Here is a 142782-nt window from a genome sequence, read left to right on the forward strand (position 1 = left end):
GGGGATCTTCCTGACCCAGGGATCAAACCCAGGTCTCCCGCATTGCAGGCAGATTCTCTACTGTCTGAGCCAAGAGGGTAGAGTTTGCAAATAAAATTGTGAAGGGTGTTCTTGCCTGGAGAATCCCAGGGACGGGGGAGCCTGGTGGGCTGCTGTCTATGGGGTCACACAGAGTCGGACACAACTGAAGCGACTTAGCAGCAGCAGCAGCAGCAAGGAGTGCATGGTGAGGAAACTGAAGCAGGGGTGGAGGTTACCCTCTTCAAGAGGAGTCCAGGAAGTGGAAGGAAAAAGCAGGGAACAGAGAGCAGAGTAGGTGGGAGCCAGGGAAGGACACGGTTCGCCAAGAAGAATCTCCTGCCTCCATCTGCCGCAAGAGCCCTAGCTTTGATCATAGCCAGGCACCGTGGTTCCTACATTCTCATTTATTTTCAGAACAACCTCAAAAAAACAAGAGGTCCAGACCATACTAATTCTCCTATTCCACACTGTGAAATCAAGGCTAGAGAAACTCAGGGATGGGATGGAGGCCACACAGCTGGTAGATCCAGGCGCATCCAGGCCCGTGTTGTCTGATTCTGGAATCTCAGCCCTGACATTTTTGACTGTGTTGAGAACACAGAAGTTCTATTTCATGTGTCTGAACTCCTGAAGGTAACTGGCTTGATCCCCCGCTTTGGGGGTGTGTTCCATCCAGTTGCCTTCCCCCAGGGATATCCGGTTCAGGAGCTGGCATCTTAAGCGCCCGTTACCCACTGGAGCAGGTAGTCCTGCACATCTGGACTCCTACCACCCTGTCCTGCTAGCCGGCTGGACCTGCTCCCTCGTCATTCCCCTGGATGTCAGCTCTTCTCAGTGTGGTGGTTTGTCCCATGCAGAGGCTGAATGGCAACACGGTCAGGAACTGCTGTGCAGTCAGAATGTCTGGATAAGAAACCCTAGATCTGTGATTTCCCTGCTGGTCCAGTGGTTAAGACTTCATGCTCCTACTGCAGAGGCTTCCAAGGTGGTGCTAGTGGTAAGGAACCTACCTGCCTGGCAATGTAGGAGTCGTACGAGACACAGGTTTGATCCCTGGGTTGGGAAGATTTCCTGGAGAAGGCCACGGCAACCCACTTCAGTATTCTTTCCTGGAGAATCCCATGGACAGAGGAGCCTGGTGGCTACAGTTCATGGAGTCGCAAAGAGTCGGACACGACTGAAGCAACTTAGCACCCATGCACGCTCCCACTGCAGGGGGTGCCGATTCAACATCTGATCACAGAAAATAAGATCACACATGCCTCGGGGCACAGTGCTGTGCTGTGCTTAGTCACTTCAGTCGTGTTGGACTCTTCGACCCCGTGAACTGTAGACCCCCAGGCTCCTCTGTCCAGGGTATTCTCCAGGCAAGAATACCAGAGTGGGTTGCCATGCCCTCCGCCAGGAGATCTTCCCAATCCAGGGATTGAACCCAGGTATCCCACATTGCAGGCGGATTCTTACTGTCTGAGCCACCAGGGAAACCCAAGAATACTGGAGTAGGTAGTCTATCCCTTCACCAGGGGAACTTCTGAACCCAGGAATCGAACCGGGGTCTCCTGCATTGCAGGCAGATTCTTTACTAGCTGAGCTACCAGGGAAGCCCCACCAAATCCATACTCAATAAAACCACATAACTAAAAAAGGAAAAGAAACTAGATCTACCACTCACTGGCCAAAAGTTTAACTTTTCTGAGCTTTCATTTCCTCATCAGCTCTAACTCAGAGGGCTGCTTGGTGAATTCAAATCCTCAATGCATGTTCGCTACGATTTCCTGCCCTTGTTTTTCCATGTCCTGGTCTCAGGACTGCAGTTTGTTCCTCAGCTGAATGTGATCTACAGGACCCATCCCTCCCCAGAGGACAGAGCTGGGCCCATCCCAGGCTGCCCGGGAAGCCAGGCTGGGTTGTTGCTGAGGGATGGCAGGTTTGGGCTCTGAAATAGGAGGAGAAGCTTTCTGTCAGCTGTGGATGGAAGTGTCCGGTGTGAGACAAGCTCCAGAGGGGTCAATTGTGCCCACCATGGAGGCGATCTGGTCACTAGAGAGAAAGAACCCGGCTTCCTTCTCTCTCACTCACCCCCTTGCTCTTTCGCTTCCTCAGTTGCTTGGCACATGTCTGTGGCACTTCTACTCCTTGCCAGGCACTGTACTAGGCCTGGGGGCAGAGCCAAGAAGAGCCAACAGTGGCCTTGAGCAGCTCACAGCCAGGATGCAGAGGCAGATATAAACCAAGGCTGGGATGACAATGCAGAGTGGAGAACACCATCCAAGGGCTGAGAACAGGTGCTGGGAGAGCGGGGGAGGCTGCATGGGCATCAGGGCCCCAGGCCCGCTCCCTCCCATGGCGAGCTCCTGCACCCATCTGTTTCTTTGTTTTTGTAATCTTTATTTCTGGCTTTGTTTTCCCTTTCCTTTCCCAACAGAGAGCCTTTGGAAAAATTCCACCCTTGTTTCAGTTGGACTAGGGAAAAGGGGACTTGTCCACTCTTCGGCCAGGAGAGCTAAGGGGTGCCAGGTTCCTGGAGAGTCCAGGTGTGGATGGCGGGAGGCCAGGGCTTTGGGGGGGGGGGGGTGGGCACTGGGGAAAGCTTGAAGCGCAGGGGCAGGGAATAGTGACAAGCAGGGGATGCGATGGCCCAAGTGGCTGCGTGCTCCCTACCCTCCTCCCAGACCTTACCTCACCCCCCCAAACTCTGTCCTGATTGGAGGGGAAGAGGTAAGGCCCCCCCGTTCACTCAGGGAACCCTGTGAACCCCGCTTTCAGTCCCCTTTCCCCACCCAGGGCGCTTGGAAACGCCGGGCCTCGGAGGTAGACGCGAGCCTTCCATACCATCAGCAGCTCTAGAGGGCTGTGTAAGTGCACTCACGGAATTCTTCTCACCCCTTCTTCTCTCCCCACCCCACCCCCGCACACATACACACCTGCCTCTTACTGATTCCTCTTTTCCCGAGCCTCAGCACTGCCTCCATTCATTCAACAGATATTTATTGAACACCCACTGTGTGTCAGGAGCTGGAAATACACTGGTGGGAAAACACTATTATTTCAAAAGTTTGCACAGATGCCAGGAGAGAGTGTGTGGTTGCGCACGTGCACGCACATGTGTGTGTATGAATAAGTGTGTGAGGAGGAAGCATTAAGGGAGCAGGAGCAAGAGGAATGTTATGAGCTTAAGCTCGTGAGTTAAACAGCTGGCTTTGGCTTCCAGGTGCTACCATTTGCTAGCCTGGTGACCTTGGGGAAGTGATGTATCCTCCCCAGGCCTCCTGCTCCCATCTGTAAATAGGTAACAATAGGACTCAGCCCTCTGGGTTGTTGCGAGGGCCAAGAGAGTGAGTGCGCGTGTGCAGGGTCTGCAGAGCAGTGCGGGCACACAGCGGGTGTTCACTATCATCAGTTCCTGGTGCCTCCTCCTCACCTTGCTCAGAGCTGGGTGTGGACACACTTGCGAACGACCTGTTCTCCAAATCTGATCCCCACTCACTGACTCAGAGGCAGCCACTTGGAGTTAACCACCTCCTGCCCCACCCCCGGAGGCTCAGCTACAACTTGCAGCCCACAGATCTGTCTAGCCAGACTGCTGCCATCTTCTGCCCTTACTCAGTCCCCACTCCCCCACGCCAGCTGTTCGGGTGGGGAAGAAGTGATCTCACACAGCAGGGGTTGCCTCAGCCCCGTGCCACCCTCCAGACATATGTCTGCAGCACCAGCTCCCTCTTAGCTGGCTGGGGATGGAGTAGAGGGATGGGGGAGCCTTTGGGGTGGAGCCCGGGCACCCAGCCCTGTGGGACCTGGGAACAAGGGACTGTCAGGGGGCGGGGGGAGGATAAGGGGATTCCAGCAGAGAGGGATCCTTCCACGGCATTCCAGAGTGGGTGGCAGCTGGCCCTAATCCAGGTGAGATGGCAGGATCTCCTCAGGAGTCAGGGCCAGGCTGGCAGTGGTGCTGTGGCTTCTCTGTTCTTGAACAGATGTGCCACCCACTTGGCATAGGATTTAAGAACTTGAGAAGGAGTGTGGGCCCAGCCAGGGCTAGAGGAGGGTACAGGGAGCAGATACACACACAATTCCCCATGAGGATGCAGATGCCTGGCTGGGGAGGAAGGCGGGTCTGGTGTGAGTGTGCGTGGTTGTGGGAGACAGCTTTGTGGTGGAGTGAGTGGGTTTGGGTGTGCATGATGTCTGTGTGCTTATCTTTCAGGGCACCCAGGTCCCTGGATTGGCACAACTGTCTTGGTTCATCTCTGCACGAGTTGGGCATCTGCGTAAAGATAGGTTTTAGGCAGCATCTCTGTCTTTTCTCTTTGAGTTGAGCCTCTCAGCATGTGGGCAGAGAGAATGTTCCCTTCTGGGAGGAGGGGAAAACATGGCTCATCGGGGCAGTATGGGTCAAGGCTTTCATAAACACACACAAATCACAAATTCTTGTGTGTGATTCTTAGCCCCCACCAAACTGGGATTTATACACACTTAAGAGAAACGGAGCTGAGGGCTAAGTGTGCTGGTGGCTAAGTGTGCTGTGTCTGGGTGGAGGAGGGTGTGTGCTCTTTGCTTGGGTGTGGTTGTCACCCTGTCCCCTAGCTGCTGTCTGGGTCCAGAGTAGAATACATGTTTCACATACACGCTGCTCCGTTTGTCTTTTTAATAATTTATCTATTTTAAATTGAAGGATAGTTGCTTTACAATGTGGTGTTGGTTTCTGCCATACATCAACATGAATCAGCCATAGACATACATACATCCCCTCTCTCTTGAACCTCCCTCCCTCACGTTTGCCTTTAAGAAGCCATGTAACAAGGACTTCCCTGACTTCCCTGGCAGTCCAATCGTTGGGACTTTGTGCTTCCACTGCAGGGGGCTCAGGCTCAATCCCCGGTTGGAGAACTAAGATTCCACTTGCCACGTGGTGTGGCCAAATGAATAAATAAAAGAAGCCATGTAACAAGAGTTACGGACTCCTCACACCAGACAATCCAGGGTTCAAACCTGAGTTTGGACAGTAACTAATCCATTAACCCTGGACATGTTCCTAAACTCCTATAGGCCTTGGTCTCCTCATGAGGGGATAATAACAGCACTAAGCTCACAGGGTCCTGGGACAATTAGGTGAGATCAAGTTACATACCTGATGGAGGTCAGAATACATCAGCAGCCCGGTCCGTGAATGTGCCTCTCCGAGAACCCTGTCTCCACAGTTGTGACTGTAAAGTGTGACATCTGAGCAAGGTTATACACACACTCTTTCAGGACACAGCATGAGTCTTAATTATTTCAAGGACTAGAGACACTTCGTGCCGCCTCAGTGCCCTGTGCATATTTCATCTTAGGGGAAATGAATAAAATAAGCCTGGGAAACACGAGCCTGGTACCTGAAGTATGCCCACCCCTGGTGGTACAAGGAGAGCTGGCGGGCTGGGGATGGCATAGTGAGGACAGCCCCCCAGGATCACTGATCACCGTGTCCCGGCTCACTCATGTCTCTTCAACCTCAGTAAGTGAAAGTCACTCAGTTGTATCTGACTCTTTGCGACCCCATGGACTGTAGTCCACCAGGCTCCTTTGTCCACGGAATTCTCCAGGCCAGAACACTGGAGCGGGTTGCCATTCCCTTCTCCAGGGGATCTTCCCAACCCAGGGATTGAATCCAGGTCTCCCGCATTGTAGGCGGATTCTTTACTGTCTGAGCCACCAGGGAAGCCCCTGGCTCCCTCCCTTAAGACTCCTGAGACTTCTAGAGAGGCTGCATTCCCCCTTGCTCTGCTCAACCCACCGCAGGCATCGGCCTCAGTGCTGGGTCCGCCTGGTTGGATTTTTTAAGGACTAGATGGGAAGCTCTCCACTCCCCGAGATATATCCCTCCTCTGCCGCACGTGCGCGTGCTGCGTGTCTGTGCATCGTTCTGTTGGCGACGTGACGTCATTCTGTAAGAAGCCTCTCCGGGTACACGCGTGTGTCTGTATGTGTGATGCGCCTCTGCCTGCGGTTTGTTCTCCTCCCCCAGGTTTCCAGGTTACATAAGCAACTGGGGCTACTCAGGCCTGGGCAATGGGCTCCCCCTACTGGTAGCCTCTGGAACTCGCAGCCTGGGGAGGGGCTTCAGAAGAGCTGGTCTCCCAGGGCCGCGTTCCCACAGGGAGGCCCGCCCAGTCCTCACGACTGCCTGCCCTTAGCTTCTTCCCAGCCCCAAGCCCTGGGGTGCTCTCTACTTCTGAGTGTCCCTCTCATGACAGTCATACTAGGGGGTTGGTTATCACTTGCTATGGTACATCTCTGTGGCATGACTGTATGTTCTGTAAAGGGAACATGTCCACCTGTTTACCACTGCTCTCCAGTGCCCAGCAAGAAGTGTCGCCCAACTGGTATTTGTGTGTGTGTGTGTGTGTGTATGCTTCCACAGCATGCCCATTAAAAAAATTCAATTAGAGTATAGTTGATTTACAATGTTGTGTTAGTTTCTGCTATATAGCAAAGTGAATCAATCCAAGTGAATAAGTATACATATATCCACTCTATTTTAGATTCTTTCCCCCATCTAGGTCATTACAGAGTATTAAGTACAGTTCCCTGTGCTATACAGTAGGTCCTTAACAGTTATCTATTTTCAATTGGTATTTGTTCAATGAAAAGTTTATAGGATGGAGAGGCTTGGGAAGACAGTGGGGTATGGGAAGATTTTTTTGGTAAGCTTTTAAAAAGTCAATGTTTTAAAATACTTGGGAGACTTTAAAAAGGTCAAAAGTCCTAAGGATGTACAGGTTTCAGATAAGATGAAAGTTCGGTGCTGTTGATATATCTGTTGCTGCTGCTAAGTTGCTTCAGTCGTGTCCGACTCTGTGCGACCCCATAGATAGAAGCCCACCAGGCTCCCCCGTCCCTGGGATTCTCCAGGCAAGAACACTGGAGTGGGTTGCCATTTCCTTCTCCAATGCATGAAAATGAAAAATGAAAGTGAAGTTGCTCAGTCGTGTCCAACTCTTAGTGACCCCATGGACTGCAGCCTACCAGGCTCCTCCGTCCATGGGATTTTCCAGGCAAGAGTACTGGAGTGGGGTGCCATTGCCTTCTCCAGATATCTCTGTTGCTTAAGCCTAAATTTTAACCTGTTCAATTCTATACCCTCGTGATTCTTCCACTTAGGGAGCAGTCAATTCCTCTTTCGGTAGACTTCATAAAAAATGACCACTCCTAGATCAGTGGGAAAAACAGCAGCAGTAGCAACCATGGTCACTGCCTGGGGCTTTTGGACAGATAGGCCCGAACTTGTTACAACTTAGCCACTTAAAAGCTGTGCGGCCTAGGGCAAAATGCTTAACCCCTCTGGACCTCAGGTGTCTCATCTGTTAAATGACACCATCTGCCACAACATTCTGTAAAGGCTGTAAGTAATATCCAAAAGGGCCTTAGTGTGCAGGCATCTGTGAAAATGAGCAAAGGAAACCTGAATCAAAATGGAATCGGGATGCCATGAAGGGAGAGCTCTCATGCATTCATCGCTCACCACAGCTTACAGACCCCAGCACCAAGAAGGAAGTCTTCCTTTTGACTCAGCAACAAGCTGTCCACTGCTTGGAGCCAATAAAAATCCCCTGCCCACAGCCTCTTCCTCCCCTGTGATTTCTTCCTGTGTGTGTGCATGCTCAGTCGCGTCCATGTCCAGCTCTTTGCAAGCCTATGGACCTCAGCTTGCCAGACTCCTCTGTCCATGGGATTCTCCAGGCAAGAATACTGGAGTGGTTGCTATATCCTCCTCCAGGGGATCTTCCCGACCCAGACTCAGGGATCGAACTTAAGTCTCCTGCATCTCCTGCATTGCGGCTGGATTCTTTACCCACTGAGCCACCTGGGAAGCCCTCCATTTCTTCCCAAAACCTAGTAAAACTTAAGTTTCCCTTTGGCTCTTTGGATTTGCCGGTGGTTCATCATAGTTTGCATGACCCGAACTGCAATTCCTGTGCTATTCATGGATAAAGTTAATTTGATTAGCTTAAGACCTTGCTATTTCATGGGGAAGGAAATGGCAACCCACTCCAGTATTCTTGCCTGGAGAATTCCATGGACAGAGGAGCCTGATGGGCTACGGTCCACGGGGTCGCAGAGTCCAATACGGCTGAGCAACTCGCACACTTTTGATGTTTCATTTTTAAGGTCAAAATTTCACAGCGCCCATTAAGGGACCCAAAGGAGATGAGCCCCCTAGAACAGTGTGCTCTCTGCTCCTGTGAGCTGCCTTCTTCCTTGTGGTTCACGCGTTTCTTCTAAAATTTGAGCTCCCTCTTTTTGGTTGAATTCTCTGACTTCATTCAGGATCTGTTTTTTTGTCCTTTTGGTGAGTACTTTTTCTTTCTTTTTTTTTTCCCCTGAACTTTTAAAAAGATTATGGGATCCCAGTCCTCTAAACACTCTGAGGATGGCCCTTCCTTTGGGACCCTGGCCCCTTCTGGGTTTAAAAACTATGGTCCCTCCGTGTATGCATTTTTAATCTAAGGGACTGACCTAACCAATGATAATTTAGAACTTCAATGGCCATGGTGGCAAAGCTTCAGTCTCCCCAGTTTGTTTCTCTCAGAACAAAACTTGAGGATTGTGGCTCCAAAATACAGCAAACTGAAAAAAAAAAGAAAAAAGAAAAAAAAATACAGCAAACTGAATGGCATGCTTATCTCAGTTGACACTTATTTATTTATTTAGGCTGCACTGGGTCTTCGTTGCAGCTCATGGGGGCTAGTTGTGGCGAGCAGGGGCTACTTTCTGGTTGAGGTGCACCAGCTTCTCATTCCGGTGGCTTGCCTCGTTGCAGAGCATAGGCTCTAGGGCACACTGGCTCAGTAGTTGTGGTGCATGGGGTTAGTTGCCCCAGAGTATGTGGGATCTTCCCCAACCAGGGATCAAACTTGTGTCCCCAGCATTGACAGGTGGATTCTTAACCACTGGATCACCAGGAAAGTCCTCAACTGACATCTTGAAGCTTTACAAAATAACCTTTCTACACTGACTGAGGTGAATAAACCATCACAGGAAGATTAAAAGGCATTGGAAGACTCCGTCCGCTTCCTCTTCTGCATGTACCCCACTTCCTTTGTACCCACCACATCCTCATTCCAACCCTGTCACTGAATTTCCCTTTTACTCCAAGCCTCACTCTTTCTTACTTTCTCCTCATCAGAACCTCTTAGAACCTGCTCTTTTAAAATCAGTCCCTCTGAGGGTCCCAATGCTTAGCCCCTAATTTCTCATGTCTTCTAGACTAAGGCCCAACTACAGCCATAGTCAAGGATTTTCTTAGAGCTACTGAAGATCCTTATAGATTTTGCAGAGGTATTTAATACAGTTATCTGGACTTACCAATCAGGTTCCTCAGATTTATGCCAGCTAGTTCACGTGCTTGTTGGCAAAGGCCAAGCCCAACACTAAACGAACACAGCTAATTGGAATAACCCCGAAAAAGCTCTAGAGCTGCGAAAGAGAGACCTACCCCCTGCCTCATAGAATCACACTCACCAGTTGCTAGATGACTTCACTTGGCAACCCCCCAAACTTGTTAACTGGAATAAGACTCAGGCTTACACTCAGAAACCAATGAATCTATGCACATCTTTGTGAAAGTGTTGGTTGCTAAGTCATGTCCGACTCTGCCATCCCATGGACTGTAGCTCCAAGCTACAGTAGACCAAGCTCCTCTGTCCATGGGATTTCCCAGGCAAGAATACTGGTGTGGATTGCCACTTCCTTCTCCAGGGGATCTTCCCTACCCAGAGACAGAAGTCAGGTTTCCTGCATTGCAGGAGGATTCTTTATCATCTGAGCTACCACGGAAGCCCCTCTTTAGAGTCAACACCAAATGTTTTTAAGATTTTTGATCTACCTCTGGATGTTGAATCCATTTGGGTAGCCTTCAACTCCGTGTTCATCAGTAGGCTAAACCAGGACCTTTCTCTCTCGGTGACGTGAACCAGAACAGAACAGGAAACCGTGTCTATTCCAGACGTAAATTGGCAAACCGATTAGCCTGCACCCTAGATGATCATATTAAGAGAAAGACCATTAAAACCCTTAATCTCCAGCTTCAACAGATGGAGGCCTTTAAGTAAAAATCCTCCTGGCCTGTCATTATTGTAAGAAGCCAGGACATTGAAAAAAAACTGCTATAAACACTTCAGGAGTCTTCAGTCACCCAACCAATCTTTCCAGTGTCTTCCTACATTCCAGTGATGGGACTTAAGAAAACACAGGGGCTTTCCCCAACCCTTCTCCAGACTGGAAATGAATTTCTACTGGAGCTACTATTAAACAGCCCCTGCTTCAGAATGCTAAACCATTTCAAGAAGTGGGGTACTCTAACAAACTTTAACAAGTCAAAAAATTGAATCAAAAATGCTTAAACAGCCAACTGATGACAAAGTGAAGGAGCAGGTTGACATGCTGTTTAAAGTGTTACATATTGTGAATTTTAATACCAGTAGGCAGGCTTTAATGTTGCTTTCCCAAGTAATGAATTCTTAGCAGATGATATCAGAGCAATATTATGCAGCATTGCCTAGGAAGATGTTGGATTCAGGGCTGATGTTTATTCCTAAAATACAATCCAGGAAAAACATGTCCTCACTGCTTGTAGGCACTTTAAATTGCCTGATGGACCATTTGAGATTTGGCAAATGGATTTCATACCGCTACCCTAATCTCACAGGTGTAAATATGTCTTGGCAATGGTTTGCGTGTTTTCTTATTGGACTGAAGCTTTCCCATGTAGATAAACTTCTGACTCCTCAGTGGCTAAGATCCTATTGGAAAAGATCATTCCTACCTGAGGGAACCACCCACAAACTTCCTAGTACTAGGAACTCACTTTACTGGTCAAGTGCAACAAGGAGTCTGTGCTGTTTGACCAGTTCTGCAGCATTTTCACTAAACTTATCATCCCCAGTCTTCAGGACTAGTCAAATGCACCAACGGCATCATCAGAACCCAATAGGAGGGGCTTCCCTGGTGGCTCAGTGGTAAAGAAACTGCCTGCCAATGCAGGAGACACAGGTTTGATCCCTGGTCCGGGAAGATCCCACATACCAAGGAGCAACTAAGCCCGTGCGCCACAACTATTGAAGCCCTCTCGCCCCAGAGCTCTGCAGCTAGAGAAACCATCGCAATGAGAAGCCCACGCATCGCAACTAGAGTAGCCCCCGGAACTAGAGAAAAGCCCACACAGCAATGAAGACCCAGCACAGCCAAAAATAAATAAATTTTTAAAAATAAAAAAAAAAAAAAAACCAATAGGTGGCTCCCCTCCTGCCAATGCAGGAGACATGGGTGTGATCCCTGGTCTGGGAGAATCCCACATTCTGCAAAGCAGCTAAGCCTGTGCACCACAACTACTGAGCCTGTGCTCCAGAGCCCGGGAGCACTACCAAGCCCGAACACCCTAGAGCCCTTGCTCTGCAACAAGAAGCCACCGCAATGAGAAGCCCGGGCCCTGCAGCCAGACAGTAGCCCCCATTGGCCACAAGTAGAGAAAGCCCATGCAGCAATGAAGTCCCAGCACAGCCAATAAAAAAAAAAAAAATTGTAGAGACCCCTGGCCAAAAGCATTGCCATTGGTTCTTCTGAACCTTAGGGACACTCCTTTTGGAAACCACAAACTATATTTAACCATATATTAAAACAATCACGGCATGCTCCTGGGGCATGAAGACCTTAAGCACCACACTTTACAACCTGGAGAACTTGTCTACTGGAAAAGACATCTCCAGAAAGACTCTCTTCAACCCCACTGGAAAGGCCACAATCAAGTACTGTTAACCAACCCTTGGGCCATGAAACTCCCAAGGAATAGGCTCTTGGATCCATGTGTGACATCTAAAGAAAGCACCAAACCCCAACTGGACCTACACCCCAACTGGTGACCTAAAGGTAAAGATTTCCAAGAATTGAAGTGTATAATAGATGAAGGAAACAGCTTTCCCAATATGCCCAGCCTGTACATCTTTCCCCTACTGTTACTTCTTGCCTTATCTTCTCCCTCTCTTTCTTGGAAAGACAATGCTCTTACCCATATGTCCCAATCCATTGCCAAAGAGGAAAAGCTTTCTAATTGTTAGTTAGATTTGTACCAGAAACCTCAATATGTCCATGACAGTGGTGACCTTCTAGTATTATCTTAAGTCTGATTGCTGTAACAAAATAAACCCCCTTTGTTTGCAGCCTTTAGTGATGAAATCTACAGAACAGAATGGTTTCTCCCTAAATATCCCCCAAACACACTGACTCTTGGCTCTAAAAGAACAATTGACAAATTCCAGTTATTGGCATTATTAATAAGTTTATGTGCACCACCTGCCTTTAGCTTTGTCTGTAGTAAATGAAACTCTCAATGAGTCTGTGAATATTTGGACAGCTGGTAAATGGGAGGCCAGAGTTTATTGGGATATTTAATCATCCCTCTTAATATCTATAATGAATCTGAAGCTTCCTACTGATTTTTCCCATTAAACCTTCATAAGCATCTCCAGTGGAAGCTACGTGGGCCATACACGACTCAGGGCCCACCTCCTTAGCAAGAGCCTATCCCTCTTGGGTCAAAACGCCAATGAGTATATGAATATAAATCTCTCCCTAATGTTAGGAGGACTTCCCTGGTGGCTCAGACGGTCAAGCATCTGTCTACAATGTGGGAGACCTGGGTTTGATCCCTGGGTTGGGAAGATCCCCTGGAGAAGGAAATGGCAATCCACTCCAGGACTATTGCCTGGAAAATCCCATGGACAGAGGAGCCTGGTAGACTACAGTCCACGGGGTCGCAAAGAGTCGGACACGACTGAGCGACTTCACTTTCACTTTCACTTTCTAATGTTAGGAGAGCTAGCTGCTTCTGCAGCCTAACAATGATCACTTGAATTCCTGGCTAAAGTAGTTGTAGACAATCAATAGCCTTGACTCCAAACAAGGAGGCATTAGCAGATACCACCTGTTGCCCATGGATAAATGCCTCTGGAGAAGGAGAAACTCAACTATACAAGATAGGGAAGAAGTATACTTGCTCGTCAGTTGACTACTTTATGGTCATGATTTAAAAGCATCATACAGACAAAGCCACTTTTAATTTTGCTTTGTATAATTTAAAAATTTTGCAACTGTTGCCTGTCCAACCTCTGCAGAAACAAAGCACCAAATAGAATGTTGACTCAACACGACACTTTCAAGGAAATATTTTGGTCGAAAGGGGAAAATGTGAAAATGAACAAAGGAAACCTAAGTCCAAATGGAGTCAGGAAGCCACGAAGAGAGGGCTCTTACACACATAACACTCACTATAGCTTACAGATCCCACCCAAACAGGAAAAACGGTTTCCTTCTGACTCAGCAATGACAAGCTGTTCACCACTTGCAGAAAATGAAAAAGAAATCTGCCCTCTAGTTTCCTCCTTAAAATGAAAGCTCTTTCTTACGAAAGCTCAGCTTCTCTTTGTCTTCTCCAGCATGCCTATGGTTCAGCATAGTTTGTGTCTCTTGAATTGTAATTCCTCTGCTATTCCTGGATAAACTCATTTTTGTAGCTTCAGACCTTGTTATCTTTAAGATCAACACGTCCCATAAATTGCATCTATGATGATAATGATGTTTGGCAACATCTCTCATCTCTCAAGCACCAGAAAGGCTTCATGTCCACTCCACTCCCAAATAAAGGGAGTGTGGCTTTTCTCCAAAAGCTTCCCGACACATTTCAGTTTTCACATAACTCAATCTGGCCTGTGGATGCATTTAGATAAAATCAGTCTGGAGATATCAGGCTGTAGATATGATAAAGTGTGAGGGAAAAGGCACCCTGCTGCCCTATTCTTGGGGCAGAACTGGAAGTACTGAGAGCGGAGGGCTGGACCTCTGGTTCCCTCAGTGGTCCCCAGGATTCTGCCTCAGAATTTCTCCAGTCTCTCTAGGGTTCCTGATGTGGCTTCAACTGAGCACCTCCTCTGATCTAGACTCTGTGCCAAACTCTGAGAAGACAAAATCATGGAAGGTTGTCTGGCCTGTGCCACTTCCCCTCTCTGGGCCTCCATTTCCTCCTCTGTAAAAGGGAGTAAGGAGTGAAAGGAAGGGTTGAGGGGAATGAGTGGGAACAGATGAAAGTTTGAGGATGAAGGTGTTAGATGAGCTTTGGGGTCACCGGCCATGGACGGCCACTCTGACAGCCTTAGCTTAGCAGGCCTGGTTGTCCCTTTTCCTGGTCTGGCCCCACCCTTCCTGTTTCTCCCCACTTCCCACATTCTCCACCGCAGAGAAAGACAGAGTACCTGGGAAAGATGACTTTCCCACTCTCCCACCTCTGGGCAGGCTCCACCCCTCCCAGTGCAGTAATTGTTGTTCAGTCGCTCAGTTGAGTCTGACTCTTTGCAATTCCATGCACCTGCAGTGTGCCAGGCTTCCCTGTCCTTCATTATCTTCCAGAGTTTGTTCAGACTTATTCCCATTGAGTTGATGATGCCATCTAACCATCTCCTGCCCCCTTCTGTTGCCCCCTTCTCCTGCCCTCCATCTTTCCCAGCATCGGGGTCTTTTTCAATAAGTCAGCTCTTCGCATCAGGTGGCCAAAGTATTGGAGTGTCAGCTTCAGCATCAGTCCTTCCAATGAATATTCAGGGTTGATTTCCTCTAGGATTGACTGGTTTGATCTCCTTGCTGTCCAAGGGTCTCTCAAGAGTCTTCTCCAGCACCCATTTCTCCTCACTGGAACTAGAGACTCCTTCACCTAAACCCCAGGATCACCCCCTCTTTAGGTCTGAACTAAATCTCTTAGCAAACGTTTTAAATAATTTACCCCTCCCCCATCTCCTATTTCGGAGAAGGCAATGGCACCCCACTCCAGTACTCTCGCCTGGAAAATCCCATGGACCGAGGAGCCTGGTAGGCTGCAGTCCATGGGGTCACGAAGAGTCAGACAGGACTGAGCGACTTCACTTTCACTTTTCACTTTCATACATTGGAGAAGGCAATGGCACCCCACTCCAGTACTCTCGCCTGGAAAATCCCATAGACCGAGGAGCCTGGTAGGCTGCAGTCCATGGGGTCAGGAAGAGTCAGACATGACTGAGTGACTTCACTTTCACTTTTCACTTTCATGCATTGGAGAAGGCAATGGCACCCCACTCCAGTACTCTTGCCTGGAAAATCCCATGGACCGAGGAGCCTGGTAGGCTGCAGTCCATGGGGTCACGAAGAGTCAGACATGACTGAGCGACTTCACTTTCACTTTTCATTTTCATAGGAGAAGGAAATGGCAACCCACTTCAGTGTTCTTCCCTGTAGAATCCCAGGGACGGGGGGAGCCTGGTGGGCTGCCGTCCATGGGGTCGCAGAGTCGGACACGACTGAAGTGCCTTAGCAGCAGCAGCAGCATCTCATATTTAGTGTATTCTGTGCCAGACACCTTCTGTACATTATCTCAGTTGTCACAAAAATCCTTTGGGGTGGATATCATTCATTTCAATTTGCCAATAAGAAAAGTGGAAGGATGTTAAATTAAGCTACTTGACCAGGATTGCCAGCCAGGAAGTGACGGCACCCAGACGGCCCAGCCTCCTAACTCTCTTCCTCTTGTTCTGCCCCCAGGGGGTGGCAAACAGGTCTTCAGTGACCCTGTGGAGCCGGTAGTGCCCTTCAGTTCAGATCCTCCTAGTTCCTCAACGTCTAGATCCCGCCCTTTCCCGTTTCAGCAGGATTTGCGGCGAGGCCTAGAGGTCCAGAGCAAATAGCCAGGTTCTAAATGCGAAGGCACAGTCACTTCGCCCATCCCAGGGCCCTAGCATCTAACTCTCAGAGAAAAGCAAGACGGTGCAGGGCACCGTGCACTCTGCGGAGCTTGTGGGGACTTGGCCAAGCTCCTGTGCCTCCCGCCCGCGGACTGGGGTCGGGGCGGAGCTAGGGCTGAGGGGGGCGGGCCTGGGCCGGGGTCTGGGCGGAGCCCAGTACCCGAGCCGCTGCCGGGCTGGGCCTGGGCTGAGGTCGGGGCGGAGACTGGCGCAGGCGGAGCCGGGGCCAAGGTCCAGGACCCTGTCGGGACAAACCCGGGAACCTGAGCAGGGCCAGGGTTGGAAGGGCCTGGGGCGGAGTTGGGCATCGGGGCGGGGCCAGACTGGGGCCAGCAGCCTAGGGCCGGGGCGGGGCCTGGGCAAGGCTGGGAGGGGTCGGGGCCAGGCGGGGCGGGAACGGACTTCCTAGTAGCCTAGGCGGGAGGGAAAGCAGTAGGAGGTGGCGAGGAGGAGGGAAGAGGGAGGAGGGAAGAGGGCGGGGACTTGGCAGCTCCCGCTTAGCTCAGCTCCGCTCCGCGCACCCACGCCTCGCAGCTCCGCTTCGTGACCCCCACCCGGGCATGCGCCCCCCGAACCCCTGGTCACCCAGAGCCCGCGCCGCCCCCCAGAGCCTTCCTAGAGTCAGCTGTGCAGGATGGGCGCCCTCGGTCCCAAGTTGCCGCCGCCGCCGCTGCTGCTGTTAATGCTGGGTAAGCCCGGCCCCCCGCCCCGGTTCCCAGCCCCGCCCGGCAGGTGCCTGCTATCTGTTGTTCAGCCCTGTCGTCTCCCCAGCATTTCGGAGCTCCTGGTAGCCCCTTCTCCCTCAGCGGCGCCTCCAGCCTTCCCGGGCCTGGCGTCCAGCTGCCCTCTGTGGCCGCCGGCCTAGCCAGGCTTGGGGTTGGGATGAGGCACCCCGGTTCTAGGCCCTAGGCTGGGACACAGTGAAGACCCACCAAAGTGCGGTCCCCAGGGACCGCCAGGCCTCCGGGGGCCGGGTCCCGCTTCCCTGCTGGCACGCTCAGGTCGGGGGGCGCTGCGACTCCTGTCTGCCTCACACTCAGCTTCAGGCCCGGCCTTAGGTACTCGCCCTGCGTGGGCAGTGCCTGGCCATCTTCATAATCGCCCGAGTTGGCTGGAGGCCCAGGGGCCCGTTCTGCCCCACGATCTTTTGAAGTAAGTCTCCCCTAATTGCACCCCCCTCCCCAACTTCATTATCTGACGAGTCAGCCTCATCCTGGGCCGGGTCTCTCAGATAGCACTTATCTCTGTAGCCTCCCACCAGCTGTCACACCCCCTTAGTCCCAGCCTCCCTGCCTCAGGAGAAACCGGGCTCCCTGGAGACTGATGCTGAGGTCCCCAAGCACCCCGTGTCTCTTGTGGTGGGTGTTGACGCTGGGCTGTCTGGACCACTCCTGCATGGCTGCATGAGGGCAGTGACAGTGGAAATGTTCTGGGTGTGAACTGGAGGGCTCCCTGTGGGGCTGGCCTGGGGAGGAGGATCGGATGGTGACTGCCTACACAGACTCAGGAGACTGCAACCCTTGAAATCAGAACACAGGGCTGTGAGGGGGTGGCTTTGGTGCCCGGATTCGGAGCTGTCATAGTTAAAGCAGAGGCTGACGTAGCCCCAGCAGCCTGTTTCTAGACCAGCGCTCCATCTCAGAGCCAAGCGGCCTCCCTATACTGCATAGGTCCCCGGGCCCTGTGGGATTAGAATGAGTCCTCTCCTTGGGGCCCTAGGCAGGGCCATACAGAGCAGGGAGCTGTGGGCCCTGGTTACCTAGCACTGGGCCTCTTTTCCCCAGTGGGCAGCGTGGCGCAGAGAGGAGCCCAGGGTAAGTGTGGCGCAGAAAGATTAGAGAGTCTGTGGGATCTGAGTGCCCTGGATGTGGGCACTTACTCTCACATTGAAGGTGAGGAAAATGAAATAACTTGCCCCGGAGAACACATTGAGTGAGTGTTGGGGCTTGGATTTGAACACACACCAGAGACCTGAAGCAGGTCTCTTTGCTCTCCTTTCTTTTTCTGCTAACCCAGAGAAGGGGGCCTGGCTGTGGAGAAAGCTGCCTGGCAGCTGGTTTCCCAAGGCGGTGAGGGTGACTTTCCCATGGGGATCTCCAAGCATCAGCAGTTGTGGAGCCAGGAAGATGGGAGGCGGCCCTCCTAAGCAGAGTCTGCCCTGAGGCCAGCGAAGGTGTCAGCTCCAACACGCTGATTATGAAACGCCCTGGGGCAGGGCCCTTCTGAGTCATAGGCTCTCTCCCTGTTAAAGTGGAAGAAGCTCCTAGTTCTCCTCCAGTGTAGCGTGGACGGGGCTAGTCCACACAGTACAGCTGGGGATGGGCATGGGGCTGGAACTCGGCTTCCGGACTTCCAGCCTGTGCTCTAACCGAGTGACCACCAGGTCTCCCCATGACTCAGCCGCAGGGAGAAGACAGAGTTATGGGGAGGGCTTCCGGAGGACAGTGACCACAGACTAGGTGTTTTCCTCCCGCCCCTGCAGAAAGGTTGGGGTCTGTCCCTGGAGTGATGCTCTGCTTGGTGAGGCCATTGCCCTCAGGCCTCCCCTTGTATGTCCCCATTTACCTCCCTGCCTTTGTCCCTCTACAGGGGCATGGGGAGGCCAGCCAAGGAGAGTAGGAACTTGGCCAAGACATTCTACTTCTCGTACCTTACCTTTCTCATCTGTAAGATGGAGGTAGAGAGTTGACCCAGCCCTCCTTGTGTCCTGAGATTCTGTGATTTGGGGCTGTGGAAAGACAGAAGAAGAAGCTGAACCCTCCAAGGCCACAAGGCTACCCTTTGAGGGCAGGCTAGGGGTGAGCGTGGGGTGAAGAAGAGTTTTGGCCTCTCTGAGGAGAGAAAGATGGGAGGGGACAACCATGAGGGCGGGTGGGGGACCGGGTGGTGGTGGTTACAGCCTCCCTACGGAAAGGGAGCAGTATGTAAATGAATGCACACTATATGCAAATTAAGGCTTTTGTTTAGGGAGTGGTGGGGTGGGGTGGGGGGAGGATTGTGTGTCAGCTGGGCCTTGGGGAAGGTTGGCAGGCACTGGTGGGGGAGGGGAGCCTCTGCCCCCAGAGCCCAGGGCAGAGGCTGGTTCTTGCCCCGTGAGCCTCAGCTGCCTCGGCAGCCCCAGGGGGCGGAGAAGCAGTGAGCTCATGACACAGCTGGAGACCGGGGAGGGATGCTGTGGTGAGAACTGACTGGGCCTGTACCCTCTCCTGCCCGGGCCAGTGGCTCCATTGTCTGGAGTCCCCTGGCCCAGGTGACACAGCTGGGCCAACCAGCCCTTCTGATCAAAGTTTTTCCAGCTCCTTTTAAACAAAGGAGGGGGACATGTGGTCTCAGAAGACTTACCTGGTCCGCAGACAGGAGAGTGGGGTAACAAGGGGAGGGTACGGCTGGAATCAAGGAATGGTTAAATCAGAAAGCAGATACACTCCTTTCTGCACTTGGCTGCTCTGCTTCTGGCCTGCCAGGAACAGGGATGATTCTGGGTTCTGAGGCTAACCGGGCTCTCTCCCACCACCTCCTTGAGACCCAAAAGGATTGCCTCCCAGCATCCTTTCCTGTACATTCTGAGGTTCTTAGAATGGGCCCAAGCTGTACACCAAGTGTGCTCAGGTTTCCTTTCCTTTCACAAGCAGGCAGCAAGGATGATGCAGGTGCTGGGGGGATGCAGTGAGGACCCGGGCGTGCCTAACTCCGTCCTTCCCCGTAGGAATTGGGTGCTGTGCCCGGGAAGTGCTGGTCCCTCAGGGGCCCCTGTACCGTGTGGCTGGCACCGCCATCTCCATCTCCTGCAATGTCAGTGGCTATGAGGGCTCTGCCCAGCAGGACTTCGAGTGGTTCCTGTACAGGCCCGAGGCCCCAGAGGCCGCCCTGGGCATCGTCAGCACCAGGGACCCCCGGTTCTCCTACGCCATCTTTGGGCCCCGAGTGGCCGCCGGTGAGGTCCAGGTGCAGCGTCTGCAGGGCGATGCCGCGGTGCTCAGGATCTCCCGCCTGCAGGCCCAGGATGCTGGCATTTACGAATGCTACACACCCTCCACTGATGCCCGCTACCTGGGCAGCTACAGCGGCAAAGTGGAACTGAGAGGTACTGGGCCCTGAGAGGGGTGGGGCCACTCTCTCCCAAAAGGCAGGAAGTCAGGGCCGGCCCAAAACTCAAGAGGGACTTGAGGTCCAAGGAGGTCCCCTAATTTGACTTTGTGCAAATTAGTGACTGGTCTGGGACTCTAACCCAGAACTCTTCATTCCAGGCCACAGCTCTTATTGAGGAGAGCATGGCAACCGACTCCAGTCTTCTTGCCTGGAGAATCCTCATGGACAGAGGAGCCTGGCGGGCTACAGTCCTTGGGGTCACACAGGGTCAGACACAGCTGAGTGACTAAGCACAGCACAGCTCTTACTTTACCAAGCGGCTTCCTGGGAGAAGGGGAAGTGTCCTAAAGCTTTCCATTCCCTGGAGGGTAGGGGAGCCCCATAGGGTGAACAGACTCCATTCCTGGAGATTTCAGGATCCAGATCTGGGGGAGGAGTGGGGAAAGTAGAGGCAGGGTAGGAGGAGGGAGACCACGTGACATTCTTGCTATCTTAAGTTTCTTTGTCTTCCGGGAAGGAAGACAGAGCCACTTTGCTGAGTATTTCAAACAGGGGTCACTCTCAAACATAAGGGTGAGTAGGCGATGAGCTGGTTCTATGAAACTCAGCAAGTATTTATTGAGTGCCTGCTGTGTGCCCAGCACTGTGCTTGGCACCACTTGGTTACAGAGGAATGATACAACACGAAGTCTCTGCCTCCTAGGATCTCATGGTCTATTTAGGGAAATAAGTTGTACGTGGAAAATAGCTCACACAGGTCAACAGCACCCCCTCACTCCACCTGCTCTCTCCAGTTCTTCCAGACACGCTGCAGGTGTCTGCTAGCCCCCCGGGGCCCCGAGGCCGCCAGGCCCCGACTTCACCCCCTCGCCTCACAGTGCATGAGGGGCAGGAGCTGGCACTGGGCTGCCTGGCGAGGACGAGCACGCAGAAGCACACACACCTGGCCGTGTCCTTTGGGCGAGCCGTGCCCGAGGCGCCTGTGGGGCGAGCGACTCTGCAGGAAGTGGTGGGGCTCCGGCCCGACCTGGCGGTGGACGCTGGAGCTCCCTATGCCGCTCGACTGGCAGCCGGGGAGCTTCGACTGGGCAAGGAGGGGCCCGAGCGGTACCGCATGGTGCTGGGCGGTGCCCAGGCGGATGATGCAGGCACCTACCACTGCACTGCCACCGAGTGGATTCAGGATCCTGATGGCAGCTGGGCCCAGATCGCAGAGAAGAGGGCTGTGCTGGCGCACGTGGATGTTCAGACACTGTGTGAGTGCCCGGGGTCCCCCAGTGCTAGCTGGGAGCCAGAGTACCTCAGGGACACTAGAGGACCATAATTCCAAGACCTGGGAGCCCCCGTTCCCTCAAGTGAGCAGTCTCGTTAGCATTGCTTCCCGTTAGCATCTGTACCCGTGATGGGTTTTCTCTGCTCAGAAATGGGTGTGGAGATGGGAGAGCCACGGCTGAGGGTGAGAGCCAGACCCCGGGGTGGGGGAGATGGGGGGCAGTTGCCTGTTGTCAAGGAAGGACAGGTGCTCTGTGCCCTCTCCTGGCTCCTTGACACCCCTCCCCCGCCTGTGTTTCAGCCAGCCAGCTGGCAGTGACAGTGGGGCCTGGTGAGCGTCGGGTCGGCCCAGGGGAGCCGTTGGAGCTGCTGTGCAATGTGTCAGGGGCCCTGCCCCCACCGGGCCGTCATGCCGCGTACTCCGTGGGCTGGGAGATGGCACCCGCAGGGGCACCTGGGCCCGGCCGCCTGGTGGCCCAGTTGGACACGGAGGGAGTGGGCAGCCTGGGCCCTGGCTACGAGGGCCGGCACATTGCCATGGAAAAGGTGGCCTCCCGAACCTACCGGCTACGGCTGGAGGCTGCCCGGCCTGCGGATGCGGGCACCTACCGCTGCCTAGCCAAAGCCTATGTCCGAGGGTCTGGGGCCCGGCTTCGAGAAGCCGCCAGTGCTCGCTCCCGGCCCCTCCCCGTGCACGTCCGAGAAGAAGGTGAGCGGGGCAGGCTGGACCCTGGACAGGATTCAGGGTCTGTAGAACCTTTCCCTTCCGTTTCTGAGCCTCTCTCCCTCTCTATCAGCTGCCTCCATGTCTCAGCCTCACACTCCTCTTCTAAGATTGTGGGAACACTGAATTTCTGGGGGATCGCTTGGACAGTGGTCCTAACCCCATGTGCCCTGACCTTTCACCTCTGACCTTCGTTGTGCAGGTGTGGTGCTGGAGGCCGTGGCCTGGCTAGCGGGAGGCGCAGTGTACCGCGGGGAGACTGCTTCCCTGCTCTGCAACATCTCCGTGCGGGGCGGCCCCCCTGGGCTGCGGCTGGCTGCCAGCTGGTGGGTGGAGCGGCCGGAGGATGGGGAGCTGAGCTCTGCCCCTGCCCAACTGGTGGGCGGGGTGGGCCAGGACGGTGTGGCAGAGCTGGGGGTCCGGCCTGGAGGAGGTCCCGTCAGCGTGGAGCTGGTGGGGCCCCGAAGCCATCGGCTGAGACTGCACGGCTTGGGGCCTGAGGACGAAGGCGTGTACCACTGCGCCCCCAGCGCCTGGGTGCAGCATGCTGACTACAGCTGGTACCAGGCGGGCAGTGCCCGCTCGGGGCCTGTCACAGTCTACCCATACACGCATGGTGAGTGACGCCCGCCCTCTCCTCCTTGCTCAGGCCTCCCCCCATCCCCCACTCTTGTTCTCTCCTTTGCATCTGATCCTCCCACTAGCTGTCCCTCTGGTCCCTCTTTCTCCTCCAAAAGTCCAGCTTTCGGCTGTTCACCACCCAGCTGCTCCAGCGTCCTGGTGGTGGGTACTGGCTTGAGTGCAGAAAGGGCAGGGAGCTGGCAGAAGACTGTGTGTGTGGGAGAAGGTGGTGTGGACAGCTTGACAGAAGGTGCTGGCAAACGGGTGGGACTGTGGGTGGAGAGCAGGGACACCCCAGGCTGAACAGAGCCATCCTCTCTCGCCCAGCCCTGGACACTCTGTTTGTGCCCTTGCTGGTGGGCACGGGGGTTGCTCTAGTCATCGGAGCCACCATCCTCGGCTCCATCACCTGCTGTTTCATGAAGAGGCTGCGGAAACGGTGATTCCTCGCATCCCAGGTGAGGGGTGAGAACCCCCAGCCCTGCCTTCCCCAGTCCTCCCTGGCCCTACCCAGCCGCTCTCAGCTCTGCAGGACCCTGGCAAGGGCCAGGAGGGAGTCACGCTCTCCCTAGCCCCCTCGCCGCGTGCTCTCCTGTTCTTGCAGGTGTGACTGTCTTCCAGCCCAGCCGCAAGCCTGCCTCTGGTGTCTGAATACCCTCTCCCTCTGCCTGCCCTTCCTTTAATTTATTTGACCGACCCACCCAGAGCTGGGGACGTGGCCCCCCACCCCCCACGCCTTCCTTCCCAAGCTCGTCCCTCTGGCCTTCTCTTCATGATCTCATACCCAACCCAAAGGGAGGCAGTTCCCTGTCCTAGAATTAGTTTTTCTAAAATGTGAATAAACTTGTTTTATAAAATCCGGGCTGGCTGTGTCTTCCCTGCCGTGGGGGCTGGGGCGGGTGGCAGGGAGACTGCTGGGGGCTGACAGCCTCTTCTGGACAACCCAGGCTGCTCTTCCCCCTACAAACACCATCTGGCCTCCGTGGGCCATGCCACCCACCCCAGGAGGGGACACCTGGGTCCCATCTGCTGTCCGAGCTGTCAGTGCAGAGCCGATTCCTGTTGGGATTCTTGCTTGGGGCGGGGAGGGAGGAAGGTGGGTGAGTTCCAGCTGAGCACAACCTTGCCTCAGACTTCTCCCAGGTTGCTGGGTAGGGGCTTCCAGGGCCCAGTGCCCCCCTTTCTGAGTTCCCGAGCTACTCTACAATCTCAGTCTCTTGATCAGGCTAATCTTGGACCTGACTCCTCCCCTCCAGGCCCTGGGGCCTCAGCCTTTCCCTCCTGATCTTCATTGTTTGGTCTGACAGCAGCAGAATGGAAGCCCCAGAACACAGCCGCCTGGGTGGTGGGAGGACAGCACTCAGAGGAGCCCCTACAAACCCCCTGCTCCTCCTGGCTGCCCCCCCATCCCCTCCCGCGCCCTTGGGGCTCCCAGAATTTGTCTGTGCCTAAGGATTCTCTGATCTCTTTCAACTCAGTGATTTAAACATTTATTGAGCATTACCAGTTTGCCAAGTGTTGTTTTTACAGATGGGGCAACCAAAGCCCAGAGAAGTGACGCGACTTGCCGAGAGTCATAGAACTAAGTAGTGACAGAGTCAGGACTTGAACCCCGGTCTCCAGACTCCCCGAGCCGCACATAGCAGGGCCCTGAGAGGTGGCTGAACATGAGGAGAGGGGCGGCAGGGTCTCAGGCCTCCCGTCCAGCCTCAGTTCTCTGCAGTGGGTTCATTTTTAGTGGGTGAACTCCCACGGGAGCAAGTATGGGCACCAACAGTCCCCTCCCGTCTATCCAGACTCCAGCTGTCTCAGCAAATTGAACCAAAAGCACACCCCATTCCATCCCCCAACATTTGTTTTTTGTGAACAACTGATGCCAGGGTGCAGGGACCTCATCTTTGACTGATGGTGGCCCAGGTGACCCTGATCTGCGGCAAAGACGTCCTCTCTGAGCTGGCATGGCTCCTTCCTGCTTCCAGGAGGTACAGCGTCTCATAGGACCCCAGCTTCGCAGCCTGGAATGCAGCACCGTGGGGTGCTCCCCACCAAGGAGTTCAGACTTTTATTAAAAGTTCAGGAGTGGGATGTAGCCAGGGCCAAGGGCTGGAGGTCACTGCTGGGGATGGTGCACTTTACGCGTGTGCACACGTCTCTCCCAGCCACAGGTCCTCCCGTCTCTGCCCCTTCTTGACTCGCTATTGCTCTCCCTTCATCATCCTGGGATGGAGGGCCTCACTGGTGACTGAGATGAGGCCAGGAAGGGGATGCACGTGGCATGGGAATATGTCTCCAGGGGCTCCTGTCCCAGCTGGGCAAACGGCAGGCCACAGCCACACCCAGATATTTGGACTCTCGCTTCTCTCACACCTTCTCCCACGTTTAAGCCTACCTCAAGTCCCATGTGGGATTCCATCCTCTGTCACTGATGCCCTTCCTCCTCTAGCTCCCATTGCCTCCCCAGGACACCCCCTGAAGCCCTCCCAGCTGCTTTGCTTTATCTATTATGCCTACTCATCTTCACCAAACCCCATCTCTAGCTTGTCGCTGCCCTATTTTCACTGACGGGTGAGTCCCTGGGTCCAGAGTTAAACTATTCAGCCTGGGTTTCCGGGTCCCCTTTCCCTCCACCACAATTCTCCACCCGTTATATTTCAGTCTCCTTCCCAAGGATCCTCAGCGACTCCTCAGCTTGATGCCCACTTCCTGACAGAACCCCCAGTCTGCTTAGGGGAGGGCTTCTCAAAGCGTGGTCCCTGTTCTGGCATCAGGACCTGGCGTGTTAGAAATGCAGTTTTAGTCTCTGCCCCAGCCCTACTGTGTCCGAAACTATGGGAGTGAGGTTCAACCATCTGTGTCCCCGAGCCCTCCAGGTTGACCCTGATGCCCACCCCAGTTCACAACTGCTGGCTAAAGTCACTCTCTAGGTCTGACTCAGTCCTCGGCTTTCTGATCATCGAGCCCTCCCACCCGTACTCAGAGAGATTGCCCAGGTTCTTGGTTTGAAACAGTTGCCAAAGGCATATGTCCCTGTCTTTCCCACGTGCATGCGCTGTATTTCCGGAATAGGAATCGGATCTCTGGCCATCCTCCCCACACATGCCTGGGTCAGTGCTCCGGACCCAGCTGGCACCCAGTAAGCCACGTGAATGACTCCCTCTCACAGTACCCCAAGACTGAGTCTTGTTTCCTGAGGGCCCCGTGTCCCAGCTCTAGTGAATTCACGAGCTCCATGTCTCCCCTCGTTCTTCTCTTCACAACTCTGCTCTCCCCTCCCGCCTCTGCAGTGGCACTTCTGAGGTCTCCCTCTGCTGTTAGAAGATGGTCGTCCCTGGCTTGCCTTGCCCAGGCCCAGCCCCAGGGCCCTAGGGCCCCAGCTCTGGCATCTCCCCTACAGTTGGCTTCCCTGCATCGTGGACGAGGGGATCCCAGCCCCAGCCTTACCTCTCCTGTGTCATTCCACAATCCTAGTCCTAAAACTCTTCCCTGTAGCCCTCCTTCACACCCTACTGAGCTGCCCTCGCAATCTCTCAGCCTGCCCTCAGCCTGTCACGGTGGTGAGGGTGGAGGCAGGAGGACAGCCTCTCCCTCTCTGCCTGCCCCCTTCCAGCTTTCTCTGCCCTGGGCTAGCTCGGGCTGCTGCGTCCAGTGAGACAGAAGCGCCAGACTCATGGAGGCTGGCTGAGGAGAAGAGTGGGGACTAAAATGCAGCCCACATCTGCTCCCCAAGCTGTGCACCCTGGTTTAGGGTGGTGTAAGTCTAGAGGAAAAGGGTGCCTTTTTAGAATTTGCACAAAGATGCTCTGTGAGTTAGCGGCAGCCCTGAGCGCTCCACCAGCCTGTCAGCCCATTTATCTATCTACTGGCTGTCTCTCTCTGCTTCCATCTTCTCATCTGGCTCACACAGGCCCATCCTTCTGTCCACGCATCCACCCATGAACAGACAGGAAGGTCAAACACAGACAGGCTGGGTAAGTTCACCCATCCCCACCCTCCATTCTCCTGAAATCAGGATCTCTCCCGTCCAAGTTGGATCCCAGACCTGAGATTCTGAGGGGGCTCTCCAGCTTTGGTGCATTCATAGGGACCTTGCCGGACTCCTTCTCCACCTACGATATTCAGCTCCCCAGGTACCTGTGTCTGCTCCTGCCACAGGGGTCTGAAGGAATCTGGTCATACCTTGGATTCACTCTCTGGGGGTGGCAGGCAGCCATTCTGCTCTTTGTCAACCCCAGCCCCTTCGCCCGCCCCCTCTCCCGCCTCCTCTTCCGCCTCCTCTCCAGGCCCCTCTCCAGCCCCCTCCTCCTCCACCTTCTCGTCCAGCCGGCTGGGGATGGACCAGTAGAGATGGGCATCCAGTCGGGCCGCGGCCTCGGCCAGCTCCCGGGCGCTGCATGAAGGTGTGGGCACCTCAAAGGTCTCGTGGAAGCTGGCGTAGTCTACTTCGTAGAAGCCATCCTCCAGGGTCAGCACTGAGGTGAAGCGGTGGCCCCATAGCACCTCATCCACCAGGTAGGAGCTCCGAGCTTGGCATGTCATTCCTGGGGGGAGGGGCATAGGTCAAGGGGATCCCAGCCCCAGCCTTACCTCTCCTGTGTCATTTCACAATCCTATTCCTAAAACTCTTCCCTGTAGCCCTCTTCAAGGGCCCCCAACCCCCTTTGGTCCAGTCTACTTTCTCTTCCTTCCCAATTCTTGTACCCCTCCTCCCCTCCGTTTACCCCAACTCTTCATCTCTGGCCCACATTCTCCCTTCCCCTCCATTGGAGATGCCAATCAGAGAAGCTTAACTTTGAGAATGACCTTGGAGATCATCTAGTCTAACTTGCCTCTCTATACAGGGTACCCCACTGGAGCATTCCCAATAATGTGCATTTAGCTTGCACTTGATTACCTCCTAGGATTAAGACCTCACCACCTCACAAGGAATCCCTTCTTTTGCGTGATAGCTCTAACATTTGAGTTGTTCTTTATACAGAGCCCAAATCTGCTTCCCTTAGTCTCATTCCTTTGCTTTATGACACCCCTTCAAGTAACTGGAAGCAGGAGTCTCAAGTTTCATCATGTCTTCTCTCTTTCAGACTGAATATCTGTCTCCCTTCACCATTCCTGTGACCTGGCTTCCAAAAATTTTACTTTCTTGACTGCAAACCAGAACGGCCAAGGAGGATGCTTTAAGCACTTTGAATGTGATAAATACTCCAACCATGGCCTGATGCACGCATAAGAGAGGGCTCACTGCCTCTCCTTCTGCCCATGAATCTTTAGCTAATAGGGCCCAAGATTACATTATATAAACATTTTGGGAAGCTGCATCACATTGCCTGTGGCCAACTAAAACCCCCAGTTCTTTTTTCACCAGAGCTCTTCCATGCTGTGCTTACATAAGTGATTTTTTTTTAAGCCTAAATCTAGAACTTTATATTTATTCCTTTTAAATGTCATCTTGTTGGGTTTTTGGCTCATTATACTTGCTTTTCAGAAGCATTTTGGATACTGACTCTCTCACCCAAAATATTACCATCCTTTCCAACTTTGTCTCTCTAGAAAAATCCGACAAGCTCCCCTCCCTCTCTCCTTCACCTCACCCTCCCCCGTACTCCTTGCCATGGCCATGTGTCCTGTTTTCCCTGTGGGGTGGCCACAGCCACTGCGGCAAACGCTTCTCTTCTACTTGGGGTCTCTCACATCCCCCTCAGCTCATATCTACCTTTGAACAAAGGAGAACGGAAGAGTGAACACTAGCTGACCAGAGACTGGCTCTTAACACTGAAAGCCCCACCTTGAGCCAGTGTGGGGACATTGGTATTCTCTGTTCCTTTGGCTGGCATAGGAAATGTCCAGGAGAGGAGGGGAAGAGGAAACAAAAGTGACCCTGGAGAGAGGGGGTTCGAGGAAGAGGGTGAGGGGCTGGTGGTACCTGAGAAGAGGGTTGGGCAGGGATCTCCCAGGTACCAGCAAGAGTGCCAGCTGGTGAGATGAGAGGAAAGGAAACTGGGTGAGTGGGGAAGCGAAAGGAACGGGGTGTGGTGTGGGGGAAGGAGTGAGGAAGACTGGGGCAGACAGTGGTACAGGCTCGGAGTGGAGCGTGCTTGCTGGCCCCAACTTCGGATAAGCCAGCAGGGGACACAGGCAGCAGCCACAGGGCTACCTGGTGGGCCTTGGGTTATCCACTTGCAAGCTTCTCCCATTTCTATCCCCGTTAAAAAAACATGTTTTGGGCCCCACCAAAGCATACAGGATCTTAGTCCCCAGACCAGGGATCCACCCCAACCTCCTGCACTGGCAGCTCAGAGTCTCAACTGCTAGACTGCCAGGGAAATACCCTCTCCCTTTTAGATCTCAAGTATCAAAGGACTCATTTGCTGGTCCTGCTACACTGGTCTTGTCCTACCTGCTCCCAAACCTTTCACTGTGGAGGCCTGAGTTGGAAATTCTGACATTACAGGTACATTGCCAATTCCTTCTGGAAAGGGGCTCGAAATGTTCAGGTCATCTGTTTCCTTTGTTGGTGAAGACTGAGCCTTTTGATGGACTGGGAAACCCAGGTAGAGCTGCGAGCAGCTGTCAACCTCTCCTTAAGGTCCAGGCTAGGAATAAGAGGTCATAGAAAACCTTAACCATCAAATTCCAGAAGCCTGGACCTCTTAGTATTGAAAAAGATTGCAAACCTTAACCTTCCCTCCTACTCTGCACCCTAAACACTGAAGCCAGACTGCCTGTGTCCACTGCTTATTTAGCCTATGACTGTGGACAACTTAACTTCTCACTGGGGCATTCTGCTCCCTGAAAAATGAGCACAAAAATGAGAAATAACCTCAGCAGGGTCCTTCATGGGGCTTGGATTAAATGAGCTCAGAGTGGTAAAGTGCTTTGGAAACGTGGAGGGCAGGGAGTAAGCACTGGGTTGGCTACTGTCATTGCTGCTGCTAAGTCACTTCAGTCGTGTCCGACTCTCTGCGACCCCATAGACGGCAGCCCACCAGGCTTCCCCGTCCCTGGGATTCTCCAGGCAAGAACACTGGAGTGGGTTGCCATTTCCTTCTCCAATGCATGAAAGTGAAAAGTGAAAGTGAAGTCGCTCAGTCGTGTCCGACTCTTAGCGACCCCATGGACTGCAGCGCACCAGGCTTCTCCGTCCCCTGTTTGCACTTCTCAGCCAGGGCCCTGGCCAGGGCTACTTCAAGAGGATTCCTGCCTTTTCTCGGCTCTCTGGGGGATCACTCTGTTCACACACTTCTCCCAACCCAGGTCCCGAATCTCACCTCAGCCTCTCTCATCCTCTACCAGCCTCTCCATCCATTCTCTACCAGTCCCCCCATCCCTCTTCGCCCCCTGCTTCGTCCACCCTGGCTCCTCTAGGTCCAGTTCCCCGCCCACCCGCTCCCCTCCCCTGCTCCTCCTCCTCAGGGCCGCGCGCACCCGTGGCTTCCACCATGCCCTCGAGGATGACCACGATCTCGAAGTCGTCCCTCTCGAGGGCGCGGCGCGACGCCTCCCAGAAGGGACTGGCGGCGTCGATCTCGTGGCTGATGACGAGAGGCGAGACGAGGAAGAGGCGGTCGTCGCCCGTGTCGAAGCCCACGCTGAGGTCGGTCTGGTGCAGCGGGATGAACTCGCCCTCCAGCGTCTGGCGCGAGCGGATGAGCTTGGCGCGGATGGAGGCCTCGACGATGTGCGAAGATCGCAGGTCGCCCACCCGGAACATGAGGCAGAGGCGACCGTCACGCAGCGACACCACGGCGTGCGAGGAGAAGACGAGCGTGGCGGCGCGCTTGTTGGGCTGCGAGATCTTGACGAACATGCAGCCCACCATAAAGGCGTTCACCATGGAGCCCAGGATGGCCTGCAGCAGCAGCAGCACGATGCCCTCGGGGCACTGGTCGGTGATGACGCGGTGCCCGTAACCGATGGTGGTCTCCGTCTCGATGGAGAAGAGGAAAGCGGCCACGAAGCCGTTGAGGTTGTTGACGCACGGGGTCCACGCCGTGTCCTCCAGGTGCTCCAGGTCGCCGCGGCCGTAGGCTATCAGCCACCAGATGGCGCCGAAGAAGAGCCAGGTGAGCGCGTAGGCCAGCACGAAGAAGAGCAAGCTCAGGCGCCACTGCAGGTCCACGAGCGTGGTGAACAGGTCGGTCAGGTAGCGGTACGTCTCGCGCACGTTGCCCTGCTGCACGTTGCAGCGCCCGTCCTTTTCCACGTAGCGCTGGCGGCCGCGGCGCCGCGGCGGCTCCTCAGTGCCCGGCGAGAAGGCTGCGTTCTCCTGAGCCATGGCCGTGCCCGCGGGCGGCGAGGTCACGGCCCGGGCGGCGGCGCGGGGCCTGGAGGGGCTGAGAGGTGGGCCATGTTAGCCGACCCGCCAGAGAGGCCGAGACTTCCGGGCCTGCGCGCAGGGGCCGGGTGGCCCTGTGCGAGTCCCTTGCTGCCTCTCGGCCTCGGCTTGCCGCATCGGTAGAATGGGAACGATACACACAGCCCTAGCTGGCCCCACCCGCAGCTCACAAAATCGTGAGGATCCAGTGGGATAGGGTGTATGAACTGGATCGCACTCTGCATGACTGATTATTTTAGAAGGAAAGGGCAGGGCGTGGTAACAGAGATCTTGGTCCCACTGCCTCTAACGGGGCTGTACAGCACCTCATGGCCACCCTCAGGCAAAAGGCCCTGGGCAAGAAGGGAGTTTCCTGAGATCTGTACGCTGTGAGCTTCTTGAAAGCTGGTGGTTCATCTTCCTCTCCAGGGCAGAGCCCTCCCTGCCCAAAGGCCTCCCACTTCCACACCACCCAGGCTAAAGTCAGGCAGTCTCCTTATTCCTGATCTCCGCCTTCAGCCTGCCGGCTAACCAGGCTCTTTTACCATTCACCAGGAAACTGACGCAGAAAGTCTTTCCCATTTCTCCCTCTTTGGACCTTGCTTACTCTACTCCCAACCCCCCTCCCCACACATCTTCTTCCTCTCAAGAAGCTTACAAAGGAGAAATGAAAGTGGTGGAAAGCGAGTGAAAAATCTCCAGTGGGCAAAGGTTGAACATTCCCACCTTAGGAAATTCCCACTGAGAATTCTCCCTGAGGACTGACGCTGGTCATTGCAGCTGTAGCGTTAGCCCCATTTCCCCTGGGTTATTTCCACAGTGGAGACAGCCTGCAAATGGGCAGGAGGGTCGGAGGATGTGAGATCAACACGGACAGCCAGGGTAAAAGAAGCACAAAGTTCATCAAGATTAGGCTTGTAACCCTCTAGCAACCTACTCCTGATGAGCCTTTAACTCAGATAAGTGATTGAAGCACCCACATTTACCTCTCTCCTCCCTTCAGTTCTCTCCCCACCCCAGCCTCCCACCTCCCTTGACTATCCTCACAACAGCCCCCCTCCATATGTCCCAGATCTCACATTCCAAGAGAAGCCTACCTGATTTTGCTTTAAATTCTTCCCTGTGAGCAGCTCTCTGGACTGCAATCTGCCCTGAGAGAGAGAGACCCAGAGCCCTTCCATAGGCATCTAGGGACCCCTAGGAGGTATGGCCCATACAAGGAAAGGTAAAGAATAAAGATTCAAGGTTTTTCAACCTTCCCTTCTTCCTGGGAATCATCCTCTTCTCCCATTCCAAGGAATCCTGGACTGGTTGTAGTAGAGTGGTGGACGGAAAGATGTGACATAAGGATCACAGATGGTCTGGACATTTGACCAGGTCCTGGGGAGAAACTGCCTGGATATGTAACTCCAAACCCAGCACTCTTGAATTTAAGTTCTGGAGTGAGGTGTTCTGTAGATCTTTGGAGGCTGTGTGGGTGTGGGTGTGGGTGTATGTGTGGTGTGTGTGTGTTGCTGGGGTAGAGGGCAGGAGAAAAAACCAAAACAAGATGGCTTGGAGCTTGGGGGCATCCCCTATACTTATTTTTCAGGAGGAATCAGGGACACATCCACGAGTCCCAGTGCAATGGCAGGTTAGGGTCTTCCCCTCCCCCAGTGGTGAGTGTCCTTTTCTCTCCCCGCAGCTCAGGATATCCTTGAGAAGTGATCTCCAAGCACTGACTGGCTTAGAGATCACAGGTCCTGCAGAAAAGTACCTGAGCCCACTTATTCCAGCTTCCATCCAGGTGGGCTTTCAGATGTTCTCTCAAGGTCTTAGGTCATCTGACCCCCAATCTGCCTGCTTAGGCAGATTTCTCTGCCATGTGTGGGGAAGAAACCCCAGAGTCTGAGAGTCCCCAGAACTCTCTCATCCTCCATTGCCCTAGGGATCTAGGTGAGCCTCACTTTGATTGTGTTCTGTCTCCTATCTTCCTTAAGTGGGGGCTGCATTTTTCTCAATGGGGCAGCAAAGGTGTGAAATGGTTGCCTCCATCCCGGGAGCAAAGACTCAGTTTCTGCAGCTTCCCTCTGGAGAGTCCTGTTCCTCCAGCCTGTTCCTCCTTATTTCACGTGCATGCTGTGTCCCATTTTCAGAAGACCCCACTGCTGCATTCTGCTGAATCTCCCTTTCTCCCACTTGAGAGTGCTGGCCTGCAAGGGGGCTTATTTTTTGGAAGGGGATCTGATGAAAACTCCCTCAGTAACCAGCTCTTCCCAAATCCCCACTTGCCTTGGAAATAGGGGCCCAAACCCAAGTCCCCCGCAACTCAACTCACAGCGTGTGGAGAGGAGAGTAGCCGGCAGCAGAGACCCCTGGGGGGTAGCGTCCATGCCCCTGACACCGCCTCCCCCTCACCCCAAGCACCCCTGGAGGGTGGGAGCCGCAAGCACTGCTGTTTCTCCTAAATGTAGCGGCAGCTCTGACTAGGACTTGCTATCTGTGTCATCCCCACTTCCCAGGCTCCCCTGCTCCTCTCCTGTTTCCACAGCAACCAGTCTGGCGACAGCTCTAGAGCATCCCCCTCCCCTCCCCAGTCCTGGGTACCACTAGAGGCTGATCCACACGCCATAGCTATTTTTAGCCAAAGTCCCTCCTCCTGGACAACTCAATGCTCGCCTCCTCACCCCCTCAGAAAAAAAAAAAAAAAAGAAGAAGAAGAAAAGCTGGCATGCTGGCTCTTTCCTAAGAAGCTCCTTGCTCTGAGAAAATACAAGCCCTGATGTGTTTGGGAATTAGGCATTTGGTTTCCCAGGGATTCACCTCCAGTCGGGCTTCTGGGTGCTGGAAGGTTTGAAGTTCCTGGAATGGCCTGGCAAGATGGAAAAGGCAGTGCTGAGTAATACGATCTCATGAGGCAGTTTTCTGGGTTCAAGTCAGGCTCTTGGTCAGGCCCGCCATCACAGTCTTCATTTTTAGAGAGGCCACCCTGATCCAGAAGAAAGTAGTCAGAGAGAAAAGAGATCCACCCAAGGAAGGGAGGTAGGGTCAGGGGTTCTGACCTTTGTCACTGATTTTCGAGGTGACCCATTTCAGTCAGCCACAGTTGCTCCATCTTTTCCAGGACATGGATATGTGCAAATAGCCTCTTTCCGCCTACTTCACAGGGTGTGCAGATTGAATGAGGCAATGTAAATAGAAGGGCTTTGGAGTATAATTTGTTAACAGTGAAAGGTCTAGAAAGAGCCCAAATGTCCAACAAAAAAGTCTAGGTTAGGGCTTACTAACTCTTCATTCAACAAACTCTTATGGAGCCCAAGTGCCAGGTAATGTGCTGGGTGGGAGCAGTTACAGAAATAAGTCCCTGCCCACCAGAAGCACCTGGTTGCTCGGGAGAAAGACACATAAGCACAGAATACTGACACTGCTGCTGCTAAGTCGCTTCAGTCGTGTCCGACTCTGTGCGACCCCATAGACGGCAGCCCACCAGGCTCCCCGGTCCCTGGGATTCTCCAGGCAAGAACACTGGAGTGGGCTGCCATTTCCTTCTCCAGTGCATGAAAGTGAAAAGTGAAAGTGAAGTCGCTCAGTCGTGTCCGACTCTTAGCGACCCCATGGACTGCAGCCCACCAGGCTCCTCCGTCCATGGGATTTTCCAGGCAAGAGTACTGGAGTGGGGTGCCATTGCCTTCTCTGAATACTGACACTACTATTAAGGATTCTTTGAGTATCAGCTCTGAGCTAGACACACCTCATTTAAAAACCCTGGGTGATACCCTATGAGATAAGTACTATTTTCTCTATTTATGGATGAGAAAACTAAAAGTGAGAAAGGTTAAATGGTTTCCTGAATGTCACAGAGTTGGATATTGGCAGAGAAGTGGTCACACTCACACATCTTGTCACTCCCTTGGTAATGCAACATCTATGGCAAAGCAATATAAGCAGTTACTATGTTCATACATGTAAACATGCATGTAGGCACACTGTTACATAAAAACCAGAACGTGAAAGTATTCTCTTTTTTTTTGGCCACCAACTCAGCTTGTGGGATCGTAGTCCCCTGTGCTGTGCTTAGTCGCTCAGTCATGTCCGACTCTTTGCGACCCCATGGACTGTAGCCCACCAGGCTTCTTGGTTCATGGGGATTCTCCAGGCAAGAATACTGGAGTTGGTTGCCATGCCCTCCTCCAGGGGATCTTCCTGACCCAGGGAAAAACCTGCGTTCTTTAGTCTCCTGCATTGGCAGGCGGGTTCTTTACCACTGGCGCCACCTGGAAGATGCTAGCTATGGTCTTCCTTCTCATTATCCTCCACCCAGGCGGCTCCTGAAATCCCCGCCCACCCAGCGCCACCTTCGCCTGATCTAGTGCCACCTAGTGAGACCTGCAGGGGGCACTCCTGGTACACTGCCCTCCTCTTCTAGCCTTCTCCCCTGTGTTTCTTGTTCTAAGTGGAAATATCGAGTTTTCAGCCTGAGATTGGCATCAGGAGGGCAGCTAGAGCCCCGTCAGCATCCCTGTCTCCTGGGCCTAGCCCTGTCACCTGAGCCTCGGGACTGCTAGCCCGCCCTTCTCTGTCCTGCCAAACAGCCACTCACGTTGGTGCCACTGTGCCAGGAGCCCAGGGAGAAAAAACGAAACTCCTGGGCAAGAACATATTTGCATAGGACTGGCCCCATTTCCTGGAGAGGGAGATGGCAGAGCTGACAGGGCCCCCCAGAAGCTGTATCAGCCAGCCCCCTGCCTCAGTCTAGGCTGCCTTGAGCATAGCCTTGCTGACAAAGAAGAAGCCCACAACCCCCTGCCCTGCTTTGCCGATCCTTCTGGTCCTGGATTTTACTTGGTATCTAACCTCAACTCTTTGTTTATCATTGAACTTGAACAGAGTGAGGGAAAAAACATTTTCTTAGGTGCCAGGAGACAGAAACATAGGCAAGATCCCAGCTGTCAGTATTATGGGATAAAGCAAGCAACTTTACAAGGAACCAATTAAATATGTCAGTATAGTGTGATGATGGGAGATTGGGTTTGGAACTGGAAAATATTGAGGGCAGGAGGGTCACAGCTGGGGCCACATTGCTGGTCTATAAAGAAACTTAGTACAAAATAGCAAAAAGGAACCCTCTCTGGGCAGATGTACTCCTTATGGCATGTAGCAAGTGGTACTTTGGGGTTAAAAAAGTGAAAACGGGAGTCCCTCCAGTAAACACTGCTCTGAGCCATGATGCAACAAAAGGCAAACTGAATGCTGGTCCTTAGTTTGCCCCCTCAGCAGGTGCCTTTGTGCAGTCCACAAACTGTGCAACTGTATGTGGCAGCCTTGGGATCAACCAATCTGGGAAGGTTTCCTTGAGCAATATCATGAAACTTCTTGGGTAAAAGGCTGGAAGTGGGAGAAGAAGCATGATGGAGTCAGGAGATGGTTGAGGATATCAGCTTAATGGAGCAAGGAGGCCAATCAGATAGATTATAACAATTTCTATAGATTCAAGGGAGATGAGGCCCTAGAAAGTTCAGAGGAGAGGGAGCATATGTTTGCCGGAGTGCATGTGGCTGGAGATTAGGATGGAGTGGGGAGAAGTGGAGCACAGATCCAGGCACACCGAGCCCCAGTGGGCTTCTGAAGCTGAAGGCTTTGCTGTCTTCTGGCTGAGTTCAGAGGAGCAAGAGGATCAGAGCCTTCTCATACACAGGTCTATCTTGCTTTATAGGACTGGCTGGAAGTAGACCAGGATTTAAAAGTCAAGGCCTTTAGAGGTAGTCCAGAATTAGTCCTCACTTTACAGGTAAGAGACGGGTCCCAAGAGAATACACAGGACTGAGATCCGGGCTGCCTGGCTCCTGGTCCCTGGTTGTTCGTGTATTCCCTGTTACCTCCCTCCTATTGCAGTACATTGGGTGTTAATAGAATTTCTGTCCATTGGACCAATTATAAAGGTCTTAATTTAAAAAAAAAAGGAAAGTACTGGTGACAGATTTTATTTTCTTGGGCTCCAAAATCACTGAGGATGGTGATTGTTGTCATTCAATTGCTCAGTCATGTCCAACTCTTTGTGACCCCCTGAACTGCAGCACGCCAGGCTTCCCTGTCCTTCACCATCTCCCAGAGCTGGCTCAAACTCATGTCCATCGAGTTAGTGATGCCATCCAACCATCTCATCCTCTGTCGTCCCCTTCTCCTACTGCCTTCAATCTTTCCCAGCATCAGGGTCTTTTCCAATGAGTCGGCTGTTTGCATCAGGTGGCCAAAGTATTGGAGCTTCAGTTTCAGCATCAGTCCTTCTAATGAATATTCAGGATTAATTTCTTTTAGGATTGACTGGTTTGATCTCCTTGCAGTCCAAGGGACTCTCAAGAGTCTTCTCCAACACTGCAGTTCAAAAGCATCAATTCTTCAGCACTCAGCCTTCTTTATGGTCCAACTCTCACTTCCATGCATGACTACTGGAAGAATCTTAGCTTTGATTAGATGGACCTTTGTCGGCAAAGTAATGTCTCTGCTTTTTAATATGCTCTCTAGGTTGGTCATAGCTTTTCTTCCAAGGAGCAAGCGTCTTTTACTTTCATGGCTGCAGTCACCATCTGCAGTGATTTTGGAGCCCAAGAAAATAAAGTCTTCCACTGTTTCCATTGTGAATGGTGATTGCATCCATGAAATTAAAAGACTCTCGCTCCTTAGTAGGAAAGCTACGACAAACCTAGACAGTGTATTAAAAAGTAGAGACATCACTTTGCCAACAAAAGTCTGTATAGTCAAAGCTATGGTTTTTCCAGTAGTCATGTATGGATGTGAGTTGGAGCATAAAGAAGGCTGAATGTTGAAGACTTCATGCTTTCAAACTGTGGTGCTGTAGAGGACTCTCGAGAGTCACTTGGACAGCAAGGAGATCAAACCAGTCATTCCTAAAGGAAATCAATCCTGAATATTCACTGGAAGGACTGATGCTGAAGTCAAAGCTCCAATACTTCGGCCACCTGATGTGAAGATCCAACTTGTTGGAAAAGACCCTAATGTTAGGAAAGATTGAAGGCAAAGGGAGAGGGGGGCTGCAGAGGATGATGGCTAGATAGCATCACTGACTCAATGGACATGAGTTTGAGTACATCCAGGAGACAGTGGAGGACAGAGCAGCCTGGAGTGCTGCAGTCCACGGTGCCGCAGAGTCAAGACACAACTCAGCGACTGAACAACACAACAAGCGAACCACCTAGTTACAGAAATTCTGGGAAGAACACTTTGGTCATGTGATTAAGCATCCCGTAACTTATGTCTTATAAATGTTTGTGTATATCTCATTTACTGAAAGGAAGTGGTATATCTAAATAATGAATCCATTTGTGGCTGGCAGGGGGAAGGCTCAGTCCCTCTCTTGGCTTTCTCCTCCGTGGTCTGAATTATCCAGCTAGTAGGCGCCCTACTACTAATGGAAATTGTTTAGCCTTATGGGGCCTGAACACTAAAATGCCCCTTGGCATCCTCTCCTTGTCAACATCTGCTGTTTCTAGGTGGCACCCCTGACTGTGAAGTGTTGTCTACTCTGAGCCTCCTCATGCCTCCTGACCCAAAGGTTCCCTGTCCTCTGTCCACTGGCCTTTCCCACCAGGAGCCCCTCATACAGCTGCCCGCTTGTGGACTCTCCTCCCCAAACGGGTTTCTCATCTCTGCGGCCCTCTGTGCTCTGAGGAAGCCCCTGCCCTGTTACGGATGAGATAAAGGAAGAGATGAGGCCAAAGTTGGAAGGAGTGAATCGGAAAGGAATCATTGAAAATAAGAAAGATAGAACTTGCTAAAGTGAGGAATGGGGTGGGGGGGGGAGGTCCTCAAAGGACACCGGTTCCCCAAATTGGGAAACACTGGACACTGCAACCCTGGCAAATTTTTCATACAAACGTGTGCTCATAATGCCGAGTTTTTGTTTCAACCATGCAAATTCACTCTAGTATTACCTTGAGACAAACTTTGGAGTCCAACATACGTGGATTCAAATTCCAAATCTAACACTTTCTGCTCTGTTACCATAGATGAGCTGCCGAACCTCGCCGTTTTCCCATCTCAAGTAATACGTGTATCTTGCATAGTGAATGCTCACACATATGAATTTCCTATGTCTGTACTATTGACTCCATATTGGTCTCCTAGTGACTGTTTTGAGACTTCTCTTTTGTAACAAGACAAAAATTAAAAACTGACTATGCAAAAAGCAATATACATAATAGATATCTCTATAATTGTATAAAACATAAAAAGAAAAAAACTTTTATTTAAATCACTATTTTAAAATGGAAAACTCAACAATGCCATTCAAGTTATCTGTACACTTTCTACAGTCTCCACACACCTGCTATTCTAGAACGTCTAAGTGCTTTCTAACTGTCCAGTCCTGCCACACCTTGAGTTTCAGTGAATGACTTTTCTGAGCTACACAGAAGTGAAGACCTTTTGTAAGGAACTTCTCCAGAGACTTCTTCACCACTAGGTATCTCTTTCTGCTTCTGCCCCTTGATTCTTCCTCCCCTCCAACTCCTCAGAGGAGTACTCTAAGCGTCAAGCTAGTGAGTTTGGGCTGTGACCTGTTAGCAAGGGCCACCAGTCTGAGGTTTTGATCCAAGGACACAAGGAGTGGCATGGTGAATACAGGCTGCCTCTTCCTTTGAGACTGGAGGGAAAGGTGAAGGGCGGGTCAAGGTCCTGGGCTGCTAGGGATCTTCCTGACCCTAAAAGTGGCCATGAAATGAAAAAGAATATCCTAGAGAAATAGGCCAAAGGGAGACATGACAGGATTTAGTTGACGTCCCGATGGATGGAGCACAGTTGGTAAGGGTGAGAATGAAGATGACTTCTAACTTTTTAATCTGATTGACCGGGAGAAACACAGAGTAAGTCATGAGAAGTCACAGAAGCCATGAGAAGTGTCACACTGGGGGTGGAAGATGATGAGTTCAATTTGGTGCCTGTCCAGTTGAGAGTGGAAATCCCCAGCAAGGAACTGGAATTGTGGAGGTAACCCTCTAAAGACAGCCTAAGACTGAAGACAGAGATCTGGGTATAACTCAGGAAACATAGTTGGAGCCGTGTAAACCATGAAGGCTCCAGGGGCAGGACAGGGAAAGAGAACATAAGGCTCAACCTTGAGTATTGGAGGAGGAACCTGTAGGTTGGGATGTAGGGGCAGTGGAAGAAGAACAGACTGGAGTGGTCCAGGCCATAAGAGGCCTTCTGTTCCATGGTTAAGAATTTGGACTTGATTTATAGACAATGGGCAGTCATTGAAAGCTTAAATTGGGAAGTGAAACAGTCAGATTTGTGTTTCAGAGGCACTGGTGTTTCTTTTTAAAAGAAGGATTTCATGATTCAAAGGATTGTTAGAGTGGAGAATGACTAAAGGCAGGTGTTGGAAGGCTGCTGCAGTAATCCTGGTGAGAGGTGATGGGGTCCTGGACCACTAGATGATGAGCTAGGGAGGAAGGGAGCGGGATTTAGGGGATTTAGAAAAGGAGATGCAATGCTTAGATAAGGGAGGTAAAGAAAGAGTCTAGGATTGCTGCCAGGTTTCATATTGAGTCACCTTTTTGTTCAGGAAAAGCCTGGAATTGTTGCCAGGTTCCCTCCTGACCCACCTTTTTGCTCAGGAAGAGTCTAGGATTGCTGCCAGATTCCCTCCTGAGTCACCATTCTGCTCACGTCCAGATTAACCTCCCTAAAATTCTGCTATAGCTTTGTCTCCCCCCTGCTCAGTACACCTTCATTGCTCTCAATCGCCTTCAGAGCTGACCGTGAATGGGCACAGCTCTATATTTGGTCCAGGTCTTCCCCCACCACAATCACTATACCCGTGGTGCTTACCTTCAGCCCAGTGCAACCCCCTCTGCCCCCATGGCCTGCCCCATGGGGGTTGTTTGAATGGACATTTATCCATCATAGGGCGTTTAGAAGTTGAACTAAGCTAAAATTTCAAGTTTCTTTCCTTTTCTCCCCCCACCAAGATGTGTATCAACTCAATATGATAATACGGTTTACTGATTAGTAGTTAAATATCTATGATGTATAGAAACGGGGAAGTAAATGTTTTCTTTCTTAATGCATGCCAAGAATGGGAGATTGTGGAGAAAAATCTCTCAAAACATGGATTCAGATAATCAAATAAGTCCCTTGTGATGATAAGGTTGAGAACCACCATTCTATATTCCAGTCCAATGGAACACTTTTCTGCTGTTTCTTTCCCAAGCCTACTTGTGTTTTCCTGTCCTCCCAGAACTGTTGAATGCAGCTGTCTCTGCCTTAAATTCCCTCCCCATCATCTCCTAGTACCTGAATCCTCTGCATTCTTTAGGGACCTTATCGGAAGTCTGTCCTCCCACCTAAGACCTCCTAAGTAGAGTGCTCTTTCCCTTTCTGCAGCCTCTGGCACCTCCCAGGCACTAGGGCTGCATGTTCTGCCCCCCTCTCAAACCAAGCCACTGTAGGTGGTAATGATGTCTGCGCATTTCGCAGGACCTCACTCAGCGCTTAGAAAACGGCAAACAGCGTGGAAATGGTGCCGAGGGATATAACCCCGTAGCCCCCGGAGCCCGCCCCTTAGGCGCTGCCTGTCGGGCCACTGGGCGGGTGCTGAATTCATTTCCACCTCATTAACTCGGCCCCAGGCCCGCCCCCGCCAGCTCCCGCTTCTGTTCCCCATCCCTGACACGACCGCCTCCTTTTTCTTCCTTCTCTTTTCCTCTGTCACCTTGCCAGCTCGGCTTCTATCGCTTCGCCTATCGTCTCTCCATCTCTCTCTCCTGAGTCTGTCTGGGTCTCTGTCTTTGGGTGTTGCTCTCTGCCCCGTTCCTGCAGCTGTCTGGGGCTCCGCTTCGTTGCTCCACACGCCCCGCCCCCTGCCCAGGCCCCTCCAATCCCGGCGGCTCGGGCCTGGCGCTCCACGTTCCCATTGGCCTGTCCGGAGCCCCCCGCCCCCGCCCGCCCGGCCCCTCCAGGTCCCTCCATTCACGCAAAGTTTGGCTCTGCGCTGCGGAGGGAGGGGGCGGCCCGGCCCGGCCCAGCTCTGCCCCCGGCCGGCCCGACCCCAGCCCCGGCCCCTGGACCAGCCCTTATCTGATCCCAGCTCCGAGTTTAAGAGTCCTGGCCCTGCCGGTTGCACAGCTCCGTTCCTCACGCCTGCCCGCCCCGTCCGTCCGTCTGTCCCGCTGCCCATCCGAGGGGCCACTCCACCCTGGACCCAAGGTAAGACCCTGGCCCTAATGAAAGAGTGCTGCCGCCTAGGCCGGGGTCCCGTTTACCTCACTGTCCAGAGATACCGGGGCCCCCAGTCCCTGGGTCCCTCCCTGACTGGCCTCAGTGGTACGGTCCTATTCCTTAGCCTCCCACCTTGGGCGTCTGGGAAGGGCTCTCCAAGAAGGGAAATTTACCTAAGCTGGTCACCTCAGCGCTTTCAGCCCAGGAAGGGGCTTTCCTAATACCCCTTCCTATTGGGCAGACCTGGAGTTGCATCACAGCTTTCCAACTAATTCAGTAACTACCACATATAACCATGCATGCCCCACAGGCACTCCAGACAGCGCCCCCTTTTCCCAGGATCATCAGGTTACTCCCACTCCCATGCCCAGCCCCTTTCCCCCTCCCCATGCTGTGACACATAGTGACACCCACACATAATTCACACAGAGGAAGAAAGCTGTGTGTGTAACTACTGCTCATATTAGACAGCTCAGATTAGGGAGATGTAGTAGCTTGGTATGACTGGGACCCCCTGCCCACTTAATTTATTCCCTCCACTCCAACTTTCCTCCCATTTCAAGACATGCCTCCCCGTTAATAACCCCCTCCCCACTGCAAAGTGAGACAGTTGGGAAAGTGGGGTGGTGAAGAAGCCAATACAAATTTGGACCCCAAAGGAGGCCTAGGCTTAAAGCCTGATGCTGTTGCTTACTGATACACATTCTGGCTAAAGATTTTTAGCCTGTCTGCCTCGGTTGTGGTGCTTGAATTTTTTTTTTTTTTTTCCCCCCCACCAGGACTGCTTTAGGCATTTCTGGGTGGGAGGGAGATGGTGAGAGATTCGGTGTCCTACGAGGAGTGACGCTTGTTTAGGAATGAGGGGGGTTTGGGGTGGCTATCAGGAAACCAGTTTGAGGAGAGACCAGCAGCTACCACTGAGTTCCATTTAGTTTCATCTTAAAACTGTCTCCCTAATCTCCAAGGATTTCTTTTCTATGTTCCTGGCATGATGGTGGGCACCATCCTGTGCTGAGGGGCAGGCTTGTTAATTCCTCATAGTATAAGCTGGGTACTAGGGACCAAGTGTAGAAGGAACCAGGTGTCCTGGTTTATAGTTAGGTCTTCAGGGAGGAGGAAATGAGGGAGGAGGGTGAGGGAAGGCATCATGCCAAGGAGGGGGGCCAGGGCTGGTCTACAGAGGCAATAGGCATGGCCCAGGCAGTGCCAACTCCTTTTCGCCGCCCTCCAGTCCTTTGGTGGTGGTGGCGCGGGAGGGAAAGAGGGGGTGTTGGGGGTGATCTGGGCCAGTCCAGCCTCCCAAAGCCCTTGCCAACCTAGGCCCTGAAAGGAGCTGCTGTTTTCTGAGCCATCCCCCCACCCTCCACCCTCAGCAGAGCAGCCAACTTGTCTCAGTGGATATCAAATGGCAGTGACTCCACACAGGGGGGTGGGGGGGCAGGGTTATGGTCCCATCCCTTCTGTGGTTCAGTGCAGAATCCCACTGCTGTCCCCTACTCTGGGGGAAAGATCTGTCTCCCCAACATCGCCCCATATGCAGTCTGTGGATGCATCTGTTTGTGTGGGAGGGTTAGTTGTCAGGCCCTTGGCATCTCCCACCTCGTCCCTGTGCCCCACTGGATGGTGGGTGCCCCATCTCTGTACCTGCACCTCTGTGCACACTGGCTTGGGCTAGAAGGGAAGGGCATGGCATAAGACCCAGGGCCCTCCTTCCCCAGTCCTCCCTAGGGACCAGAAAGGCTGGCACACTTGGATCTGGGTGAGCTTAAATGAAGTCCTCTGGGGCCATGCTGGGATTGATGGAATACGGGGTTTAGGGCTCTGGGTGGGGGAGTGAGTCAGGCAGAAAGACCCACTTCTACAAAAAGGAGAAACGGCCTCTTGCACCTTTTAGTAAAATGTTTGGTTTCTGCACACAAGATGGAAGGTAGGCTGAACCCCCTGGCATTGGTGGGGAGGGAAAGAGATGTTGGGCCACAGAGCCCCTCAGCTTTCCTGCCAAGGGTTATTTAGGACAGAACGAAGAAACTTCCACTCTCAATCCCCTCCCCAGCCAGCCTAGATTCTTCTCTTGCCTGACTGGTCAGTGCTATGGTCCGGGTTGAGGCCAAGCTGTCCAGGACGGTGGTGAGGCCCTGGAAGGGGCAGAGAGAAGGGAGAGTCCAAGGCACACTGTTAAGATGAAACTGCAGAAAGATTAGAGAGATGGGAGATCTGGAATCCAACTGTTTTAGCATGCAGTGAAGGGTGGTTGGAAGGGGCAGCTCTTGGGAATCAGAGCTTTCTGAGTTTACCACATCACCCCTTCTCTTCCATAGGCTGAGTCAATGCTTTTCTCCCTTCATCCAAGATTATTATAGACGTTGCCACCATTTTCATGGAGACAGTGCATTTGCGTGGTCCCTCTTCATCCCCTCCCCCCATCAGAACCTTGAAAGGGCAGAGAGAAAGGGATTATGGGAAAAACCCTCCCGTGGGTGTCAGCCAGCTGGGAGCTGGATTTGAGGTGGTGGGGAGAAGGGAGGGGTTGGCTATGGAATGCAGGAGAGAAGTGAGAACTGAAATGGTGGCCTGGAGGAGGCTGGAGAAGCATGGGCTTGAGAGGGCTTAATTAGCACTTCAGGTCCCTGAAAAGGTGTAGTATTCAAGGAGTGGATGTGGCCAATGGCAGAAGACCTAGGGAAAGGGTTGGGGCTGCAACTTGAAGGACTTAGGCTAGATTTCAGGAAGCATGTCCATAGAAGGAAAGAGATCTGGAGTTTGGAAAAGAGAGGGAGACCACCCTGTGGACTCTAGCAAAAACAAAAAAGCTCCCAAACAACAAACAAAAGCCCATCATTAAGGCTTGTGAGGGGAGTTGTGAAACTCAGAGAAATGCAGGGATTACTGTATCAGGCCAAGAGGCCTCTTCTGGAAGGAAGGTGCGACCCACAGCACGTCCCAGGGTGCATTTCTGTTGCCTGAAAGGCAGAGGCATAGCAGTTAGGAGCACAGCCTTGGAGTCAGACTTCCTGGGTTTACAATCTGTCTTCTGCCGCTTTGTAGCTGCACATTCCCTCATCCTTACAATGGGGCTAAAAGTTATAGTTGTGGATTAACAGAGTCAGTATTTGTAAAGGGCTTGGAATGGTGCTCAACAAGTGGAAACTAAAACAGTGCAGTTGTTGGCTATCGTGGTGTCCCCACGTCTGTGACTCTTTCTACTCCATCATCTTGCCTGGCTCCTGGGCCTGCCACAGCCCTTCCCTGGGGCTTTTTCTGAGGTCTGTCCTAGGTCTCTATCTCTCCACCCTTCTAGACTTTGGAAGGGTGGGAGAATTATCAAGTTGTTGAAGATGAGCTTCCTGTCTTCATTCCAACAGTCTGGCCACAGCCAGAGCCTGGGTCTCCACGTCCCTGGCCCTTTCTTTCCATAAGTTTTCACCTAGCAGATGTCTTGCATTCAACTCAGATATGACAAGTGTAACTGAGCTGGTGAGCTTCCCTAAAAGAGTGTCTTTCCCCATTCTGGGCAACTTACTTCTTCCGGCCAAAGATGGCAGCTTCTTTCTGTCCCCACATCTCACCCTGGTCCCTCCATGGGCCTGCCTGTCCCCTCCCTGCCCATTTCCCCCCACCCCCCACAACTCCTTTCAGGTGTGTGAGCCAACCTCTTCCCTGTCCCCCGATCAGCCCGTCCATCCCATTAGCCTGGGTGCCCACAGCAGCCTCCTTAGGACTTTCCTGACTCCCGCCTTTCTTTCTCCTTGATTCTCTCCCTTTACCTCACGGAATCATCACTGCAATTGTTATCATGAAGCATCAGTTTTACCTTGCCCCTTTCCTACCCAGACATCTCTATCGGTTTTCAGACTAAAGTTCCCAATCACAGTCTTCAAGCTGCTTTATATCAGCCTTTCTCCTATCCCCTCCAGCACCCCCTCTTTAGGGACCCCAATCTATTCAGACCTTGTACTGGGGGAGCATATCCCACGGCAATCCCTGAGCCACACCCTTCTACCCTGGGCCCTCACATAGGCCTATGGATCTTAACCTCACGCCTCCTGCAAATCTCCATCCTCCTATTTCCCTATCTGCTCTATCATCTTGTACCCCTTCTTGTCAGCATCCTGCCTGTCCCTTGTCCTTTGTGTCTATGACTTTGCCCAGGACATCCTGGGCAGTGGTAATACTGGATGGGACATCCTGTCTCCTTCAATAACGGGGGCTCCTCTAGGGAGGGGCCTACACCCCTGTCAGATTGTGGACTCCCTGAAGCAAGCGCATCTTTTCCCTCCCTGGATCCCTCTACCCCAGGGCACAGAGTGCCTACTGACCAGCTTGATTCTAGGTAAAAAGTCTTTCTGGTTGCTAATTCTGGGGGAGGATCCTGACTTTTAAGGCTTTAGAAGCTTAGGAGTGTCCTAGACTAGGGTGCACATTCGTGCATGCTAAGTCACTTCAGTCATGTCCAACTCTGTCAAGAATACTAGAGTGGGTTGCCATGCCTTCCTCCAGGAGATCTTCCTGACCCAGGGATCGAACCTGCATTTCATACATCTCCTGCATTGGCAGGCAGGTTCTATCCACTAGTGCCACCTGGGAAGCCCAGACTAGGGTATACATAAGATCCTATTATCCAATTCTCCTGGGAACTGCCAGAGACATTTATCTCCTACCAGGCTCCCCATCCTGTGGAGACAGTTTCATCCGAAGATTACAGGCAGCAGATTAAGCATTGCTGGCCCAAACACAAAAATCCACATGGGTATCCACAGAAGTTTTCTCTCTTCACCAGGAAGGTCTGCCCCTGCCTGATGTTGGACTTGTCAGCCGGCATCTGGATTGCAAAAGGGGCAGAGACCAGAATCCAGCCTGAGACAGGCCCGTGGTCTTGAGCATACCTCTGGGTGGGAGCTTGCAGGCTAGGAAACATGTGGAGATAGTTCTCAAGTGGGGTTAGGCCTGACTTTTTAGCATTATATACTCAACTTCAGCCCTCATTCTAGTTTCAACCCCAAGACTTTTTCCCCACATCCAAATCTCCCTGGTTGATCTGCTTAAAAAAAAAAAAGCCACAGGCAACAGCAAGAGGAGAAGGTAAGGATGTCTGAGTCTAGGGCGGTGGCTCTCACACTTGTAGATTTCAGGACTCCCTTCACATCTTAAAATTTACTGAGTTTTGTTCATGCGGATTACATCTGCTGATAGGTTAGAAAGAGCAAACTTAAAATATGTATCACTTCATTCAAAAATAACAATCAACCTGTTTTAGATGTCAACTTTAATGACATTTTTAATGAAAAATAGCTATATTTAAAAACAAAATTTAGTAAGTGGCACTGTCTCACTGTCTCAAATCTGTGTGATATCTGGCTTAACAGAAGACATTTGGTATCTCATATCTGCTTCTGCATTCAATAGGTTACAATATCACATTGATTCTGGAAAATTTTACTGAACACCCATGAGAAAATGAAAGTGAAAAAAAAAAAGCAAATGACATATTAGCATTATTATGAAGATAGGTTTGGAAAAGCCCTCAGTGATCTGAATATCCTGGCTGATTTCTCTCAGCTGCCCATGGTCTTCTGAATATTTTCACTAGGGAGGCAGTACGGGGCAGTGATTCATCATGTGGGCTCTGGAGACAGACTACCTGCTTGAGCTTGAATCTCAGTTTTCCCACTTGCTAGTTGTACAAGCCTGGGCAAATTATTAACATCTCTGGGCTTCAGTTGTCTCGTCTATAAAATGGAACTTTTAAATAGTGTCTAGTTTTTAGAATTGTTGAGAATTAGATGATGTAAGGCTAGAAAAAGGCCTAACATAATGCTGAATAATATGAGCTCTTAGTAAATCCCAGAGCCTTGTCCCTGAATCCATTGCCCATGGGCCCAGAAGGCAGGGTGATGCAGAATTGACCTTTCCCATGTTGCAGATGTGGGCTTCTTGAACCAGACAGAAAAAGTGATTTGCGCGAGGTCCCAGAAAAAGTTAACAGGGTTGTTGGGCCTGAACCCAGGAGTCCTAATTCTTAGTCCTGCACTTTCCCCATCAGACTGTTTCAGTGGAGGGAAAAAACTCAAGATGCTCGAGAGGGGAGCAGACCTTACCTTTCCCCCAGTAATCCCAAGTGTGCCATCCATGGCTAAGGGCAGAGCAGGAAGGCGGGTAGCAGGGAGGACCTCCTGACATCAACAGCAACTGCAAAAGGAGAAAGCAAGCCAGGAGAAGACATTCCTCAGCCCAGGTTTTCCATTGTGCCTTGCGGTGAGCACCTCTGTAAAGTGGCCCCAACCTTCTCTCCTATGGGTTCCTGACCCAGGGCAGAGGAAGTCTGTAATCAGCAACACTGCTTCTCCGGGGTGTCCCTTTTCCTGCTGTCTGCCTGCAGCCCTTTCTCAAGCATCACTCCCTCTCAGTCTCCCAGCCCTGGGGTGCCTTTCCGCGTTGCTCCAACCCTGCCCTTTGTCCTGTGGAGCCACAGGCAGTGCTCGCACCTTGGGAAGGCAGGGCTGGTGCAAAGGTGCTAGTCAGGTGGAGGAGGGATGCGGTGGGGGTGTCCCTGGCCAGGAGGAGAAGCCTCTTCCCACAGCCTGGGGAAGGGGATGAGGCAGATGGGGGAGACAGACAAACATGTGGTGGTGGGGGCAGGGGTGGAGGGGAGCTAGTTCCGGCTCTTCCTCTATCAGCCAAATCCCCCTGGGCTGAGCCGCAGGCACTACCTTGTCTGAAGCCTAAACACCCCGAACTCCAGGCACACACCCTGAGCAGAAGGATTCTGGACGGTCAGGACCCACATGCAGCCTGGCGACTCTGACACATGGCAGGCTGAGGTTTGAGACCTTCCTGCCTGTTGCTTGGTTTTGCCTCTCCCACCCACACAGTTCCCTTGAATAGATGGGAAGACTGAGGCCAAAAAGTGGGTGGGCTCAGACTGCCCACGTGCTTCTTCAAGAGTCCAGCCTGGGAGGAAGGATCCTGGTCTCCCACAGCACTGCCCCTCCTCCTCCCAGTCCCCCTGGCTTTTTCCACTCGGAGAGCCCTGACAAGTGGCAGGTTTGGGGGCCCTGGTCTGTCTCCTTCCCCTGTCTCCTGGGCAGTGCCCCCAGGGGAGCCCTTGGGGGCTAAGATCTCTACAGCCTCAGCCCTGCCCCATCCCCTGCCTCCACCCACGAGGCTGGCAGCAGCGCCCCCCTCCTCCCCTGGGCTGTGGGACAGGGAGAGGGCCGAGGGGCTGGCCCTGCATACTAATGTCCTGCCCATTGTCAAAGCCCCTTTGTGCCCGGGAGCTCCATTGAGGCGGCTCCGGGGCGGGCACAATGGGGGCTCTGTCCCCGAGTTCCCCCAAACAGTCACCTGCTTTCAGAGCCTCCCCCCACCACCACCCCCACCCACCCCAGTGTCCAGAGGGCCCAGTGAGCGCGGGGGAATGAGCCCAAGGCCAGGGGGGATGGGCAGGAGGCAATCCCCCCTCCCCTTTCCCTGGGCAGGCTGGGGAGATGGGCACCCGGCAGGGAGTGGCCCCGGCTCCCAGGGGGGCGGGGCCGGGCAGTCTGTGGACGGACTTGGAATTCAGGTTCCATGAGGCCGGCCCAGGGGAAGGGGCACGCAGCCTGCCCACTCCTTGGCTCCACATGCCCAGCCACCGCGGCTGGTGGCTGCCCGCCTTTCCTCCCTCTCCCACTACGAGACTCATATATGCAGAGACACACAGGCGCACGCTCTTGTATGCGGCCCCACACACGCTCTCGTCCGCATGGCTGAGCGGAGGAGGCGCAAGGCCCCAGCAGGCCGACTCAGGCGCACCGACCCACCCCCCACTTGCATATATGCACCTGCACACCCGCCCTCCACCCGCTTTGCGCCCCTTTCACCAGCCTCGGGCAGCTCAGCGCCGGTCCCCCGCCCCCCACCATGCCCTCGCTGCCCCCTGCTGCTCCAACACAGGTTATAACAAGTTTGCTCTTGTGACTTTAAGAATGTAGCCCTGAGGCGGGAAATGTCCCACTGCTCCAGACCGCTCCTGCTTACCTGTTAACCACAGACACCGCCTCCGCTGAACTCTGAACAGGCTCCCCCCGCGTCTCGCCGCCCACAGAGAGGTTTGGTGGGCCCAGGACCCCCGGCCCCAGGGCTTAGCGAGACACTGAATGGAGCAGTGTGGGGAAGATGAACCCCAAGCCGCCCCAGCCCAGACCCAGGGCGACCACCTCTGCACCCCCCCAGTGCACTCCTGGTCACAGCCTCTTACAACCCTGTGAGGTAGACGGGAACGTTATTATGTCCCCATTTTACGGGAAGGCTCCGACCAGCTGACATGATATATCCAGGTGGCAAGACTGGACTCTATTCTGGAATGCTGCTTGGTGTTTTTCTTTTCTTTTTTTTTTTGTGGAGGGAGCAGTGTTGGTCATTGTCTGCCTAGGGGCTTCCTGGTTGGCTTGGTGGTAAAGAATCCACCTGCAATGCAGGAGACCCAGGAGACTCAGGTTCGATCCCAGGGGCAGGAAGATTCCCTGGAGGAGGGCATGGCAACCCACTCCAGTATTCTTGCTGGGAAAATCCCATGGACAGAGGAGTCTGGCAGGCTACAGTCCATAGGGTCACAAAGAGTCGGACATGACTGAAAGGGCTGAGTACACACACGTGCACTGTCTGCCTCTTGACCTCCTCGGATGACCTAGTCCATGTGGAATTTTATCAGAGCTATCTTTTGCCCATCTTTGTTGGGAAGAGTCAGGGCATATTGGGATGGGTGGTAGAGGGGGTAAAAAACAGGTACGAGAAGCTTAAATGGGATTCTCAGTCTAGAAGGAACTTCGAAAGGTCACCTTGACCTCTGACGGCCTCTGGGCAGGGTGAGTCTACCTCCTTTCATTTCCTGCCTTCCCATGAGCCCCACTTCCCACTGCTGACTGGATCACTGGAGAGAGAAGCCACATGGCCTTCTGGGCTAGGGTTTAGGGATTGAGATCTGTATTGATTTTAAGTCCATGACACTTGACTCTGACCTTCCCTGTTAATATCCTACATCTGTATAAGGATCTATGGGCTTTCCTGGTAGCTCAGCTGGTAGAGAATCTGCCTGCAATGCAGGAGACCCCAGTTTGATTCCTGGGTCAGGAAAATCCCCTGGAGAAGGGATTGTCTACCCACTCCAGTGTTCATGGGCTTCCCTGGTGGCTCTGACCTGGGATCAAACCCAGGTCTCCTGCATTGCTGGCGAAATCTTTACCAGTAGGAGGACCCTTCTATTCCTCACTCCACTGCTCATCTTGGATGCTCCCCGGCTCGCTACCAGATTCAGCTTAAGCTGCGTGATTCATCTATCTTCCTCCATGCATGAACACTCTGCCCCAGTCTTTATTCTCTGGTTCTTCCGTCTCCAAGTGCCCCTTCAAATGCTCCCCGTTGGAGAAGGGGGCCTGGCCAAAATCTTCAGCCCGTCCAGCAGCACTCTGGCTCAGAGGAGGGATACGGGGAAGCCACCTCTGAATCTAGTTCTGCATCTAGTCAGTATCTTCGTGCCACCCTGCCCCCCAACTTCTACTCAAACAAGGAATGTGGATGAGGAATAAGTGGATAGCTGGGGAACGACGGAGCAATTCCCTCCTAGAGTGACAGTAGTCCTTCTCTAGGTTCCTGTCTGAGGGTCAGGATTGTTCTGCATGCCTGAGACCTGAGAAGGAAAGGGAGTGGCGAGGACACGCGTCAGGGAAGGTGGGTCAGTTTCCTGAATACACATCAGAAGCTCAGGGCACCTATGGGGTTCCATCTCCATCGAGGGTGAAAATAAGAGGAAATTGCTTAGGCAGTCAATTTTGACTTAATGGGAAGCACTTCCTGGGTGTAAGGGATTACCAGGCAAAGGGGAAGGATGGAGAGAGGTGGATGACCCACTCCCCTTGAGAAAGAGAGGCCTGGTTAAGTCTCGTATTGAACAGAGGTGGCGGGGGTGGGGAGCATCTAGGAGACAGTTCCAAAGGGGCTTAGAGCCCCTGTGGGCTGCGTGATTTCCAGCTGTCTCAGAGAAACTCTCTTGATCAGCTTCACAAACCCCACAGAGAGTGTCATTGGATCTGCCCTCTCCTAATGGGCCCCCTATCTGCTGTTTCTTCCAGCTCTTCTGGGTCTATCTCTGGGCCAGCTGCTGTTGTGGGAGGGCGGGTTAGGGTTTGGGTTAGATTCCTGAGGCCTGCTGATGGGCGGGGCACACTGCACACCCTGGGCTGGGGCTGTGGTTGGAGGGGAAACCTCAGTGGCTAATGCTCCCAGGTTGGCCCTTCAGCACCCGAGGATCAAGAAAAGATCCTGTAGGAAGAGAGAGGCTGGGATGAAGAAGAAAGTCAGGGTCATTTTCTGATTCTGGTGCTACAAGCCAGCTCTGTGACTGTGGGAAAGTTACTCAGCTTTTCTGGGACTTGGCTTCCTCTTCGATGGGATGAGGGGATTGGACAAGATGACCATGGGGGCCTCCCAACACCAACAGCCCATGGTGGTAGAGTGGTCAAAGGAAAAGCACAGACCTCGGTTTCAGTGGGCCTGGGTTCACCTTGCAGTCACCTCCTCCTCACTAGTGGTCCTCCTGGGCGAGTCTGGTTCCCCCCATTCATATGAGGGCATTGGCATCACCCAGCTCCCAGGGAGGATATAGGATGATGCAGTGTGTGAACACGCAGCACACGGCCTGGCTCATTGTAAGGACCGAGGCAGGGAAGTCCACGGCACACGGGGACACGGACGAGGGGCAGCAACTCACAGCGAGGCTATGGGCATCCAGAAGGGCTTCCCAGAGAAACTGACATCCACACTGAGGCTTGAAGGAGGGGTAGAGACCGACCGAGGAGAGTGGGGAGAGGAAGGGAGCTTCACGGAAGAGGCCCCGCTGCTTGCCGAGAACTGTTGGTGAGAGAAAGCATGGCCCATTCAGGCGCTGGGAGCAGCTTAGTGTGGCTGGAGATCAGAGGCCGTGTGTGAGGGGCACGTGGAGGGCCAAGAACACTGATGCTGGAGAGGGCAGCAGAGGGCAGCTTATTACACACTCTGCTGCCTGTAACCCTAGGGGCTTGTGAGCTGGGGTCCCTCCACTTTTACTGCATCTTCCTTTTCCTACTTTTCTTTTTCCCAAGCTCAGTCCTCTTGTCTTTGGTCATGTGGGTACAGGGAAGCACTGGGCTCCCCAAGAGGACCTGGTTGGTCCCGGGAGAAGCTCTGGGCCCCACTTGTCTGACTTGGGCCCCGTCTGGGGTCCAGGTCTGGGGTTTTCTGCCAGTCTCCTTTCCCGCCATGAAAGAAAGATCTGCTTTCTGCTGAAGACTCTGGATTTCTGGCACTGAGGCTCCCTGTGTACCCACTGTGGACCTTGGCTGCCACACTGCCCTCTCATGATATAGAGACGTGAGAGTGTTGGCGGAGGTGGGCTGAGGGCAGTGCGGAGTGAGCACAGAGGGAAACCAGAGAGAAGACAGGTCTTCAGCCTGGAGTAAAGGCTGATGGGGAGACCGAGTCAGCGCCCTCCGCTGTTCAAAGGCTGACACTGTCATGGGAAATTTGGAGGAAGGGCTTCCCAAGGATGAAGCAGGTCACTCGCCAGAAAGGGGGCCCGAGGGAGGGAAAAGAGATGTACAATATCAATCCTATGGGTTCTTTTAAAGCCAAGAACTACTTAGCCAAAGCTCTGTACTAGGCACTGAGGAGGTTACCAAGATGAACGCTGCACTGGTCAGGAAGCAGTTCAGAAATGATTCTCCTGGGGTTTTCTTGATGGTCTAGTGGCTCAGACTCCATGTTCCCAGTGCAGGGAGGCCCGGGTTCCAGCCTTTGTCTGGGACTAGATCCCGCATGCTGCGGCTAAGACCTAGAGCTTCCAAATAAATAAATAATTTAAAATAAAAGAAATGATCCTTCTGATTGGGAAGGGGAGCATGATCCTTCCTGGAAGAAATGGAACAGATAAAAGGCCCCTCTGGCAGCTTCCCCTGAGGGTGCTTCCACACTGTGTGTAACGCTCATGCCTCCTCCACTGCTTACATTGCCTCTTGGGGCCTCCACCGGCTAGCCACACAATGGCTAAGGTCCCAGACAAGAAAGGAGATAGAGAAGGGGACCCTCAGCCAGGAGGTAGTCAGCTTCCCTGTTTTCTCTCAGGTGGGAGGTCACACTGGTCCCAGGACCCTAAGGAGCCAGTCCCATCAACCTGGCCTCTCTCTGGTCTGCCAGGTTCTGGTGGCAAACCTGGTGACAGCTCAGTGGCTCCCTGGCCTCCACCCCAGAAACCTTATCTCCTCGGGCCTGGCATCCTGGGCTCTGTAAAAAGTTTTAAACAAAATTTGTTTGATCATTGCTTAGTGACTTATTCTTTTAAGGCTCCATCAGCAGGGGGAATGGAGACCACTTCCGCCCCGACACCTTGGGTGAGCAAGGCACTATCGTCCTTTGGACCCGCACATCAGTGCCTTGTTTCCTGAGTACTCCACAGCTAATGGGGGTACCTTCCTGGCCTCAGTCACCCCCTGGCCAATCACAAGGATCTGCACACCCTTCTTGACAACTTCCTGCTCATCTGTAGCCTGGACACCAGGAGAATTCTCAGTTCCTATCAAGACTTCCCCCTGGCCACACTTCATAGTCCTTATAGATTTTGGTAGAGCCTGGTACTTCAGTTGCCCCTCTGAGAGGGTAGAAACTTCAGGTGAAGACATAAGGAACTTAAGTGAAATCCAGTGTGCTCTCTTCAGAGATGCATTTCGAAACAGCTCTGTGCTTTACCCCTCATCTTGGGCTTTGAACAGCCTGCCAGCTGCCTGGAGCCATCAAGGCGGGGGGTGGGGGGAGCAGGAGGGCAAAGGGCTGCAGAGCATGATGGAGGAGCTGGATTCTATTGGGCATCCCTCACTGAACACCTTTCCTACCATTTGGCAGGGTGAATGGGTTTGGAGGGAGCTTCGCCTTAGGAATTATAGGGAAGTAGGATGAAGGAGGTGGGCTGAAAGCCTCCTCCAATTCCAGGGCTATAGGAAGTCCTACTCCATGAAGCACTGTTACCCTGCAGAAAGGACAAATAAGACAGGGAGCTGGAGCACCGTCAAGCCCGAGGGGGTATGGAGAGGCACCATGAGTAAAGATCCACCGGGCTTGGAGAACAGAGGTCCAGCTTTGCCATTATATAAATGTTAGCAAGTTACTTTACCTCTCTGAGCCTTAGTTTCTCTAATTTGGTAGATATTTTTCTTTCATCTGCAAAGTAGGCTAATAATAATACCTTATATTTACATAAGGGCCATAGAGATTTCAGAAACTGTAACTTCTGTAATCCCAACCACACAATGGAAGGTTTTATTGCCTCCTTAGGTGAGGAAATAGAGCCCTAGAGAGATGAAGAGATTGATTGGCGTTCCCATGCCTGGTAAATGGCACAGACCAGGATGGCCAATAGTGGAAAAGAAGAATAGATGGGGACCTCTGGCTGTGACTCAGACCTGCCAAGATAACAAACAGGTTTCCTTTGGAAGGCTAACTGCATTGGAAAATGGCTCTCTGTATCACCATGTTGAGAAAGATTCTGAGGCTCAGTGAGAAAAAACAAATGGACTGTGATGAACTGGTGATATCTTTGAAGGGCGGGAGGTGGAGTAAGTGATGGCCCACCTGCAGCATGGTTGGCATCCCCAGCCAGGAGTCACACCAGGACTTCATGTCTAAGTCCTTTCCCTATACTAATCAATTAGGTTAAGTTCAAAGGCACCTGCTGAAAAGAGAACTAAGATATAGCCTCTGCCTTCAAAGCGCTCACCATCTCTCAAGGACAGAGGAGTGCTGAACTGATGCCGTGGTAAAACGTTCCAGGAACGTAGAGGGCATCTAGCGGGCATTCTAGGTGGAGGGGCCTGCTTGATAAAAGCTTGGGGACCATGCAAGTGGTGGTGCAGGCTGCATTTGAAGAGCCAGTGGCAGTTCTGTATGGCTAGAATATGAGGTCCGAAGGGGAAAAGAACCAGAGGGAGAGGCTGTGAAAATCAGGGTGGCATCAGATGGGGAAGGATTCAGAATGCTGTGTCTAGATGCGTGGGTTTTACCGCAGAAGCTGTGGAACTCTTTGAGGATGGAAAGCCAGAGCGATGGGATGTAACTGTGTTGTTGAAAGGCGCTGCTGTGGCTGAGGAGGTGGAGGTGAGGGAGGCGAGGCTGGGGGGTGTGGAGACAGAAGATCATTGCAGTGTTTCAGGTGAAAGAGAACTTGGGTAGCCTCAAAGGAGATGGAGAGAAGCCCACAAAAGCAGATTGATAAGACCTAGTGAGCCGCTGGATGGGGGGCAAGAGAGAAACGGAGGGTGACTCTAAGGTTGCAGCTTGAGCACTGAATGGGTGGTGATTCTGCCAACAAGAGGGGAAGCACAGAAGAGACTCCCTTTTGAGAATAGCATGTGAGTCTGAACATGGTAAAACTGTTACCTCCAGTTAGAGGGAGCCTGTAAGGGTTGGACCTAGGGGGCAGAGGTGAGGGGAGATCCGTGGGAGTGGCTGAAACAGCCGAGGAAGTGAGAGCAGAGTGGTTAGAGATGAGAGCCAAAGAGGATCCCTGAGAAACATCAGTAATTCAGCATCAGCGAGAGGCCACAGCAAGAGAGATGGGCCAAATGTAAAGAGACAGGGAGATGAGATTTCCCTGGTGGTCCAGTGGTTAAGACTCTGCACTTCCAATGCAGGGTATGCAGGTTCAATCCCTGGTTGTGGAACTAAGATGCCACAAGCTGTACTGTGGGGCCAAAAAATAAAAAAAAAAAGAAAAGGAAAGAGAGACGGAGGAGAGAGCCTGGAGGAACACCTCAGAGAGTGATGGTGAGACCCTCCACACAGGCTGTACTGGCCCACCCAGTGCTCTTGGTACATCTGTGTGCTTATCTAACTCTCCCAACACCCTGGTGAGGTAGGCATCATTAGACACCCCCCCCCTTTTTTTTTTTTGCAAATAAAGGAAAAGGAAACTCAAAGAGTTTAAGTGATTTTCCCCAAATCCCAAAGCCTAGACGTGGCAGAGCTGCTAAGAGCTAATCAAGGTCTCCAGATCAGTGGATCCCCATCACATCGCAGTTAAGAGTCCAAGGACAGTCAAAGGAGAGAGTGTCCAGAACACACAGACTGGTCATCAGTCTCACATGATGCAGAGAGACTGCTGGGGTCAAGGGCTGACAAAATGCCCTTGGACTTGATGACTGGAAGTTGAGCTGTGACCTTGGAGAGAGCTTCTTGGAGCTCTAGCTGCCACCCAGCTGGCTGTGAGGATCAAGTGAAATTGCTTCTAACATGCTTTGCAGAACGCAGACCCTGGTAGTTTGAAGGAGACTGGTGCTCTTGTTTTTATTGTTATTAAATATTAATAGATTGGACCACTTGAGATTGCTGACATTTTGAAAAATGGGTAATTTTGTATGCTTTAACCTAATAGTAAAAGGAGGGGGCTGGGGTGGAGGTAGGGCGGCTAGGGCAGGTGTAGCCCAGCTGCCCTGGGCACAGGCAGTCTCCTGGGGCTGGGGTGCCCTGCCCCCTGGTGGTGGGAAGGTGAGCTTCAGCACAGACCCGGGGGCGGGGTGTCGGGGGCAGGTAACCTGGTGAAGCTTGAATTTGCGGAGTGGTCTCATCTCTTCTGCTCCCCTCCAGCCATCTGTAATCTTGCCAGCACCCTCTATGCTAAATGCAGCTGGGCGTGGGGGTGAACTCTCCCAGCGGGGCTCTGTCTGGAAGAATACTTCTAACTTCCAAACTAGGGTGATCCTCTCAACTAATATCATTGGGGATCAGTTGGGTTCTATGGAGAATCTCAAGAACCCCGGCCAGGTGGTGCCTGATTAAAGAGTCAGGGCAGCTGACACATGAACACGAGTCTTGAACCAAGCCCTTGGTCATCGCCAGCCCAGCTCCTCTGAAACCTCCCCCAGTGTCCTTGGGGACCTCTTCGTTGTCTCAGGTCTTACCGATGACAATAGAATAACAACGACAACGGATGTTATTTGTATTAATGCCATTGCTTCTCAGCGCCTCAGCTGTGTCTTAGCGCCTGATTTTTCTGGTTCTTCAGTCAAGGTGAGGAGGGGTGGGTTAATATCTCTGAGACGTTCTTCTGAGGTGAGGACCCAGACGGGGCCAGGCCGGGAGGCTCCCCGGATAGCTGGAGCTGGGGCTGAGGAGGCACTGGTGCATCCTTTGTCCTCAGCTGAACTCTGGATGGTGCCAAGCTCCTCACACAGGACCAGGGTGTGCAGCCCTGCGGCTCCACACAATGGGTAGGGGCAGACGCTGTGGCCGGGTGGTGACTCACAGAGGGAGCGCGCGCCGGGGGCAAGGGGAGGCAGGTGCATCAAAGAGGCAGTCGTGACCGGCTGCACATGCCAGGAAGTCCTCTCCCTCTCCAGCTGGGGGAAGGAGGTCCCTGAAGAACCATCCCCCTCCCCCCGCCCCGGTAGTTCTTTGCAGGAACGCTGTTCCCTTCTCATATGGGACAGGAGTCACTGCCAGGGAATTGGGGCAGAGGAAGGGGCTGTGGTCCTAATCAGCCCACACTGACTGGGGTGGCGTCTGGACAGAGGAGAACATCTGACAGGGCTCCATCTCTGTGTTCCTCCCTCTTCTGACCGGAAAGCACAAGAGGGTCAGAAGGGCCAAATGGAGGTCACAGGCTCCCAGGAAATGCTTTGAAGGCTTTTATCCTTTCTTTTGATCAGACTATGAGAACTTTCCAAACGTTGACACAAGGGAAGAAAAGCCTATTCTTCCTTGGGCCAGGGCCTTGTGTCAGGCCGAGGCTAGAGGATGGGAGGGAAGGGGAAGGAGATAGGAGGGTGGGAGGCAGAGCCTGCAGTGACTCAGCTGGCAAGGCAGGCCCCGGACACACACACGGCCCTTTTTTTCCCCACCTCAAGATTTGTGTGCATCTGGCTCAGTTTCTATTTGTTTATTTTCTTTGGGGCAGGACAGGAGGAAGATTAATGAACAAAGACATCAACTTTCAAAAGAACCCCAAACCCAGCTCCATTCCTCTCCCAACGTTGAGGGCTTACATAACCCCGCAGTGCTTTTCTTCTAGGCCTTCCTTGACACCGTCTCCTTTCTCCTCTCTTCCCCTCGCTCACATTTAGAACACTTGGAAGCGTAGAAATGCTTCTTTTCAGTCCCCACTGTGCAGCTGATCTCCTCCTGGAGGCCTCCAAGGTCGCTATTCAAGTTGGAGCTGGTATCCAAAACAGAGATAATATGGTTGGTGAGAGGAGGCTAAGTAGTAGTCTCCTGTCTCCACCAAGGCCAGTGGGAGGGATGGGACCCATCTGCACAGGGCGAACAGGAGGTTGTGGGGCTTAGAATGCCTCTACTAACATGGGCACCTTGGCTTTGGGATGTGGGTGGGGATACAGTGACACAGATTTTGGAGGTCAGAGGTGTGATTTGATGGACAGCACAGTATTCCTTCGGGCTTCCCTGGTGGCTCAGACAGTAAAGAATCCACTTGCAATGCAGGAGACTTGGGTTTGATCCCTGGGTCGGGAAGATCCCCTGGAGAAGGGAATGACTAACCACTCCAGTATTCTTGCCTGGAGAATCCCATGGACAGAAGAGCCTGGTGGGCTATAGTCCATAGGGTGGCAAAGAGTGGGACATGACTGAGTGACTGTCTCTCACACACACACACACACACACACACACACACAGTATTCCTCCATATCACCCTCTTCCAAAATCACATGTCCAGGATGCAAGACAGGAGGCAGAAGAAACTTGGAGGAGAAGAAGGGATGGGCCAGACAGATGTAGGGGGAGTGAAAAGACAAAGAGGAAGGTGAAAAGAAGGATAGACAAGGGGAGACACATTTTGGTAAAACAGCCAGTATGAAATATGAGCAGGGCAGTGCAGATGATAGAAGAGATGAGAAGAGAGTGGGGAGCAGAGTCCAAGGGAAGGAATGGGGAGGATAAAGACCTGTCATGCGGACCTAGAAGGAGCACTAGGACAGAGCAGTCACACAACAGAGAGCATGACCACCAACCCTCAGACGCACCCTGGATGATTGCTGCGCATTCTGCACACCTGGCTCCTGCGAGCCCCCATCCTGCTCTAGGTGTCCATCTTCTCTAGGTGTTGTTGAGTGTGAAATATGCTCAGCAAAGGCAAGGTCACTGTAATATTAACCTGAAGCTATAGTGGAGAGAACTTTGTAATGTAGCCAGAACTAGATACTAATCTCAGCTCTGCTACTTATATATTGGGTCACCTGGGCTCCTTGCACCCAATTTCCATAAGGAACTGAAGAATGGAAATTCTGCCTGGGACATCCTGGGCGGTCCAGTGGTTAAGATTTCGCCTTCCAACACAGGGGGTGCGTGTTTGATCCCTGGTTGGGGAGTTTAGATTCCACATGCCTTGTGGCCAAAAAACCAAGACATAAAACAGAAGCAATATTGTAACAAATTCAATAAAGACTTTAGAAATGGTCCACATCAAAAAAAAAATCTTAAAAAAAAAAAAAGAAACAAAACAAAACTCTGTTCCTGAGTTGCTGCAAAGGTGAAATGTGATGTGCTGGTCTAAACTAGGCATTCAGGAAATGATAGTTGCCCTCATTCTCTCTCCTGTTTCCCTGAACCAGCCACCAGGAAGAGGAAGTACTCCGTGGTCAGAAGAGAAGACTCCCCCCACCCGGGGCTCTGAATGGGTGTGCACTACAGGCAGGGGACCAAGTCCCTGAATCTGATCCCTGTGGGAGGTGCTGGGCTCCATACCCAGGCCACGTGGCTCGTGCCCCTCATTCTAAGCCCAACCTTTAAATCTATGAAGCTGACCACAAGGCAGGAGGGTGTTATGGGATCAGAGCCCATCGTTGTTTTCCCATTTGTCCCATTAAGTCTCACGTGCTCTCAACACTTCTACCAAAATGACTGGCTCCTCTCCCCTGCTGGCCCTGGATCACCTCAACGCTATACCTTTTGTTCCTACAGCTCTCTTCCCTGAGGGGCCTTCTCTTTGACCCCACCCCCAAACTCCAGTCTCTAAGGGTCCAAATCTTGCCTTCAGGCACAGTCCCAGTGCCACATTTCTCTAACATAATCTCCCCTGGGTGAAACAGTCAGGTGTGGAGGAAAAACCTCAACTCTTGCTTGTTACTTACTGATTATGTTTCCTGGTAAAAAAAAAATGAGGATAATAGCAATTATAGGAGATAACATTAAAATATCCCCAACAGCTTAGCCCAGTGCCTAGCACTTAATAGGTGCTCCGTCAATACATATTGGTTGTCTTTCCAGCCCCATCGCCTTGAGCTGGACGTCACCTTTCCCTTTGCAAAGTCCCCCAGGACTTCATGGATCTTCCCCCCACCCCCTGGCACTTATCACATTTTGCCTGCTTTGTGGTTGTCTCCCTTATTTGATTGTAAGGCGCTCAAGGCTAGAATCTATATCCAACTTACCTCCATAATTTCAGTGTCCTGTTTAGAATCTGGCACCTAGTAAATGTTCATTGTATAAATGCACGAACACACACCTGAGACTTGCATAAATATGCCTATGCAGTGGGTGCATCATTACAGATGAGGGTGTTTGGTTTGTTTGCATATCTAATAGTGCTGATAATTAGTTATTGGCATTTCAGTGGATACAGGAAAGAGAAAAATCATCATAAGAAAAAAATCAAAAGATACAAACAAGAATGGGGAGTGAGAAGGCCTCAGAGGGACAGAGACCCTGAACCAGAGTGAAGTTCTATCTGTTGTCCCCAGACCAAGAGCTTCCATATGCCCTTGGTCCTCGTGGAGAAGGATTCTCAGTATGCTTACATTGGCCCCTGTGGCTGCAGTGATTTGGGAGTACCCTCCTCCTCATTTATTTACTCATAAACTACTTCTTGATAAAGAAGACTCTACACATGGACCATCACAGATGGTCAACACAGAAATCAGATTGATTATATTCTTTGCAGCCAAAGATGGAGAAACTCTATACAGTCAGGAAAAACAAGACCGGGAGCTGACTGTGGCTCAGATCATGAACTCCTTATTGCCAAATTCAGACTGAAATTGAAGAAAATGGGGAAAACCACTAGACCGTTCAGATATGACCTAAATCAAATCCCTTATGATTATACAGTGGAAGTGAGAAATGGATTTAAGGGACTTGATCTGATAGATAGAGTGCCTGATGAATTATGGATGGAGGTTTGTGACATTGTACAGGAAACAGGGATCAAGACCATCCCCATGGAAAAGAAATGCAAAAAAGCAAAATGGCTGTCTGAGGAGGCCTTACAAATAGCTGTGAAAAGAAGAGACACGAAAAGCAAAGGAGAAAAGGAAAAATAGAAGCATCTGAATGCAGAGTTCCAAAGAATATCAAGGAGACATAAGAAAGCCTTCCTCAGCGATTAATGCAAAGAAATAGAGGAAAACAACAGAATGGGAAAGACTAGAGATCTCTTCAAGAAAATTAGAGATACCAAGGGAACATTTCATGCAAAGATGGGCTCTATAAAGGACAGAAATGGTATGGACCTAACAGAAGCAGAAGATATTAAGAAGAGGTGGCAAGAATACACAGAAGAACTGTACAAAAACATCTTAATGACCCAGATAACATGATGGTTTTATCACTCACCTAGAGCCAGACATCCTGGAATGTGAAGTCAAGTGGGCTTTAGAAAGCATCACTACACACAAAGCTAGTGGAGGTGATGGAATTCCAGTTGAGCTATTTCAAATCCTGAAAGATGATGCTGTGAAAGTGCTGCACTCAATATGCCAGCAAATTTGGAAAACTCAGCAGTAGCCACAGGACTGGAAAAGGTCAGTTTTCATTCCAATCCCAAAGAAAGGCAATGCCAAAGAATGCTCAAACTACCGCACAATTGCACTCATCTCACACGCTAGTAAAGTAATGCTCAAAATTCTCCAAGCCAGGCTTCAGCAATATGTGAACCGTGAACTTCCAGATGTTCAAGCTGGTTTTAGAAAAGGCAGAGGAACCAGAGATCAAATTGCCAACATCCACTGGATCATCGAAAAAGCAAGAGTGTTCCAGAAAAACATCTATTTCTGCTTTATTGACTATGCCAAAGCCTTTGACTGTGTGGATCACAATAAACTGTGGAAAATTCTTCAAGAGATGGGAATACCAGACCACCTGACCTGCCTCTTGAGAAACCTATATGCAGGTCAGGAAGCAACAGTTAGAACTGGGCATGGAACAACAGACTGGTTCCAAATAGGAACAGGAGTACATCAAGGCTGTATATTGTCACCCTGCTTATTTAACTTCCTCCTCCACGAGTACATCATGAGAAATGCTGGGCTGGAAGAAGCACAAGCTGGAATCAAGATTGCCAGGAGAAATATCAATAACCTCAGATATGCAGATGACACCACCCTTATGGCAAAAAGTGAAGAGGAACTCAAAAGCCTCTTGATGAAAGTGAAAGAGGAGAGTGAAAAAGTTGGCTTAAAGCTCAACATTCAGAAAACAAAGATCATGGCATCTGGTCCCATCACTTCATGGCAGATAGATGGGGAAACAGTGGAAACAGTGTTAGACTTTATTTTTGGGGGGCTCCAAAATCACTGCAGATGGTGATTGCAGCCATGAAATTAAAAGACACTTAACTTATTGGAAGGAAAGTTATGACCAACCTAGATAGCATATTGAAAAGCAGAGACATTACTTTGCCAACAAAGGTCCATCTAGTCAAGGCTATGGTTTTTCCAGTGGTCATGTATGGATGTGAGAGTTGGACTGTGAAGAAAGCTGAGCACTGAAGAATTGATGCTTTTGAACTATAGTGTTGGAGAAGACTCTTGAGAGTCCCTTGGACTGCAAGGAGATCCAACCAGTCCATCCTAAAGGAGATCAGTCCTGGGTGTTCATTGGAGGGATTGATGGTGAAGCTGAAACTCCAATACTTTGGCCACCTCATGCAAAGAGTTGACTCATTGGAAAAGACCCTGATGCTGGGAGGGATTGGGGGCAGGAGGAGAAGGGAACCACAGAGGATGAGATGGCTGGATGGCATCAGTGACTCGATGGACATGAGTTTGGGTGAACTCTGGGAGTTGGTGATGGACAGGGAGGCCTGGTCTGCTGTGATTCATGGGGTCACAGAGTCGGACACGACTGAGCGACTGACCTGACTGAAACTACTTCTTGAGTACCTACTGTGTGTCATACATTGTGTTAATCATACGTCAGGCTAATTGAAATATGCTATACCTGAATCCTTATTTCAATAAGCTTCTTCGTAGTAGAAGATACATGTTATACCAAGTAGATGTGCAATAGAAGATATAGATGGAATATAAATACACACACACACACACACACACATATATATATATATATATATTTTTTTTTTTTTCAGAGGCTTTACTTAAGGCTGTGGGGGTCAGAGAAGTCCTCATGGAAAAGGAATCATTTGAAATGGGCTCTGAAAGATATCTCAGCTATATAAAGACAAGGAGAAAAGGAGTCCAGGAAGAGACAGGAGCATGAACAGCCCTTTGAAGGCAGGAAAACCGGGGTTTGTGCAATAGGGAGCAGGGGACTGCTGGTTTGTCTGAAGTTTGCCAAGGACAGAAGAGGCAGGAAAGAAGGCTGGAAAGAAGGTACAGAAGCAGACTCTGCGAATGCTCCAGACTGAGTTTGGCCTGTCTTTGATACCTAGTGGACACATCATCTGTAAAACCTAAACCAAGAGTAGAAGGGATTGAGCTGGGGAAGGATCTGAGGTAGTTATAGTACAATGACAAATGGAGTTTGGAGGGAGAAAGTTTGGGAGAGCAAAGACCTCGATTTACCAATCACATCATCTCCCTTGGCTTCAGTTTCCTCATTCATAAAATAAGGATTGTAACCTTAATATCTCATAGGAATGCCACGAGAGTAGAAGTGCTATGTGAAGTACCGGATGCATGTGCACTGATTCGTGATCAGAGGCGTAGCTTAGGAAGAGTGATCCGGTAGCGGTGTGGGAAGGATTTGGGGAGAAAGAATAGAGACAGGAGATGAGTAGGAGGTTGATGGTTCAGCCAAAAGGTATTAAGGACCTGAACTCAGACAATGAAATGAGGGGGAAGAGACATAGTAACAAATCCACAGCATGTGGCACCTGATGAATATTGGGATGAGGAAGGAGCAGAGTTTGAGATGTTGTGAAACATTTTCAATGCAGTTAACTTGGAAGTTATGGCACTGTTAACTATTTAAAAAAATTTTTGGCTGTACCATGCATGCAGGATCTTAATTCCCTGACCAGGGATCAAACCTGTGCCACTTACATTGGGAGTACAGAGTCTTTTTTTTTAAATTTTTTATTGCAAGTTATTTGCTTTACAATATTGTGCTGGTTTCTGCCATACATCAACATGAGTCAGCCACAGGTATACATATGTCCTCTCCCTCTTGGACCTCCCTGCCAGCTCCCTCCCCATCCAGCCCTCCTCGGTTGTCATGTAGCACTGGGTTGACCTCCCTGTGTCACACAGCCAATTCACTGGCTATCTAGTTTACATGTGGTAATGTATGTTTCCATGCTACTCTCAATTCGTCTCATCCTCTCTCTCTCACACCGTGCCCATAAGTCTGTTCTCTATATCTGCATCTCCACTGATGCCCTGCAAATAGGTTCGTCAGTACCATCTGTATAGATTCCATATATATGCTTAATATACAGTATTTGTCTTTGACTTACTTCAGTCTGTACAATAGGCTATAGGTTCACCCACCTATTAGGACTGACTCAAATGTGTACTTTTTTAAAGCTGAGTAACAGTCCGTTGTATATATGTACCACAATTTCTGTATTCATTCATCTGTCGATGGACATCTAGGCTGCTTACACGTCCTAGCTACTGTAAAAAAGTGCTGCAACGAACACTGGGATACATGTGCCCCTTTCAGCTACGATTTTCACAGGATATATGGCCAATAGAGGGATTTATGGGTTACATGGTAGTTCTATTCCTAGTTTTTTTTTTTTTTAAGGACTCATGTTGTTCTCCATAGCAGCCATATCTATCAATTTACATTCCCACCAACTGTGCAAGAGGGTTTTCCTTTTCTCCACATCCTATCCAGCATTTGTAGATTTTTAAGTGATGGCCATTCTGATTGGTATGAGGTGATACCTTATTGTAGTTTTTATTTGCATTTCTCTAGTAATGAGTGATGCTGAGCATCGTTTCCTGTGTTTGTTGGCCATCTGTATGTCTACTTTGGAGAAATGTGTTTAGGTCTTCCACCCATTTTTTTGATTGGGTTGTTTTCCTGGTATTGAGTTACATAGCTGCTTGTATATTTTGGAGATTAATCCTTTGTCGGTTGTTTCATCTGCAATTATTTTCTCCCATTCTGAGGATTTCCTTTATTGGAGCACGAAGTCTTAACCACTGGACCACCAGGGAAGTCCTGGCACTGTTAACTATTTAGGAAACCAAAGAGGGGCAGAAGTAGAAGAAAGAGAATTCATTCACACATGGAAATGGATGCATTTAGAATTCGTATCCCAAAGCTTCTTCATTTGGGTTGCTCTTGCCACAGAGAGGATAAAGCTCTTTGCTCAGGGCTGCTTCCCCACCCACCCCACTCCCAGCCTGACAGGTACACAGCTCTAAGCTGCCCCTGCTCCACTGCCTCAGGGAGGGGGCTGAAGCATCCTTTCTGGTCATGCCGTTTGGCAGAGTCCTCCCCAATGCCCACAGCTGTGTATAGGCGTGTTCTCCTCCTTCATCCTCTTGGAAAGGGAACTGCAGATCCAGAGAGAGCTGGGACCTGTGCCTGGGGCTTGCTCTATCCCACCTTTTGAAAAAAGAATTTGTAAACATCTGTGCACGTGTAAACTTGGGTCCCTATGAGGTAGACCATGGCTGCAGCCCTGACTCAGGCCTTTGTCCAAATCAGGGTTCTAGTCATCCTTTTACTCAGACTTTCTCAACAAACTGCACTCAGTACTAGTGAAACAGGTGATGTGCACAGTCTGTGGCCTTAAATTCAGAACTCACAGATGGCAAACAATTGTAAACAAACCGTTGCAAAACACCATGATGTTTGAAAATAGGAATGTGTACAAACTGCTTCTGGAGGCGGGGAGGTGGAGATGAACTGTTTCTTTAACTGTCAGGCAGGCTTCCAAGGGGGAAACTAACACTTGAGTGAGTTTTGAAAGATAAGCTGAAGGTCATCATCCTGGTGGGCAAGGAGCGGGGCAGAGCAAAAGCAGATCCAGAGGTAAAGGTAGATGTGAGGGGCTTTATGGAGCCAGAGTCTAGGATATGAGCAGAAAAGTGGCCAGACCAAAGCCAAGGAGGAAGCAGGGACCAAATCACGAAGAGCCTTGAATGTTGTGCTCAGAGCAATGGGGAGCCAGGAATCAGCTTTAATCACAGGAGGAGTGTGCATACTGCAGAGCAGTCCGGTACTCAAGAAAGGCTCTGATAAATCCATTCTGGAGAATAAATGACTCATGAGCTCTTAGATAAAGAAATAAAGCTTAGATCCATTTGCAGGTGTGAATCAGGAGGGAGACGTGTTTGCTAAGGGGACGTGCCGGACATCACTGTAGGTGTGACTGGCTTTTGTTTTAGGGACTCATTAGCTTAATTTTTGGAGTAGAAAGAAGGTGATTGTGTCTGACAGCTGAGAGGCTGCTTTTGTTTTCAGAATTCTTCAGCTACTGTCCCTGGTATCTGGCTGGGACTGTTCTGGGAAAACAGCACCCTCTAGAGGAGACAGTTATGTGTTTCAGGTGGGGCAGCAACAAATCATTTCCAGAACTCTACGCTGCCCCCTTCTCCAGGGGCCCAGCCAGCCCTGGGGGTGGAGTGTAGCAGATTTGTTCATATGCTTCCGATTCTCAGTACTGTGGAGAACAAAGCTGCCTGGCGGTGGGAGGTAGCGCAATAGCTGGGAGCAGCATGTAACAGCTGGAGGAGGCAGATACAAAGGCTGGCAACAGCAGGCCCACAGTTGGAGGCGGCAGTCACCACTAGCAGTAGCCCAAACCTCCACTGCCCAAGAATCTGTCGCCTTAACACTGGCCTCTGGAAGCTCTGCGCCCCGTCTTCTCTGTATCAGCTGTGCTCCTCTATACAGGAGACTACAGAGGCACCTCCTGAGAACATGAGACGGTGAGAATGAACTCGGGATATACGCAAGCAGTTGCTATAATTTAAAAGTTCTGGAGCCAGAAGACTTGGGTTCTGGCTCCAAATCCACTTGGAGCAAACGTCTTTGAACCTTAGTTTCTAATGATGCGTTTCCTACTTACCTCACGGTGTGGGGGTCAAATTACATGTCTCATAAACTGTAAAATGATATATGAAGTGAAGTGAAAGTCGCTCAGTCGTGTCTGACTCTTTGGAGCCCCGTGGACTATACAGTCCATGGAATTCTCTAGGCCAGAACACTGGAGTGGGTAGCCTTTCCCTTCTCCAGGGGATCTTCCCAACGTAGAGATCGAACCCAGGTCTCCCTCATTGCAGGCGGATTCTTTACCAACTGAGCCACAAGGGAAGCCCCCAAATGGTATATAATCATAGACTATTACGTTGGGAACAATAAGCAAGACATCCCTTGAGCCCCAAGAGCTTCCATTTCCCCAGATTATACAGGGTCTCTCCTCAGCACAAGCAAAGCTAGGACTTCAGTGTAGGATCCCTGGATGTCATGGTATAAAGTGAGGCGATACAGACAGGAAGGAGGCAGGCATCTTGATCTTCTATGAATGTAGTCAGAAACTTAAAGACAGTCTTTAAACCTCCCATCTAAAGCTCTAATCTCCTCTGTAGAATCTCTGTAAAGTTCTCATCCTACCTGGCGTTGAACACTTCCAGGGACAGGGTACTCTCTACCTTTTGAGATGCTCTTTCTACATTTGTTACAATGTTCTTCATATCAATCTGGAATCCTTTCCTTGGCAGTTTATCTTTTTCTTGATGGTTTAAACTCAGTGGTCCCGGTTGTTCCCCTTGGAGCTCAAACTTGTGTTCACATGGCAGTGCATTCAAACCAAATATTCTCACATAGCCTTCATATCCCTCAGACTGCCTCTTCTCCTAAGTAATCTTCTCCATTACCTTCAACCACTTCTCACATGATTTGGTTCTGAAGACCCTCATGTCCTGATTGTTCCTTGAGACTCAATACTGCAGATGTGAGATGAACAGAGGTTCAGACTCAACTGAATCCTTAGATACTTTAGTTCAACTCAAGGAACTTAAAATTGCACTGCTTTTTTGGCAGCCAAAACACATAAGTAACTCACATTGGATTACTTTCTGCTAAAATGCTTACATTTATTTTCATGGTTCTGCTTATGAAATCACATCTTTCCAATTGTAGAACTTGCTCAGGTAATTTTTGGACCCAAATATGTAATCCTATGTTTATCCTTTTTGTTATATTTGGCCCACTCATCTGGCTTCTTTTTGATCTGTCCCAACTCTGTGTCATTTGCATAATCGATGGCCATGTGTTCTATATTTTTGAATAAAATTAGTGTTAAGAACATTGACTGAGGGCAAGACCAAAGATAAAGCTCTCTGGTACATCATTAGAAAGCTTATTTCAGGCTCTCATGATCCACTCACCAGTAACACTGATTTTTTATTTTTAAGCCACCCAATTAGAGAAGCATTTTGTTCATTTGTCTCTATCCCCAAGGACATAACGAGAGATCTTGTAAAAAAAAAAAAAAATCTTGCTTAGTTGCACTTTCTCTATTACATTTCTCTGATGTGCCAAATTAGTAACCTTGTCAAAGAAAATTAGGTTAACATCATTTGACTTGTTCTTAGTAACCCCATGCTGGGTCCTACTGATAACTGCCTTTCCCCAACTCTGCCCAAGCATTCACTATCTTAATGTTCCATTCTAGAGTCTTGTCTATGGTCTACCTCTTTGTAGTCTGTGAAATGCATTTAAATTTTCTTTTTGAAAATTAAAATCATGCTCACTCATCCACAACTTTCTAGCACGCCTTCTGTTCTCTACAACCTGTTTTAGATTCCCCTGTTCTTCAAAATCTTCTATAGAAGTTTCATTTCTTTCAAGAGTTTGAGGGTCAAATGAGAAGCATGCTAACATGTTAACTGTGACTGCACACAGATGCAAGTTTTGTGGTGATTGTTTCTTTTACTAATATTACTACTTCTGAGTACTGAATGGGGCTTTACTTGGGCCCTAAATAAAAATTTTTCAAACTTCAGAATTACAGGGTCTCCTTCTCCAAAACAGCCATGTCTGGCTGAGGAGTCTCATGTGGATGAGTTCCAAGTGGGCAGTGTAAAATGCGCTGTTGGTTGTCTCTGAATATTCTTGGATTCTTGTCTGTTGGTGATCTCCAATTTTGTGTCTATTTGGGTGAAGCTCCAATACTTTGGCCACCTGACGCAAAGAACTGACTCATTGGAAAAGACTCTGATGCTGGGAAAGATTGAAAGTAGGAGGACAAGGGGACGACAGAGGATGAAATGGTTGGATGGCATCACTGACTCAAACTCGACTTTGAGCAATCTCCAGGAGTTCGTAATGGACAGGGAAGCCTGTTGTGCTGTAGTCCATGGGGTCGCAGAGTCGGACACAACTGAGCAACTGAACTGACTGACTGGGTGAATATATGAATCGACCTAGATAATTTAGAGCTTTCTAGCAATAAGGCCATGGAAATACAGGCTAAGGGGCAGTGTGCAGAAGGATAAAATGCAATGGGACAGACTTCTGAGAATGGAGAATGTGATGAGCCTCTCTGTGTTCTCCAAGAAGAAACAAACTCCCCAGAGATCACCTGCTCCTTCCCAGAAGGCCTGGCCAGCAGATATCAAGTCCAAGGGCTCAATTTATTATAATTCTTTCTCTGCTGGAAAAGTACAAGTTATTCCTTGGGCAGAGGTGCCAAGCACCTTGTATTAAATGAGTTGTCTCCTATTTCAGAGCCTTGTCCCACTTTCTACTATCAGGACAAACAGCATTCCTGAATCTGAACTTGAGCACACATAGTCACGAGCTAATATACACTCCCAACTCTCCTACTTCACTCAGTCAAGACAATTTTGCCACCTACAATCTGGCATCTCTCCCAGTCCTTGGGAAAACGGCCCAGTGCTGCCAGGAGGCTTCAGTTAGATGTTTTTCCTACCCCATCGCTTGTTTACTTTTGCTCAGTTCTGTCTATGCTCTTTCTGACACCACTCCAGACCCAGACCTAGATAATGCAAAAAGATGATAATGACAATAATAATAAATAGTGAAATGGGCTGGGTGCTTAGAGAACATCTTGAGGGGTGGAAGAACAGGTAGTTTCTGCTATCTTCTCAGCTAGAAGAGTATCTTAGTATCACCAGTGAGCACTGACATGGAGGTTGGGGAGAGAATGGAGAAATTAAGGGCATATGTGTGTTCAGGGGGACTGACCTGGAAGGATAACAACAGGATAGTCTTTCTTGCTGGTGTCATTCAAGACAGTAGGGAGGGATCCTATTTCAGAATTAGGGATCTTCACAGAACCAGTTCTGTGGTGAAAGGAGACCAGCAGAGCCCTCTTTAGTCCCACTGCCACTTTCAAGGAACTGGGAACTTATTATTACTTTTTCTTCTCTGCCCCGCCTAAGAATTAAAAATATCAGACTATATTGCAATTATTTGCTTTGCTGAACAAGTATCTTTCTCACTAGGCTGTGAATTCTTGGACAGCAAGGTTGCTGTCAGCTGTCAGATTCATTTTTGACTTCCCAGCATCTTGCACTACAGGGCCTGGCATGTTGCAAGTGCTCAGTAAACATTTGCTAATAAGAGAACAGATCAGTGGCACTGAAATGAATACTTCTTCCTTCCTGTTGGGAAGGGGGTGGCTGGGAGTTGGCTGGATTTCTGCAGTAACTCTCATTATGCTGTCTTGCTCTCTGCAGATGACTTCGGTTGCCAAGGTATATTACAACCAGACCACTCAGACGGAAAGCCGGCCCCTAATGGGCCCAGGGATCCGGAGGAGGAGAGTCCTCACTAAAGATGGCCGCAGCAACGTGAGAATGGAGCACATCGCTGACAAGCGCTTCCTCTACCTCAAGGACCTGTGGACCACCTTCATTGACATGCAGTGGCGCTACAAGCTGCTGCTCTTCTCTGCCACCTTCGCAGGCACCTGGTTCCTCTTTGGTGTAGTGTGGTATCTGGTAGCCGTGGCCCACGGGGACCTGCTGGAGCTGGGCCCCCCGGCCAACCACACCCCCTGTGTGGTACAGGTGCACACACTCACCGGGGCCTTCCTCTTTTCCCTTGAGTCCCAGACCACCATTGGCTATGGCTTCCGCTACATCAGTGAGGAGTGCCCACTGGCCATTGTGCTTCTTATTGCCCAGCTGGTGCTCACCACCATCCTGGAGATCTTCATCACAGGTACCTTCCTGGCAAAGATTGCCCGGCCCAAGAAGCGGGCGGAGACCATCCGTTTCAGCCAGCACGCAGTCGTAGCCGCTCACAATGGGAAGCCCTGCCTTATGATCCGAGTGGCCAACATGCGTAAGAGCCTCCTCATTGGCTGCCAGGTGACAGGCAAACTGCTTCAGACCCACCAGACCAAGGAGGGTGAGAACATCCGCCTCAACCAGGTCAATGTGACTTTCCAAGTGGATACAGCCTCTGACAGCCCCTTCCTCATCCTCCCCCTTACTTTCTACCACGTGGTAGATGAGACCAGTCCCTTGAAAGACCTCCCCCTCCGCAGTGGTGAGGGCGACTTTGAGCTGGTGCTGATCCTAAGTGGGACAGTGGAATCCACCAGCGCCACCTGCCAGGTGCGCACTTCCTACCTGCCAGAGGAGATCCTTTGGGGCTATGAGTTCATACCCGCCATCTCGCTGTCAGCCAGTGGCAAATACATAGCAGACTTCAGCCTTTTTGACCAAGTGGTGAAAGTAGCCTCTCCAAGCGGCCTCCGTGACAGCACTGTACGCTATGGAGACCCTGAAAAGCTCAAGTTGGAGGAGTCGCTAAGGGAGCAGGCTGAGAAGGAGGGCAGTGCCGTTAGTGTGCGCATCAGCAATGTCTGACGGCTTGGAGTCCCACCTCCCCATCCCTCTGGTTTCTCTTCTTCTTGTGGCTCCTGGGTGAGGGATGTTTGTTATCCAGGCTTACTGGGGAGCCCCAGAAGCATCCTTCTCCACTTCCTCTTCTTTAACCCCGAGGTCACCTGGAGTCCACATTTTCCTCCCTTCACCTCACCCCACTTTGGCCCCAAGATGCACAACTCCCTTAAGCCAGGATGGGGGAAGGAGAGGGAAGATTAGGCTGAAGTGGCTTAGAAGGCCTCAGCCATGCTTGGAGACTCACATTAGAAGGACCGTGCGGCTGGATGAATAGACTCCCTCCCACCTCCCATTACCACCAATGTCTGGTACTTTGAGGCTGGAGCCCCCTCCCTCTCTATCTTCCCACTTACCATGTTACCTAAGGCAAGACTCTCTCTCTGATGGGATATATGCCCTCAGAAATATAGGTCGGCAGAATAATTTTTCTCCACCAAAACCTATGGAGAGAAGCCAGGGTTTTTCATGGTGTAGTTTACTTTCTGTTGGCAACTCCCGACTCTAACCTAGGACCTTGGTCCCCACTGTTCGCCTCTTTCTAGTTTCTAAACTGGACTCTCTCTTTGGATACCCAGTTCCTACACACATGTCCTCTACTCCCAGGGAATATAAAGCATAAAGACACAACCACCACATCTGTACCCAACCTGAATATTGAATTCTTCACTGTGGGGTGACTAACACAGAGCTACTGTTTAAAACTTTGAACCTGTCCTCCAGGTAGCCCTGTTTCCCTGTGTTCCATAATGTGATGACCCTCCACAATTCATTCCCCTAGAAAAAGTCCAATGTCCAGGCCCCATAGAAAGGTCTGGAAATAGTGTTCCTGATTACACTGTCCCTGGCTTCCCTGATTCTTTCCTGCCCAGCCCACTCTCCTCTTAACCCCAGCTCTGAAGGAAGGGAGGGAAAATGCAAGGGCCTTCCTCTCAACACTGATGCTTGACTAAAACTAGACTCACAGGGCACAGAGTCGCAGAAAAGTTAAACCAACCCACCAAATGGGAGGAGTACATTCTCAGATTTCCAGACTGCTGTATACAGCTTCTGGGAATTGGCGTGGCTTTAAGGTTTGAGCAGAGGCAGAACTCTGTGGCTGGCAGACACTATTCACTGTTACCCCTCCCAGTGCCCTTCTGAAAAGTGCCAGCTATTCTGTTAGGCAGTGCTGGGAGGGGAGGAAATTACACCTCCTGATCAAATAACTATGGTCTCCCTCAGCCATTCCCGAGACAGTATAAAATGAATATCAGTCTTCTCTCTTCTCTCCTTTGCCATGAAGCCAGTTTCAGGCAAGTTAAAAGGCATATTTTACGAGATCAGACTCAGGCCATTCCTTGTTCCCTGATGGGGACTGTGGTATGAGGTCATGAAGGGTGTATGGATGCCAGAACTTTCTCTAAAGCTCCAAATCCCAAGAGTGCTCCCTGTTCTCATTTAGGTACCAAGGAACACTCTCCCCCACCCCAGATGGATTCGCATAGAGTCAATGTATGAATCAAGTGGCAAATTATTTAAGGTAGACCAGCCAATTGTTATGGGTTTCCCTGGTGGCCTAGATGGTAAAAAATCTGCCTGCAATCTGGGATACCCAGGTTTGATCCCTGGGTCAGGAAGATCTAGAGAAGGAACTGGCAACCCACTCCAGTATTCCTGCCTGGAGAATCCTATGGACAGAGGAGCCTGGTGGGCTATAGCAACTAATGCACACACACACACGAACACACAAATTGTTATAAGCTACACACTTATACAGAATGTATATTTGCATCTGTGTAAAGATGAGCCTTACAGAGAAACCCGCAAAATCTGGAGAGTGGACCCATGGTTATCATTTACTACAACTGCCCAAGATCCTCCTATATGATCTCTCCTTGAACTCAACTAACCCTTCATTCTCCACTTACTGTAAACCCCACCATTACTCCCTAGCTCTCAAGCAAACAAGAACCAGAACAACTTGAAAATCTGAGACAGAAGACAGAAGGCAACGAGTCACCTTCTGGGCTCTACACTTTATTCAATGTTTGACTCACCTGATTTCTTTAACTTGTGCGGGCAAAGAGCACTGCGTTGTGTGTGTATCTTCTGATCTATTTTCAAATTGTCCTCCACCTAGTTTCTTCTGTACAGTTGCTTCCCTCCTGAGAGAAATGCTGTTTTCCCATTCCCTCGCTGTCTATTCCAAGCCTCCAGACTCCTCAGATTCTTGGATAACAAAATGAACACTTTCTGACTGACCCTTTTTCATTCTCCTGCACAATCCCTGACTTTGCTCTAAATTGCACTTTAAATCATACCATCCTTTTGATACAACCTGGCTTATAAGCCCCATCAGAGAACAACACTCCCTTGCCCTCAACCCTAAGTGGTTTTCTAGCCTACAGCCCCCATCTCTTCTGAGCTGAAATCATCTTTCAGGCTATCAGGCAAGCTTTAGAAGCAGCCAGGTCTGGTGAGCAATGGGATCCCTGACCACACCAACCATGGACTTGGACTGTGAGGAGAGCACTGGGCACAGATCTTAAGGGAGGAGATTTCAGAGGATGGTCAACATGACTCATGTGGGAGGATACTCAGGGTGCAAAGATGAGAAAGGGTGGTACTGGGGGGACCTAGTGAAATCGATGAAACCCTTGAGTCTTACTTGGGTTAGCAGACAAGAAGTAGCTGGAGGCTCGGGGAATTAAGCTATGATAAATAAATCAAAGGTTTATCTAAGAAAGAGAAACAGAGATAATATATATATATATATATATACACACACACACACACACACACACATAGAGAGAGAGGTAATATAGATGTACATAGGACCAAATATACAGAATGTGCAGAAAGAAAGTATTCAGAGAGCTCAGCATGGGGGCAGGTAGCTTGCTCTCGTTTGGGGGGTAGGACTCCCCAGGTTCCCAGAACTTACAGCCAGTGATCCTCATTTCAACATGCAAAGCCTGACAAAGGCTTTCAGGTTTGATGATGGGAAAGGGAGGGGTGGAAGTTGCTCTTCAGAATAAAGAGGTGTCCACTGAGGCTTCCGATAAACCCTGTGCTGCCGACAGGACCAGGAGGAGGGGAGACACTCCATCCACGGAAATCTAGGACGGTCTACAAGCCGGTGTGTTTGCACGCCCAGTGTCCTGTCCCTGTGGCACTTAAAGTCCTGTTCCCCTCTCTATTTCCCTGCTGTCATGGGGTGGGGCAGCTGCAGCTCCAGCCCCAGGAGGTGACGGCTATTAAACTGAGAAGCCGAGCACTTTGGTGTCAGAGGTACTAAAGGGAAGCCTCAAGCCTAGAATCTAAATGCCAGGACTAAAGAGCTGCTGGACCCAAGATATTCTCAAGGCAGAGGCCCAGCTTTCCGTGTGGCTGCAAGCAGCCCAAAGAGAATACCTTCTGTGCTGAAGAGTCCCAATTCCAGCATCTGGGCATGGGGCAGGGCGTGGTGCTTTAGCTTTGATGGGAGAGGCTTCTGAAATCTCTACTCTGTGCTTTACCTCATTACCCGCCTGACCCCCTAACCCAGCCTCAGCTAGTAAGACCATCAGGGATTTCTCTCTGAGACCTGAGCAGAGAAAAGCAGCCAGTTATACTACTGCTACTAGTCAAGGACACTGCCCCTCCCAAGGCTGCTACCCTGCTCCTTTACCCTTGCTAGTTAACCTAGCTTATTTGGAACGTAATATAACACACTACCTTTGCTGTAAAGTTAGCCTGGGCTTCGGGCTCAGTCATGGCCAACTCTATTGAAAGCAGAAATATCTAGGGATGGTTTTTCCATTCACTTCATTAAAGACTAAACCAGGTCAAACATACCTAGGAAAAATATGTCGGGTTTTTTTTTTTGGTTTATTTTATTTTTGTCTGTTCAGAACAAGTTACTATTACTAAATAAAATGGCTGAATCTATGTTCTTCACTCCAGCTTCTTTTAGAAATCAAAACCAATCCTGTTATTAAGGCCTGAACTCACTGGCCTTCCTTTGGGAAAGGAGGGTGGAACTGGGCTGTGCTGGAAGAGCCACTGACAACATGGTCAGGTCTTTCTCTTTCAGTGTTACCATCAGTCCACCAACTCCTTTCCCACACCTCCCCTCATTAACTTTAGGATCCTCTAGCAAATACCTTTTACACTCAGTTTTAAAAGGATTACAAAAAAGTTAAGACCGAGAAATCTGAAAACTGTCTCAGCTTAATCCAGGAAAGTCAAGTTGCTTTGGAATCCAGGCATTGCCCCTTTTAGCCAGCGATCATGAACACAACTTCCCTGCCACGCTACCATGGAGTAGTTCCTTATATGTCCTCAAGGCTCTACATGCCTATTCATTTAATCATTAGGTATTTCTTGCCCCAATTCTCAAAGAAGTGGGTTTCTCTTCTATGCTTATCTATCAACAGCCTAAAGAAGGCTTGGTTGTTAATATCCAGTCCTGAATTGAAAAAACAGACCCCGATGGTTACTGACTCTTGTTCCCTAGAAAAGGAAGGACAGAGGGAGAAGATTGGGTCTCTTACCATCATCAATAAATACTTATCTACAACATTTGGGAAACACTAGGTTTTAGGGATGAGTCATGGGACATGGGGCTTCCCAGGTGGTACTAGAAGTAAAGAACCTGCCTCCAATGCAGGGATGTAAGAGACTCTGATTTGAGCCCTGGGGTCGGGAAGATCCCCTGGAGGAGGGCATGGCAACCCACTCCAGTATTTTTGTCTGGAGAATCCCATGGACAGAGGGCTATGATGGGTGGGCGATGATCCATAGGGTCACAAAGAGTCAGATACAACTGAAGAGACTTCATGCATGCACACATAAAACAGGAAAGATATATAAGATATACGAAATATACAGACCCATAACATTTGAAGAAACTTGCCAACTTGTGAAGAAAAAAAGACAAAATAACAAGTAGCATACATTAGGGCCAGATATACCATTAACAATATATTCTAAACAGTGAGATCTCTGTGGGAAACATTCCCCAAGGATGGGCACTAGGCAAGGGATGGCATCAATCTAAGAGGTGTGGTTAGAACACATCTGACATAGGATTCAAGAAAAATCAGCAAAAACTGAGTTCCTTTTACAAGAAGTGTACTATTCAAGAGACAAACAAGACACGATACATACCATCAAGGTACATACAGTTTTTTCTGACTTTATAACTGCTATTCCTTCTGGGGAACTCTCCGTACTGCTTGCAAACTCCCATGTTAACTCTCAGTAGACAAAACCCTGTTAAAAGCTGTGACTTTCATTACACTTGTCACAGCTGCAATTTTGCTACTTGTCCATTATCTGACTAATATCTGCCTCACCCACTGGACTTTAAGTGCCATGTGACTTTAACTGCGATTCTTGTCAGTGCTGGGTCACCAGTACAGCTGGGCATGCGTGCTAAGTTGCTTCAGTCATGTCCAACTCTGTGCGACCCCATGGACCGTAGCCCTCTAGGCGCCTCTGTCCGTGGGATTCTCCAGGTTGCCATACCTTTTCCAGGGCATCTTCCTGACCCAGAGATTGAACCCATGTCTCCTGCATCTCCTGCACTGGCAGGTGGGTTCTTTACCACTAGTGCCACTTGGGAAGCCCACCTGCATGTGCGATGCTCAGAACTGGAGAACAAAGGATGGAAAGAAAAGAGGGAGACAAGTCTGTTCTTGTACTGAAAGACAAGTAGTATATAAATAAGTGAGGAGAAACAGGAACCTTTGTTAGGACAGCATGAAAAAAAGTATCACAGTTAAAGCAAAAGGTATATTTAAGGAATGGTTAATAAACCTAAGATATAATCAACAAGGACCTACTGTATAGCACAAGGAACTGCACTCAATATTCTGAAATAACCTACAGGGAAAAAGAATGAAAAAAAATATTTATGTGTGTGTATAAATGAACCACTTTGCTGTACACTTGGAACTAGCACAACATTGTAAATTAACTGTGAAAGTGAAAGTAAAGTCACTCAGTCATGTCTCTTTTCGACCCCATGGACTGTAGCCCACCAAGCTCCTCCCTCCATGGAATTCTCCAGGCAAGAGTACTGGAGTGGGTTGCCATTTCCTTCTCCAGGGGATCTTCCCAACCCAGGGATCGAAACCAGGTCTCCCACATTGTAGGAAGACGCTTTAACCTCTGAGCCACCAGGGAAGCCCCAATATAAAATAAAAATTATATTATAAAAAACACCCTAGAATAGAGGGCTTTCTCAGTGAATAGGTTTAAAACATAAGATAATGGAAGGATTTAATATCAGGTTAAATAGTTTACTATTTTCTTCTACAGGCTTGGGAGCTATTGAAGATGTTTGAGAAAAGAAAGCATCTAATTAAAATACTGCTTATGAATAACAATCTGGCTGCAGAATTGAGAACCAGGAGACACTAAACCAGTTAGAGACTTGCAAAACCTTAGGGGAAAGGTAACTGCCACAGATCCTAGTGTAATACAAGTGTCAATACTGTTATCAAATTGAGCTGTTGAAGTCTGGACTGAGGTGCAGGATGCTGAGCACAAAAAGAATTAGGGATAGACTCAAAAGAAATTACAAAGCAGGAAATATAAGCAAGATCCAGACAAAAAAAGAAGGGGATTGAATTAAGGCACCGGTAGGAAGCAGATGCTTATTCTCAAAGGGCTAACTGGACATGATTTAATGAAGAGATTATCTGCAGAGGTATGGGGAGGTTCAGGGCTGGTGAAGCACCCAGGGACTTGGAACAGCAGGGAGACTTTGTTCCTACCAAGTGTGTGCCTGCTAAGTCGTGTCAATCATGTCTCTTTTTGACCCTATGGACTCCGCCAGGCTTCTCTGTCCATGGGATTCTCTAGGTAAGAATACTGGAATGGGTTGCCATGCGCTTCTCTAAGGAAGTCTTTACTAGTCGTAAATCTGAAGGGACTGTCACTGAAACCTGTGGAGAGTTGTAGCCAAGGGACAGGGCTATAATTTCAGCAGGAGCCTTGGCCTTAGGTAGAGGAACTCATGCCACTCCCAAAGTTCTGCTAATGTCTGCCACTGGCCTATTCTAATGAGAAGCCAGGGGGCAAGGGAAACCGTGTGATGCTGAAAAAACAGGGAGGAATAGACAGAGACTGGACCTAAAAAGCTAGTGAGAGCACACAGAGCACAGCAACCAAGGCCAAGGTCCTCACTGCTGATGCTAGGGCTGAGGTATGCATGTCTGTGTGTTCTCCCTAGCCACTCATTCTAAAAAACTGGAAACAAGAGACAGACAATGAAAGGGAGAATTAGGAAGGATTTTAAGTAATGGTTCAAGAGGTAATGAACAGTGGAGCATTTGAAAAAAAGTAGCTTTTCCAGGGAGAAGTGAGAAGACACAACTCCTACGCCCAATGCAAAAAGCTCAATATGGGGTCCTTAGTGCCGTGATACTTCTGTCTGACCTAGAATTACCTTCCCTAATCTACTCCCTTCTCAAGTCCCACAAACACTATCTACATCTCGCTTTGATCCAAACTTAGTTTCTTTTGATTAGTTGTTTACTGTTTTCTTAATTTCCCAAATTTGATGTGTTTTATGCGTTTACTAGGTTAAGCTCTATAGGGACAAACTGGTTGAGGCCTTTCTGCCACACTATCTAAACCAACCCAACCAAAGGAACCCCTTTCTCCCTCTGGAGGATTAACTAAGTTAATCCTCAGACATCTACCTCCCATATCCTCTACCTTCTGGGACCAGCCCTCACTTATCTATCACTAGCAGAGGAAAAGAATATCAGAGATAAATCACAGTGAGAGAAAATATCAGAAAGATTCAAACAAGAGATCAATGACGGGAGGGAGAGGGGGAAATTAGATATCATAATTAACATTCTATTTGCAGGTTAGCCATACAGTAGTTAAGAATACTCTGGGCCATCTGCTTCTGAGTTCCAGCTCTGCCACTAGCTGACTATGTGACTGAGGAACATTACTTAACCTCAAGCCTTGATTTCTTCATTTGTGAATGTGGGACTATCTATCTTACACGGTTAAGTATTTAGTGTGATGATGGACATACTGCAAATAAGTTGTCAACAAAGCTGGCTATTAGAAATCATCATCATCATTTGAATGATGCAAGAAACTTAACTGCAAGGGAAAAAAAAAAAAAGTTAAAAGTAATTATTGGGACTTCCCTGGTGGCTCAGTGGTAAACAATCTGCCTACCAACACAGAGGACACGGGTTCCATCCCTGATCTGGGAAGATCCCGCAAATACTGAATGAAGTTCATGTGCCGTAGAGCCTGAGCTCTGCAACAAGAGAAGCTATCAAAATGAGAAGCCTGCGCATTGCAACTAGAGAGTGGCCGCTGCTCTCCACATTAGAGAAAAGCTCACACAGCAACGAAGACCCAGCACAGCCAAAAAAAAATTTTAAGTAACTATTAATATAAGGTATATATTTATACTAAGGCACAGATAATGACAAAGGGATATCAGAATATGAATACAGGCTATGTGAGATTAAGACAGTTTATCCAAAGAATAAATGTAAATTGTATGAGGGATGAATGGAGGGTAGTCCTCGAAGCTGCATATTCAGACTAGATGGAGTCATTTACTTTCCTTATGCTAGTATAGAAGACTTCCCCTAGGAAGTAGATTAATCTGTAAAGTCAATTAAGTCAGCATTTACTGAACATGTACTGTGTGCTTAAGACTATAATAAGTTATGAGTAATTAAAAAAAATTAAGGATAAGATATAACCCCTAACCTCAAAAACGCTACAATCTCATTGAAAGGGTTATGAATACAATATAAAATAAATGGTGAAATTCCGAAGTGCAGACTGTAAGTTCAGTAAGTGCCCACAGAAGGGCAAGAGATCACGGGTTAGAGTCCTTGGTGAGAAATTCATGGGAACAGGGTTTTGGAGTGGGATGAGTAAACGGGGTAGAACTTGAAATAAAGGATATTTCAAAGAGAAAAGGACTGGGAGTTGGAAGCATCCCCAAAGATGCCACTCCAGAGCTTCTGCTATGAGTAACCTGGAAAATCAATTCAACGTGTACCGAATGCCATAAGTTTGGTAATGTGATATTCGCTGAGGTACAGAAAAGAACAAGATAATCTATTCTCAAAGAACTCAAAGCGTCCTGACAGAAAACTAGGAAAATGAAACCAAAAAACCGTTATCACTGACAAATGCTATATTACAGGGATAGTGAATCCAAAAGGGAATTTTAAAGCAACGGGACAGCAAGCACTGAACAGCAGAGAGGAGCAGGGGCTTCTGTGTCAATGACTTTCTAGAACTTAGAGCCCCTTGGCCTCTGTCCGTCTATCCTCACTTAGCGGAATGGCATCTAAATCACAGTGCCTGATGAAAAAGTGAGCTGAGAGCCAGGATATGCTTTCAGGAGTTAACACGTGAGCCGAAGCTTGAAGGGTTAAGTAGTGACTGAAGAAGAGACGGCAACGTTGACAGAAAGAACAGCAAATACAATGACACTGAAGTACGAGGGCATGACATATTTTAGGAACCCTACGAAGCTTCCCGTCCTCCCTTCCCGTTCCTCCACCAAGCGTGGTCGGATAATATACAGGCTGACCAGTTCAATTCAAATTTAGATAAACAATAATTTCAAAATATAAGTAGGTACCAAATATTGCACACACTTTGGGCCTCCTTTCAATTCATCCCAGCTCGGCTCTCTGGTAGCCCACAATCTGCCTCACTCCCGCCCCCGGCCCCCGAATTACCCTCGAGCAGGAGAGGTAAAGCGTGAGAAATCATCACAGGTTTATTTTTTCTTCATTCCTATTTTTTTCACTCTCGGGTCTCCCGCCCAGGCCAGAAGGATGTGGTTCGAAGTTCGCTCCGCTCTAGGAGTCAGTCTCTCCCATCTGGAGTTGAGGCGAGGGAAGAACATGGCCACCAACAATTAACACACTTCCAGCTCTGTAAAAAGCCCACCCAGAGCCAACCGGCCCGGCAAGCGGAAGTCGCCTACCCCAGGGACCGGAAATCCCGCCTTCGCCGGAGAGCAGGGACCACTGAGAATCCAGCCCCGGTATGTGGCCGGAAGCAGGACGGGGGCGGATCTTCCTGCCGGAAGTTGTTTTCGATTGGCCGCCTAGCTGATAGATGTACAGGCAACCTGAAGCGAGGAACCGAAGCGAGGATTAGACGTTTCAGGACAATTTGTGAACTGGGGACTGAGCTGCTGTGGTGCCGTCAGATCATGAGCCCGACCACACACTGGGGAGATAAGTTCCTGAATCTGCGGGTGCCCCCCGCCGGGGTATTTGTTGTGGCCTTCTTTGCCCGAGTGGCTCTGATTTTCTATGGGGTTTTCCAGGACCGGACCCTGCTCGTGAGGTATACAGACATCGACTACCAGGTCTTCACGGACGCCGCGCGTTTCGTCACGGAGGGGCACTCCCCTTACCTCAGGGCGACATACCGATACACTCCCCTGTTGGCGTGGCTGCTCACTCCCAATATCTATCTAAATGAACTGTTCGGAAAGTTTCTCTTCATCAGCTTCGACCTCTTCACCGCCTTCCTCCTATACCGGCTACTGCTTCTTAAGGGGCTGGGTCGCCGCCAGGCTTGCGGGTACTGTGTCTTTTGGCTTCTTAATCCCCTACCTATGGCGGTGTCCAGCCGAGGCAATGCGGACTCGATTGTCGCCTCCCTGGTGCTTATGACCCTGTACCTAATAGAAAAAAGACTCGTCGCGTGTGCCGCTGTATCCTATGGTTTCGCAGTGCACCTGAAGATGTATCCGGTGACCTATATCCTTCCCATTGCCCTCCACTTGCTTCCGGAACGCGACAGTGACGAAGGTCTCCGTCAATCCCGATATTCTTTCCAGGTTCGTTTGTACGAATTCCTGAAAAGGTTGTGTCATCGGGCTGTGCTGCTCTTCGTAGCAGTTGCTGGACTCACGTTTTTTGCCCTGAGCTTTGGTTTTTATTACAGATATGGTTGGGAGTTTTTGGAGCACGCCTACCTTTATCACCTGACCAGGCGGGATATCCGACACAACTTCTCTCCATACTTCTACATGTTGTATTTGACCGCAGAGAGCAAGTGGAGTTTTTCCCTGGGAATTGCGGCATTCCTGCCACAGTTCATCTTACTTTCAGCAGTGTCTTTCGCCTATTACAGAGACCTTGTCTTTTGTTGTTTTCTTCATACGTCAATTTTTGTGACATTTAACAAAGTCTGCACCTCCCAGTACTTTCTTTGGTACCTCTGCCTCCTGCCTCTTGTGATGCCACTAGTGAGAATACCTTGGAGAAGAGCCGTGGTTCTCCTCATGTTATGGTTCATCGGGCAGGCCTTATGGCTGGCTCCTGCTTATGTTCTTGAGTTTCAAGGAAAGAACACCTTTTTGTTTATCTGGTTAGCCGGTTTGTTCTTCCTCCTTATCAACTGTTCCATCCTCATTCAAATCATTTCCCATTACAAGGAGGAACCCCTGACAGACAGAACCAAATATGACTGATATGCTCCAATTCTTCTGCGACTTGGATTCTGATTGTTCTGAATGGATCAGAGAGAGCTTTGGAGAAAATTTTTTTTGAACATCCTAAGCACTCTAGTGAAAGTTCAGTTTGGAGCATAAAACTATTCCAACAAATTTAAGTGAATGTTTGCCTTACTTATAGAGGGGGCTCAATAACTGAGTTTCACCCTTTGGGAAATCTCAGGACTCATTCATCTGGGACATGATGGGAAGTAAATGTTCAGTTCAGTTCAGTTCAGTCGCTCAGTCGTGTCCGACTCTTTGCGACCTCATGAATCGCAGCGCGCCAGGCCTCCCTGTTACATTGCCAACTCCCGGAATTCACCCAAACTCAGGTCCATCGAGTTGGTGATGCCATCCAGCCATCTCATCCTCTGTGGTTCCCTTCTCCTCCTACCCCCAATCCCTCCCAGCATCAGAACTTTTCCAATGAGTCAACTCTTCGCATGAGGTGGCCAAAGTATTGGAGTTTCAGCTTTAGCGTCAGTCCTTCCAAAGAACACCCAGGACTGATCTCCTTTAGAATGGACTGGTTGGATCTCCTTGCAGTCCTCTTGTTTGAAAATGGAAGGGCTAATGAAATAATCAGATACTAAAAGGTTTTTGTAGAAAGGACAGAGGAATACAGTCAAGAGATGAAATCTAAGCCAGTATTTGTTACAGTTATACTGTGGTACTGTCTGAAACTGTCTTTTATCCTTCACTTTTTTGTTCTAAGGCTTTCCTGATAACTGTGAAAACTCAAAGTGTTCCTAAAGTATAGCTTTTAGATATAAAGTGTTAAGTAATACTACTGAGGTTGGGAAAGTTAATTCTGTATTAAAAGTGGGGGCTTAGAAGATAAAGAATCCAAAGAATTTAAATTATAGTCATGTTTCTTGTATTTGTTTTATAACTTAGTTTTTCAGCACTTAATTCTAGTGGTATTAATTTACTGTTTGGCTTTATACAAAAAGGATTAAATTTAAATTCATCCATCTTGGGACTTCCCTGGTAGTCTAGTGGTAAAGAATCCACCTTGCAATGCAGGGGACTTGGGTTTGATCCCTGGTCAAGGAACTGAGATCCCACATGCCACGGAGCAATTAAGTCCATGTGCTGCAACAAAAGAATGAAGATCTCACACGTTGCAAATAAGACCCAGTGCAGCTAAATAAATATAAGTAAATAAATATTTTTAAAAAGATAAATTCATTCATCTTTAAACTTCTCAACATTTTAAAATAGCATCTTGCTTTTGTTGTGACATTTTAGAACTCTCTTTTGTCTCTTTGTTTTTAATTTTCTAATTACTAGAAAAGACTTTTAATACAGAATATAAGTTAATCAAGTATTATCAGTGTTGTTAAAATGATTAGAGATTTTAGGTGATAAAAAAATAAATAGTTAATAGGCATTTACCAGCTTAAAAATACCTCACTTATGAAAATTTTGTGATAGAAATGAAGACCTGCATAGGAGGCTCCTAAAAAGTATAAGAAGCATTCTGATAGCCATTAGTCTTCTAGACCAGGAAATTGATGGAGAGATTGTGAAAATGGGCTTTAGTAGCCAGATGCTTTTTCCTTATTACTCTTAATTTTCTAGGAAAAAATGCTTTGTGAGTTTCAAACAAGCAGGCTAAAAAAAAAAACCCCATCTAGATTGGGGACTCCCTAACACTCTAAATGTATTAGCAATGAGTGAGTTTGGTTTTATGATTTTGATAGTAAAAGATGAGTAATGTGACAACATTGTTCTTTCACTAAAACCAAAAAACTGCAGAGGAAGTAATATATTTCATGTCAGTTCAAGCCTAAAAAAGTCTGAAAATAAGATGTCTGTAGACAGGTCATAATTAAGAATGCTATTACTGGCAACACTTCTTAAATGGATACCTTTTACAACCCACCATTAAAAAGAAGGGGAGAGTACTTCTCTGGTGTTTCAGTGGATAAGACTGTGCTTCCAATGCTGGGGGCCTGAGTTCAATCCCTGGCCAGGGAGCTAGATCCCACATGCCGCAACTAAAGGTCCCATGTGCTGAAACTAAGACCTGGCAGAATGGACCCAAATAAATATGTAAAAAAAAAAAAAGAAGAAGATGAAGAAGGGGAGAATGGGTGACTTTGCATGGGTTGCTATTTGGATGAAAGTAGCAGAGAGAATTAATTGTTGAGGACAGAGACCTTTCTTGTAACATTTAGTCTCATATGCAACCTTAACATTTGTATATGACTGTTCAATAGTGGCCTTCCAGCCACGGCAGTCTTACTTTTTTTTTCTTCATCCTTTTATAATAATAATTAAAAAAAATTTTTTTCCTGGTCGAACTGGGAGGGAAAGGGAATCAGAAATAGATTTCCAACATCTCAATTTAATTGGTTTTTTGGTACTTTTAATAGTCACAAGTGTATTTACTTATTCATTTCTTTTTTACTTTAACATTCTTTGTTGTTACATTGTAACAACATTCTTTGTTGTAACATTCTTCATACTTACATTGAAATTGCTAAATAATACTCTATCATATGAATGTTCACATTATAAATGCATCATAAGAGTAAACATTTTCCACATTTTAAATTACCTTAACATTCTTAGAAATCAGTGGGGTTCTCTTGGGATTTTGGAGGGAATTTCATCAGCAAATCCTGCCTTATAAGAAATTCTCTACCAAAGAACTACAGGCATTTCTTAGAAGATGCTGAAAGTGTTCTTTTATGCTACAAGACATTTAGTAAATTAACTCAAGAAAAGATTTTATTTGGTCTCTTGGGCTTTTAAATTTTTTTCATTTGTTTTTGTTTTTTGGTTTTGTAAAATTTCTTGTCTTTTCATGTGCAATCCTTTGGTTTCATTATTAATCCTATAACACTGTTATCATTTTATAATACTTTAAAATTGAATAGCACGTTGGCTTTTTTCCTATATGACACTTTTTGGTCTTATGCCACCCTTTAAGATCAATATACCCATTTCTAGATAAACATTAATTATTAACATGTGAAGGATGCTTCTCAAGATGGTCTGTGTTCTAAACAGAGGGACTGCATGACTTATTTTCTTCTGTGGTTGCCTTAATGTCTTCAAAATGTGGTCCCTAAACATCCCTAGATAAAGTCCCTGAATTAGGTCCATTGGAAAGGACCTCTTTCTGAAAACCATATTCTTCAGTTACTGACTTCTCATCACCTTGCTGAATGAGTCTGAGTGACATAACATGGTTTCAAAAGCTTTGCAGAACTTGTCTTTTAGTTAGTTCACTTGTTAAATGTATTACTGAATATATCACTTCTTCAGCTGTTTTCTGTTGTACCACCTTTACCTCAGCCATCTGTGCAATGAGTAGAAATGAAAAGATGGAAAATTTCATGTGGGACAGTCCTTAAAAGCACTTGCTTGTTTGTTTCCCTGCCTCCCCACCCCCAGTGCTTTACCATGAACAGTTTTAAACATTACCCATATGCCTACCATATCTAAGTTCAACAACTGACATTTTGCCATGCTTGCTTTATTTACATACAAGTTTTTCCTGAACCACACAAAGTTGAAAACATCATTGAACTTTACCACTAAGTACATCAGCATGCATTGCGTAAAAATACTCTTCCTGTAAAACTATTATATTGTTATCTAATATAATTTTGCATCCTGTCCATTTTCAAGTTTCTCCAATTATTTTGTGTTTAATTTTAAAGAATAGACATTCTTGGATCTCAAAGATTCCCTGAAAGAGATGATAAATAATCCATAATTAGGAAGTTTGGATCTTTCCCTGTTCTTGAAAGCAAAGTGAGAACTAAGGGATTTACCTTCTATCAAAGTCAACCGAACAATTTTGTGCAAATCTTTCTGTCTTCCTCCTAAGAAAATGCAGGGCAGTAATCATCCCTAATAAGTTTTTCAAATAAAAGATTTCATGTTTAGATTTTTTTGGCTGGGCCATGAGCCTTGAGGGATCTCAGTTCCCTGATCAGAGATTGCATCCGGATCACGACAGTGAAAGCCAGAATCCTAATCACTAGGCCACCAGGGAATTCCCCGTGTGTAGATTCTTGATATCTACTTCTCTCTTCCAACAAGTGATTAACTGATTTTATATCTTGATGATAAGTTCTGGTTTTTCATGGCTAAGTGATTTGGGGTACCTATTCTGCCATATATGGTTTCATTTAATTTTCACAGCAACACTTCAGAATTGATAATTGTACTTACATCTTGTAGATGAATGAAGAAGCTCAAAGATTAAATGGCTTAGAAATAAATTACAGGGCTAGAATTTGAAGCACATTTTGCCAGACTACATGTCATAACCTTTCCACTATATTAGGCTTTGGGATTTTCCAAAGTGTCCAGATGCAATAGGTGGAGATTCTGACAAAATAAATGAAACTCAGCACTACTCTTAACAATTACCTTGCCAATCAATTTGTCCTTACTCTTTTATGTATTTGCTTGAGGGGCAGTTCTTTTGCAGTTGGGGAAAAGGTTCTGTCATTCCCCAACTTTAGTAATTCCAGACCTTTAATAACCCCTTCCCACATCCAAACCCTCTCACCAAATTGTATAATTTGTTACTGCTGACTTTGTAATGTCCTTTCCCTCCATAGTCTGGTCTAAGAAGTTGATTTGCTGAGCCACATGTTAGCCCTTCTATTTGTAAATCAATGGTTTCCAAATGATTATTGTTAAATTTCTCTTGCTCTGCAATGTACTTTCTGCAGGGTGCATTCATATGGTTAAAACTCATGTCCTGTACTAAAAGTATAGCAAACGAAAACACAGATTCATATAGTTTAGGTTCAAATCCCAGAGTGTAACCTTGGACAGATTTCTTCTATCTAGATAAATTAGTTTTCCATCTATGAATTGGGGATGATAATATAATCTTCATGGAATTGTTTGTAAGAATTAAATGCGTTAATATACCCAAAGTGCTTATGCCCGCCTAGGACAAGCTGTTCCCCATCACCTCCCCAGGTTTCACTTCTGTTTACAAGCCTTTAAAGAAGGAACTCCTTTTAGAATCTACACTTAAGTCTTTTTCTCCCAATTTACTAGAATATAGGAAAAGAACCTGGATTTGTATTAAATAATTAACTGCCTGTTAATATAAGCTTTATTTCTTCTAATTTTGATCTGGTTCTCTGAGAAGATAGTAGTTGTATGTGAGAATGTATGCACAGGTTTTTCAGATTTCTGGTTCTAACCTGACAGTTTTGTGTTTGTGCCTTCGTGTCATACCTTGGCTGACAGTACACATTGGAGATTTGGCTCTAGCCCCTAAGTTACACAGCACTTCTTTTCTCCATTGTGTTGAGGGGTCATTCAAGGGTTGGCGTTATGTTGATGGAAGCACATGTCCTCTGTCTAGCTGAGAATCATCAGAATAATAGCGTAAGCATTTATTCAGTGCTGATCTAGGAGAACCATTCATTTAGTCAAAACAAGCATTCATATTCATTACCCTGAACAAAACCCAGACAAAATGGGAATATTTCTAGCTGCTCAGACACTTTGCTAATTGTTATGTCTGCTATATAAGATGAAATGACATAGTGACTATTTAAAGATAATTTGTAGTGTGAGTATTTGAAGCTCAGTGATTTCACAAAGGGAGTTTTTAACCTTTGCTCTCCATCCTTTTGGTGATTATTTACAGATCCAGACCTATGCCAAGTCTAATAATAGATGAGTAAGACAGGGTCCATACTCTTGAAGAGTTAACAGTAAAGACAGAAACATTAATATAATAAATTCTATATGAGACCTCATTAAGTTCCACAACAATTTGGTGATTTGTAAAATGAGGCAGTAGAAGGTATTCTACTATTTCCATTTTACAGATAAGAAAATAGAGGCTAAGAAGCATGTGGCTTTCCAAGACCAAATGGCTTGTTAGTGAAAAGAGTAGGTCTTCTGATTCTAATTCTGTATTTTGCAAGTCCTTCTTAATTCCGTATGATGACAGGTGATTACAGTGAGAAACTTCACTTATTTACCAAATGCTGTCCATATAACAAAAGGCCCCAAGTATCTTTTATGTGCCAGACATTGTTCTAAGCAATGTAGATGCATCTCTGAGTGAGTGAGGCAAAGATTGTCTTCACGGAACTTACAATTTCATGGGAGGCAAAGAATAAGCAAATACACGACCGTGGCGACTGTCACAAAGAAAAATTAAGCAAGCTAAGAAAAGTAAAGAGTGACGGCAGTAAGGAGAAGTAGGGGTGCTATTTTAGATAAAGTGGTTGCAGATGGCATCTTGAGGTGGCATTTGAGCAGAGACCTGAAGGAAGCGAAGATCCAGCACTCATGAAGCTCTCTGAGGAGGAGTGTACCTTGCTGCGTGGAGGCCACTGAGATAGGAAAGAGCTTGGCAGGTTTAAAGAACACCAGGAAGGACAGTATAATGGATGGGAGTGTGCGAGGGTGAACCAGAATTGAATGCACAGTATCCAGCAGAACATGAATGCTAGTTGAGAAATACAATTAACATTAGTATTTTTATTGGCCTGTAATAGAATAACTTGTAGCTCTGTTCTTCCTGACTTTTGATCACATGTTAATTTGTAAGGAAGATAAAATATATATAAAAAAACTAAGCAGTATTACAAAGTACTTTCACATGTTATTTTGACACATGAGTATTTTCTTGAATCTATTGTCACAGATGAGAACCCTAAGGCTCAGAATATATGCCCAAGGTCAGAGTTAGTACATAAGATAGAACCAGAACCCACATCTTCCAGAGCTGAAGTTACCGCTCCTCTCTCTGTGCTACTCTTATCATTTAGATGTGGACTCTAGAAGGTAGAAGTTTGGGGAAAAGTTGTCCAATAGAGCATTCACTCATTTAGTAAATTTTTCCTGAATTTATTTTGTTCCATGCTTTGGTCTTGTTCCATGCACTCAGCTAGGCTGGGGGTGTGAGGATGGTTATGACAACGTTCCCCACTTCAGGGAGCTCACAGTGTCTCACAGAGGACGCAGATGGAAAGGTGGTTATAATTCAGTGTGACAATGGCAAGAGCAAACACGTATGAAGTAATTGGGAGCGCTTCACTAACCCATCCATTGGACAAAGCCAGCACAGAACATGGTGTATATTAGTGTTAAGGTAGTTAAACAAGGAGACCATTTAACTAAGGTTAACTAAAACCTTAGCAGCCTGCATGAGCAAGCTAAAACCTAAGCCTGTAAAGGTTAAGAAGGCCTTAACCTCTCAAACCGAAACCTAAGGAAAGCTAGTTACGGACAGCTAAGTGGGTTTTTCCCAAATAATGCAACACCTGGAGCTATAGCCAGTCACATAACTTCCTTGCTCTGCTTCTGCTTCTTCCCTGTAAAAGTCTTTCCCCTAGTTCCTGTAGGTAGATTGCTCTTAACCACTTCCAGTTTGATCTGCCCAATTTAAATCAATTTTTGCTCATATAAGCTTAAAAAAATTAATTGCGCTGGTTTATCTTTTAGCACTAGGTACTGAGATGTTTGTTACTTACCTGTTTTCCTTCAATACTGAGTACATATTGGGGGCTGTCTTTGAAACTCCCTTGCTTAAGTCACCCAGTGATTAAGTATACTTTAGATTCTCCTTAGCTTAGCTCACAAGACCTTTTATGATGTGGCCCTGGCCTATGACTCCAGCTTCCTCTTGGCCTCAACCCTCCCTGCAGTCATACCAAACCACACCATCTCTTCACGCCTCTTCATCTGCCATTTCTTTGGCCAAAACGTTCTTCTCATCCCCTTGTCTCTCTCATCAGCTCCTGTTCAGTTTAACAACGACCTTCATGAAATGTTCTCTGATTCAGTGCCCCTATTATATAGCACAGATAGCATTGTGCAGTAACTTCCCACTTGTGTGTCTGAGCCACCTAGACTGAGTTCCCCAGGGACAGTGATTATTTCTTAGTTACTGATGTTATTTTCCTTGGGTGTTCCCAGGACCAAGAAAAGCCAAACAGGAGTAACACATGTCGTCGAGCTGTTGTGTGTGCCACATAATCTCCTGGGTTTGTTGAATTGAGTTGTACATGAATCTGTCAAGTGGGAACCAGGGATAGTGAGCTTCTTTGCCCAGTGTCAATGGTGGCAGCTGAGAAAAGAAAGGAAGCAGTTTCTGGGTGCCTGTCATTTCTAAATGCCGTCTATCCACTTAATTTTCTAAGCTAGAATCTTATAATCACCTCCTATTCCTTCTTCTTCGCTTGCTGCCTGCCTTCCCATCTAATCAGTCACTGAATCCTGTCAGCTCTACCTTTTAATGTCCCTGGAGCCTGCTGGCATCTCGCCATTGTCACTGCCGATTCTACAGTTCAGGTCCTCATTATCTCTCATCTGGAATCGATGGCTCCTGACTGGTCCTCGCGGATCCCATCTCTCCCGCCCTCCACTGCGCCTCTCATTTATCCTCCCGACTGCTGCCAGAGCACGCTTTCCAAAGCAGACTGATCCTGTCACCATCCTGATAAAAGCATCCTAGAGGACTCCGTGCATGACCGGCAAGAGAAAGTCTAAATTGTGTAGCATCCTCCATCTTGGGCCAATTTCTTCTGCTCAGCCTCTCTCTACCTGCTGAATGATGCAGGGTTTTCTGAAATCACCACACTGTTAAGCCTTTGCCCTTGCTCTTTCTCTTCCTCTAACACATGTGCTTCTCCTGTTCTTCAGATGAACTGTCACGCATTTTTTAAGATCCAACTCACAGGCCCCTTTGTCTACCGGGAGGCATGCAAGGTGAGTTTATACAGAGACATTAATTGGTAAGAAAAGAAAGAAGAATAGGACCAGAGTTGTAAGATTTGGTAAACATTATTATTGCACTTGGTCTAGTATAGTATTATACTATTATAATATATGTCCATATGCCCTTTCATGTACAGGTAGAAACCTGCAGTATTATCTCCTTTCAGAGTGGGTTACCTCCTGGAGGGCAGGAATTGTTCTGTGCTTGTATCCTTAGCATACAGCATACGTTCTCAATAAATATTTGTTAAATAAATGAAGCTGAAACGGGGAGGGAAACAAATGCTTACTAAACACCTGTTGGGAGCTCAATAATAATGATAATATATGCTTTTCACACCTTTCATTTCATTCTCAAAACAGCTTTTTGAGATAAGCATTTGCTGACCTGAAAACTGGCTCAGGGACTTCCCTGGTGGACCAATGGCTAAGGCTCTGTGCTCCCAATGCAGGGGCCCTAGTTCAATCCCTAGTCAGGGAACGAGACCCCACATATCACCTCTAAAGACCCCGCATGCTGCAACTAAGACCCAGTGCAGACAAATAAGTAAGTAAAATGTTTTAAAAAGAAAGAAAATAGGCTCAAGTAAATATTATTTTGTTTGTTTGTTTTTTAAGGATGTAAAGGATGGAGCTAGAATTGGAACCTAAATCTGAGTCTGCAACTTTCCTCTGTTGAGTGATTCTCAGCCAGGGGTGATTTTGCTCCCCACTCTGGGGACATTTTTAGTGCCCACACTAGGACTTGTTACTGGCATCTAGAGGGTACAGATCAGGAAAGCAGCTAAACCTCCCACAATGCACAGGACAGCCCTGACAACAAAGACTTTCTGGCCCCAGATGTCAGCAGAGCAGAGGTTGAGAAACCCCACTCCAACGAGTAATCATACAAAGTAAACGCATCTACCAGGAGGCTAACTGGGTGAAGAGACCCCTTAGGGGCTTGAGGCCAATCAGGAGCCACTGGCTTTTATAAGAGAAAAAAAAGACTCATCTGATCAGCCTCTGATTTTTCCGTTCTTTCTCTAATGCATTCATCCAGTCTTTCCTCTTTCCATCCTCTCCTCTCCACTTTTTCCTGTCCTTAAAGTGAAAGTGAAGTTGCTCAGTCGTGTCTGATTCTGCGACGCTGTGGACTCCCCGTGCCCGCCAGACTCCTCCGTCCATGGGATTCTCCAGGCAAGAATACTGGAGTGGGTTGCCATTTCCTTCTCCAGGGGATCTTCTGGACCCAGGGATCGAACCCACGTCTCCTGCATTGTGGGAAGATGTTTTAACCTCTGAGCCACCAGGGCAGACCCCTAGCAGACTCTAATTTAGTTTGTAGAAGGCAACCCAGAAAACACCAATGTTTTCTAAGCTCTAATTAGAAGGCAGAGTCAGTATATAGGAGGCTGCAGGTTCCAAACTGACAACCTGTCTAGAATCTGGGAACAGGGCCAAAAATGTCATCTTCTGAAACTGACAATGAAAAATGGATGAGATTAATTACTGTGATAATCTACCCAGGAAATAACCCACCTAAGAAACTCCTGATAAGTGTGCTACTGATAAAACTTGTCTGTTTCCTAATCTCAGTCAGAGTCCAAGAGTGCTTCCCCTTGAAGGAAAGCATTTAAAATATAACTTGTGTGAGATGAACTGTAATCTAGGAAATTTTTAAATGTTTGTCCTGGAGAAGTGTTCTAATGGGGGAAGCTTCTGATGACATAAATTTAACTGCCTATAATTGTTAAGGATGCTTTGGGTGTTTTTTTTTTTTTTTCCTTCCAGCAGAATAAACCCTAGAAGGGAGGAACCACATTTAATTTATCAGTATCTTTGACAGCAGAGGCGTGGATGAGTCATTGGTAGAGAAAGGGGGGAATTAGTGGTATGTATGTGTGTGTGTGTGTATGGGGTTGTAGAAGGTCACAGAAGTACTGTTCCTAGTGAAGTGATTCTCAATCAAGAATTCAAGAGCTTTTTGTTGCATGCAAGATTGTGTGTGCTTGTGGGAAGTGTGCATTTATTTGTGGAAAAGTAGGTAGCCTTCATCAATAGTCCTTAAATTCCAAAAAGTGAAGCTCGCTGTCTTGGTGATGAAAATGTAACTACTGGGGAAAATGAAATAGAAAGAAGATTAACTCAGGAAAGGCAAGGGAAGTAAGTTCCTCCTAGGAGAGATTTCCTTCTCAGAGTTTGGATTTATTGCTGTGTTTGCATGAGGCCCTTTCATGTACATGTACAAACGTGCAGTGCAGAGAGGAGATGAGCTGTGAGCAAACATCAAAGCAGAACATAATTCATCCTCAAGGATGCTGGAGAAAGAGGACCTGGAGAGACTTCAGGAGTGTGTGTGTGTGTATATCAGTCAGAGGGGACAAAATGACTATTAAATTGCCCAAGTATGCCAACATCGGGCTTCCCTTATGGCTCAGCTGGTAAAGAATCTGCCCGCAATTCAGGAGACCTGGGTTCGATCCCTGGGTTGGGAAGATCCCCTGGAGAAGGGAAAGGCTACCCACTCCAGTATTCTGGCCTGGAGAATTCCATGGACTGTTTAGTCCATGCAGTCACAAATAGTTGGACACAACTGAGTGACTTTCACTTATCACTTATGCCAACATCAATGCTGATTTTTGGTTCCAAGGATGCCCTGGGTTAGCCAACCATCTATCCATCCATGCTCAGTTTCTCAGTTGTGTCCAATTCTTTGTGACCCCATGGACTGTAGTCCGCCAGATTCCTTTATCCATGGGATTTTCCAGGCAAGATACTGGAAAGTTGCCATTTCCTACTCCAGGGGATCCTCCTGATACAGGGATTGAACCCATATCTCTTATGTCTCCTGTATTGGCAGGCAGGTTCTTTACCACTAGCGCCACAGTGGAAGCCCTGGGTTAGCCAGTAGTCATGTGTAAAAGAAGGATTCTGTGAAGCTGAGTTCTAGGAAGCAGTCCAGGCAATTAAGATGGAGTCCTTCATTATTTTAGTCAAAGTTCATTTCAGTTGTACGTTACGGAAACAAAGGTTAGCCAAGGGACTTATTTGAAGAGTACCGAGTAGCTCATAAACTCCAAGGAGAGACCTGAACAAGAGAATCTGGGAACACAAGAAATTGGGTAGTCTGGGGACTTCCACAGGAGGGGACCAGCTCCATCGAGACCTCCAGGCTCTAGATCTCTGTGTCCAGGTTTTAAATTGCCAGGAGAGAAGCTAGCTGTAGGTACCCGTCCTACAGAAGGGGAAGCTGTGAGTTAAAGCATCTCCTCAGTGGTTGCTGGCTGCTGGGATCACTACTGGTTTGGAGCACGCGTCATACCTTGAAAACAATGGGAGACAAGCACCCAGGTCTTCTGTTTGCCAGTGACACACACTGTGACCGCAGTGCTTATTCTGTCTTTCTTGAAGGATAATTGCTTTACAGAATTTTGTTGCTTTCTGTCCGTGCATATTCTTAATTTCTTACTGTTTTAAAAATGAATGAATGGGAATGGGGTGGGAATTGGGTGGGAGAACTTTGAGCCAGAGGAGACAAAAAGTGCAATGGCCCTCGGGTAGGATGAACTTGGAGTCCCAGAAATAGAAAGAAGGCTCTTGTAGCTAAAGAAGAATTTGCAAGGAATGGGGAGTAGAGGAAAGGCATTCACTGAAGTTGTAGGCAGTGGTGGGAAGTTAGGGTTTTTTCTTCCTGGGTGAAATAGAAAGTCACTGGAGGGATTTAAGCGCATATAAATTACATTTAAAAATTCAGTTTGGTGATGGAGAATGAATTCTAGAAAGTTCAACTTGGAGGTTATTGCGGTAATCTAGCTGAGAGGCAATGGTGGCTTTAATCAAGGGGGTAGTACTGGAGAGGGTGAGAAGGGGATATATTCAGCATGTATTTTTGTGTTTTGGAGAGGGAATTGACAGGACTTGCTGATGAAATTGATCCAAATGTTTCTTAAGCTTTTGGCTTGAGCAGCTAAGAGGCCAGTAATGCCCTTTGCGTGTGTGTGAGATAAGTTGCTTCAGTCGTGTCCGACTCTTTGGGACCCTATGGGCTATAGTCTGTCACGCTTGTCTATCCATGGGATTATCTAGGCAAGAATACTGGAGTGGGTTGCCATGCCCTCCTCCAGGGGATCTTCCCAACCCAGGGATCGAACCTGTATCTCTTATGTCTCCTGCATTGGCAGGAAGGTTCTTTACTATTAGCTCCATCTAGGAAGCCCAGTAATACCCTTCACTGAGCTGCAAAGACTGAGAGAAGGAGCAGATTTAGGGAGGAAGATGGAGTTGGGAATTGAACGATATCGTGTCAAGTTTGAGGGGTCAGATGTCTTAGTGGGGAAGCATGTGGGCAGCTGGATGTATGTCTGGGAGCTACCAGATTACAGACTTTACCTGAAACAAGAGGCGGGATGAGGTCACGTGGGAGGCACCTAAGACCGAGCCCTGGGCACTGTCACAGCCGAAAGTCTAGCTGGGCAGCAATGGGCAACAGAGACAGGGAGTGGTTGGTGCGATCAGAGAAATGCCATTTTGGTTTCAAAGTGCAGGTCTTTAGTTTGCAGGTTAACATGTACCACTCAGTTTATTTTGGATACTCTCATTGTTTATGAATACACTCCAGATTCATCTAGTAAATGTCAGACCTTCACAGCTCCACACTTTTCCTTGCCTAAATCACTGGCAAAATCTTTCTAGCTTCTTTATGTGTGTTTGACGGGTTGGCAGGAATTCACTGCTAGGCCTGGCAGGAAGGCCAAGTCTGCCAATAAACCTCTCTCTGGGCCTGTAAATATTTGTATAGCGCCCATTAAGTTACTGTGGCTAAACCAGGTACTTATAAGCAACTCTAATAAACCACATGTAGAAAATCCATATTGTGGAGTATTTGCAATAAAATTTTAATTTTTCAGATTAAATTAAATCCTGCCTAAGCTCTCTTATTGCATTTCGCATATTTCTGGGGTGGCTCTCTTTACCAGCGTTTAGCAAATGACTTTATTTTAAAAGCAGTCCAAGCAAAACGTGAGTAGAAAGGTGAGCCATCCAGTATACATGTTTATGCACACATGCAGAGCAAACCAGACTATCTGAACTCTATCTAGTTCCTTCTAATACTTACAGCTGAGTAACTGTAATAATCAATTAGTCCACCTGGTATCCCCAGCTTTCCTTATTTTTTATTTAAAAATAAAGCTTCCCTCCTTGTTATCAAAACAAAATGTTCATCATAGAAAAACAAAAACAAAATGTTAAAAAAGGAGATTTGGAACACAATAATCATATCTCCACAATCCAGAGATGACCACTGTAAGAACTTCTGTTGATATCTTGGGATATATTCTTTCTGATCTTTGTATATACAACTGCGTAGTTTGGAGTCACACTAATTTAAAAATACACTTAATTTTATTTGTTTTAAATGTAATTAAAAATAAATTTTAAAAATCCTCAGCAATGTATTGTGAATGTCTTTCAATAATAATAAATATTTTTCAAGACTTCTTCAGACTTTCAACTGACTGCCAAGAATTTCCCATTATGAATGTACTCATTTAGGTATTTCTCAATTAGTGTTTGCATTGTTCTGTTTTTTGTTTGTTTTTGGGTTCTGCTATTACATCAACCTGGGTAGAGGAGCCTGTCAGACTACAGTCCATGGGATCGCAAAGAGTTGGACACAACTGAGCACACACACATTATATCAATAATAACATTCTTGCAACTAAATCCTTGTATATATTCTTATTTCCTTAGGCTAAACTTCCAGCAATGGACTTGCTGAGTTAAAGCATTCTGACCTATACTGTCAAATTGTTCTATAAGCTGTATTCAAAGATCCTTCTACCAATGATAAATGTCTTTGTCAACACTGGAACTCAAAAACAATTTTAAAAAACACATCTTTGTCAGGGACTTCCCTGGTAGTCCAGTGGCCAAGACTCTGCACTCCCAATGCAAGCGGCCTGGGGGCTCAATCCCTGGTCAGGGAACTGTATCCCACACGCCGCAACTAAGATCTGGTGCAGTCAAATAAATAAAAAAATTAAAATATATATAAAAAAAATCTTTTTCAAGTTGATAGGGGAAAATGGCATTGAGTCACTGGCGTTATTTGTATTTCTTTGATTAGTGACGTGGGACGTTACAATATATTCATTGGCTGTTGGCATTCCCTATTTTGCAAATTACTCTTCCACAGCCTATGCTTGATATTTTCTGAAGGTGCTTGTTATTGATTTGTACAATCCGTCTTTCTATGTAAGGGCTATTGATCTTTTTTGTTTTAAGTATTTTTCCTAGTCTGCCATAAGCCTTTTAGTTTTTGAGAACTGAAATGTTTAAAAACTGTATGGTCAGTTTTTTCCTTTTATAATTTCTATATTGTTATTTTTAGAAAGACTTCCCCACCCCAAGATTATATAAATATTCAGTTATATATTTTTTCCAGTACTTGTCTAGCTTCATATTTTACGTTTAAATCTTTACCCTCTAGCCTTTATTTGATGTGATGTAAGAAGAAATTTAGTTTTATTTCAAAAGGTGAGCTATTGAAAAATTAATCAATTTTTGTCCCATTTCACATTTCCCTTCATTCTATTTGCAGAGTAGTTGTAATAGCAAAATACTGATCAAAAATTGCACACTGGAGCCTCCTGGTTATATCTAGCCTATGGATATATTTCAGTTCATATAATTTTTGAATTAGTTATCTACATATAAAATCAGAAAATTTTCATACAAAAACATAATTTTATGAAACTTCTTAAAAAATCCGAATATCTAGCAACTCTGTGGTCACTTTTTCTCTTGATGAAAACGTATGCATGCTGAGAAGCTGTTGCCTTCTATAGTCCCAGAAGATCCCCACCAGTCGGCATCATTCATTTTTGCTGTCTGCCTGAAGGCCTTTGAGGTTGTGATCATTGCTATTAAGTTTTGTGTATTTATTTTGCAATTAGACACAACACAAGAACTCTCTCATTTGTACTAATCATTTTTTTAAGTTAATTTTCTTGATGTTTTCAAATAATTATATCATCATGCAAAACATTGTAATTGTCTTTTCTTTTCCAACATGTATGCTTCTTTATTGTTTTTACTTACTTGCCTAAAACTTCCTAATAATGTAACAGTCATGATAACAGACATCTTTATATTATACTGAATTTTAATAAGAATGCCCCTAGTGTTTGACTTCAAAGATGTATACTTTTATAGTTCTCTGGCACTTCAATTTTTTATTAATATTTAATTTTAAATTAATTTTTGTTGAATTTAATTGAATGACTTTTTGGCATCTACTGATATTATCCTGAGACTTTTCTCTGAATTTAATATGAGATGTTCCAGTGTCAAACTGTGTGCATATTTTTATTATGAAGTCTAATAATACCTAACAGTACCTGATAAGCCTGAATAATATACCTCTTAGTCTAATATCCTATTTTTAAAAAGACCTATTGGGAATTTTGCATCCGTTTTTCACAAATGAGATTCATCCATTGTAATCTTCCTCTCTTTCTCTTTTTGGTGAGTTTTTTTCTTAAAATATACTTTATATGATATTCCTATTTCTGCCCATGTTTAATTTTTTAAAATTGCATTAACTGGTACATTATTTAAATCTTAAAAAAGTTAATTTTTCCTTTATGCATTTCATTTTCTATTTGAGATGTCTCTGTCCTAATTTTTATTTGAAACATTATATATATGTGCGTGTGTGCTCAGTCATGTCTGAATCTTTGCAATCCCATGTAGCCCACCAGGCTCTTCTGTCCATGGAATTTTCCAGGCAAAAGTACTGGAGTGGGTTGCCATTTCCTCCTCCAGGGGATCTTTCCCACCCAGGGATTGAACCTGTGTCTCTGTTGTCTCCTGCATCATCAGACAGATTCTTTACTGATAAGCCTCCTGGGAAGCCCACTGAATAGTGCATCACATGTATTTGTACAATTTAAAGGATAATAAGAAAGCAAATGCCAGTGTAGCCACCACTGGCCTGAGAAACAGAACTTCACCAACACCTGGCCGTTTCAATTAGCATCTCTCTACTTCTTCCCTAAATGAACTCCTGAGTTTTGAGTTAGTGTAATCTCACTTTTTTGTTTATAGTTTAACCTCTTAGATTTGCATCCCTAATAATACAATGTTTAGACTGACTACTTTTAACCTTTACATATATGGAATCATACTGTTTTTCTGTGAAGTGGCACAGTGGTGAAGAATCCACCTGCCCATGCAGGAGACACAAGAGACTAGGTTTCAATAGCTGAGTCTGGAAGATCCCCTGGAGAAGGAAATGGCAACCCACTCCAGTACTCTTGCTTGGGAAATCCCATGGACAGAGGAGCCTGGTGGGCTACAGTCCATGGTGTCTCACAGAGTTGCACATGACTGAGCACCCCACCACCAAAAACAACACTGTATTTTTCTGACACCTTTTTGCCCTGTTTTATGAGTGTGATTCCTTGGTGCTGAGGGTATAGCTGAAGCACACTGTATTCTCTCTGTTGTATCATCTTCCATGATACAAATGAATTATCTGTTCTGCTACTGAATGACATTTTTGCATTTAAGCTCCCAAAGCAGAAATCTTCTACTTTTCAGTATAAATAGCCTGTTGGTTTTGCTTTCTACCTGGATGGCTACAGACCCCTTTCCTCTATCTTTGAGATTCAGTCTTTGCTGGAATGTATCCGTATAAACCTTCTTTTGTTAAACTTGCCTGGCACTTCTCATATGGGCCCTTTTATTTCTACATCTGGTAATTTCCCTCTGTGTTCTCATCCTCACAGAGGAAGATCGGTGCTTCTCCAGAAAAGGAGATGATAGATATTCTGTTCGAGGTTATGTGTCCCTATTGAAGTCTTTCAGTCTCAGCAAAGGAAACAAATTTTTATTTCCTTGATCTTATCACCTTAGAAATTCCACGGTGGGTGACCAAGGGCAGCCAGTCTCACCTCTGACTCAAGGGCTCCCTCTGTGGACACCGAGGCCGATGGGACAGCCAAAACTCCCTCCAAGTGACATGGGGGCCCCAGACATCATCAGCATCTCTGCTCCGTTTCTCATGCTTTCTGTGTCTCGAGCAAGCCTTGGGCGTACCTTCGGCTACCTGCCCCTCGTTGGGGACTCCAGTACACTGCCCTTTTCTGAGGCGGCGGTGGGGTTCAAATTTGGCACCATCCTCCACAAAATGCTAGTCTTACCAGCATTTGTTCCTCTTTGTTCAAAATGCTAGACTCACTCATCTCTGGTCCGTGTCACTCTGAGACGCAGCGGGTTTGTCGTCTTCTGCCCCGGAAGTCACTTCATCTGGGAATTAGGAAGGGACAGTGTTAAGTGTATCGACTTGGACTGTCATTTTTGGACTGGAAACACCACTACGTCACCTGCATTTACTCTCAGATTGAAAGGTGGGCCTGCTGTGCATCTGTGAGGTCTCTCGGAGCCCAGCTGGGAGGGCAGAGAGGGATAGGCAGCTTCTGTTTTCTGACCCACACTTTGTGAAAATCATAGCCTATTCAGCAGGTTACTGCCCTGAAGGCTGCCTGCAATTTACAGCCTCCCAGGAGATAAGCATTTGTCTCTAATGTTGAATTAGATGGTCTTTTCCTCTTAGCTTCTGGACAACAAAACGGGGACTGGCCACCTGCCAGGGCTATTGTGGGCGGGAGAAATACACAGGATGGAGGGTGAACAATGTCCTCAATACTCTTCATTTCCAGAAATTCTGTGCCTGGTGTTTTCTTTTGCTGTTAAGGGGAATCCATCTTGCTAATCCTGAAATCCTGAGATACGTGCCTCTGTTCAATGTTACCTAATGCTTTTTAAGTCAGTGTGTGAAGGATGAGGCTGTCTTGTCATCGCACAGATACTTTTTTATTGTCTTAAGGACCTTCCTTCCCTCTGGGGAGATCTCTGGTTAAATTCCCCTTTATTGGCCTGAAGTCCCCCTAATACTCATCATACAGTTAAGATTTTCCCCTTTCTCCTGAGAAACGAATGGGAGTAGTGAAGGGTGACTTTGTTTATTATTCTTTAGCAAGTTGCATTAAAATTTATATGTACTTTTCCCAAAGAAGATAAATTATACATATTACAAGAAAGGATGAAAACACACTGTGATGCTGACATTCCCGTGAGAAGAGTCTCTTTGTTCTTTGCTTGCTGCATAATATATCTATCAGAGCAGACCTGTCTATTCAGCTGGTCTTCGGACATGACTGAAGCGACTTAGAAGCAGCAGCAGCAGCAGCAAGATGTCAGTGAGTTATGACTGGGAGTTTCCAGCTGATCATTCCTGCTCTTGGGAAGATAATTAAAAGGCGAGAACACTTTCCTTTAAGAGTTATCCCTTTGTGCCCACAGGACTTGCCTACAGTCTGGAGGTCTTTCCTGCAAGACCAGGGGTAGGGTAGAATGGGGAAGGCGGTCTTATAGAGGTCTAAGATACTTGAAAAGAGAACTTCATCTTCAACCGAAATCTGATAACTGCACATGTTATAGTCAAGTACGTCTTGGATTTTCTTGGCTAGAGGAAAAAGGGGAAAGTAAAAGAATTCTTTGATTTTTAAAAAATGCCTGTTGGAATCTTGAAACTCATCTTTTTGCCTTTAATATCAATCTGGGGGGCCTGTTTCTGATTTAAAGGAAGATTAGATTTGATCAATCTAATCTTATCAAATATAGATTTATACAGGGTGCTTAGAGACACAGACAGGCCAGAAGAACTTGACTTTCTCTTTTTAAATGTCCTTTTCCTTACTGAATACAATGCCAAATAATATTCGGGCACTGTCTGTGCCACTGCTGACCCGGGAGAGGAAAGAAGATGGGGTTCTTCATCTGTCCACATAATACTGGAAGCCAGAGCAGCGTGCAGGAGGGGGTCCGCAACAAGGTCTTGAGAGTAGCCCATCAACTGGGGGGTGGAGGGAGCTGGTCTGACTCCCTTTCATAACTTCCTCAAGGGCAGAAAGTCTGGATCAATGGTATCAAACAATGATAACTGCCTTGTTATTTAATGACTCTGAGGCTCAGTTTCTCCCTCTGTAAAATGATAAGAATAAAAATGTACTTTTTAGGGATGTTGGGATAATAAAAAGAGTTAATGCTCTTAGAACAACTCCTGGGCCAATATACTTAATCAATACTAATAATTCACCATAGTAGCATTACTTTCTTTGGATCATTGAGGAATATACTGCTCCCTTTCCCATAACTGTTGTTATCGTTTAGTTGCTAAATCGTGCCAGGCTGTTTTGCGACCCCGTGGACTGTAGCCTGCTGCTCTCCTTTGTCCATGGGATTTCCCAAGCAAGAATACTGGAATGGGTTGCATTTCCTTCTCTAGGGGATCTTCCTGACCCAGGGATCGAATCTGTGTCTCCTGCATTGGAAGGCCACCAGGGAAGCCATTGAGCTACCAGGGAAGTCCATTCCTTAATAGAAATGTTTAAAAAATCAAGCAACTTGATTACTAAATGAAGACGAATGGAAAATTTGAAGATATCTATATGTCTTCCTTTGTTGTGGATATACAGCCTGTTGTCTGGGCTGGGACCCTCAGAGTCTTATGTACTTTGCTTATAGCAGATAATACCTGTAAAGTCTCGTATTCCGATGCACTTCCCATGAGAAGGAACACTGTTACATATAGTGATGACAGTGGGTCTCAACTCCATCAGTTTCTTCCCCAGAGACTCCCGAAACACTGGTTTTATAGCAAAGATGCCTTCCAGCAAGACTGACTATAAAAAGAATTCTCTCTCTCGTTGACTAGTGTTATAAAATCAGAAATATGATCACATGGAAAAAAATATCCCAATTGGTTTGACAAAAATGCTTAGTTAAGGAAGGAGCAGATGATGTGCTTATTTTATTCCTCAATCATATTGTAAGTTCTTCAGGAGAAGGGGGGGTCTCCTATGTTGCACTCGGAAAGAATTTTGCAAGACCTTAAATTATGGTGAAGAAATGAAGTGAAGTGAAGTCACTCAATAGTGTCCGACTCTTTGCGGCCCCATTGGACTGTAGCATACCAGGCTCCTCCGTCCATGGGATTCTCCAGGCAAGAATACTGGAGTGGGTTGCCATTTCCTTCTCCAGGGGATCTTCCCGACCCAGGGATTGAACCTGGGTCTCCCGCATTGGAGGCAGACACTTTAACCTCTGAGCCACCAGGGAAGCCCAGTAAATTATGGTAGGCCCAGTAAATGCTGACATAGGTCGGCCAGGTCTTTATAGTAGAAAGAGAATTTTGAGAAACTTTTGAAAAGAGCTGTGAAATTCTTTTTGAGGATAGAATATTATTTCTAAAATTAGCATATGAAGAGGTAAAAAGAGAAGGGCCTGCATCATAGAGGAGGAGATAAGCCACACTCTCTAGGCTCTGCCTCTCTGGCACTGTCCTTCAGGTGTCCTTAGTGCTTTGAGGGCAAAATGGTAAAGCCCGCATGATCCAAGGCGAGTTCTTGTCCAAGGCACCAAGGGACATAACCAAGTCTATACAGCTATTGATGGCAAATCCAGGCCCATAACTTGGGATTTTAACCACTGGGAAATTCTACTATCTCCTCCTTGCTCTCTGTATAGCAGGAATTTCTCCTATTTCAATATATACCTGCAACAGGGTAGAAAGAGGGTAGAATTTAGCCGCTGGCTTCTTTTATGTCCTGTCAAGAGGAAGTTGAATGCAATACCATGATGTGCCAGTAGATGGCACTATATTCCATATTATTGTGTATATGGGATTTCCCCCTTGAATTTTAACTTCTATGTCGCAGAGTCGGACCCGACTGAGCGACTTGAACTGAACTGAATTTTATCAAAACTTGAATTTCTTTGCTGTTGTTCAGTCGCTAAGTTGTGTCTTTGAGACCCCATGGACAGCAGCACTCCAGGCTTCTCTATCCTTCACTATCTCCTGGAGTTTGCTCAAACTCTCGTTCATTGAGTCAGGGACGTTATCTAACCATCCCATCCTAGGCTGCCACCTTCTCCTCTAGCTCTCAATCTTTCCCAGCATCAGGGTCTTTTCCAATGAGTCAGCTCTTCATATCAGGCGGCCCAAAGTATTGAAGCTTCAGCTTCAGCATCAGTCCTTCCAATGAATATTCAAGGTTGATTTCCTTTAGGAATGACTGGTTGGATCTCCTTGCTGTCCAAGGGGCTCTCAAGCGTCTTCTCCAGCACCACAATTCGAAAGCATTGATCGATTCTTAGTGCTCAGCCTTCTTTATGGTCCAACTCTCACTTGAAGGATAATTGCTTTACCATATTGTGTTGATTTCTGCCGTACATCAGTATGAATCAGCCATAGGTATACATATGTCCCTTTCCTCTTGAACCTCTCTCCCACCTCCCACCCCATCCCACCCCTTAGGTTAATACTTGAATTTCTTAATTGTGGATCTACAGACTCCTGGGAATCCCTGAGTCTATTGAAGAAGGCAGACTGAGACCAGATGACCAAAGAGAATTATGAGAATTTTAAAATGTTTTAATTATCAAAAAAATTTAAATTATTTGACCAGATATAAAGGCTAAACTTTTAGCTGAAATTCTTTTTTTTTTTTTTTAAAGGAAAAAGCCAGATATTTCCTAAACTGAACTCCTAGGATGAGAAGTAGAGTTAGTGAGGCTCTGGGGAGCCCCGCCCCCTTCCTTTCAATCAGCAGAGTCCGCTTCTTTACTTCACAGAGAGGGCTTCAAATGATTAAAGACCATGAGGTCTGAAGCTGACAGAACTGGGTTTGAATTCTGGCTCTGTGGTTAGCTCTGTGATCTTGAGTATGTTGCTTAACCTCTTCTGGCCTCGGTATCTTCAGCTTCTATGTAGGACACTGATCACACAGTGTTGTGAGGATGCAATGTGAAACCACAAAGATTATCTGTCTTATTAGCTATGATTATTTCACTTGATAAAAGTGTTTTCATAGCTAAAATCATTTGAAAACTACAGACTAGTCCGAGCTTTCATTTTAAAAAATGTGGGAACAAGGACTTAAGATAGTCTTCTGATTAAGTTCCACAATTTCATAACACAATACAATTATTTATGTAAAACAAGACATGCTGGTCCTAATCTTTTACAGGTGTATCCCTCCCTACTTGGGGAAACTTGATATGTCACCATGTGAATTTATAAAGCTGATGAAATACAAAACAATTCTTCACCTAATAATTTAACATGCCAGATAGTTCAGTTTATTTTAAAATTTAATTTTTATCTTATTTTTTCGGTTTACAAAAGTAATTCGAACAAGTTTGTAAAACTTAAACAAATGATGTGCTTAATTAATGATTCTGTTAATGCAGTTAAAATGCCATTTAATAAATAAATATAAGTGGTTTCATAACTTTTCAGCCACAGATTTAATGCCTTGATTTAATTGATTTGGCAATATTTTGGTTGCAAACTTTCACATTCACTAAAAGCTGTGTAGGCTGCCAAGTGGAGGTTTTAATGAAATGAGAATTCACGGATCTGTGACTTTATGATATTGGTTGCTCTGATAACTATTAGTTGAAAGAATAATTTAAAAAGTGTTCTGGATCTAACTTCACATGTAAAGTAAATTTCATTATATCTTTCTATGTAAACCCACCTTACACTAACACTTAACTTCTGTTTCTCAGAATTCTTAAGTTTTCAAATAGTTATTTTTAAGGAAATTCGATTTTATAATGACAGAATCCCATTGCAACACCACATGCCCCATAGTCCAGATTCAGAGAAACCTCAACAGTTCAAGGACTGGTTTGATTAGAAGCATGATCTTCTGGCTACTTTGAAGGTTGCCGTGGTGTTCAGGGAGAAACAAAGAGGCCACTAGAATCACTGTCTGCTAAGTCCCTTCAGTCGTGTCCAACTCTGTGCGACCCCATAGACGGCAGCCCACCGGGCTCCCCCGGCCTTGGGATTCTCCAGGCAAGAACACTGGAGTGGGTTGCCATTTCCTTCTCCAATGCATGAAAGTGAAAAGTGAAAGGGAAGTTGCTCAGTCGTGTTCGACTCTTAGCAACCCCATGGACTGCGGCCTACCAGGCTCCTCCATCCGTGGGATTTTCCAGGCAAGAGTACTGGAGTGGGGTGCCATTGCCTTCTCCAAGAATCACTGTCACTATCCCCTTAAAAGAAAACTCCTAGGTGTCCCTGAGGTCTGCTGGGGCTGCTGCAGTTGCCGATGCTGACCAAAGGCGCAAGCGTGGGCACCTCGGGGGATAGGCCAGTTTGTGCACCTGTGCAGTGGGGGCTTCAGTTCTGCAGGGCATGATTTGCCCACGAGGCATGGGAATCACGTGTCTAGGGGCCACAATATAGAGTGGATCAGGCTCATGAAGACTATTTAAATTTAATTTCTTTTGAAATCAAAATGTAATTATAAGAATGAATAATGAATCCAATGTATATTAATTACATTTGTTTTTATACTGACAATCTTTAAATATAATTTTTTTAAAATTATTTTTAATTGAGCAAGAGGCTGACAAAGGCCAAAATGCCTATGGCCCACGAAAGTCATAATGTATTCCTGAGTTATATTCCAAATTCCAAGAGTCCTAAATTTACTGTTGTGGGGAGAGGGAGATGAGGGGAAAAGTTAGAAGAAGAGGATTCCTGTCCAGAAGGCAGACACTGGTCTGGGACCCGAGATGGACTTTGGGTGAAGTCTTGGTCCATCTGGGCTCGGGCGAACTATAAAGGAGGTGGCATGGGCATCTACGAATTATTTTAAATGACAAAACTGGCCTGGCCATACAAAGACCTTGACCTCATAGCCACTAGCTTCTAGCCTCTGACCTGCCTCCCAAATCTTCATAAATGGATCATTTTACTCCCCTTGCTGTGGTCTCCAAAACAGCTTGTGATCTGTGCAACATCACAGATCTGGACTGGTGGACTCAGGGTGGGGAGCTGGGTGTTTCCTCTCATACAGATTGGGGGTGGGGGCATGGGGCATTTCAGGAAAACCAGTTTCTTGAATCAACTTTTCCCTCCTTGGGCAGTAACCTTTGGAGCAGTTCTGAGATTTCCAGGCAGGTGTCTCTACCTGGACCTCCAGGATACAGGAGATCACCCCCTGGGTGAATTGCAGGCCTTGATGGTTAATGTAGAGAACATTTTGCTGTGGGCAAGAGAGGAAGGTTGTTTACAGCTTTCTCTCCCCAGACAGTGACACTGTGGTCTGGCGCGCTACGCCCTATGGCCTGACCTTCTGGGGGTGGCCCCGGTACCCTCTGGGCTGGCAATCCACAGATGGGGTCTTCAAGGGATTTCCCCCAGGAAGGGTGGGGAGTTGAGGGGCGGGGAGGGGGATGGAGGAGGGTTGCTGTGTTCCTCGGTGGGGAGTGCAGTGGAGATTCTGTCCACCAGGTGGCGCTAGGCCAGCTCCAGCAGCCCCTCCCATCCGAGGAAACACTGAGCCGGATGGTGAAACAGCGTCCATCCATCATGTCAGGGTCCCAGGATTAAGTGGTGGTTATTCGACCACTGGGGTCACCAAGGCAGAGCTCACCCTCTGGCCTCTCCTCGATGCCTTCATTGGGCTGGCTCTGGTGGTATGTAAGGGGAGGTGTTACTACTGCATTCATTTCTATGTTCATTTATGGTTTCATCTTTCAGCCTTTATGGAGACAGGCCTGGGTACACAGATGAGTAATATATGGTCCCTGCCTTTAAGAGGCTCAAAGGTAGGGGAAAAAGCAAATAGACCATTGGCACACAGTGGCAAATGCTGGGCCAGAAGTCTGCCCAGAGGGCTGGCGGGAGCTGTGAGGCACGTGCCGAACAGAGCAGGGCAGGCCTCGCTGGGAAGGTGAGTCTCAAAGGTTGAGAGGGGCCAGCCAGGTGAGAAGGCAGGGAAGGACCTGTGAGGCCCTGTGCCATGGAACACGGAGTGCTGGGGCCGGCCAGCTCCAGGTAAGGCCAGGCTTAGGGTCCCAGGTGGGGAGAATCCCCATCTCTCGTGGAAAGATGCAGGGCTTCAGGTTGATGCCTGAGAGACAGGGTTCCCCTGCTAGCAGGCAGGAAATTATTGCAAGATTTCCTCAAGGGAGAGACACAGTCAGATTTGAATTATACAAAGATTGAGTCTGGGAGAGGTGAGGAGATGGGAGCGGAGGCAGGGGAGCCTGTTAGAAGGCGATTTCAAGTAGGAAATGACAAGTTAAGCCACCGCTCAGTCACCTCAGAGCCCTCCTGCACACATTCACCCTTGTTTCGCTTTTCTGATGCCTATTATATTCAGTCTGGTTCACAAGCCCTGGGACCCTAAGTGTTAGTTGCTCAGTTGTGTCCGACTCTTTCCAATCCCATGGACTGTAGCCCACCAGGCTCCTGTGTCCGTGGAATTCCCCAGGCAAGAATACTGGAGTAGGTTGCCATTCCCTTCTCCAGGGGATCTTCCTGGCCCAGGGATCAAACCCAGGTCTCCTGCAAGGCAGGCAGATTCTTTACCATTGGAAGCACCAGAGATCCTCAAATTGTTTCCATTTCTCCCCCAGTGAAATACAAATAGCTGGCCTCCCAGGTGAGGCTGGGCGGGTGAGAGGGCTGGTGGGACCGGTGGTCAGGGAGCCTTTAGCAGTGCAGCCCCCTGTGGAGTCCTGGTGCCCATGGTCCAGCCACTGAGGAAGGGAGGGGCAGGGGCCTGGGAGGCGCAGTGTCAGCCCGATTTGGGGACGAGCAGAAGAGAACAGCAGACCCCAAAGTGATCAGAATCAGGCGTACAAGCTCCCAGGAAGGGCAAGGACACCCTTGTCACGGAGGCTGCAGAGACTCAGAGGCTGGGGTGTGTGACCAGGGAGGGTCGAGCAGCCAGGCAGCGAGTTGCCCTAGTCCTTTGTTCTGTGTGGCATGTGATCTGGTTAATTACCTGAATCGCCACCCAGCGCCTGCTTTTCCCTTTTCCCAACAAGGTCTGGCCCCCTGGTGTCTGTTTCAGTGGCCCCCAGGAAGGCCCCAGAGGGTGGTAGTGAAAGTCAGCCCTGGGTCCCAGTTCTCCCTACGCCAGACTCACAGGGAGGTAGGTGGTGGTGGGATGTCTTGCACAAGCAGGCCTGAGAGCTGAGGGCCCAGAACAGTTGACTGAGGGGAGGAAGGGATTGAAAGGTTGTTGCTGAACCATGAAAGACACTGGAATTCTTGGTCTCTGGAGAAGAAGAATTCAATCCAGGGCCAGAGATGAGGCTTGCTCACTCAGAGCTTTAGTGCAATAAAGTCTTATTAAGTACAAAAGAGATAGAGAAAGCTTCTGACATAGACATCAGAAGGGGGCAGAAAGAGTGCCCCCCTGCTAGTCTTCAGCTGGATGTTATATAGCTACTAGCAGTCTGCTAATTCAGAGAAGGCAATGGCACCCCACTCCAGTACCCTTGCCTGGAAAATCCCATGGACCGAGGAGCCTGGTAGGCTGCAGTCCATGGGGTCGCTAAGAGTCGGACACGACTGAGCGACTTCACTTTCACTTTTCACTTTCATGCATTGGAGAAGGAAATGGCAACCCACTCCAGTGTTCTTGCCTGGAGAATCCCAGGAATGGGGGAGCCTGGTGGGCTGCCATCTATGGGGCTGCACAGAGTCGGACATGACTGAAGTGACTTAGCAGTCTGCTAATTAAAGAAAGGAAATGTCTCAAAACTCGGAGAATGGCACCAGGCCCCTCACCCACAAGATGCATTTTGAGATGACCTTGGCACCAGGTGAGCCATCCCCAGCCATAAAGCGATTGACACGAATCTTGAAGAAAGTCAGATTTCTGTACAAATACATAGTTTCATTAACATAGTTTAGGATAACAATGTATAACAAACTGGTTTGTCAAGTGGGTTCTGAGTCTTTAGGGAACCACTTGAAGACAAAGTCTGGGGTAAATACAGAGCACATTAACATAGCTTAAGACAAACATTTCCATAAGAAAAATGCATTGGTTAGCTCAGGGTTTGAGAAAAGTTAAGTTTAGGTGGAACCAGGCGTGATTATGGCAACACAGAATTTTCAGAGAAGACTCTATTTAAATTTGTATAGAAAAGGGGAAAAAATATATCACGTTTGTTTCCTCCTGCCGCCTAAGAGTGAGAGAAAATGTCTGACACTTGAAGCCTATTTCCTCCGTTTGGAGACCCCTGGCCTTCCTACCTGTTACCCTCTCAGGATCCAAGTTTCTTAGGGACTAGAACCCTGGACTCTGAAGGGCTGGGCCTCATCCTGCCTGTATTCTCAGCAGAGTGGCCTTGGATAAGTCTATTCAGTTCACTGCTGCTGCTAAGTCACTTCAGTCGTGTCCGACACTGTGCGACCCCATAGACGGCAGCCCACCAGGCTCTGCCGTCCCTGGGATTCTCCAGGCAAGAACAGTGGAGTGGATTGCCATTTCCTTCTCCAATGCATGAAAGTGAAAAGTGAAAGTCAAGTCGTTCAGTCGTGTCCGACCCTCAGCGACCCCAAGGACTGCAGCCTTCCAGGCTCCTCCGTCCATGGGATTTTCCAGGCAAGAGTACTGGAGTGGGGTGCCATTTCCTTCTCCGATTCAGTTCGCTAAGGAATTGCTTTTCTCCTCTTCACAGTGAAGGAGTTGGACAAGAAATGGAACCCTTAAGGCCCCTTCAAACATCTACATTCTGTGAAAGAGGTGCAGTTTTCTGCAGTAGGGGCAGCTCATCATCCCTGCGGGCCCTGCTTTGGCCCCTGGGGTTTCTGGGCTGGCAGCTCGCTTCTGGGAGGGGCGTGTCCCGCAGAGCGCCTGCTCCTCCCCCTTTCTGTTCCCGGCTCAGAGGACGCTTTCAGTCTCCGCCCCACTTCCCCCGCCCCAATCCTGGCACTGCTGGGGACTCTGGGGGCCAGAGTCACTGCTGGTTTGCATGTTAAGAAGATTAAGGACTCCTACTTTGTCCACAGCTCTAAAAGCCCAGGAGTCGATTCCTAGTCCTTGCTCAACCCCAGGACAAATATCCCCCGTTCCATCACTGCAGCTTTTCTTCGGAGACCTTTTTCCTGTTTTCCAGTACAGGGTAAGATTCCGGTCCTGTGTGGTCCGTGTAAGCCCCACCTCTGTGCCGAGTGCGATGTCTTCCGAGGAATATTGCAGCTGGCCTTCATCCAGGCTTGGGCGTGAAGATGGAAGTCAGAGTGCAGCAAGGCGGAGCTGGAGCAGAGGTCCTGGGCAGCAGGGAACGTGGGTGTGGCTCAATCTTGGAGAGACGCCCTTTGGGCAGACAGGAAAGGAGAGACTGGGGGTCACCCCACATGGTCCTGTGTTTTCCCCAAGAGTGAACCTCAGGCCATTTCTCCTGCAGAATTGGCAATGTGGGGTTCATCTGTCTGAGCGGGCAGCCTGGGGTGGGGCTCTCTCCCTGTAGACTCTCTCTAGACTCTCTGTTCTAGTCCTGGCTCTGCCACTTCCCAGCTGTGTGGCCTTGGGGAAGGAATCTGACCTTTCTGGGTTTCCTCCTGTGAAATGGAGATATGACCTCTGTATGGTTGAGAGATCAAAGTGAGACCTTGCTTCCAATCCACACCCTCAACTCCTAGATGGCCAGTTATAAATGTAACTGAGATAATAAACAGAAAGAACGCAATAAGGGAGCTGGGATATGGCAACTGCTCAACAAATGTTAATTCCCTCCCATGTGACTCAAATTTCAAACACAGCTTGTTCCCAACTCCCCTCAAGTCGCTCCTCCACCCCACCCACGACCTCACACTTGCACCATCGGCACTTCCTTTATCAGGGTGTGGTACCAAGGGCTGCCCAGCCCAGAGACTGGAGTCATCTTCTCCTTTTGCCCTATGTCTCCTGGCTTCCCAAGTCCCATCTACTCTGTCTCTAGCTCATATCAGTCTTTCTCAGCATTAGCGCTAACACCATCTCAACCATGGTGGCGGCAAAGACTTAAAGACTTCTAACTGAGCTCCATGACTCCATTCCCTTTCTGGCTGCAATCTGTCTTCCATGCACCTGATTAAAGTACAAAGCTAGGGAATTCCCTGGTGGCCCACTGGCTAAGACCCTGTGCTCCCAATGCAGGGGGCCGGGGGGTTCGATCCCTGGTCAGGGAACTAGATTCCACTGCAACTAAGAGTTTGCATGCCTCTACTAAAGAACTCACGTGCCACAACTAAAAACCTGGTGCAGACAAGTCCATAAATAAATATTTAAAAAAATAAAACACAAAGTTAGCATGTCGTGCCTACTGCAACAGCTGCGCCCCGCCCCCCACCACCTGTGGGTAATACACGAGCACACTAGCCTAAAGGTCTCATGTCAGGCTTGTCCAGGTCCCATAGTGCTTTCATGCCTGAAGTCTTTGCCCACGCTCTTCCTCTGCCTAGCACATTTCCCTCCTCTCATTCTCATGATTAACCCTTATGTTTCCATGAAGGCACAGCTCAAGTGTCACAGCCTTCAGAGAGACTTTTGTGACCTATTCCTTCCCCATAGCTTGGGTTAGGAGCTGCACCTCCAAGCAGTGGAGGCATTTGATGCTGGAAGTAACTCCCTGTCATAGAGCACTAAAATTGTCTCATTATTTGCCATCTTTTCCTACTAGACTGTAAGCTACATAAGTGCAGGGTCTGTTCTTATTCATTAGATGTTAAATACCTATTTACCAAAGCCTACCTGGTAAGCCAGAAACAGAGTTAGGCCCTTGAGATGCCAGGGTGAGGGGCAAACGAGCCCCAGCAGTGCAGTCATGGATCTTAGTGTTGAAAGTGTTGGTTGCTCAGTCATGTCTGACTCTGAGCGACCCCGTGGACTGTAGCCTGCAAGACTCCTCTATCCATGGGATTCTCCAGGCAAGAAGACTAGAATGGGTTGCCATGCCCTCCTCCAGGGGATCTTTCCTGGCCCGGGGCTTGAACCTGGGCCTCCCACATTGCAGGCAGATTCTTTACCATCTGAGCCTCCGGAGAGTTTGTGTTAATTGAAGAATCGCACCATGATGGAGAGGAGCACTGCCCTACGAGAGCTCCTAGGGGGTATCTGTATTAGTTGGGGTTCTCCAGAGAAGCAGAACCAGTAGGGTGGCTAGACAGATGGATGATAGATAATAGAGATGAGTGATATGGTTTTTTAATTTTCTTTTTTTAACTGAAGTATAGTTGACTTATAATATTGTGTTAGTTTCTAGTGTACAGCAAAGTGATCCAGTCATACATGCACATTATATAATACATATATTAAAGATTATTTTTATCATAGGTTATTACAAGATATTGAACATAATTCCCTGTGCTACATAGTAGGACCTTGTTGTTGTCTATTTTATATACAGCAATGTGTATCTGTTAATCCCAAGCTCCTAATTTATCCCCCTGCCCCTTGATATCATGATTTATAATAAGGAATAGATATTTGGTCTTCATTCCTGTTCCTGGCACAGAGCTCCTAAAACCCTTGGAATTTCCTGTGGTAAGAGACATAAAAGTGTTTTTTGTTAATGAAACAAAGCCCCTAGGTAACCTAAGGATGGGGCTTGATTACCTTCTAGTCCCATTCACTGACCTTCAGGGAGGCAAGAAAGGAGGAAGACTGAGTTTAAAATCAGTGGCCAGTGATTTAATCAATCATGCCTATGTAATGAATCCTCCATAATTCTCCAAAAGTATTGGGTCTGAGAACTTGTAGCTTGGTGAACACGTGGAGATTTGGGGAGAAGGGTGCCTGCAGAGGGCATGGACACTCCGTGCCGCTTTTCCTGTACTTTGCCCTACACATCTCATCCACTGGCTGTTCCTGCATTAGATGCTTTGCAATAAACTGTAATTGAGTGAGGAAACTGAGTTCTGTAAACCACACTAACAAATTAATTGAACCTGAAGAAGGTTCAACTGTGGGAACCTAGAATCTGTAGCTGGTTGGTCAGAAGCACTGGTGACGATCTGGACTTGCAATTGGTGTCTGAAGTCTGCTTGTTGAGGGGGGCGAGCAGTCTTATGGGACTGAGGACTTCACCTGTGGGACCTGTCTCTGAGTAGATAATGTCAGAATTAATTGCTTGGAGGTATGGAGAAAACCACACATGTTGGAATTATTAGAATTAAAGTATAAATATGGACATTTAAAGATACATGTAGAAAGAGATTTATTATAAGGAATTGGCTCTTGAGATTATGGAGACCGGCAAGTCCAAAACTCCAGGAGGTGGTGAAGAACAGGGCAACCTGGTGTGTTGCAGTCCATGCGGTGGCAAAGAGTCAGACGCGACTGAGCGACTGAACAACAAATAGAGCCATATTGGAACCTGGAAACCAAAGGAAAAATGGATAATATTGATCATGTCTTCAAATTTTGATATTTTGTTCACAAAGAATTATGGCGGGGCACTGGTTTAAGATTTTTAAAATATTGCATCAAAATAGTATTGATCTTGATTGCTGAGTTTTGGGGCAGTTCCTAAATTTGTACCTAAGGTGAGGTCTCACTCACCATACCTAGTCCCAGAGAGTCCCAGAGCCAGAGATATCTACAGCTAGCATGCCTGATAGGGAGCCATGGCACTCTCCCTATTAAATCAAGGTTCCCTAGAAAGACTGCAGGGCTGTTGGGAAGGCAGGGGTGTCTGTAACAGCACTGTTTCTTTACAGAAAGGGAATGAATTCACATTCAAAGCCAGGAGAGAGATAACACACTATACGCCCCACCCTATCTCTGTCTCACAGACTCAGAGACCCAGACTGTAATAGGAGCACACCTGAAGTAGAGTTACTCCATCAAAAGCTGGAATAAACAGAGTAATAGGACTATCATTTTAAACTGCTGCACTCCATTTTTTCTTTTTAGCAGATAGATCCTTTTTTCCCAGGAGATCTTTTTTTCTAACCTCTTGCATTATATTTTTCTTTAGTTATTAATTAAATCATTTTGGGTTTCTTGAACACAGGTATCATTTCACAAATTTCTGCTGGGATGATAGGGACAAATCTGCTTAGAATGAAAAGAAAAAAAACCAAAACTATTCATGATCCATAAAGGGAATAATCCACATTTTCAATTGCAATTAACTGAGATTTGGTTGGAAACATCTTAATCAGGTAACTTCTCTGAATCTAGGAACCTGGAGTAAATCTCTCCCAGGCCGGGTGCTACCAACGTCGGGCACCCAGTCCACCTGGTCCTGTGGCTACTGGCTCTGCCTTCAATGAAGATGAGAAGGTTTTGCATTATCATCATCTATGAATTGAATACTTTCCATGCAGAATGTATTAAATATAAAAACAGCATCTGACCCTGAGTTATTCACAGTCTTTTCTGCAGAGACGGGCAAGGCAGATGGTGAAATTGGTGCGTCAGATTCTTGCAGCCTTGGGTTAGTATTTCAAATAGGCGTGTACCATTCTAATCACATTCTAGCTGGACCCTAAAGCTGGGGAGCTTCTGCTTAGACTGTTCCAGTGTCCACATAGCTCTCTCATCACCGACACACCTTTCAGACTTGTTGAACTTTCTCTTCTCTGATGGGAGTTGGTAATCTTCAGCTGCCCATCCATCCTGATCCCTGGGGCCCCAGCCCTTCTCATCCAGCCAGCCAGGGCAGCCAAGGCTGTGCAGTTGTACCCTCTTGCTCTCTTCTTTAAGGGAATATCATATTGTTTGGGACTAAATGGCACCCAGACCAAAGCCCAAGTGCTCATTCCTCCAACTCAATGATATTCACATCCCCTCTCCTCTTTAAGGGTGAGAGCACCCCAATGAGAACCTCCTGCATCTATGGACCTTGGTGTAATCTCTCCTACTAATTAACTACACTTTTTGTCTTAAACTCACTCTCTTTTAAATTCACAACCAATGGAGAAGTTAACTATATCTGTGCATTTTTAGGACACACTTTGAGGTTCCAGGTTGATATGAATTTGGAGGATACTATTCAACTTACCGAGCTTGCCAGGTGGAGTTAGTGGTAAAGAACTCACCTGCAAATGCAGGAGACTTAAGAGATGTGGGTTCCATCCCTGTGTTGGGAAGATCCCCAGGAGGAGGGCATGGCAACCCACTCCAGTATTCTTGCCTGAAGAATCCTATGGACACAGGAGCCTGGAGGGCTCCGGTCCATCCGATTGCAAAAAGTCAGACACAGCCGAAGCGATTTAGTACATCCGCACTCACCTTACTGTGCCCTCCCCCAGATATGATATTATTACATATTTGATTCAGCCTAACAGTCGATTGTTCCTTATGTACTTTACACAGACAAATGGCTGACACAAATATATTTATAAACCTAAAGATCAAGACTGATAGGTTTTACCAAATTTTATCTCTGATTAAAACTCATGGGCCATCTGGCTAAATGCCTGCAAGTCTGATTGAACACTGCTGTGAGGCAACCCGTGGTATAAATCCAGGAAATACTTGGTGTAAATCCAGCCCAGTCTTCATCCACATTTTGAACCTAAGGATCAAGGTTACAAATCAGTTCATGGTTGCTTTTTATTTCATCTTTTCCTGTTCACGTCTTTGGGGTACATATTTTATACTGTAACAATGGAAACTGAAGTTGCTCAGTCATGTCCAACTCTTTGCGACCCCATGGACTGTAGCCTACCAGGCTCCTCTGTCCATGGGATTTTCCAGGCAATAGTACTGGAGTGGATTGCCATTTCCTTCTCCAGCGGATCTTCCCGACCCAGGGATGGAACCCAGGTCTCCCGCATTGTAGACAGACACTTTACCGTCTGAGCCACCAGGGAAGTCCATCTATAAACCCATTTCCCCCTTAAATGTACTGGTGAGCATTGAGGTTAAAGGGAGCTAAGATAATGTGGAAGGTATTTACCTTTGAAAAATAAAATTTTGTAACAAAAGAATATTTTTGTTGCTACAGATGATTACTTAAAAACACAAGGTTCATAAATATAAAATGAATTTATACACACACCGCAGAAGACTTAGAAAAATACTTCAACATGAAACTACTGAAGCCCATGTGCCTAGAGCTCATGCTCAGCAGCAAAAGAAGCCACCACGAGAAGCTTGCTCACTGCAGCTGGAGAGCAGCACCCACGCTCGCCACAGCTAGAGAAAGCCCATGAACAGCAATGACGACAGCGCAGCCAAAACTTAAAAACAAAAAGCAGATGCTCTTGTAGTTCCAACAATCAGAATGAACTATTGTTAATGTTTTAGAGTACACTTTTTCAGTCTTTCTTTCTAACCATGCTGCTGCTGCTGCTAAGTCACTTCAGTTGTGTCCGGCTCTGTGCGACCCCATAGACGGCAGGCCACCAGGCTCCGCCATCCCTGGGATTCTCCAGGCAAGAACACTGGAGTGGGTTGCCATTTCCTTCTCCAATGCATGAAAGTGAAAAGTGAAAGTGAAGTCACTCAGTCGTATCCGACTCTTAGTGACCTCATGGACTGTAGCCTGCCAGGCTCCTCCATCCATGGGATTTTCCAGGCAAGAGTACTGGAGTGGGGTGCCATGGCCTTCTCTGCTTTCTAACCATATGCACATGTAAATAGGATGTGTCTAGGAAAGGAGACATGCATTTATATATATACATTCACAGGACTGCAGCTGCTTCTGCCTTTAGAAGGATGAAAGAATTCATCTCAAGTAAGATTTTTTTTCCCCCAAACTTAAAAGTTTTAATTTTGTATTAGGGTATAGCCGATTAACAAGGATGTGGTAGCTTCAGGTGAGCAGTGTAGGGACTCAGCCATATATATACATGTATCCATTCTTCCCCAAACCCTCCTCCCATCCCGGCTGGCACATAATATTGAGTAGAGTTCCCTGTGCTATACAATAGGTCCTTGTTGGTTATCTATTTTGAATATAGTCATGCGTACGTGACCCTTCCAGACTCCCTAACTATCCCTTTCCTGTGGCAACCATAAATTCTTTTTCTAAGTCTGTGAGTCTCTTTCTATTTTGCAAGTAAGTTCATTTGCATAATTTCTTTTTAGATTCCACGTATAAGGGATATCATACAATATTTCTCCTTCTCTCCTTGACTTACTTCATTCAGTATGACACGTTCTAGGTCCATCCATGATGCTGCAAATGGTATTATTTCATTCAAGGAAGATTTATTTTAACTTAGAAGCATTCCTAATGGTCTGTATAAACTGTGAATGGTGGACACCTCTAAACCCTACTCCCTTCCAGGGCAAGACAAATAAATTACTCCCAACAGGAGGAAAGCTTAAGCTAGCAGCTCAAGAGACTGGGGGTGAGCGTGCAGAATGTGAGGAGGGCAACTGGGGAGGAACAGTGGAAGCATAGAAAGGGTAGGTTCTATGAAGGAACACTAGAGAGGAATTCCCTGTGGCAGATAGTGTCTGATATTAAATGTGAAGCGATTTCCTGCTTGCCTTGTGCTGTAATTGTACTCCATGACTCAACCCTCCAGTAACAGTATGCTATTAACAACACCCTGGGGTTTGGTTGCTTTGGTTGAAATGAAGCATGGAGGAAAGTGGGGTGGCGAGGGAGCAAAGGAGCTGGGAGTGGAGGCTGGGAACAGACATTAGGGAGAACCAGGATATACTGAGCTTGAAGAATTTTGCAGTCAGCTTTTTTCGTTGAGCAAAAAACTTCAACAGCATGCCCGCATATCATTACTCTTTCACATCACCAGGTATTCAACCTCATATTTATAGCACCCTTTAGAATTAGCTGCACGGTTGAAAGAAGGACAAGACTCAAGACAACATTTAATAAATCCACAATAATTACGGTACAATCGGGAATGCAGTGAAACAGCACTTACAGTTTATTCCCCCAGGGTCTAGGTAGACACCCTGCTCCTAAGCTATATACATAACCTATAATAAACATCCTTGTACCCACTGCATTACCCACATCTCTAATTATTTCCCTTTGTATCCCAGAAGTGGATTTTACAAGGGCCAGAGAAGTATTTCAGAACATTTGACTGGGATTACTATCTTCCCCAAAAGAGGTAGTGATGTTACTTTATTCTTTTTCTTAATATATATTTTTTCTTGATGTATAGTTGACTTACAATGTTTCAGGTGCACAGCAAGGTGATTCAGTTGTACATATACACATATATTATTTTTGATATTATTTTTAATTATAGATTATTATAAAATATTGACTATAGTTCCCAAAGATTTACTATACAGTAAATCTTTGATGCTTGTTGCATATCTATTTTTTAATTAGAAAATCTAGCTTTCTATTCATGCTAAGTCAAACAATTGGAATCAAAATGTCATAAATTTTTTAGTTAAGCAAAAATTCTTATTTTCTGAAATATATATATTATACATTTATATATGTGTGTATACAGAGGCTTTATACTACACTTGATAAAGGCTTGAGAAATAGCATAAAAAAAGAAGAGGTGGAGAAATTGGAAAATATAAACTAAATGAAATGGGAGCACTGAATATGAAGTAGAAAAAGTGAGACAAACTAGATAAAAGTAAAAGATCCTTATATAATCCAGTTGTTTTTAAACAGGACTTCTCATTAGAAATATATCTGGAGCTCTGGAGAAAAGAAAAAAGCAATACCTGGTCATTTGTATTTTTCAAAAAATTTCAAGATAATTTTGATATCCATCTGGATTTTAAAGTGATTGCAGGTTTTTCTGTTAAATGACAGTTTTGGTGATACAGATTTCTATCATTTTTCTGCTGACCAATCATGATGCAATTGTTCTGAGTAATAGTTACATAATCACAATAGTAAAAGATGTTTATCAGTTTTCACAATCAATAGTCAGACACAAAATAAAAGAATTATAATTGCAAGCCATAATGGGAAAATGATTAACTTAACAATATAAAATAATTACATACAGTTTGGAGGGTCAAGCAGAGTGATGTGGTCAGTGCACACACGCACACATTTTCATCCTCCCAACCTGTCTATGCCTTTTGATTCTTGCATTTAATCCATTTACATTTAAGGTAATGATTGATATGTATGATCCTATTACAGTTTTCTTAATTGTTCTGGGTCTATTTTCTGTAGGTCTTTTGCTTCTCTAGTGTTTTCTGCCTAGAGAAGTTCCTTTAGCATTTGTGGTGCTGAATTCTCTTAACTTTTGTTTGTCTTGAAAGCTTTTGATTTCTCCCTCAAATCCAAATGAGAGTCTTGCTGGGTAGAGTATTCTTGGTTGTAGGTTCTTCCCTTTCATCACTTTACATATATCATGCCCTTCCCTTCTGGTTTATAGAGTTTCTGTTGAGACATCAGCTGATGGCCTGATGGGAGTTCCCTTGTATGTTATTTGTTGTTTTTCCCCTGTTGCTTTTAATATTTTATCTTTACCTTTATTTTTTGTCAGTTTGATTGCCCTCTGTCTCAGTGTGTTCTTCCTTGGGTTTACCCTGTCTGGGATTCTCTGTGCTTGCTGGACTTCTTTGACTATTTCGTTTCCCATGCTGGGAAGTTTTCAGCTATTGTCTCTTCAAATATTTTCTCAGGTCCTTTCTCTGTCTCTTCTCCTACTGAGGCCCCTATAATGTGACTGTTGGTGTGTTTAATGTTGTCCCAGAGGTCTCTTAGGCTGTCTTCATTTTTTTCATTCTTTTTTTCTATATTCTGTTCTGCAGCAGTGATTTCCACCATTCTGTCCTCCAGCTCATTTATCTGTTCTTCTGCCTCAGTTATTCTGTTACTGATTCCTTCCAGTGTGTTGTTCGTCTCTGTTTGTTCCTTCTTCAGTTCCTGGAGGTCTTTGATAAACATTTCTTGCATCTTCTCCATTGTTTTCCTGAGACCCTGGATCATCTTTACTATCATTTTTCTGAATTCTTTTTCTGGAAGGTTGCCTATCTCCACTTCATTTAGTTATTTTTCTGGGCTTTTATCTGGTCCCTTCATCTGGGACACAGCTTTCTGCTTTTTCATCATGATTACCTTTCTGTAATACGGTTTTTATTTTAGCCATGGTGAGGTTGTGCTGCTTCTTGCTTCTTCTGTCTGCCCTCTGATGGATGAGGCTAAGAGGCTTGTGTATGCTTCCTGGTGGGAGGCACTGGTGATGGGACAAACTGGGTCTTGCTCTGGTGGGCAGGCCTTGCTCAGTAAAGCTCTAACCCGATTATCTGCTGATTGGTGGGGTGGCACTCCTTCCCTGGTAGTTGTCTGGTCTGAAGTGACCCAGCTCTGGGGTCCGTGGGCTCTATGGCAGGGTTAAAGTCAAACTCCAAGAGGGTTTATATCAAGGGGGACCATCCCAGCCTGCTGCCGCCAGTGCTCCCATCCCTGCGGTGAGCCTCTTCCTGTCCAACACGAGCAGGTAGTTCGGGTTCAGTCTCCTGTGGGGTCACTGCGCCTTTCCTCTGGGTCTTGGTACATGCAAGATTTTGTTTGTGACCTCCAAGTTTGGAGTCTCTGTTTCTCCCAGTCCTCTGACCTTTCAGGGCAGGTTCCCTGGGGATTCCCAGTCCCTTTGTCAGATCCCCAGGCTGAGGAAGCCTGACACGGGGTTCAAAACCTTCACAACAGTGGGAGAACTTCTTTGGGATTATTGTTTTCCAGTTTGTGGGTCACCCACCCAGTGGGTATTGGATTTGATTTTATCGTGATTGTGTCCCTCCTACTATCTTGCTGCAACCTCTTCTTTGTCTTTGGATGTGGGGTACCTTTTTCTGGTGGGTCCAGTGTCCTCCTGTCGATGGCTGTTCAACAGCTAGTTGCAGTTTTGGTGCTCTCGCAGGAGGAGATGAGTGGACGTCCGATAGCGATGTTACTTTAGAAAACCAACTATCTTTCCTCAATCTGAGTATCAACATTATTTCATATTTTTTCACAGTTTATAGTTTAAAAAACGAGCACACAACCATTATTATTTTCACTTTTGATCACTACTGGTGAGGTTGTACACTTTTCTGCCCATCTGCTTTTTTCCTTTATGAATTGTCTGTTTCTATCCTTTGCCTATTAGAGGGTTCATCTTTTTCTTATTGATTTTTGTGATCTCATAAAATAAGAATATTAACTCTTTGTTGGTTAATATATTGCAGGCATTTTGTCATAATTTGTCACTTGCTTTTACTTTTGGCTAAAACACTTTTAGTGTTTTGGCACCAAGAGATATTTTAAATTTTCATGCAGTCAAATCTGTCTACTCCTTTACGGATTCTACATTTGATGTTATAGTTCTTTTAAACTTTTTCAAAACCCATGATTATAGGTTTTTGTCTAGTCTTTTTATGATTTCATTTTTTTAAAATGTTCAATTCTTTATTCCTTTTGGAATTTAAGGAATGAGGTGAAACTTTAGCTTAACCTTTCTCCTAAAGGCTATCCAAATATGTCAGCACCCTTTATCAAATAATCCATCTTTTTCTACTGATGTAAATGCCACCTCTACATTATGCTGTGTGGTGCCAGGCTTAGTCCTCAGTCGTGTCTGACTCTTTGTGACCCCCTGGACTGTAGCCCGCCAGGCTCCTCTGTCTGTGGGGATTCTTCAGGCAAGAATACTGGAGTGGGTTGCCATACCCTCCTCCAGGGATTATGTTAAATGTTCATGTGTACGTCAATCTGGGTTTCACTACAAGAGACATCCCAATATCCCTTCTCCCCTTCATCTTTTGTAATAAAACTTTCTAATTTAGCTGGATACCTGATTCCCCTAAATCAAAACTGTGTTTCCCAGCCTCCTTTGCTGATGGGTGTGGTCATGTGGCTTATTCTGCTCACTGATATACAAGGAGAATGTTATTTGTAAATTTCAAGATATATCCTGACTGAGAAGGGCCACACTCTTCTTAGGTCTTTTCCTCATTTCTGACAACTGGAATGTAAATGTGATGACAAGCACTCTGGCAGCCATTTTGGACCGTAAATAGACGCTACATGTTGAGCATTATTGCAAAATAGAAAAAGTCTTGGTGTCTGAGGAGATCTTGATGACTTTCTAACAGCTGTGGATTGCTTACCTTTGCTGCTGCTGCTGCTAAGTCACTTCAGTCGTGTCTGACTCTGTGTGACCCCATAGACAGCAGCCCACCAGGCTTCCCTGTCCCAGGGATTCTCCAGGCAAGAACACCCTAATAAAGGAGAGAAAAATAAATTTATATTGTGTATACATCATTGTTATAGTTTTTAATTGGTCATTGCAGGTGAACCTAATTCTAACTGATGAGTCTTTCCATGAGGCTCCACTGGTATCTGCATATTCATGTAACAAGGCTATGAAATTAGATTTTAACATTGTGACATAGTTTAATATGTGACAATGCAGATACTTCTCTTAAAATATTTTGCTAATTATTCTTGTCTGTTATTCTTCTTGGTACATTTTATGATAAGGAAATCAGTTTGAAAACAAAAATTTCCTTTGAAATTTTGATTAAAATTGCATTAAATTTATAAGTTAGTATAAAATTGCTGTTATTTTTATGATTTTACCACACAGGAATACAGTACATCTCTCTGAAAGTTTTTATTATATTCCTCAAATAATTTTTCCTTGTATCAGTTCATACACTTTTTAAAATTAATTAATTTGTTTTTGGCTCTGATGGGTCTTTGTTGGTGTGCACAGGCTTTCTCTAGTTGCAGCGAGGGGGCTTCTCAATGCAGTGGCTTCTCTTGTGGGTTACAGGCTCTAGAGCTTGGGCTCAGTAGTTGTGGCTCATGAGCTGAGTTGCCATGTACTTCTTATATTTATTACTGATTTTTATTTTTACTGTTTATATTGCAAATGGAACTTACCCCATGAATTATTATTCTAAAATGTAGTTGATTTTTGCAAATTTATATTGTGTAGAGAGTAGGAAAAAAACAGACTAAAAAAATTCAACTCACCTACTTCTGCTTCCTAGGGGAATATCATAACTCATCTTTGGGGTTCATGGTTATCTGTCTTAAGAAAATGCCTCCATGGGCATTTCTGGTTGAGAAAGTCAATTGTAGCAAACAAAAAAATTTGGGTTTTGTTGTTCAGTCACTGAGTCGTGTCTGACTCTTTGTGACCCCATGGGCTGCAGCACGTCAGGCTTCCCTCTCCTTCACTATCTCCTGGAGTTTGCTCAAACTTATGTCTATTGAGTCAGTGATGCCATCCAATCATTTGGGTTGGCTAGACTCGAAGAGGCCTGAATGCATTCTTATAAAGTGGGAAAATTTTCAAGTGTCTGCAGGGAAGCTGGAAGAAGGGTTGAGGGGCGAAGAACAGAAAGGTAAGAGGACTGTGAAGAATGCCTAGAGACAGATGGGAGTAGAACTGGAGAGAAAGCAGTAGAGATTCGAGCATACTTGGTGCCTAAGGAAGAATAAGGCTAGCAGGAACATCTCCACGCTGAGGAATGGAAATGCATTTTTAGGACAATGGAGACTGGCCTTCAATATTTTCACTTAAACTGTTCTGCAATAAAAAATCTATTTTCTCAGTTGCTTTGATGAAAAATCTGTTGTATATAACAGGCTTGGATTACAGTGTTTTGATGAATGAAGGAATAGGGGCAAAATCCAGTGTGGGACTAAGAGATGACGGGAAAATGACATTGTTATGAGAGACAAGAGCAAAGACTAAGAACCTGGTTTAGTCTAGGAATTATAGCAAGACATAACCAGGAGAAATACAATATTGTTTAATTGGAAGGATGCTGGATTTTCCACATGGGATGGAGAATCAAACTGTTTTGTTTGAACTGTAGAAAAACATAACCAAGAAGCCTGATGACTTCAAGAGACTCTAGTTGCAGAAATCTAGATTACATCTATACTTCGTTACCTGATTTTGTGGTTAGTTTTCATTTATTTTTTTTGGCCGATATTAAGAAACAGGGCTTCCCAGGTGGTAAACCATCCACCTGCTAATGCAGAAGATGCAGGAGATGTGAGTTTGACCCTTGAGTTGGGAAGACCCCCTGGAGGAAGAAATGACCACCCACTCCAGTATTCTTGCCTGGAAAATCCCACGGACAGAGGAGCCTGGCGGGCTACCATAGAGTTGCAAAGAGTTGGACATGCCTGAGCAACTGAGCACATTAAGAGACTAGATATACAAATGGAAATGGTCAGACCATATATGATCACAGCACTATGACCCAAAATCTTTGTAGCAAGCAACCTGGGAACTCAAACCAGACTCTCTGCAACAATCAGAACAGTCAGGATTTGATTAGTGGTGATCAGTTCCTCCAATTTTTGCTCCTGATTCTGAACCGAGCAGGACCCTGTGGGGCTCCTGGATGCAAAAGCCTTTCTGTGTTCCTGTTTCTTGTTTGTGGGAAATAGGCTTCATTCAGCCTCCATGACCTTCTGTGAGTTCCAAAGGGCACGTTCATACAGTTGCTGCTCAGGGAAGGAGGGGATGCAGAGACATGGGAGAAGCAGCCAAGAAACGATAGTACGGGATTTCCCTGGTGGTTCAGTGGTTAAGAATCCACCTTCCAATGCTGGGGATGACGGTTTGATCCTTGGGCTTCCCAGGTGGCTCAGTGGTAAAGAATCTGCCTGCCAAGTAGGAGATCCAGGTTCTAAGCCCTGGGTCGGAAAGATTCCCTGGAGGAGAAAATGGCAACCCACTCCAGCATTCCTGCCTGGGAAATCCCATGGACAGAGGAGCCTGGCAAGCTACAATCCATGGGATTGCAAAGAGTCGAACTCGACTTAGTGACTAAACTACCACCTGCCACCACGGGGAACTAACACCCACATTCTGTGGGGCAACTAAGTCCACACTCAGCAACTAGAAAAGTTCCCACGCACCTGCAATGAAGACCCTGCACAGCCCCCCCAAAAAAGGAAAGGAAAGAAACAATACTGCAACCATGAGCCAGGGTCCTGGTTCCCCCTCAACAGATACTCACAGCAGGATCTTTGAGCTGTTTTGCAGATACTGAACTTAAATGTATGTGACCCACAAGCACACAGACCCTACACTGGTTGGAACAAGAAGGTTGAAGATGCTGACTCACACTTACCTCATCACCAACCAATCAGAAGAATGTTCATGAGTTGAGCATGCTCTCCTCTTGGAACCATTACTACCTCCTCTAGGCCAGGACATACATCCAGTTTTGAGGGCATAGTCCACTGTGTCCCCCTTTGCCTGGAAAAACAATAAAGCTATTCTTTTCTACTTCATCCAAAACTCTGTCTCTGAAATTTAATTTGGTACCAGTGTACAGAGGCCAAATTTCTGCTACAATTCCAGCTCAAGACCAACCAGAGATAGACCAACCAACAAATATGCTCCCCCAAATAATCACATAGGATGTAGCTAGTTAGCCAACATCCCTGTGCCAACAATCTTCTATCAAGGCATATCTGCAACCTTTCCAAAGCTTTTTGACTATAAACCTTTCCTGCTTGCATTTGAGTTTCACCAAATCGAGTGACTGTGATTGATTCCCCTCCTACAGCAAGTTCCGAGTAAATAGCCTCCTAATTGTTTTCACTTGGGTAGCCTTTGTTCATTTCCACAATATTCTTGGGTTTTATAGGCAGACAACTATGTGAACTGCAATGAAGACTTCTCTTTTTTCAATACTTATACATTTATGCACTTTTTTCTGTCTTGTTGCATAGAGTTGAAACTACCACAACAATGTCTTGTAACAATGGCAATAACAACTATCATTATCTTACTCCTTACTTTATTGGGAAAGTCTAAAGTTTTGCCTTTAAATACAATATTGGCTAATGGTTTGAAACGGATATTCCTTTTTCTATTAAATAAGTCTATTTTCATCTCCAGTTTATTTAGGTTTTTCTCTACTAATATCAGAAAATGATGTTTTTAGTGTCTATTGAGTTGATCTTTTTATTTTTCTCCCTAAGGGTAATAACATATTAATAGATTTTCTAATTTTAGTCCTTGTAGTCTTATAAAAATAAACCTACTTGATCACAGTGCATTATTCTTTTAACACACTGCTGCGTTTAATTGGCTAATATTTTATTCAGAATTTTTGCATCTATATTCATAAGTCAAGCTAGTCTGTAATTTTCTCTTTTGGGTGCTATTTTAGTCAGATTTTTGACTTGAAATCTATTTCATCTACTGTTAATATTGTAGATTTTTTTGGTTAGCATTAACAGCCGGCTGTTGGTTTGAAATATATGGTTTTTGTCATGCTGGGGATTACAACTAGACCTACTATATTTGGAGGACGGATTCTTTGGCAATGATTCCCAATTTATTCCCTGTTTGTTAGTCTTTTCAGACCTTCTACATTCTCTTAAGTCAGTTTTGATACTTTTTATTTTCCAATAAATTTACCATTTTGTTTAGATTTGCAAATAAGTTGACATGAGGTTTTACATAGATTAAAAAATTAATCTCTATGTGTTAATTGTGGATTTTTAGTCTTAATCTGTGGCTATAAAATCCCATTTTCAATTTGGTGTAGTTTTTTTCCCTTCATGAAAGGGGAAGTATGAGAGGAGGCGTGGGTGGTGGCCTGCTGCAGGGTCGGGGGCAGTGAGTGAGGCATGCATGCATGGGACATTTTGAAGTTCAGTTCAGTTCAGTTGCTCAGTTGTGTCCGACTCTTTGTGACCCCATGAATCGCAACATGCCAGGCCTCCCTGTCCATCACCAACTCCCGGAGTTCATGCAGACTCACGTCCATCGAGTCAGTGATGCCATCCAGCCATCTCATCCTCTGTCGTCCCCTTCTCCTCCTGCCCCCAATCCCTCCCAGCATCAGAGTCTTTTCCAATGAGTTAACTCTTTGCATGAGGTGGCCAAAGTATTAGAGTTTCAGCTTCAGCATCAGTCCTTCCAATGAACACCCAGGACTGATCTCCTTTAGAACGGACCCGTTGGATCTTCTTGCAGTCCAAGACTCTCAAGAGTCTTCTCCAACAGCACAGTTCAAAAGCATCAATTCTTCTGCGCTCAGCTTTCTTCACAGTCCAACTCTCACATCCATACATGACCACTGGCTACATACTAGCCTTGACTAGACGGACCTTTGTTGGCAAAGTAATGTCTCTGCTTTTTAACATGCTATCTAGATTGGTCATAACTTTCCTTCCAAAGAGTAAGCGTCTTTTAATTTCATGGCTGCAATCACCATCTGCAGTGATTTTGGAACCCCCTAAAATAAAGTCTGACACTCTTTCCACTGTTTCCCCATCTATTTCCCATGAAGTGATGGGACCAGGTGCCATGATCTTCGTTTTCTGAATGTTGAGCTTTAAGCCAACTTTTTCACTCTCCTCTTTCACTTTCATCAAGAGGCTCTTTAGTCTTCATAGAACCGTTCAACTTCAGCTTCTTCAGCGTTACTGGTTGGGGCATAGACTTGGATTACTGTGATATTGAATGGTTTGCCTTGGAAACGAACAGATCATTCTGTAGTTTTTGAGATTGCATCCAAGTACTGCATTTCAGACTCTTTTGTTGACCATGATGGCTACTCCATTTCTTCTAAGGGATTCCTGCCTGCAGTAGTAGATATAATGGTCACCTGAGTTAAATTCACCCATTCCAGTTCATTTTAGTTTGCTGATTCCTAGACGTTCACTCTTGCTATCTCCTGTTTGACCACTTCCAATTTGCCTTGATTCATGGACCCAACATTCCAGGTTCCTATGCAATATTGCTCTTTACAGCACTGGACCTTGCTTCTATCACCAGTCACATCCACAGCTGGGTATTGTTTTTGCTTTGGCTCCATCTCTTCATTCTTTCTGGAGTTACTTCTCCACTGATCTCCAGTAGCATATTGGGCACCTACCGACCTGGGGAGTTCCTCTTGTAGTATCCTATCAGTTTGCCTTTTCATACTGTTCATGGGGTTCTCAAGGCAAGAATACTGAAGTGGTTTGCCATTCCCTTCTCCAGTGGACCACATTCTGTCAGTCCTCTCCACTGTGACCCACCCGTCTTGGGTGGCCTCACAGACATGGCTTAGTTTCATTGAGTTAGACAAGGCTGTGGTCCATGTGATCAGATTGGCTAGTTTTCTGTGAATATGGTTTCAGTGTGTCTGCCCTTTGATGCCCTCTTGCAGCACCTACCGTCTTACTTGGGTTTCTCTTACCTTGGATGTGGGGTATCTCTTCACGGCTGCTCCAGTAAAGTGCAGCCGCTGTTCCTTACCTTGGACGAGGTCGCCCCTCCTGACCCGTAACGTGGAGCAGCTCCTCTCTGCCCTCCTGCACCCGTGTAGCTGGTGCTTCTTAGATGTGGGGTAGCTCCTCTCAGCTGCCACCCCTGACCTTGGATGTGGGATAGCTCCTCTCCGCTGCTCCTGCGCTGTCACAGCCTGGCACTCTCAGTCGCTGCCCCTGACCTTGGGTGTGTGGTAGCTCCTCTAGGCCCCATGGTCCATTGCAGCCACCATGCTTCTGGGGACGTTTCGAAAGAAGTTGCCATTATGTTCATCACCTCCACCATAGTTTGGCCTCAGATCAAACAACAAGGAGGGAACACAGCCCCACCCATCAACAGAAAATTGGATTAAAGATTTATTGAGCATGGCCTCGCCCATCAGAACAAGACTCAGTTTCCCCCTCAGTCAGTCTGTCCCATCAGGAAGCTTCCATAAGCCTCTTACCCTTATCCATCAGAGGGCAGACAGAATGAAGACCACAATCACAGAAAACTAATCAAACTGATCACATGGACCACAGCCTTGTTTAACTCAATGAAACTATGAGCCATGCCATGTAGGGCCACCTAAGACAGACGGGTCATGGTGAAAAGTTCTGACAAAATGTGGTCCACTGGAGAAGGGAATGGCAAACCACTCACCTAGAGCCAGACATCCTGGAATTTGAAGTCAAGTGAGCCTTAGGAAGCATCACTACAAGCAAAGCTAGTGGAGGTGATGGAATTCCAGTTGAGCTATTGCAAATCCTAAAAGATGATGCTGTGAAAGTGCTGCACTCAATATGCCAGCAAACTTGGAAAACTCAGCAGTGGCCAGAGGACTGGAAAAGGTCAGTTTTCATTCCAATCCCAAAGAAAGGCAATGCCAAAGAATGCTCAAATTTCTGCACAATTGCACTCATCTCACACACTAGCAAAGTAATGCTCAAAATTCTGCAAGCCAGGCTTAAACAGTATGTGAACCGTGAACTTCCAGGTGTTCAAGCTGGATTTAGAAAAGGCAGAGGTACAAGAGATCAAATTGCCAAATCTGTTGGATCATCGAAAAAGCAAGAGAGTTCCAGAAAAACATATACTTCTGCTTTATTGACTATGCCAAAGCCTTTGACTGTGTGGATCACAAGAAACTGTGGAAAATTCTTCAAGAGATGGAAATACCAGACCACCTTAACTGCCTCCTGAGAAATCTGTATGCTGGTCAAGAAGCAACAGTTAGAGCTGGACATGGAACAACAGACTGCTTCCAAATTGGGAAAGGAGTATGTCAAGGCTGTATATTGTCTCCCTGCTTATTTAACTTTTATGCAGAGTACATCATGTGAAATGTCAGGCTGGAAGAAGCACAAGCTGGAATCAAGATTGCCAGGAGAAATATCAATAACCTCAGATATGCAGATGACACCACCCTCACGGCAGAAAGTGAAGAAGAACTAAAGAGCCTCTTGATGAAAGTGAAAGAGGAGAGTGAAATAGTTGGCTTAAAGCTCAACATTCAGAAAACTAAGATCATGGCATCCAGTCCCATCACTTCATGGCAGATAGATGGGGAAACAATGGAAACAGTGAGACTTTATTTTCTTGGGGCTCCAAAATCACTGCAGATGGTGATTGCAGGCATGAAATTAAACGATGCTTGCTCCTTGGAAGAAAAGCTATGACCAACCTAGACAGCATATTAAAAAGCAGAGACATTACTTTACCAACAAAGTTCTGTCTAGCCAAAGCTATGGTTTTTCCAGTAGTCATGTATGGATGTAAGAGTTGGACTATAAAGAAAGCTGAGCACCAAGGAATTGATGCTTTTGAACTGTGGTGTTGGAGAAGACTTTTGAGAGTCCCTTGGACTGCAAGGAGATCAAACCAGTCAGTCCTAAAGGAAATCAGTCCTGAATATTCATTGGAAGGACTGATGCTGAAGCTGAAACTCCAATACTCTGGCCACCTCATGTGAACTGACCCATTGGAAAAGACCCTGATGTTGGGAAAGATTGAAGGCAGGAGGAGAAGGGGACGACAGAGGATGAGATGCTTGGATGGTATCACTGACTCGACGGAGATGAGTTTGAGCAGGCTCCGGGAGTTGGTGATGGACAGGCAAAACTGGCATGCTGCTGAAGGACGGGGCTATGTTCCCTTGCTGTTGTTTGACCTAAGGCCAAACTATTATGGAGGTAATGAAGATAATGGCCACCTCCTTCAAAAGGTTCCATGTAAACACTGCCTCACTCAGTGCCCCAACCCCTGCGGCAGGCCACCGCAAACCCATGCCTCTGCCTGAGACTCCTGGACCCTCACAGGCATGTCTGGGCCAGTCTCTTTTGGGGTCACTGCTCTTTTCTCCTGGGTCCTGGTGCACACAAGGTTCTGTTTGTGCCCTCCAAGAGTCTGTTTCCCCAGTCCTCTGGCGGCTCTATGGTGGGTTAATGGTGACCTCCTCCAAGAGGGCTTATGCCATACCCATGTCTACTGCACCCAGAGCCCCTGCAGTCCACTGCTGACCCATACCTCCTTAGGAGACACCCAAACACAGTTCTGTCTCAGTGTCTGTGGAATCTCTGGGTCCTGGTGCACACGAGGTTTGTTTGAGCCCTCTGAGCATCTCTGGCGGGTATGTGGTTTGATTCTACTATCTTGCTGGTCCTGGTGCACACGAGGTTTGTTTGAGCCCTCTGAGCGTCTCTGGCGGGTATGTGGTTTGATTCTACTATCTTGCTGGGGCTTCTCCTTTACCCTTGGAAGTGGGGTTATCTTTTTTTGGTGATATCCAACATTCTCCTGTCGACGGTTGTTCAGCAGCGAGTTGTAATTTTGGAGTTCTCACAGGAGAAGATGAGCTCATGATACAGAGATATAGCTATGCAATTTATTTATTTTTTATAAAATGTTTTAATTTTTTTAAATTTCAGCATTTATTATGGCTGTGCTGGGTTTTTGTTGAGGCATGTGGGCTTCTCTAGCTGTGGCACATGGGCTTAATTGTCACGTGTGGGATCTAGTTCCCTGGCCAGGGGTCAAACCTGATCTCTTTGCATTGGGAATGTGGAGTCTTACCCACTGGACCACGAGGAACACCCCAAGATCAGTTCAGTTCAGTTCAATCGCTCAGTTGTGTCCAACTCTTTGTGACCCCATGGACTGCAGCACGTCTGGCCTCCCTGTCCATCACCAACTCCCAGAGTTAACCCTAACCCGTGTCCATTGAGTCAGTGATGCCATCCAACCATCTCATCCTCTGTCATCCCCTTCTCCTCTGCCTTCAATCTTTCCCAGCATCAGGGTCTTTTCAAACGAGTCAGTTCTTTGCATCAAAGTATTGGAGTTTCAGCTTTAGCATCAGTCTTTCCAATGAATATTCAGGACTGATTTTCTTTAGGATGGACTGTTTGGATCTCCAAGATATGCAGTTAAATAAAAAAATATTAGGATAAGATTGCTGGGTTAGTTCTAGATACAAAACGTTTTAAACTGTAATCTTGGGGTCATCTGTTCCATTATACAGTCAATTATTCACATTATTTTTAGTGGACCAAAAGCTACAAGTTAGCTTCATAAGGACTGTAAGATAACCTCATCAATAGAAAGCACGCTCAGCACGGCACTAAAAGAGCACACGAAAAATCTCTTTTGCCTAGTTCCCAGATACAGATTGTTTTTGTAACAGAGGTGCTGTTTTCCACTTTTTACTGGCATTATTTCTGGACTCAGTAGAGGTACAGGACATTCTCAGTCCTTTTGTGGCCACCTTACACAGAGGACTCAAAGAAATATCTCCTGTTCTACTGCAGCTGCATCTTGAGAGGTTTTTACTTCTCTTAATAATGGGTTATTGGCAGACTCAGTAGACTCTTGGCTAAATGAGGGATCTTAAATTATAAAGGCAGCTTCTCCAAAATTTGACACAAATGTCTTATTAAGTTAAAAATGCAAACACAGAAGCTCAAGTAAAGGAAAATTACATTATATACTTGTTGAACTTAAGTTCAACAATAAACTGAGCCAGAAAACACTTTACATGGTAAGGCAATTTCCACCTGCTCTTTTACTTAATGAATATGTAGCACTGAATGAGGGTGAGAGGGAGACACAAACTGGCTTTATTTTCATAAGTCTCAGTTTCCTTATGTGAGTATCTTAGTATGCTGAGTGTGATTCTCATGTTTAAAAGCATATGTATTTTGGAAGCACATGGTCCCTAAATGAAAGCCACCTACTTCAACTGGTACCATAAGTTCCAACGTAGAAGAAAATATCTAGCTATCAGTGTCAGCTCTCTTAAAAGATTTTCAAGGGCAATTTTAACACTATGCTTAATTTGTCTCATACAAAGTCTGTAGACATGGTATTAGTTTTCTATGGGTTCATAAAGGATTTCCATACTCTGAACAGCTTAAGAAAACATATGCATTTATTAGCTCACGGTTTCTGTGGGTCAGGAGTCCAGGTGTGGCTTAGCAGAGTTCTCTGCTCAGGGTTTCCCGAGATTGCAATCAAGGTTTCAGTTGGGCTGCATTTTCATCTGAAGTTTCAACCACAGATAGCTACTTTCTGACCTCATTCTGCTTGTTGGCAGATTTCATTGCCTTGTGGTTGTAAGACTGAGGGCCCCATTCTGATTCTGAATGGTTCTTTGCCACGTGGGCCTCCTCAAGATAGCTCTGACTTCATCAAGTCAGGGCTTCCCTAGTAGCTCAGCTGGTAAAGAATCCACCTGCAGTGCAGGAGACCCTGGTTCAATTCCCGGGTCAGGAAGATCTTCTGGAGAAGGGATAGGCTACCACTCCAGTATTCTTGGGCTTCCCAGTTGGCTCAGCTGGTAGAGAATCTGCTGTAATGCAGGAGACCTGGGTTCAATCCCTGGGTTGGGAAGATCCCCTGGAGAAAAGAACAGCTACCCACTCCAATATTCTGGCTTGGAGAATTCCATGGACTATATAGTCCATGGGGTCGCAAAGAATTGGACACGACTGAGAGACTTTCACTTTCATCAAGTCAACCAGGAGAGTCTTTCTGACCTCAGAGAAAGCTTAGTCCTCTCTTAGGTCCTTTCACCTGATTAGGTTAGGCCCATCTCAGATGATCACTCTTTTTATTTACTCAAGTCGACTGTTTGAGGACCTTAATCACCTCTGAAAAATTCCTTCAGTTTGCCATATTCTACGGATTGGAAGCAAGCCATAGGTCCCACCTACATTCAAAAGGAGGAGATTATACAGGACCTGGACACCAGGGGGCAGGGGTCATGAGGGTCACCCTAAAGGTCTATCTTCACAGACCCTAACCCCCGAAACAACCAGGAGCCAGTCAGGAAAACAGTAACCACACTAGGTATTCTAACAGAAAATATTTAATATAGGAAATTGATCAAATAGTTATTAGACAACTGCTGCTGCTGCTGAGTCGCTTCAGTCGTGTCCAACTCTGTGTGACCCCATAGACGGCAGCCCACCAGGCTCCCCCATCCCTGGGATTCTCCAGGCAAGAACACTGGAGTGGGTTGCCATTTCCTTCTCCAATGCATGAAAGTGAAAAGTGAAAGGGAAGTCGCTCAGTCGTATCCGACTGGTAGCGACCCCATGTACTGCAGCCTACCAGGCTCCTCCGTCTATGGGATTTTCCAGGCAGGAGTACTGGAGTGGGGTGCCATTGCCTTCTCCGATTAGACAACTAAAAACGTTTTTTAAAAAAAATAGTGAGGGCTTCCCTGGTGGCTCAGTGGTAAAGAATTCTTCTGCCAATGCAGGAGACACGGGTTCGATCTCTGATCGGGGAAGATCTCACATGCTGTGAAGCACCTAAGCCCGCGAAGCACCTAAGCCCGTGAACCACAACTATTGAGCCTGTGCTCTAGAGCTCAGGAGTTGCAGATACTGAAGCCTGTGCACCCTAGAGCTCCCGCTCCACAACGAGAGAAGCCACCACAATGAGAAGCCCAAGCACTGCAACTAGAGAGTAGTCCCTGATCGTTACAACTAGAGAAAGTCTGTGTGCAGCCATGGAGACCCAGCACAGCCAAAAATAAATACATAAAATTGAAAAAAAGAAAGAAATAGTGAGGTAAGAAAGAAAACACGTGCAAGAAGCAGCTACCTCTGTTGCTGGGGGATACGCGATGAGGTCAGGGTCATCAGGACCTGTGAGCCTGGAGGAGAAGCCCACACAGCTGAGCCTTAACCTTGGAGTAAAGCCCCTCCTGTGACTACCCCTGTTTTTCAAGGAGGCAACAGAGCTAGTTCAGACCTCTGAGGAGGGGCACCGTCTGGCTGGGGCTGGCACCTCTGAGGTGCAGAAAGGAGCTGTACCAGGTTGACCTGCTACCAGGATGAAGAGTTGTTGCTGGGCCCACCTGCCAGGAGGAATGAGCAGATCAGAAGAGCATTTTCCTCACCGCTGGCCTTCCAGTCTCTATCTAGCATCCTTCCTGGCAGAACCTAACAGCTGCAAGCCAGCAAAGGGGAACGTAATTTCCAAAGTCCTGTATCCACCATCACAACACAGTATGAAAGGGTAGATTTGGAGCCTAGAGACAATAGCTTGGTAACCAGCATACACCTTCCTTAGCTAAGACTGCTGAAATCTAGGTCCAGTAGAAAACCCTGCCCTTGGCCTCCTGTCTAATCCCGGCAGTTCTGGGATTTTAGGTGGTCAGTGAGTAACATTACTCTCTTTCTTGTTTGAGTTCTGAACCAACAAGTCAGAGTGTCAGCGGCTAGAAGATGAAGATTAAAAAATCAGCTTTGGATCTATCTATCTCTATATCTATAGATATCTCTATCTCCATCTCCATATCTAATCTAGATCTAGATCTACGCAGGCTTCCCTGGTGGCTCTGTGGTAAAGAATCTGCCTACAATGCAGGAGAGGTGGGTGTGATCCCTGGGTCAGGAAGATCCCCAGAGAAGGAAATGGCAAGTCACTCCAGTATGCTTGCCTGGGAAATCACATGGACAGAGGAGCCTGGCAGGCTACAGTCCATGGGGACACAACTTAGTAACTAGACAACAGCAACTATGCATACTTTGGCTGCGCCCTGTGGCATGTGGGATCTTAGTTCCCTCACTAGGGATTGAACCCATGCTCCTGGAATTGGGGACACAAAGTCTTAACCACTGGACCACCGAGGAAGACCCCAAAATACCAGCTTTATTACTAATAAAGTCTCTGTTGTCAACTATGCAGTCAAATGTGTTTGCAAACATCCCTGGACCCAGACTTCCTGCCTCAAGCTTCAGGCTTCCCCTGTGGATTCATGAAAATCTGTGTTCTCAAGCAGCCCACAAGTTCCAGTGAGAGACAGAGAAAACATCTGAGTGAAGCCCACCCTTGGGCTCCGTGCCTGGGAGTGCTGAGAGGGGCCTGGGGGCCCCCTGGTGGAGGTTTCTTCACCAGGGAAAGTGAGGAAATTTGGGGGCATGTTTGATCACAACCTGGCTCTGGTTAGAGATGTAGAAACACAGACTATTTTTTCTCTTAGTTGGAGGTATTATTTTTAGATTGTAGCAAGATATCTATAACTTAAAATTTATGAATTTAATAATTTTTAAAGTGTAGAGTTCAGTGACATTAAGTACATTCACATTGTTGTACAGGCATATCCATCTCCATCATCCAGAACTTTTTCACCTTCCCACATTAAACCTCTGCACCCATTAAACAAGAGGTTCCAGTTACCCCTTCCCCTGCCCCAATCCCAAAGAAAGGCAATGCCAAAGAATGCTCAAACTACTGCACAATTGCGCTCATCTCACACGCTAGTAAAGTAATACTTCAAAATTCTCCAAGCCAGGTTTCAGCAATACATGAACTGTGAACTTCCAGATGTTCAAGCTGGTTTTAGAAAAGGCAGAGGAACCAGAGATCAAATTGCTAACATCCGCTGGATCATGGAAAAAGCATGAGAGTTCCAGAAAAACATCTATTTCTGCTTTATTGACTATGCCAAAGCCTTTGACTGTGTGGATCACAAGAAACTGTGGAAAATTCTTCAAGAGATGGGAATACCAGACCACCTGACCTGCTTCTTGAGAAACCTGTATGCAGGTCAGGAAGCAACAGTTAGAACTGGACATGGAACAACAGACTGGTTCCAAATAGGAAAAGGAGTATGTCAAGGCTGTATATTGTCACCCTGCTTATTTAACTTCTATGCAGAGTACATCATGAGAAATGCTGGGCTGGAAGAAGCACAAGCTGGAATCAAGATTGCCGGGAGAAATATCAATAACCTCAGATATGCAGATGACACCACCCTTATGGCAGAAAGTGAAGAGGAACTAAAAAGTCTCTTGATGAAAGTGAAAGAGGAGAGTGAAAAAGTTGGCTTAAAGCTCAACATTCAGAAAACAAAGATCACAGCATCCGGTCCCATCACTTCATGGGAAATAGATGCGGAAACGGTGGAAACAGTGTCAGACTTTATTTTTTTGGGCTCCAAAATCACTGAAGATGGTGATTGCAGCCATGAAATTAAAGGGCGCTTACTCCTTGGAGGGAAAGTTATGACCAACCTAGAGAGCATAGTCAAAAGCAGAGACATTACTTTGCCAACAAAGGTCAGTCTAGTCAAGGCTATGGTTTTTCCAGTGGTCATGTATGGATGTGAGAGTTGGACTGTGAAGAAAGCTGAGCCCAGAAGAATTGATGCTTTTGAACTGTGGTATTGGAGAAGACTCTTGAGAGTCCCTTGGACTGCAAAGAGATCCAATCAATCCATCCTAAAGGAGATCAGTCCTGGGTGTTCATTGGAAGGACTGATGCTAAAGCTAAAACTCCAGTACTTTGGCCACCTCATGTGAAGAGCTGATTCATTGGAAAAGACTCTGATGCTGGGAGGGATTGGGGGCAGGAGGAGAAGGGGACAACAGAGGATGAGATGGCTGGATGACATCACTGACTCAATAGACATGAGTTTGAGTGAACTCCGGGAGTTGGTGATGGACAAGGAGGCCTGGCGTGCTGCAATTCATGGGGTTGCGAAGAGTCAGACACGACTGAGCGACTGAACTGAACTGAACTGAACTGTACCCTGAAAACCTGTAATCTACTTTCTGTCTTGGAAGCTGACTACTTTAGCCATATAAGTGGAATCACAGTCTCTGTCATCTTATAATCAGCTTTTTTCATTTAGCATGATGTCCTCAAGTTTCATTCATGTTGCGGAAAGTATCAGAATATGCTTCCTTTTTAAAGACTGAGTAATAATATTCCATTATGTGTACAGACCACATTTTGCTTAGCTATTCATCATTGGTGGACATTTGAGTTTCTTTTACCTTTTGGCTATTGTGAACAATGCCACAATTTCTCTGAACGTGGGTGAACAAAGATCCATTTGAGTCCCTGCTTTCAATTCTTTGAGATGTATACCCAAAAGGAGAATTGCTAGATATATGGTCATTCTGTTTGAGAAGGATTGTGAGGAGCATCCCGAGGTATGGGCAGAGAACACGTGAGGCATGCATCACCCAGTCTGGAGACCTCTTAGGGGCAAATTGTCCTCTTAGCCCTGTGTATCTGCCCTTGCAGCCTCTGCAGGCCCACAAAGTGGGCTCGGGGCTTCTTGAGGAAAGGAGCCTGTGTAGTCCTTAGTTGTGGAGTGGTGGTGAGCTCTGTGCTCGGGAATAAGGGCAGGGCCTGGAGTCTACCTGAGTCCCCATCATCCAGGGCCTGGCTGTGGGACCTGAGTAAAATTCTGGAGCCCTTGCAGCTTGCTAAGTTTTGCTATTTTTGCCATCCTTTCCCCAATGGCTCAGTTGGCAAAGAATCTGCCTGCAATGCAGGAGGCACAAAAGCTGCAGGTTTGATCCCTGGGTCAGGAAGATCACCTGGAGGAGGAAAATGGCAACCCACTCCAGTATTCTTGCCTGAAAAATCCCATGGACAGAGAAGCTGGGCAGGCTACAAGTCGAAAGAGTTGCAAAGAGTTGGATACGACTGAGCAACTAAGCTCAGTTGCTTAATTGCAACTGATAAGGTCATCAGCATCACTGTAATGATGTGATGTCGAGCCTTTAAGGTGGGAGCCAGCTGTGTGCGTGTTTTGGGGGACAGTTGAAGAAGGGAGCTAGAAGGTCTTTTTCTGGTCTAGGGCCGCTCTTGGGGAGAGGGTGAGGAGAGGAAAGCAAGCTGAATTCCTGATGGTTGCTGAGGTGTAATAGCTGTAAGACCCATGCACCATTTCTAGACAGAGTTGAACTTTCTATCCAAAAGAAGCACCTAAATGATGACCCCTTGAAACTTTGTGGAACAGATGGCAGGGATTAAAAAATAGAGTATAGTATGCGGGGAGCAGACTCCTGCTAAGCCACTTGGGAAGATGGTGCTCTGAGCCCATTGGATGCCTCAAAGAGAAAGTGATGGCTATATTTTTCTGCCCTGGGGCAGGGACCTGAGCCATCTGAGGTCAACTGAACTTACTCTGTTGGCTTAGCTGGACCTGACAGTCAAGAATTAAAGATGATCCCAGGAATGTCTCTTGGGGAGCATCCTAAAGGTACAAAAGAGAAGGAACAGATGAATGCCAGGGGCATTCATAAAGAAGTCAGCGTGTTTGACTGGCTTCCCTGAGTGCTCCGGGCTTGCTTTTGTGTGTTCCATTCAGCAAGGTTCAGAGAATCAGAGAGCTCTGTTTGGTAGAAACATAATGCAAGCCACACACAGAAATTTAGTTTCAAAGAGCCACTTTGATAAAGGGAATATAAAGGGAAAGGGAAATGGGTGAATTTAATTTTAATAAAACACTATATTTATCCACTATATCCATAATATTATCACTTTAAATCTGTAATCAATATCAAAATTATTTAATTATTTTACATTCTCTTTTTTTTTTTGGTACTATGTCTTTGAAATTTGGGTATGTTTTACACTTGTGTCATAACTCAATTCAGACCAGCCACACTCCAAGTTCTTAATTGTCACATGTGGTTTTTGGCTTCCCTGGAGGCTCAGATGGTAAAGAAACTGCTTGCCATGCAGGAGACACGGGTTCCATCCCCTGATCAGTAAGAACCCCTGGAGAAGGGGTTCCAGTATTCCAACTACATATTCCAGTATTCTTGCCTGGAGAATTCCATGGACAGAGGAGCCTGGCGGGTTACAGTCCATGGGGTCACAAAGAGTCGGACATGACTGAGCAACTTTCATTTTTACATCTTCTGTCTCCGATTAGCTTCTCTCATCACACCATCAGATGGACTTCTTCTGATGCTGACTTCTCCCGAGGCCCTTCAAGGACCCTAGTGATTATTTCAGGTCCATCCGGTCATCTAGGATAACTCCCCATCTCAGTTCAGTTCAGTTCAGTTCAGTTCAGTTCAGTCGCTCAGTCATGTCCGACTCTTTGCAACCCCATGAATCTCAGCACGCCAGGCCTCCCTGTCTATCACTAACTCCCGGAGTTCACTCAGACTCACATCCATTGAGTCAGTGATACCATCCAGCC

General features: G+C 47.3%; 4 protein-coding genes across 9 annotated transcripts; 3 read left to right on the forward strand and 1 right to left on the reverse strand.

Moving 5' to 3' along the window:
- The first annotated feature begins 16218 nt into the window (after positions 1-16218).
- IGSF8 (immunoglobulin superfamily member 8) lies at positions 16219-23386 on the forward strand. The gene is made up of 7 exons (XM_027528784.1): positions 16219-16507; positions 19525-19902; positions 20702-21163; positions 21481-21888; positions 22106-22519; positions 22852-22982; positions 23129-23386. The coding sequence occupies exons 1-6, from the start codon at positions 16453-16455 to the stop codon at positions 22965-22967; spliced, it is 1833 nt and encodes a 610-aa protein (XP_027384585.1). The 5' UTR covers positions 16219-16452; the 3' UTR covers positions 22968-22982; positions 23129-23386.
- A 605-nt stretch (positions 23387-23991) lies between these two features.
- Positions 23992-49151, reverse strand: KCNJ9 (potassium voltage-gated channel subfamily J member 9). Of its 6 annotated transcripts, none has more exons than XM_027528807.1 (4): positions 48794-49151; positions 48142-48232; positions 29944-30851; positions 23992-27062 (listed from the first exon to the last, which is right to left on the reverse strand). In XM_027528807.1, the coding sequence occupies exons 2-4, from the start codon at positions 48168-48170 to the stop codon at positions 26695-26697; spliced, it is 1305 nt and encodes a 434-aa protein (XP_027384608.1). In that variant the 5' UTR covers positions 48171-48232; positions 48794-49151; the 3' UTR covers positions 23992-26694. The 6 variants fall into 6 exon arrangements, with proteins under 6 accessions (XP_027384608.1, XP_027384598.1, XP_027384642.1 ...); XM_027528797.1 differs by having other exon boundaries at positions 48754-49151; XM_027528841.1 differs by lacking the exons at positions 48142-48232; positions 48794-49151 and adding exons at positions 31559-32029; positions 33150-33469.
- On the forward strand, positions 41801-77044 carry KCNJ10 (potassium voltage-gated channel subfamily J member 10). The gene is made up of 2 exons (XM_027528864.1): positions 41801-42034; positions 71959-77044. Exon 2 carries the CDS (start codon positions 71959-71961, stop codon positions 73096-73098), a length of 1140 nt encoding a protein of 379 aa, XP_027384665.1. The 5' UTR covers positions 41801-42034; the 3' UTR covers positions 73099-77044.
- A 5948-nt stretch (positions 77045-82992) lies between these two features.
- Positions 82993-88259, forward strand: PIGM (phosphatidylinositol glycan anchor biosynthesis class M). Its single transcript, XM_027528852.1, has one exon. It carries the CDS (start codon positions 83327-83329, stop codon positions 84596-84598), a length of 1272 nt encoding a protein of 423 aa, XP_027384653.1. The 5' UTR covers positions 82993-83326; the 3' UTR covers positions 84599-88259.
- The last annotated feature ends 54523 nt before the right edge of the window (positions 88260-142782 follow it).

Source organism: Bos indicus x Bos taurus, chromosome 3 (assembly GCF_003369695.1).
Source record: "Bos indicus x Bos taurus breed Angus x Brahman F1 hybrid chromosome 3, Bos_hybrid_MaternalHap_v2.0, whole genome shotgun sequence".
NCBI classification, from domain to species: Eukaryota; Metazoa; Chordata; class Mammalia; order Artiodactyla; family Bovidae; genus Bos; species Bos indicus x Bos taurus.

Excerpts from the sequence above, each read along its gene's own strand:
- KCNJ9 (XM_027528807.1), bottom strand. The coding sequence starts at position 48,170 with ATGGCACACTTGGGATTACTGGGGGAAAG. Across the intron at positions 30,852-48,141 it reads TTGGGATTACTGGGGGAAAG|CCCCTCCAGGCCCCGCGCCG; the intron begins GTAAGGTCTGCT and ends CCCACCTCTCAG. Across the intron at positions 27,063-29,943 it reads GGGCATGGTGGAAGCCACGG|GAATGACATGCCAAGCTCGG; the intron begins GTGCGCGCGGCC and ends CCCTCCCCCCAG.
- IGSF8 (XM_027528784.1), top strand. The coding sequence starts at position 16,453 with ATGGGCGCCCTCGGTCCCAAGTTGCCGCCGCCGCCGCTGCTGCTGTTA. Across the intron at positions 19,903-20,701 it reads CGGCAAAGTGGAACTGAGAG|TTCTTCCAGACACGCTGCAG; the intron begins GTACTGGGCCCT and ends TGCTCTCTCCAG. Across the intron at positions 21,164-21,480 it reads CGTGGATGTTCAGACACTGT|CCAGCCAGCTGGCAGTGACA; the intron begins GTGAGTGCCCGG and ends CCTGTGTTTCAG.
- PIGM (XM_027528852.1), top strand. The coding sequence starts at position 83,327 with ATGAGCCCGACCACACACTGGGGAGATAAGTTCCTGAATCTGCGGGTG.
- KCNJ10 (XM_027528864.1), top strand. The coding sequence starts at position 71,959 with ATGACTTCGGTTGCCAAGGTATATTACAACCAGACCACTCAGACGGAA.